The following is a 127,425-nucleotide window of genomic DNA, read 5'->3' on the forward strand; positions in this document are numbered from 1 at the left end:
TCAGAGAATTTCTGAAGAGAAAAAGCACTTCAGGGACGTACACCCGGACACGTGACGCCCTGTGTTGATTAAACGATAAAATCGATGTTAGTTTTTCTTCTTCTTCAAGAAAGAAAACTTTAAACGACTACCTGTATAATTTCACCGGCTCGTCCCACGAATTCCAGAAATCAATTATGTATCTCAATTTTTATTATACGATTCAATGGAAAAATCATGCGTGTTTAATTTTCCTTGAAACTTGTACAGTTGATCATCGTTCGTTCTTACAAATTTTAGCAAATATAAAAAGCACCAGGTTCAAAAATATAATATTTCGAAATTATAATATTATTGGAATTATCATAGTTACTTGTACATTTGCGATTATTATATTTAAAAAAAATCAGAAAAGAAGATATCTGTGTGTGACATGGTAAATAGATATTAATAAAAAGAAATGTAATGGAATATTTATGGGAAAAAAAAATATTTTCTTTGTCTAATAAAATGTTCTTACATACATACATAGGTATCTTAGAGGACAACACCTTTTACAGGGTTAAGTTATTCAGAGTTAACTTCAAGTTCTTTCTGAAACCTGTTCTTGTTTTGTCGAAGGAATCGACGCCCTGACTAGCTTCCTATTCTGAACTTATTTACATATTTATACAAAGGTACATACGTGTGACTTGCGGGAGATATGCACCAGTTTACTTTCTACGACGAATGTTACCAGGCTTCATTTCTAAAATTATCCACCGACTATTCGAGTTTTTTCTCTTATTTCTAAACTGTTGAACTGTTGGACTAAAATAACACCCACGTATTTATTTAATAATAAAATTTGCGTTAATTAAATAGCTTTCTTTCTGAAAAAAAAAATAGAATCCCTGAAGAATAGAGTGTTCTCACTGTTTCATTCTAAAAAGATTTCTAATTTCTTCTGTTGAAGATATAATAAATAGATGAAAAAGAAAAGTGACTTTAGATGCGGTTTATTTAGAAATATACCAATCGTCTCTTCAAAAGTAATCATTGCATAATTTCTTTACACAGAATGGGATGAAAATATCTTCAATCTTCTATCGTGTTTATATTATTGGAAAACGGACGAGGTAAATAGACGAAGAGGAAAAAAAAAATATCATTGAATGCATCTTAGGAATAACAATAGAAATGAGTTAATTAGCATAAGAATTTCCTGTTCGCGATACTAACTTTACTGTTTCCCATTTCTTCTTCCCTTTAACAATAATCGTTGCACAGTACACGCAACTGCGTGAAAAGATTCTCGATCTTCTGCCATATTTAAACTATTGAAGACAGTAAATAAAGGAGGCAAAAGTTGAGACATTGAATAGAACTTAGAAATACCGAGAAAAATGAGTTAATCACCATAAGAATTTTTCGTATTCGCAATAAGCAAATATAAATGTATTTAATGTTTCCTTTTCTACTGGAAAGAAAAAAATAATAAACTTTTTCTTGCACGGAACAACATGCGAAAAATATTGCGCCTACCTTAATCGAAATTAAACCAATTTCATAAATTACACGTAGCCACAAGCGTAATTAATCTTCTCTAATATATAGTGAAACACGATGATGAGTAAAATTCATGTGATAATAGCACGTGCACTGGAAAATATATATATATAATACCCGCGTTTCGTGCAGCATGTCGATTTTGTACGTGATTCCAACGATTCAATGCGCGTGACACACGCGACGCTTTTCACTATATGAACAGTGGAAGAGCGTTTAAGTCATTAACGAATGCAGTTTCTTATATTTTCTTATTTATTTTTATTTTTATTATTTTTTGGATAAGAGAAATATTTCGAACTTTCACAAATGTCATATTTGATTTCCACAAGCGAAAGCGCGTTTTCCACGATTTTCGTTCCATGCGACTTGGCGTTCCATTGACGTTATAATTAAAATCAAAGGATGATATACGTACCCTGACAGGATGGTCTATCTAGCGCGGTTAGGTGAAATCGTTGCTCCACGTGTGTGTGTGTATATGAATGTGTGTATATGTATATATGTGTGTGTATCAATCACATTTCCAAATACAAAAACTGTTTTCACCGATCATATGTATACAATTCGACGACAATGAGCAAAGAGACGTGAGGAGATCGATTTTCTTGCGTGAAAATGATCATGTATAACCAGTCAATGCATCCATCCTCGTCCACGAGTACAGCAACACTGACCTGCCGTCACGAGAGGAGAGCGGACCAGGTAACAGAACTCTCTCTCGAGTGTTCCCTTCTTGTATCCTCTTTCTACTTCACCGCTTCTCTTTCACCTTCTTTTTCCACCTTCTTCTTTCCTTCCTTTCTTCCTTAATCTTTCTCTACCTTTCTTTCTTTTTCTACCTTTTTCTTTTTTTATCTCGTCTTCCTTTCTTACACACCTGTGTTATTTACTCCTTTTGACTTCTCCCTCCCTCCTTTTTCCTACATTTTCTCTTACGTGTCCCTTTTTACAGTACAGTTTTTCTTTTCCCCTTTCTCTTCTCGTTCTTTTCGTTCTATCGATACCATTCTATTTCTTCTTCACGTTGCATCATTCTTTTAGTTTTGTTTGCAATGTAGATTTTTTTTTTTTTATTTTTCTTCCTTATGCAAATATAAAGAATTCGAGTAAAACGACGAAAAAAATAGAGAAGAACTTTAATATAATCAAACCAATGTAACATACAACTTATATGCTTTTTATGTTTATTTTACTTTATCTATTTTATCATTGTTCTATTAATATACTATCTTCTAGATATTTATCTATTTTTCCAAATTTTCAATAAAAAGAAAATTGTAATTAAGTGTCATTACTTTTTTCAATAACAAATAAATCAAAATTTTGATTATAAAGAATTAAGTGCGTACTATGAATATTTTTAAACACGCTTCTGGAAAAAAAGAAAGAAATTACAAGAGTAACATTAATTTCAATCATCAGTCTTTTTTGAAAAATGTAGAGCACTTACTCATAGTGAAAAAATGTACGTGTAATAAATTTTGATAATTCATTTTCATAATATAATATAATATGATAAAAGAAATATGATAATAAAAGAGATATAATTGTACATGTGTTTATAATCCAATGATAAAAGGATTATAAAGCTAAGTCTAATTTGAAATAAATGGTTTTCCGATAAAATGTTCTGTTTATATTCTCTTATATTGCTTTAAATATTAATCAAATATCTAATAACAATAATTTGAAGAAAATCATAATATAAATTTAAAAATCATCTTAATTAAAGTTATCGTTCTACGTCAGAATTATTAATTATTTATATACATATTTTTTATGATAATATAATTTCCAAAATATCACTTTAAAATATACGCATTAATCCTATTATTCATTAAATTTTGATTTTGCTAATCATTTTAATTTTAATCAATCAAATTGATCGTATTCGAAAACACTATGTCCATTTAATTCATATTTTCTCGTTCGAAATGAAGTCTATTTCTTTGTCAATTTTAAACACATGTGTAAAAGAAAGAAAAAAAAATGAATCTAAATCAAAAAAAATATTTTCGTTTCACACTCGATGAGCACATATTATTGACCACGTATAATATATCCTCGTTAAAAAACCGATGATCACACCTCTTGTTTATATATCGAACTAGCAAGATCGATATCTCGCCGAAGCGAATAAAGTTCCTTACCTGCTGCCTATACGTTCTAGTGGTTTTACATCGCTGTAACACTGGTAATCTAGCAGCCAGTAGCGTGCGTGCAACGAAGTTCACCGTCTTCTCTCGTAACTCTGCGTAGAGCATATTGCTCTCGCATGCAGAGAATGCATTGTTACGGTCGTCAGCTGCTGTTTCTCTTCAAACGGGTATATATTCTTTCTAGGTGGGGATATGCATCGAGGTTCCAGGGGTACGATATATACCGAGGGGGAACCACTAGGGTGTAGGGAGGGGAATGTGTTCGCTATTGTTCGTATACTGCAATATACATGCAATTCTCACTCGATGATTGTCTCTGTAAATTGGATATTCGTCATTTATTAGTAACTTATGTGTTAAAACATTTTTTTTTTTTTCGATATAACTCACTTGACTTTTTCATTATGCGTATAATTTATATATAATATTTATTTCCATTCTTGTAATTAATTATTTCTTCGATCTAATTAATTTCATTAACGAGCTTTGTGTTATACATCGTATTCTACAATAAATGTGAAATTATAAGCTATTTATTTTGTAATGATTTAATATTAATATTGATGTAGCATGAAAGGTTTATCTCGAGTCATTAACTCATAGCGAAAATGTACCCTCGCGGAAGTGAAATTTAGCCTCGAGGAAGCTAAATTGTTTGATGTTGTTTGTTGTTGTAATTGTATGAATTAAACTATAATGAAAATATGTGTGAATATATTTCTTTGACATTTGATATTGAATAATTTTTATAATAAAGAATATATAAAAAAAGCAACAATATTGGCAATCAAAATTTTTATCACACTGATCATAAATTAAATTAATTATATGTAGAAAACAAATAATATACATATAAGTAGAATTTAATAATAAATTAAAAAAATTTTTTTAAATATTTAATTAAATGGATTACACAGTAAAAAGTATTTTATTATATATTTAAAATATATATATATATATTTAATATAAAATTATTTTTTTAAAAAAATTTATGGTATTTCTAAATTTTTTAATTTTCATTCAAACATATAACATATTTAATGTGATATTTTTGAATTCATTTTTTCTCATTTTTTTTTTAATTGAATTTAATTTAATAGAAAAATTATTTAACATAATATTTTATATGCGATATAACACATTTTATTAATTAATTGCATTTCATAAATAATCGAAATTTAATTATAGATAAAATACAAAATAGATACAAAGTTTTTGTTATTTTGTATTCAATAACAGTTAATTAAAATATTATTATATAATTAACTATTCCATTAATGATATGAATTTTAGAAATGCTTTAAAAAAGTTACTACAAATAGAGAAAAAATAAATTTGATAAATCTTTGATAATTTAATTTTTTTTTAAAATTTTTGAAAATTTCTTCTTATTTTTTTTTTATTATTAAAGCAAGTTTATTGAAATTCCATCTTTGTCACTGAATAATATGTACATTAAAACATTAGCAATATAGTACCATATAAAAAAATAATATATAATTTCTCAAAATATATTATATTTTGAAATATACCAACTTGGTTTTAGAAATATAAAACCGAGAATATAATATCTATATTTTTTACATTAAGACACATATATATATATACAGTTTTTAAAAAGAAATAATGAAATTTAATTGATATATACTTTGTTATGTAGCATATAATCATGTGTCAAAATCAAGTTGAACAAAGAGAGCAAATAGTAGAAAAAGGATAGCTATAGGAAAAATATAAAAATCAGCGCCATCTCTAGAGTGCCGCAAATTAAACTATATAAAGAAAAGGAAAGTAAATATTAGAAAAGGATAGAGATAAAATAAGAATTGATTAGTGATGCCATCTTTTGAGTACTAAAGACATTTCTTAAAAACAGGATAAGGTAGGGACAGAATTGAATATCAGCGCCATCTCTTGAATATAAAAGAAAATATTTTTAAGATTTTTAAAATTCATAAAAAAGAGATGGCGTTGATATTCAATTCTGTCCCTACCTTATCTTATTTTTTAGAAATGTCTTTAGCATTCAAGAGATGGCGTTGATATTCAATTCTATTCTACCTTATCCTTTTGAATATATATCCTTTAATACCTTTAATACTCCAGAGATGGCGTTGTTAACCAATTCTTATATATCTATCTTTTTTTAATATTTACTTTCCTTTTCTTTATATAGTTTAATTTGCGGCACTCTAGAGATGGCGCTGATTTTCATATTTTTCATTGTCTGTCCTTTTCTATTATTTGCCATCTTTGTTCATATAATCATGACGTATCATAAGAAATGTCTTTAGTTATCAAGAGATGGCATTAGTAATCAATTCTTGTTTTATCTCTATCTTTTTTTTTTATTTATTTTCCTTTTCTATATAAGTTTAATTTGCGGTACTCTAGAGATGACACTAATTTTTATATTTTTTCCCTATTTCTATCTTTCTTTCATTATTTACTCTTCTTGTCTATATTTATAAAATTTATGCTCTAAAAAAGACGGATTAAATATGTGATTAACTTTATTATGTTGTTGTTATGTTATATTTTATGTATATATATTATCTCTTTTGTTTAATCTATTGATTAAAAACAATATATTATATTAATACAATTTATTCCTATCCAATTTTTATATATCGTAAGTATATATATTTTATATGTATTTATTATTAATTATAATATTAATTATAATACATAAGTTATATAATAAATTATATAAATATTTATATAAATTTTTTTCTCTATATATTGCAAGAAATCTATATAATTTGATATATATAAATTATATAGATTTTATATATAAATTATTTTTTTATATGTTTTGTATAAGGTTTCATATAATTTTACATATATTTTATGTATAAATTTTATATTTACAAATATATATACATATTATATATTATTTATATATACATGTATTTTTTCATAGTTTTATATTATATATATATTTTACATATAGCTTTGCATTTTGACATTATATATAACTATATATATTTATATAATTATAAAGTACATTTTTTATATCTTTTTGTATTTTCTACAGATCTTAAAATCATACCAGCACAAAAAAGTAAATGTAAAACAACGTAATATAGTATTTTTCATAATTAGAATTAAATAAAATAAAAAATGATGAAAGTTGTTGCTAATGGGTCTGCTTAAAGATATAAATATTTAAAGGTAAATATAAAACAGGTAAGTAGAATTATTTCGGAAAAAATTTCATATGCTATTTCTTTTATAATTATATTCTTGTTCAAAAAGAAAATCATACATTTAGATAATAATCTTCATTGACAAAAAATTTCAATCTTAATTAAAAGAATATAATTCGATATACGAAATTTTTCCAGAGATTGAAAAACATAAAATTTCTATTTTAATTTCAATTTTATATCAGGAAAATATAATTTGAAAGAATATAATACGCGAAATTTTTCTGGAAATTTCAAGACAAGAAATTTTGACCAAATTTTCGGCTTTGTATTAGGAGAATATAATTAGACAAGAGGTAGTACGCGAAATTTTTTTATTTTTAAAATGAAGTGGAATTTTATATATTTATTTGCGAAATACTTACTATTCTTATATTAATCTATTGCAGATGTTATTCTTTGGGATTCAGAAAATTCATTTTTTCAATTTTTTTTTTTTGAATTCTAAAGAAATACTTTTTTTAAAGAATATCTTTTACATACGTATTTATAAGAATTGTCGTTTTAATGTATTAAATGTTTTTTTATAATTTTTTTAATTCTAAAAAATTGAGAAATATACTGTATGTACTATAACTTTGTAATTGTATTGTAATCTTCTTTGTTTTTCATTTAAAAAGTTTAAAATAAAAATTGAATTATTTCAAGTGGATTTTCATTATTAATTGATTATTATTTTTTTCGTGCATATAAAAGATTTTTGAAGGTTAATTTTATTTTATTAAATGGAATTATATTATTTTTAATATATTAGTTAATATATTTCACAGTTCTTTATCAAAAAAACTATACAACTTATTTGTTGTAAATAGTTTAATATTTTTTTATATAAAATTATTAATTATTATTCCGATTAATATGTATTTACTATTTACCTATTTATATATATATATATATATATATATATATATATATATATATATATATATATATATTATATATTATAATGTATAAAAAAATATAAAATTCTATTAAAAAATAATTTTTATATGATTTCTATGCATTCACCTACGAAAACGTAAATAATTCAAAAAATATTTGAAATCATTTTATTTCAAATACTTTCCGCAATGAATAAAAGTAACGTAAATTAAGATAATATATGAATTGAAATACTCTATACATAAAATAGGTATATAATATATAAAAATACATGACAAATTATAAAAGCTGATATCAATAATACAAACAAGCAATTAATATTAGTTAAAATAAATAATTCATTTTATTGTTAATAATTAGAAAAAATTATAAAAAAGATTTTTGAGATTTCAATATCAATACAAAAATTAATTAATACAATTTTAAGAAATGTTATTACTAGAAAAAGATCATAAATTTATTTTTGATCATAAAATTATTTTTGCTATAATCTGTGACAAAAAAAAATGATACTATTAATTTATATATATTATATTATTAAGCAATTCGTATTTTATTATATATATACTTTATATATAACAGAAGATCTATTCAAATATAAAATTTAAAAATCTTGATTTTAATAAAAATTTATAATGCATAATTAATTGAGCAATTCTTTCTGCGAATTTAATGAAATTCATTCTCGATGTTTTAATTTTCTTTTATGTTTTAAATATAATTTTGCTGAGAAATATTTTTAATATAGCATAATAAAATAATAAAATCTAAACATTTTATATATTTAATATTTTTCATTTCATTTTATAATTAAAATTCATAAAAGATAAATTTATATTTAGTTTGTAATCTCTTTCATATCTAGTCTATGGTTGAATGATATGATTTATAGAAATTATTTTCTGTTAAAAAAATATAATTTTATAGTTTTCTACTTTTACATATTAATAATAAATACATATATAAAAATATTTTCAATTCATTTATTATCATATAATTTTTGAAGAATTAAAGAATAATAATTGATGAATTATTAAGTTTCTAACTTCATGGATTGTAAATGATGTGACTTTGTAGCTATCTTCATGTAATACAATCATACAAATCGATCCATTTGTTTACGGAGGTCGTCTGCTAGTCCATTACGTTTTATTAAAACATTGTTTTGAGATTAAATAATATGCTCTAAATCGTATGTTTATGTGATTTTAAAAGAAAATAAAGCTGCAATGCCGGGGACTGAAGTTAGTATTTTTTATATATTGTAAAAATGTGAATTTTATACGAAAGATATTAAATATTTGTTTGACAGTTCTATCTGTCAAATCGAATTATTATCATAATTATAATAATAATTAGAAATTTAAAAAAAAATATAGTAAATGATTTGAATTTATCTATATTTCCTTTTTATTCTTTATATTATACAATTTTTTAATTATCTTTATCTAGGATAGTACAACAGAACTCGGAGAAATAGAAAATGTCAGAGTTGTGGTCCGTGTTCGACCTTTAAATGGAAAGGAGTTGGACGGGCATTGTAAAAACATAGTATGTGTGGATACCATAAATAGTGAAATAACAGTTGAGAATCCCAATGCTGCACAAGGAGAACCACCAAAAGTTTTTTCTTTTGATGCTGTTTTTGATACTGATTCAACTCAAGTTGATATTTACAATGAAACTGCAAGACCTATTGTGGATAAAGTTCTTCAAGGATACAATGGAACTATATTTGCATATGGACAAACAGGCACTGGTAAAACATATACCATGTCAGGTGCAAAAACATCTCCACAACTTAGAGGTATTATTCCTAATACCTTTGCACATATTTTTGGACATATAGCTAAAGCTCATGATAACCAAAAGTAAGTATTTTTTATAAAGTAAATTAAAATTTTTAAAAGTCCAATTTTTTATTTAAAAATTCAATAAATTAAATATTTAAAGAAATAATGTTTTACAGATTTCTTGTACGTGCAACATATTTAGAAATTTATAATGAAGAAGTTAGAGATTTATTAGGTAAAGATCAAAATACAAGATTAGAAGTAAAGGAAAGACCTGACATTGGAGTATTTGTAAAAGATCTTAGTGGCTATGTTGTCAATAATGCTGATGATTTAGATCGAATAATGTCTCTTGGTAATAAAAATCGTAAGTACTTTCATTATTAAATTATGAATAAAAATAAAATAAAATTTATATCTTGAATATTAATTTTATAATTTTATAGTTTGAATTTTAATATAAATTATAAAATTAATATATATATATATATCATAATGAAAATAGCTGTATTTTTTATATTGTGATATATTATTATGAATAAATAAAATAATATAATAAAATATATAATATTTGTATGATTCATAGGTGTTGTTGGAGCTACAGCAATGAATGTATCAAGTTCAAGGTCTCATGCGATATTTACAATTACTGTTGAATCTAGTCAACTTGGAGAAGATGGTGAACAACATGTTAAAATGGGAAAACTTCATTTAGTTGATTTAGCTGTATGAAATTCTTATGATTATTACATTAGCTTTTTATTTAAAATAGATTTATTAATTTATGATATGATATTTTAGGGTTCAGAAAGACAAAGTAAAACAAAAGCTTCTGGAGTTCGTTTAAGAGAAGCAACAAAAATTAATTTATCACTTTCAACATTAGGTAATGTAATATCTGCATTAGTTGATGGTCAGAGTTCACATGTGCCTTACAGAAATTCCAAACTAACAAGATTATTACAAGATTCTTTGGGTGGAAACTCAAAAACTTTAATGGTAATGTTAATTTCATTTCTTTTTAAATATATTATTCACAATATAATTATTTTAATTATTTAAATTTATTATTTAAATCTAGTGTGCAAATGTAAGTCCAGCAGATATAAACTATGATGAAACTATCAGCACACTTCGTTACGCAAACCGTGCTAAAAATATTAAAAATAGAGCGAGAATTAATGAAGATCCAAAAGATGCTTTACTTCGACAATTTCAAGTTGAAATTGAACAATTACGTAAACAATTGGAAGAAAATGGTGCTGAAATCTCAGAATCTGAAGATGAGTCTGAAGATTCTGAAGAAACAGGAGAAACTAGACATGAAAAAAAAGCACGACGTAGAAGAAGTCAAATACTAACAATGGAAGAATTAGAAGATAGAGATGTAGATTCTAATGAAAAAATTGACAAAGCTGAAAGAGAAGATAAAAGTCCTGATGATAAAGATGTTATTGAATTAAAAAGAACTCAGTAAGTTTTTAAAAAATTGATTAACAAATATGATATTTAAGATTATAAAGATTAATTATTTTAGGAGTGAAAAAGAAGCATTAAGAGAGAAAATGCAAAATTTACAAAACAAAATTTTAGTTGGTGGTGAAAATTTGTTAGAAAAAGCAGAAGCTCAAGAACAATTATTGGCTGCTGCAGCAATTGAACTTGAACAACGTAAAAGTAGAGAAGAACAATTAAAGAAAGCTATTGAAGCAAAAGAAGCTGAACGAATTGATATAGAAGAAAAATATTCATCTTTGCAAGAAGAAGCTGCAGGAAAAACTAAAAAATTAGCTCGAGTACACACAATGTTAATGTCTGTTAAAGCAGAATTATCTGATTTACAGCAAGAACATCAAAGGGAAATGGAAGGACTTTTAGAAGGTGTTAGAGGTATTGGGCGAGAATTACAACTTCAAGAGTTAATAGTAAACAGTTACATTCCTGTTCAATATCAGGTATATATGATATTTATAAAATTTTATAAATATTCATATATTAAAAATTTCATTTATTCAATTTTTTTTCTAGACAATGATTGAAAGATATGTTCATTGGAATGAAGATATTGGAGAATGGCAATTAAAATGTGTAGCATATACAGGTAATAATATGCGAAAAGCACAAGCTACACCACCAATAGGAAGTAATAAAGATGTATGTATTCATTTTTTCAAATTGACATTGATGTTTTTTCAAAATAGAATTTGTAATATTTATAATAATTTTTATTTATAGCAAATTCAACCTGACATGTCAAATATATATCTCTCTTATAATAATGGAATCGACAATACTTTCGTACAACCAAAAAAAATACGAGGTAGATCTGGGGTTCCAAGGCCAACTACAGCACATAGACGTACACCACATTAAAATTATTTAAATTATAAGACGATAAAAATATTTATATTTCACTAAGTACCTTTTTTAGCATTTTTTTAAAGACATTATTCTAATTTATTTTTGTTTATATGATATATATGATGAGGAAATCAGTATTTTCTGTAATTATACATTTATTTCTACTTTGAATCAGGTTTGTTCTAATTTATTTTAAATACTGCATAAAAGCAAAGAATATATATATAATACAATAGGACAATATCTAATTAACAAAAACAATTTATTAAAAACTACAATTTCTGTGTTATATGATATACAATTTAAAACTAAATAATATAAACGAACTATTTAATTTTTACTAGTTTATATAAACTGTTAACAAATATAACAAAAATTAGAACTATATTCGATAAAATTTAAAATTATTTCAACTCAGGTAATTTTTTCATATATTATATTATAAATGAAAAACTATAAAAGTAAATTTTATGTTTTATATGTTTAAATTTTCCTGTGATGTTCATGGAATACTAAATGAAAAATTTTATTCAATAATGAATATAAACTATCATAGAAAATACATTTTCATATTTAATAGCATGCAATATAAGTTATTAAATAGATAATTAATTGGTATAAAAATAGAAAAGAAAATATGTGCTGTACCTGTGTGATAAAAAAATAAAATGTTTTGCTCGATATAGGAATATTAGAGATAAAAAAACAAAAATGCAATCTTTATCAAAAGTTTAGTAATCTTATGTCTTTTTACATTAGCATTTATGTATCTTTTGATAAAGACTAGATTTTGTAGCTTGATAACAGTACTACAGTATTTGTATAATATTTTTCGTCAAAAAATTTTATGATAATTATTTGAAAGAAAAAAAAAAATAATTTGAATTTTGTTCTGCTTAATCATTTATGTTCATAAACTTAAAAGAAGAACATAAAGAAAACACATCATTAAAATAGAATTTTAACTATATTTAGATTATTCTTTATTCGCTATTTATTATAATATTTTAATGTTGTGTCTGTGTGTGTTTTAAGTTTTTATTAAAACTCATACATTCTTTAAGTACTGTGATAATAAATTTCTTATACTCAATTCTGTTTAGCTATTACTTACTATTAAGATATTAAATGTTTATAATTATTATTGTGTGTATGTTATGCTTTTTTATATATAATTTACGATATAAAAATAAATAATTATAAAGTATATATTTGATTTTTTTTAATTCACTTTTTTTTAATATATCTTTTATTGAATTTTTCTATCACAGTATCAATATAAATATTTTATTGATCACTTTTTTATTTCATGATATTCATTGATCCATTTTTTAATGAAGAAACGATGATATTTTCGTGCTAAAACAACACTGAATGGATCATTAGGATTACTACTTCTTAAATCAAGATGATGAGCACTTTCTGGAATTATTATTGCTATTGCAGAAGAAGATAAATTTCGTAATACTCCACCACTAGACCATGGATCCATTAAACCATTACTAAATAACATATCAAAAATATATAAATAAAAGATTATAATATGAGTAATAATTATAATCTATACTAATATTTATATTATATATTAAATTCCAATTTTTTGTTTCAATTTAATCAAATTTAATATTATTTAATAATACATACCTAAAAACAATATTTGTTGCAGTTGATAAATCTTTACATCCATATTTTTCACATATTAAGTTTGGTTGTGGTTTTACTGAATATTGTTTTATGCAATCATTACTATATTCATCCAAATTCCAAGTATGAGGTTTAAACATATCATTTATTCCATCTGAACATATTGGCATCACCATTTCTGTACAAGCTTGAAAAGACCATCCTATAGCATCTAATTGAGGTGTAGAATTATTTAAATTTAAACATTTTGTTTCACTAGTATAATTAGTGAATATATTAATTGCATTTTTTATTGCTATTAATAATTCTATTCCTGTGAGTGATTCATTAGTTAAGTGTTTGCATACAGCCTGTATAGTAGAAATAATATTTTATGAAATATAAAATGTAATAAATATATTGATTGGATTAGAAGAATTATATTGGATTATTTAAAAATTAAGATACTTACATTAATAGGATAAGCAGGTAATGGTGCCAAAAAATTAGCTTTATAAGGATAATTTACCATAGCAAGATTTGTGTAAATATCTTGCAAATAAGATATTAATTGTTCAATATCATTTTCATTCTTTAAAGGTTGACATAATTTCCAATTATCTGATAACCATTTTTTCCCTTCATCTATTGAAAAAAATGTAGAATATGTAAGAAATAAAGAATATTACATATTAGAAATAAAATAATATAAATAAAAAATATTATTACTAGTTGATGTTATATTCATAATAATATTCCATGATTTACGAATAAGTTTTGGACAATTTGAATGAGCTTTTTTAAAATCTGAAGTAACTATACGTAGAAAACTTTCACATTCTGTGATTCCAGTAAATTGTAATATTGGAGCTGAAGATGCAATTGCTCTATAATATAAAATTTATATTTTTATCATAAACTATTTCTAAATAATACTATTTTACTAACCCTTGTACAATATGAGGATATTTTATGCGTATCCATGCACTAAGCATACCACCATATGAACCACCAAAAACTATTATAGGACTATTTTTATATTTTGGTTTAGATTTTAGATATTGAATTAAATCAACATAATCTGCAAGAGCTTGTTGAGATGTTAAATATCCTAAATGATTTAAATCTGCATATGATTTATTATTATAAGGCATAGATTCTCCATAATAACGATGTTCAGCAAAAACTAACAAAGCTCCAAATTCTGGGGCTATATCCCACATAAAACCCTATAAAAATAATGATTAAATTAAAATTTGGAATTAAAGAATTATTATTATAATATTATATCAAATTATTACAATAGATGTAAAATAATAAATAATAAAATAAAAAGAATATAATTTATATTTATAAAATATATTAAATTGCATTATTTTTTTTTATAAATTGTACTTACTGTATTTTGAGCAAAAGTTTCTATGTTACCTTCATTTCCAGTATAAAAGAAAATTGGTGCATTATTTGTTTTTTGCCAAGTACCATTTATAAGATATCGTAATTTAAATGTATTTAATACTGAAAAACTAAAATGATCTACCTGTAATTTTTAAAGCATTTTACTTTTATTCTAAAATGATATATAAATGATATATATATAATTATTATATATAATTAAAAACACAATATATATATTAATTTGATCATACAATTTACAACTATATCAAATTTTAATATTCAGAAATTTCTTCTATAACAATTAATAAATACATTATATATGTACATATAAATACATGTATAATATATATGTATATAAATATGAAATATATAATTATTCATAGTAAATGTTATTTATTAAGAATTTTGCATTAAGTTTATTGTAATACTAATCACATACCGGCATATCAATAGTTTTAATCTCATATCTGTATTTCGCGCTATGTAATTCATTTTGAATATTCAATGACTTTTGATAGTTTCCATAAAATTTATTTAAAAAAATATGTTGTAACGTAGATTGCCATAATGTAATAAAAAATAACAATGAAATATTGAATAGTTCCATTATAATGCGTTTTTAATGAATTCCAAATTCTAACTGATGAATAATATAAGTATGTAACTTAAATATGTTAACTTGTGATGACTAATAACACAGCATATCGGTATATAGATGGTGTATCAAAAGTTTATATAATTATACATATAATATGTAAAAATAATATTTAAATAGAAAATAATTTTAATATTAGTTCTATAATAAAGTTTGATAAATAATTTAATATATTTTATAACTAAAATTATAAATACATACATATAAACATATATATATATTTTATATGATTGAAAATATTTTATATAAATTAATATTTAAAATAAAAAATAAAAATATTAATAGATGAAAAAATATCAATAAATTTTCTTTTTTTTTAATAAATAGTAAATGCATATTAATATCATATATATATGAATATATATCTATATATTAATTTTACAAATATATATTCATTATATATTCGTAATATTAATAATAATATTAGTGTTTTTAATAATATTATAATAAACTTAGATTAATAATAAATTAAAATTATAATAAACTTAAATTAATAAAATGAAATTATTTTTTTTATAATAGAAAAGATAATATTAATAACTAATAATATTAATAATTAATATTAATACATTTGAATTCAAAATTTGATTTACTAACATTAAAATAATTTGTTTATATAAACATTTGAATATTTTTTTATAAAATTTTTTTTATAAAATATATAAAATATATACTTAAATCGAATTGTGTGAATTTGAATAAATTTGATATTTTTGAAAAATAAAATAAATATGAATAGTATAAAAAAAATACATATATTATATCACACGATTTTTGATTAACATGTGTTTAATTAGTAAGATAAATACATTTAATTAACGACTTCTTGAAATAGAAAATTAATTAAGTAATGACATTGAAAATATTTATTTCAAAAATTGGTGAAAAGAATATTTTGTTTCAAAAAATTCTTATTTATGAAAAATTTCAATGATTATTATATTTTTTTAAATATTTGGTTTTAAAATTTTAATATATTATAATTAATTATAATTAATTAAAACAGATAAAATATAATAAATATATGTAAGATTATTATATAGATTATCAATCCAAGTATCTTTAAATATCGATAAATTTCTTATCTGCTATCAATTTTTCTATCAATCTTTAAAAATTATGATTCAATATTATATTATAAAGTTATAAGATTTATATTATTTTATCTTTTGTATGTGGATTGTGTTGTATATTATATGTTCGTAAACACAAAGAAAAAAAAATTATATTTATGTTCAAAATAAAGAAAAAAATATAAAATTTAACATTTATAAATATATTAATTATTAATCATTATGACGATTAAAATATTAAAGTTAAAAGATTTTATATGAACTCACATTTAAGATTTTATTTAAACAATTTTGGAAAAGGATTTATAGAAAGGATATTAAAAATGGTAAATATTTTATTACAATCGATAATTATAAAAAAAATAATTATAAAAAAAAAAGATTTTATTTAAACAATTTTGGAAAAGGATTTATAGAAAGGATATTAAAAATGGTAAATATTTTATTACAATCGATAATTATAAAAAAAATAATAAAACAAAAATAAAACATTACATTAAATAAAATATTTTAAAAATTGTAATAAATGCACATTTTTTGAATATACATATATCAAATATATATTATTTTTATTACTATTATGATAATATAAATATAACGAATATAAATAATTGAATAAAATATGAATTTTCTTAATTTATATAATATGTAAAAAAATTATAAAAAGATTTTATATTTATTGCATTATTTTTATATATGAACAAATAAATTTTAATATTTTTGTAAATATTTATAATTAATAAATCGATTAAAAATATTTTTTTTATAATTTCATAATTTATTCATTAATTTATTCATATTATTTAATTGGAAAAACATTTTAAAATTATTTAAAATTTATATACAATATAAATTTTGTTAATTATAATTTAATTACTAATTGTAGTTATAATTAATCATTTTATATATATTTTAAATATTATGGATTAATAATAATATTATATTAAATTTTTTAAATTATTATTTTAAATTATGAATATATTATAATTATTCATAATTTTAATGTTCTAAAGATTTTATTGGTTTCAAAGTATTAATGAAATTTTTTATGGATACAAATTATTTGAATTTTTTCTTAATTACTGCCAAATTAAAAATTAAAAATTGTGAAAATTTTGGAAATTTTTATATTGAATATAAAAAACATTAAATAAAAATTTCATTATTTAATATACAATATTAATTATAATAATATATTAATAATAGATTACATTAATATAATTAAGTAGGGTTTTATTTCATTTAAATTGATTTTGATAGACACAGACATAAAATCTTTATTACAAAAAAATAAATTAATTCACTCTACATACAAAAATACATAACTAATATTAATAATACTCTCTATTCAGTGATGGTTTAATAATTATACTACTATCAAGAATCATTATTATCAAATCATGACAGTAATGAAACTGGTAAAATTAATAGTGTACAATATATAATGTACAATATATAATGCATAAATGTCATGAATCATATTTAAGATACAATGAATTTTCGAAATATATATTTTTCATTAAAATGTTTTTCCCAAAAATGTTTTTTCTTTTTAAATTAAACAATACTTATTAATAATTAATTTTAAAATTGATATATATATATATACTATAAAAATTTCATAAAACAAAACTAATCGCAACAGTCTATAGTTTGATAAATGAAATCATATATTACACGCATAGTTGGTCTTAAATTATAAGATTAGAAAAAATTATGGCTTCTTATTTCATTTACAAAAATGTTTTTATGTACTATTTTGTACAAAACATTTTATACGTATGTACTCATTAAATAATACTAACAAAAAAATTCATATATTCAATTTTGTGAATTTTTTTGAACAATAAACAATATTTTAAATATCGGATGGATATAAATTTTTTTAGTTTTAATGTATGTTATACAATTTGACTCTGCATATTAAGCATAAATGTAAAATTTATATATATATAATTTGAATTTCTAATAATAATGGCCATTATTGCATAATTTTAATATTAGTATCTCTAATTCTCTTAGGATACATAAATTGTGAACAATTTTTTAATACTCAAAAATATACTTTGATACATTGAATTATAATGAAGTTATTTTTATTTTATTAATAAGAAAAAAGATCTAATAATGATCCAGTCTTGCATTACAATATTATGTCATAATGTTCAGTGAGAACATGTGACTAAAAATTTGCATCTCACTTAAACAGGAGTACTTGTTCATATTTTTTATACAAAACATTCACTTTAATATTTCGCACAATTTCTTCAACATATATAAATTTTGGTTAATAAATTTCACATTTTCGCGAAAATAAAAATTGTGTAAAACATTAAAATGAATACTTTGTATATATCAGATATATAGATAATTTATAAAATTATGAAACAAAATTAATAAATGTAAAAAATGATTCTCTTTTTACAAGATCGCATTCTTTCAACTAATATATATATATATAATTAATTAGTACTCTCTAATAATTAACCGGGAATTGTACTTTAGTATTTTCGTTTAGAAAATTACATTACTGTTTGCTGTTTCATTAATAAAATACAGCAAATAAGTATCATTAATTCTATCAATATACATATGTCACTTTTAACTTATTGGTCCCTAACACAAAAATCTTCTAATAGTGTTGTACAATAAAGTGCTTTAAATTAAAAAATATCTAGCCTCTTCTAACTACATTTTCCTTTTAAACTACGAAAGCTATATTGCATACTAAAATATTAATATATACTTCAACATTTACTTTTGTACTTCTGTGTAAGTCGCATTTGTTCTATCTTTTCAGTATACTGACATTCAATTTCTTTAAGTTTTGTTGCTATATGTTTTTCTTGAGTACTAATAATTCCTTCAAGTTTTTGTTGTACTTGATTCATGGCTCTTTTGTACCCTTCTTCTATACGTTTACATTCACTTAATAGAAATTTTTCTTTATTTTTTGCATACTCCTAAAATAGTTTATTTGTTAAATTTGAAAAAAAATAAAATTAATAGAAAATAATATAATAAATCTAAAATAAATAAAAATATATTATATGATTACCTTGTAATTATTTGCAGTTTGTTTTGCTGATTGATATTTATTTTTTAATGTATCAATGTTACTTTTCATTTCTTTTTCTTTTTCTTTTAATATTTTTATTTCTGTTTTTAGATTTTCTTCACTTTCTTTTAATTGCTGCAATCTTTCATTCATTTTAACTTCTTTACCTTTTACTTCCGTAATTTCTGCAGCCCATTGACTCATAACTTGAGCCATTAGATTTCTCTCCTCATCCACATCATTTTCTTTTTGTTTTAATATTTCTTCTAACTTTTCGATTTTCAAGTTCTTTGCAACTAATTCTTTGTAATAAGTTTCAAGTTCAGTTTCAACCATTTGACTAAATTGTTCTTTTGCTTTGAAATATGAATGAATTTTTACCTTTTCTGTAAGCATTGTTTTCAAAGTTTCCACTTCTTGTATCTTTTCATGACATCTATTTTTTAATTTTAATAAAATAGTTTTATATGTATCTTCTAATTTTTTTCTCATTTCTCGATGTCGTTCCTCTATACCTCTAAGATCTTCAGCTACTTTTTGTTCCATCTCTTCGCGAATTTCTTTTACCATAATCTCTATTATTTTTTGAAAATCTGTACCATCGTTTGAATGTGTACGCGGTGATAAATTTAATTCAGCAAATACTTGTTTTTGATTCTTAACGTATTGTTCGAATTGTTTAGCTTGATTTTTTAACTTTGAAACAAGTTGATCTCTTTCTATTTTTACTTTTTCAAACTCTTTTAATCTTTCTAATTCCTCGTTCTTGCCTTGTAAATCTGTTTCTAATTGTTTGATTCTTTGCTCCATAACAAGATCACCTTTTCTTCCAACTTTTAAATGATTTATTTTACTATTTAATTCTGCTACTAAAATTTTATAGCGAGAAAGTTCTTTTTCAAGTTCATTCGAATTTAATGATATTTCATTATTTTTTTTCGTATTCTCGAAATTTCCAATTAATTTTTTCGCTTCTAATAATTCTATTTCTAATTGTGAGATTTTATCCTTATAAGCATTTATTTCAGTAGTTAAATTCTCATATTTATTTTTTAAACTTTCATTTTCTACTTGATATCGAGCTTCTTTTAATTTTATTTCATCAAAATCTTCAATTGTTATATTTCGTTTAATATTTGATAATTCGGATTCAAGTTTGAAAATTTTACTATTAAGATTATTTCTTTCACTAATTGCTCTTTCATATTTCTTTTTCCATGATTCTTGAGATATTTCTATTTGTGCTACTTTTAATCTAGCATCATCTAATTCAGACTGATATTCTACAATTTTTTTATGTTCATCAAGAGCAACATGCAATTTGTCTTCTAAACGTTTACAATCTTCTTCAAGCTATAAATATATTAAATTTGATAAAAATTTATAATATAAATAATAAATAAAATTAACAAATAATTTTAAATAAAATATACATACCTGATTAATTTTCTCTAAATGTTCAGAACAATGATCTGGTAAATAAACACTTATTTCTTGATTAGGATGAGCATTGCGTAATTCATTTAAAGCTTGTTCTTTTGCTGTAAATATTACATTTATAATAATTACTTTATTTAAATTTTAAATATAATAAAAAATATAAAAATTACCCTTTTCAATTTCTTGATGAATTTTCTTCGTATATTCTTCTTTTTTCTTTCTTTCATAATTTAAATCTTTTTCTAAATCAATTACTTTACTTCTATATGTATCGCATTCTTCCGTTAATTTTTCTGCTATTTTAACTTGTGCCCGCAAGTCATGTTGATATTTCTCAATATCTTTTTCACGATCTTCTAAATTAGCATATTTTTCTTTTAACATTTTAATTTCAGATTTATGTTCATTTATTAACTGCTCTTTTGTACTACAGACATCTATATACAATTCCTTAACACGATCCAACTCTTTTTGTGTTTGTTCTAATTGCACACTATAAATTAAAATATTTATTTTATTAATATTAAAAAATAATATATTATATAATAAAATATAATTTCTTAGAAACAATTTTAATTACTTACGATAATTGCACTATTTCAACTTTTGCTTCTTGTCTAACTCTTTCTATAGCCTTAGCATGTATTTCTAAATATTCTTTATTATATTCATCAATTGCATCTTTCTCTTGTTGATTTATACTTTCTTGATATAATTTTTTGAGCGTTTCTTCATTAACTGCTAATGTTTCTTCTAATTTTTGTTCTAATTTCATTTTTTCTTCTCGTAATAATTCATATTGCTTTTTTACATCACTAAGATGATCAGATAATTTTTGTATTTGAGCATTTGCTTTTAAAGCTTCATCTGTAAGTACAGATTTCAATTCTTGTTCTAATTCGTTAACACGTTTAGCATATCGAGCTGCTTCTTTTCGACATGTATCTGCTATAATTAAAGCTTTATCAAGTTCTTTTTCTTTTTGTGATAAAGTATTTTCTAATCGAGTTATTTCCTTTCTTTTAACTGCCTGTCCAGCTAAACATCTATAAATTAATAACATAATAAAAAATTAATATTATAGCAAATGATAATATAATATGATATAAAATTGTTTTAGATAAAAACAAATAACCTTTTTAATTCTCCTCTTAATTTATTTGTTACATCATCATAGGGCTTTGACTTTGATTTATTATGAAAATCACCTAATTTCATTTGTTTAATAGAATCAGATTCTTCTTCTAATGTTGTTGTCAATAACGAATCATATTGTGCTGCATCACTTTTTGCTATCTCTAATTTATTCTATAAAAATAATATTATTTACAATATTCTTATATTTCAAATATAATAGTTATAGTTTTTTGTCAATAAATTGTTTAGATATCAATTAATACATTAATATATTAAATACCTGTAATTCTTGAATCATTTTTTGCATTTCTTCTTTTTCTTGCGTTAAAACTTTAATCTGTGCTTGAAGTTGCATTACTTGTTGAGCATTATTTGTAGCCATAAGATTTCTACATTGTGCTTGACTTTCTTCTAATGCTTGTGCTAGACGATTCATTGTATCTCCTTTTTCTACCATAAGCGTTTCATTTGCCCTTCGTACATCAGCTAATTTATTTTCCAAATCAGCATATGATATTTCCTATTAAAATGAAGAAGATGAAATAATTAAGATGATATTTATTTATTTATAAGATAATTCATTTCATAAAGTTATAATAAACAGTTTTTTAAATATAAATTTTAATTTTTAATAATGGTGTTATGTAATAATTAAAAAAATAACTTGTATAGCATATTAATGTTTTATACAAAAACATTATAATTTTTGAAAAATATAGTATCAACAACTTGCCCAGATACAATGACTGTTGGAATCCACATTGAGCAGCTATGACAAATATTATTAATATATATATGTATGTAAAATATTAATGTACTAAAATTTTTGTCTATTGATATAAATTAGTAAAATAATTAAATGAATAAAAAATAAATGTGTATGCAAGAAGAATTTAATATAATATTGAAAATACCTTTGCATTAAGTTTATCTGTAAGTTTATCTATTTGAATTTGCATATTTTTCATTTCAATTGCATGTTTTTCTTGTGCTTGCTTTAAAAATTTTTCATGTGTTTTATCATTTGCTTGTAATGCTTGTACTTCTTCTAATATAGCTATTTTTTGTTGTAATTCTATTAAAGAGTTTCTTGCATCTCTTAATTCTTCTGTCATCTAAATTTTATAATTTATATAATTGAATAATTAATATATAGTAGTAGTAATTATTCTAATAATAAAATCATTGTGCAAAAAAATCTTACATTTCGATTAGCTCTTTCTAAATTTTCATTCTTTTCCTTTAATGATGTTATTTGATTGTGGAGACCAGTAATTTCAGCTTTTGCATCAACTAGAAAAAAAAGAAAGAAAAAAAAAATTTTTTTATAATTCTTTTTTAAAAAATTTTTTTAAAAAATATTGTTGTAATATCAATATGTTTCTTTAATTCTCACCCAAAGCATGTTGTGTTTGATTTCTAGATATGTTTGATCTTTCAGTTTCAGCTTGTAAAAGTGTTAATTTCCTGCTAAGTTGATTTTTCTCTTCTTCTTTTTCCAATTGTAGTTGTTTTAATTCTTCTGTTAATCGTTTAATTTCTCTCATTCGAACTGTATATAAAACTTCTAATTGTTCTTTACTATCATATTCTGCTATTTTATAAGCTACATTGTCATCAGTTGGTCTACCATTTGGACTTATTTTGTAACAATGACTTAAATGATCAGATGTAACATTATCACCACCTCCAAACTCATGAATTTGTTTGCTTTGTATATTATTTTCATATCCATCAATATAACCATTATTTGAATAAGTTTTACTATGAGCATCATAATGATTAGCTGGTGTTTGATAATTATACAAATAATTTTCATTAAATGTACATTCTTCTTCAACTTGAACTCTTAAATCTTTAGGAAATGCAGAATTTGGTAGTCTTGCTAATTCATAAGGCGTTTCGGCAGTAATATTATGCATATCTTTACTTTTATTATTTTTAGAATATGGCGTGTCAGATGGACCATATACATTAAAATCTCTTTGTATATTAGATATTGTTGGAACAATTTCTAACTCTGACTTATGATTTGTCATAATATTGTCATAGTTATTTGAATTTCCCATATGATCATAAATACCAAATTCTTTCTGTAATTGAGATACAGTTTGATCTTTGGATGATATAATTCCCTGAGTAGAATTTAACACTGAATTAGAATCTTCTGCTTCTTTAGCATTATCTTGATAACAACTATTGTTAACAGAACTAGTATCAGTTTCATCATCTAAATCATCATTCCAAGTGAGATCTTTATCCAAGAGATCCTGAATCTAAAACATCAAAATTTATCTATTAAAATTATAACCATGTTTTTTTTTAATTAATCTTTCTAATTAAACTATAGATTGAGTAAAACATTCTATAATAAACTTTAATTAAAATAAAGAAAAGTGCACCTCTTTATCGCGTCGCTTAGCATCTTCTTGTTCTTCATCTTCCTCTAAGCCTTGTGTATTTGTATTTAGTTGAATTTCTGAGCCTTGAAACAAGCTCAGACCTGGATCCTCCATTCCTACAGTCTGGCATACACGAATTTATCATGAAAACCAAACATTTATACCCAACATATTTTTGTTTATAACACCATAACCTAAACGCAACAAGTGGGTCACAGAAAATTAGTTTGAACTATAATTCTAGATTTAGCAATAGATTACAAAGTCTTAAGTAGTTCATTTTTTACTAATCTCAACAAGTTGATGACAAACAACTCTGAGATTATTAAAGTTTTTAAATGATTATGCACTCTGCAATTTGCTTGTAAACAATCTTTGAAAAGTCAAACTGCCTTACAGGAAGTCTATATGCGGAAGTAAGCTTTCTGACTATCTTAGCTTTTCTATTGGTTCTTTCATGGAGTATTACTAGTGACTGTAACAGCGTATTTTCTTGAAGAAATATTTAATGTAAAGAGTTTATATGGGTATATACATTAATAACGATAACGTCACGATAAAAGAAGCAATCTTAGTTTTAATATGAAAGCAGTAATACAACGTGTCACAAAAGCTAGTGTTTCAGGTAATGATAAGGTTATATGTTTTATTATAATAACAAACTTATTGTCTTTTAAGAAACAAGAATGAAAAAAATATTGAATATTACCATATGTTTATAAAATAAAAACTATATTATATTGTATAAAATTGAATAAAACAATCATAACATATGCTTTCTCTTTTTTTTTTTTTAATGATATAGTATAAATATTTATTTTAATTTAATATCATTAAAATATATATAGTATTACTTGCTGTCATAGTTATATTTCATTTATTTTCAATGTTAATAATATTGAATAATAATTTTATAGAATAATTTTATAGAATAATTTTTCAGTTGATGGTCAAGTTATTAGTAGCATTGGAAATGGTCTCTGCATCTTAATTGGCATAAAAAGAGATGATACAATAGAAGACATAAAATATATGTAATATATATATTTATATGTATATAATATTATTATACAATATCATAATTATTTTAAACAAAACAGTTCATTCTTGTATAAAATATAAAATAAAATTTTATTTTTCTTAGAGTAAAAAAAATATTAAATACTAAAATTTTTGATGATGATAATAAAAAATGGAATGCTAATGTTATGGATAAACAATATGAAATATTATGTATTAGTCAATTTACATTGTACCATGCTTTAAAAGGAAATAGATTAGATTTTCATAAAGCTATGTCTGCTCAAGATGCTGGACCATTTTATAATAAATTTCTTGTTGAACTTGGTAAAAATTATAAACCAGAATTAATTAAAGGTAAATAATTAAAAAATATAAACAAATAATTTTATAAGAATATGTAAAATATTTTCATTTTATTGAATACTTTCTACAGATGGTAAATTTGGAGCAATGATGGAAGTTGATATAAAAAACAGTGGACCTGTAACATTAGAAATAGAATCATCACTTAAATTTAATAAATTAAATGAATCTAATAATGTATAATGAATGGTGGAATTTAAAATTAATATATAAATATGTAATAGATACTATTAGTTTTTAAAATACCTTCCCTTTCTATTTAATATTTTTTATAATAAATTTATCTTTTATAATATATTTAAGAAACATTATTTTTGATTATGTAAAAATTAAATCAAAATAATTTCTATATAATTTTATAAATATAGCATTTAATATAATATTACAAATATAATAGTTTCTTTAATAATTTTGTTTTAAAAATTTGGTCTTTTTCTTCAAAAGTATTTACTTCATTGTATTTATTTTTTTTATTTAAAATTTTATTTAAAATTTAAAATTTTTATATAATATCGATGAATAAAATTATAATTTTATATATCGCGTATTTTTACGTTAGTAAATTATAAATATAAAATTTAAATAGCTAATGATATGCATGTAATACTTCATATTTATTTTTTTTATTTGTTATAAATATTATTTATAATTAATATTTTATAATTTATTTTATAAATGTTATTCGATTTATAAAAATTAAATATTTCTAAAAAATTTTTTTTCGACATTATAAAATATAAATTCCATATAAAAATATATAACATTATGTAAGAAATGATGATATTATTGTGATGAAATATATTTAATATTTTTTTAAACTATCAATGTAAGAAATTTTATATTGAAATGAATGTTAAATTTCACTTCAATATATAAATCATGTTTGATTTTGTATAATAATAAACTCAAACAAAATTCTGTACAATTAAGATGAAATTTTTATTAAATATGAAATTCAATTAAAATAAATATGGAAAATTTTATATAATTTAAAATGTGTATCATATACAAAACTCATAAATATTATACTAAATCGTTTTGCAATATATTAATGTTTTTACTTTTTATATTTAAATCTTTTGCCAAAAATACTATAATGTACTATTATTATTTCTTGTGAATATTATTATTATTTTGAAAATATTCATCATTAAAATAAAATGTTAATTTATATTTAAAAATCATTTTTAAATTTTTATCATATGATAAATTTACAACAACTATTAATTTTTATTTCAGTTATAAATTTTATTATATAAACATATATATTATATTATATATGTATATCTATGCTATTAAAAGATGATAAAACATAATAAAAATATATAATGAAAATCGTTTAAAAAAATTTAAATATCAATTTAATTATAACATTCACATATTTATCTAAAATATCTAATTATTTAATTTTCACTTCTAATTGAAACATGGAAAACGAAAAAGAAGAAGAAAAATCAGCAGATATAGAAAATAAATGTTTAGAAGGTACAGATATATAATATTATCATTATTAAAATAATCTTAAAATAATAAATAATTTAATTTTTGAAATTAATAATTATTATAATAAATTAATAATAATAATGAATAATTTTATTTCAGATAAATCTGATTTTTCTTCAATAAAAAATACAAAAAATGTTCAACGGAAAACTAAAGCTACGAATACTACAAATGATGAGTTATTTAATCTACGACACACACAAGTATAATAATATTGTGCAAATTTAATATATAATAAATATAATTTAATGTAGATATTATTATTTTTAAATATTTATTTTTCAGTCGCGGGAAATTCAAACGGATATTGTTGATATAGAAACAATAGAAAAATTAAAAAATCGGCTAGATACTTTAATGAATTCTTTAGCTACTCTTTCAGCAGAAAAATCTAAAATGGAAGCAACTTTTCAACAAGATAAAAAGCAGTTAAGAAATGAACGGGATGAAGTAAGTTCTATATATATATATATATATATATGTATGTATATTAATTTTATATTTATTGATATAAAATATTTATAGTGTGAGAAAATAATTAAAGATTTAAAAGAAAAATTAAAAAAAGCGCAAACAAATTATTCAGAAATAGAACATGTAAAATGTAAATTAATTATGGAACGTCACGAAAGGGAAAAAGAACAAGCTGATCATGCAAAAATGATAAAGTATTAAAAAAATATATATACAATAATTATAAATAATCTTGAAAAATTATATTTATAAGAAAACTTTAAAAAAAAATTTTTTTATTTTTTAGAGAACTTCAAAAATTATTAAATGATGAACGACGAAATAAAGAACAACTTGAAATACAAGTAAAAAATCAATTTGCATATAAAACACAATGTAAAATACTCGAAACTGAATTAGAAATAACTAGAAATAAACTTAAACAAGCACAAGAAGCAGCTATAGAAACACCTCCAATTCTTTTATCATTACAATCTAAAATGGTTCTTATGAAGAAACAACATTTGAATGCGATACATGAAGTAATTTTAAAAGATGCTTATATTGATGAGTTATGTCTATCATTCATAAAAATGATTAATTTATTCTACAGGAGCAAAAAAGGACAGCTGCTGCAGAACAACAAGCTAGAGCATTAGCAATGACTCATGAAGCAAGAGTAGCTGGTTTAGAAGCAAGATTAGCTGAACTTTCAGAAATTGTTGGAGGATATGATAGACTTAGGCAGCAAGATCAACAAGCTATACAAAAATTGAAAGATCAATTAGTTAGTCTACAAAATTCTGAACATGATTATATTATTTTAAATAATGAACCTGAAGAAATTATTTCTAGAATAAAAAATCTTTATAATAAATTATTAGATTTAGATAATAAAAAAACCGAATCACCATATGTTAAATGTTAGTTATTTAAATATTTTTTTATATGAATTAGAAATGAAATAATATATTAATAATTTCTCACAAATGTTTTTAGCTTTATTACATAGCTTAAATTTATGTGACAAACAACAAGTTATTGACTATAAAGAAAAGTATGAAACTTTATTACAAGAATTAGAAGATTATAAACAACAAATGAAATATGCCAATGTTGCAAATATATCATATAATATGCAGAGTCAAAATATTACATCATCTCATGATAAAAATAACAAAACACAATTACATTTTTTAAAAACATATAATAACAATTTAGAAGAAAGAATACGTGTTTTAAATAATGAAATTATAAATAAAGAAAGGGAGTTGCAATTGAAATTAGAGCATCAAGAAAAGGTAATTTTTCTTTTCTTTGGCGATAAATTTGTAATTTTTTAATAAATAGTATTAAATTTAAGATGATTGATATAAATAGTAATATTAATAGTAATATTTTTTCAGTCATTTCAAGAAGAGCATGCAAAATTGAAACATTTATTATTACAAAAAGATAATGAATTTCGTAATAAAATATCTACATTAGAACAACAATTATTACGTCAACGAGAACGATCAATGGCTCTCATCGAAGAAAAGGATAAAGAAATTTTAACTTTAAAAACATCATTCCATGCATTATTACCTAAAAAAGAAAGTATTATAGAAAATAAATCAAATACTTTAAAACATGAAAGTGGAACAGAACCAATAACCGATTTAGTAACAGGATTATTAACAAGCGATAGTCCTCCAATATTGCATTATAGTCAAGAACTAGCAAGAAAAGAAGTTCAAGTATCAACGTCTAGAAAAAAAGTTTTAGAATTAGAAGCTACATTACGAGAAAAACAAAGAGAAATCGTACATATAAAAGAGAAACAGAAAGAAGATATAAAAACTTTACAAGCTCAAATTGCTAGGTAAATTTTAAACTAAAAATTATTAAAAAATTTTTAAGAAAATATTGATACATATATATAATTAACAATTTTTAGGCTTGAAGCTTGCAAATCTAGAGAAGGAGCAAATCTTGAATATTTGAAAAATGTTTTTATTAATTATTTAACTACAAGTGATGTTTCAAGTAAACGTCATATGCTAAATGCTATTTCTACAGTTTTGCGTTTTACTTCAGAAGAATTAAATAAGGTAAAATATTAAATAATTATGAAATGAATAAAAATATTACATACAAATTATTAGTTAATTTGATATATTGTAAAATTTATTTACTTTAATGTATTTTTGCATTATTGCAAAATATTTAATATTTGAGAAATATACATTAATGATGTAATTATTATTATACATAAATTATGAAATCTATTATTAATTTGAATCATATTATTAAAAAAAATTATTTTGTAACATTTATATTACAAATTAGTTTTAAAATTAAAATAAGATATAAGCATAATATCTTGACATTCCTTGCATTATTTATATAAGTTTGAGATTTAAAATATGTATATACAAAATAAAAAAAATTATAGAAATATAGCTGTAAAACTTATAATTTAAAAGTGTTTATATTTTTTATTCAAATATGTAAATAATTTTTTACTTTAAATAAATATATACTATTATTTTTAAACATTGTTATAATTTCTTTAATCATATTTATAATAATAAGCACATTAATGCAAATAGAAATATTTAAAATAATATTACATATATATATTAAAATTTTAGTTGTGCAATTTAATACATATTTACTAATTATAAATATAGGAAGAAATAAAAAATGAAGTTTACGTTCAATTTTTATATTACTTATAATCTTACAATTATGTTATGTGGCAAATGTGGACAACTCAGAAAGAAAAATGAAGCTCTTTGTTGAAATATGTTGTACAAAGTATGATGTACATTTTAATACATTGATTAATTAACATTGCCATTATATGCTCGATCTTACGTTGTCGAAGGAATAATTTTAAATGCACGTCGACATTTACGATGTCTTATTGTTATTTTTAAGTGTGTAATTGTTTTCTGAAATTAATAACAAAAAGTTTAGTACGCATCACGTATATGTTCCGTTGTATTTATTTATATTTCAGTTTATGTGCTACGTGCATTATATACAAAAAGAATGACTAAATTGTGATGTCACGTTTGGCATGTATTTAGCGTTTAATCTGTTGATGAAAAAAGAATTAAACAACTTATCGATAATGTCTTTGATAAGTTTCAATGTACTTAATTGTACGCGTTTTTATCGAAAATCTGTACATCTCGAAGCTGTTAAATATTTTCCTCACAAATTCTCTAACAATGTATAATTCAATTTATATTTCGTTTCTTCTCACCGGTAATAACATGTCTTCGAAGCAAATCATTATCTATATACAGATTAAAAATCCACGCTTCGTTTTTTTTAATCAATAAACATTGTCGAACTTTCAATCTCCAGTTGTTAATAAAATACAGGCAAACGATTATCAAACGATCGGCATATTCATATTCATTGTTCGGTTTGCACTTTTATAATAATTCTCGCTAAACACTGTTTTTTCGACATTCTGCGACATTGCGATCACATTAATTTTTTTCAAGTCACGAGTTATCTATTCTATCGAAAATAGGCAATCCTTACACAGGATTTCGAATTTAAAAACTTTTACGCATACACAGTTGTTTTCTCTCTTTTTTTTCATCCCGTGACATTTTAATTAGAACATTTTATTAAGTATCTTCAAGGCATGATGATGTACACCTGTTCGATGGTAATTTCAGGCTCAGAATGTCGGCGATTGTCAACACAGATTACAACATTTTATTTGATAACACTTGTTTAATATTTTTATAATTAGACATCGGTATATAATATATATGATTCTTTAATATATATATTTTGTGAAGAATATTTCTTGCGAATAATTATTTCGTATTTATCTGCTTTCTGAAAATTTGTAATTGGTAATCTGCTAAGATTCTTTTCTTTCTTTCTTATTTGTTTTTTCTTTTTCTTTATATATATAATGATGTTAATAATACTAATGTACAGAGGCCCTTAAATAACATTTCCCCGAGAAGAGTGCATATCTCTGTATATAATGTTGGAATAACATCTGTTTCATTTGTGCACTTCATTGAAAAATATCTGCGCTTTCGCATTCTAATACTTAAATTTACTTTAAAAGGAAAAAGAAAAGCCAATTCTTATATTCCTTCATATTTAAAGAAGTCTTTCATCGACTATGACGGACTATTTCCTGTATTACCTGTAAGTATTTTTTCTTTCTCTTTTTTTTCTTTTTTTTATTCATTACTATTAATTTTTTTTCTTTTATTATAATCTTAATACAAATACTAATATAGTATTTTATACAACAATAATATCATACCTATTATAATATTTATAATAATGATATAAATATTATAGTATTGGTATGCATTATACAACTTGTATTAAAATTATAATAAATTTGAATCTGAATCTGACAAAAGAATCGTTTTAAGATGCTGTTCTGTTAGAAAGTTAAATATTCCCTATCGATGGTATCATCGATTTAACGCATTTAATCTTATTATAATCTTACTCCTTAACATCTTTATGCGAAGTCCCTAAAAGCAAGAGAGTAAAATCTATCAATCGATCTTATCTAATCGGCATCATTAGATTGTGTACAAAGAAATAAATTTCATCGTTTTAACATGATTTATAATTTTCGAATATAATCATGTCACGCTGTACGTTGATGTTGCTTCTTTTATTTGTTATCTTTTCCTTCCATTTGTTATTTCTCTTAAGACAAATACAATAAATAGGCATGAAATTGTATTTTTTTTCTTTTTTTTTTTTTTTTTTTTTTTTTTAAATAAAAATATCAAGTCATTCTACAAATAACACGATTTTTTAAAATTGAAATTATAGCAATAAAAGTATATAGTCACAATATGACTTTTATAATAAAATAAAAAAAAAAAATTTAATGGAAAAATGGAAAATTATTATATTATAGAAATAAAAAAAAATACATCATTTAATAATGGACAGATAATTTATTTTCATCTAATATATTTATTGAAAAAAACCGAATTTTTTGTAAGATGACTTAATATATCCATTTGTATTTGAGTTTTCTTCCATTTTTTTTTTTTTGATATTAACTGTACGGAAGCAATACAAAACATCTAACGGAGAGAATGTATTTGTATAACAATATTAGTGTATTACATTATTTATAATGTTATCATTAATATTAATTCGTTTTGTTTTCGTACAGTAATAAAGGACATCGCAAGCGATTCAAATTTTTTAATGTTAATTCATAATTCGCTGGATAAAATGAGATTCTTTTGTTGCTCTAAATGCAAGCAACATTCCAAAATATGATCGGTGAAATGAGCTTATGAAATTTGTTAAGGAAAAAGCATCAATGAATAAATAACTGATATTTCTTGTGCACATTAGAGCAATATGACATTGTATAATTTGCTACGAACAAGTAATTACAATAAATATTCCTATTTTTAGAGATTATTTTTATATTTTTTAACACAATAAATAGAATTCAAAATCATGGATTTCTTTCTCTGTTACATTCTCTTCGTATCAGATATTTATACTAATTTATTTTATAAAAATAAATAAAAAGTTATAATGAAAAATATAAAAAAAAGAAGAAAAAGGAAGTATGCAGAAGTTTGAAAGAATTTGAAGGCAGCTAGAATTCTCGCAAATATCAATTTTTTTCTTTTACACATATATAATTATCACATATTATATATGAAAATCTTAAATATTTTATGATCATTATGTTTACGATTACAATGAAAGTTTCCGATACGATGAAAATAAATTATCATAAAAATTGTATTGTAGAAGACATTATTGTAATTAAAATATATATAAAAAAAAAAATAAATTTTAAAAAAAATTAAATATTAAATGTTGTTATTATAAACATGATAGAACTTTTTTTAATTTTTTGAAAAATTATATTGTTTATCTAGAATGATTTTTTGAATTTTTCGTTAAATTGATTTTTTATTGTTAATAAATAATATACTTATTTATAAAATACCTTTTTAAAGAATATTATTATCATACATGCGTAATACGCGTGTATATTTTTTCGAAAAGGTATTTTCTGTTCTTTTAAAACTTGCCGCAATGTAAATACATGTCCGTCGCAAATATCACAATGCTTATCGAACAAACTTCTAACTTCGAGATTTTTTTTTTTTGTTATACTAATGTCCCATATCGTTCTGATCGTTCTTTAGAAAATGTAATGTATTTGTAAGTCAAAATGGCCATAATGGCAAATTTGGTCCAACAACTGGTTCTCGTATAGGAGCATTGGAATTAAAATCTGTCTATCGCGAAAAATCGTCTGCATATTTTGTTCGTGTATTTGCTATTTATAAAATCTCAATATATACGTATGATTAAATGAAAAAAAAAAACTATTAAATATAAACATAAATTTTTCTAACAATGATAATTATAATATATTTGGATTTCAATCTTTTCATAATAGCCTTTATCAAAATTTATTTTCAGAAAAATTTTATAAAAAATTGTTTAAAAATTGTTTTGTTTATTAATTAATTCATCAACATAAAATATTAATATTATGCTTTATTTAAATTTATGTTTTAAAGTAATTTTACATACAACAAACATAATTTTTATTTTTTTTATTCACTCACGAATAAACGAAATAAATAATTAATAATAATGTTTGTTTATGTAAAATTATTAAATAAAATTTAATATAATTGACATTTGAAATATTATGTGCAATATATAAATATATGCAATGTAATTAATATAACTTGAGATTTTTCATTTACAATTCTCAAAGATTCTATTCTTTTTTTTCTTTAATAATATATTTTTTACTAATTAAAAGAAAAAATATTTAAAGTCAATAATTGTTTTATACTTTAAGTAATAATTCAACTTTTAATGCATGTTTAAAACTTATTATAAAAGTATTACTATTACTTTAAATATATTGATAAAATAGCAAGAATATCCATATATAAAGCAATAAAAGATATAAATCAGGAGTTATATTCATCTATTATTAATAAAAGATATCTATTTGTCATTATTTTTTACACATTCAAAAAATAATGAAATGTTATTACAAAAAAAAATATGTACTATAATATGTACATGCATCCAGTAATTACATGTATATTAAATATATTACAAACTTTTATATTTGCAGTATTAAATTTTTAAAAATGCAATATTAATATCTCGAATATCATTTATATAATTAAATTATATGTAGTATAATTGTAAGATCATATGCACGTAATATGAAAATGATAATATTATTATTAAATTGTTATTTATAGACTTAGAATACTTTCAAGAATAATTCATCTTATCTTATTAATCAAAACTGAAAAATAATTTTTAAATAATACGTTTCAAATCGAAAGTTTTAAGAGAAATATTTTTCAAATTTGATGAATTGTCTGCGGACGACATTGCATAGATTGGTCAGATTTTAATCCCTCAGCCTATTATTTCTATAATATGTGTTTTATATATGTATATGCATATGTATCATGTGTATATATATGTATGCATTTATAAGTTGTCAAATATTTCACAGTGTAACATTTTGTTTCTGTTTTTTCTTCATACAATTATACTTTATTACCTACGCATGTACATGCATGTACTTTTTTTGGTACAATGCATCAATGCTGTACATAACAAAGATTTATAGTATGCTTTCTACGCAGAGTTATTTTTCATCGCTTCTATGCACGACTTATTATTTTTTCTATATTCGGTATTATTTCTTATAACATTATTTCTGTGTGACTGATATTATAATCGTATAACAGTTTTAAAAATATTTCAGAATTAAACAAGGAATAATAGAATGACTACAATAGATGAATAGCAACTTAGAACGTAATAAAATACATTACTGCAAGTAATATAAGAATAATAAAAAAAGGGAGAGAGAGAAAATTAAGAAATGGATGCACAGGGTTCGTTCAAGTGCGTTCATTTTATACAATTAGGAGAAAGGATTCAAAAGAAGGGGTTAGGAAAAGAATTATAATATGGTGAAGAAAATGCCAGTAGAATAGCCGCCACTTTACTTTACTTCTGTTTTCCTAGATCACAGTCACATATATGGCTGCTAAATCACGGAACATATTTCATCACCAATTCTTTTTTTTATTTTTGAATAATAATAATAAAAAAAAAAAAGAAAAGAAAAAAGAAAAGAGGAAGAAAATATAGTAAAATAACTTCAAAATCTTATCAATACTGGAAAATAGTTCACTAGTTTACACAAGTACAAAATATAACATTCTTTGAAAGGGCAAGTGAGACACTTGATCCCTGTTAGGATCCATTCCTGTACATAAAAAAATATTCACGAAGTAATATAATAATCGAGGAATAAATTAGGATATATTATATAAAATGTTATTTCTTTTTTCATAACGTGAGAAAGTTTTATTAAAAATCACTCTTATTATTCTATATCGCTTTTTTTCATATAAATTGTAAATTAAATTATTCGATTAATATAAAATTATTGCGAAAACCAGATGTTTTAAAATGAAAATACGCATAATATATTTAAAATATTTTTCATGATAAAAATATGTATAATGTATTTACAAAACTATTATTAAATGATATCGAATTTAAGATAACTTGTGCTTCTAAACAATATTATAAAATTTTTCTTTGAATAAATCATATTTTTTTTTAACTACTATAAATTACAAATATATTCGCCAGTTTTTTCTTCTCCTTTAAAGAAAAAACGAAAAAAAAAACTATTTATAATTGATAAAATTGATGCAATGCGATATTTTATGGAAATGAAGATGCAAAGAAGTTGTGTGAATGAGAATAATATTGTTTAAAAAGAGTGATATGAATACAGTATAAATGATTTCTAATAAACTTATCCGAAGAATATATTAACATTAAATTATATTTTTTTTACATAATAAATATATTCTTAAAAAGAAAAAAATTGTATTAAAAGGAAAAAAGAAATCCTTCTTCGGAGTATAATTCACAGGAGTGATCAGTGCAGATTTCAAGTGTCTCATTTCTTCAGTAATCGCTTGCCACCGGTGCGTTAACGCTCCGTAAAAAATAATAAATCAAAAAATCGTAAGAGAGTAATGTTATGTACTATATACAAATAATATCCTAACACTTTAGGAAAGGATTAACTTTGGAGAAGGGTAAGGGGACCGTTCCATGCGCAAGAAGAGTTCACGAAGGCCCACAATCTGTAAATTTTTATCTTTTCTTTTCTCGTATTCTTTCTAATCCTGCCCGCGCTCTCAATTATAATTATTATTCTACAAATTACAATGCTCTACTCTACCGTTTCGGATGATATCCTAAATTTTATATAATATATATTCGGTATATTATATTTGTTTTCTATTTACAAAATATGTAGAATAGACATTGTTTCTATCCTAACTATTAATATGCGTGCCGTGGCGCGAGACTTTTTTAAACCTTTCAAAGTGCGCTTTTTTTTATAAACATATTACTAATTACATAATCTATTTTACAGCCAAATTCAACAATCTCCGCTAAAATTCAACGCGTTTCTATTAGAGATATGAAATTTTTTATAACGTAAAAGCAATCATATGATTGATAAAATGCACTAAAATAAACGAAATACGTTATATACATATAATGTATATATATATATATATATATAATTTGCGTAATGAACAACACGAGTTCCATTAAAAGCATAGTAACAAAATTCTCAAATCGCAACAATATATTCAGTAAATCTTCTCGGCACTTTTTTTTCTTATCTCGGCGCTCGATGGTAATATTAAATTTTATATATTTGCAAATTTTTCATTAGATCACACACTCATTTGATTATGACATGCTAAAGGTAAAAACAAATAATTTGTCATGGCCAAAAAAAAAAAAAAAAAAAAAAAGAAAAAAATACGGCCTCTATAAAACCGCTTATATCTAAATTGGCCAAAAAAAAAAAAAAAGGAAAAAAAAAAAGAAAAAAATAACTTCAGCATCAGCAGATCAACTTTAAAATGCTTATAAAACACAAATTCAACGCGTTGAATTTGAGCAGAGGTCTAAAAACAGTAAATAAGTACTTTCGAGAATATTGGAAACATATTACATATTATCTATATCAAGTGGTGTCTAACAATTAATTCTTTACTATTAAGGGATTTATTACGCATGCATTCCCTTGTTTGTCGCCGCACAATGGCACGATTTTTGTCTCCACTGTTATAATCTATGAATCACCAAAGTATGCTTTCGTCTTAAAATTGTCAGACACAGCATCATAGATACTTTAAACTCTCCAGATATCTCCCATTCCAATTCATGCCATAGTATTTACAAGTAAAATAAACATATTTGTTGACTGCATTACATAAATTTTGTGCAATGTTTATCGCAGTTCTTCCTTTTATATTTTTCTTTTTTATCTATATCATATATAAAGAATAACTAAAGTATATAAACTCTGATTTCATTTTATAATGTTTCATTAATTCTAATACTCTCTGATTACGACTTTCTCTTCCTCTTTCTCTCAAAAACACCCATACACATTCTGCACTCACGCGAAATTTCATTTTCTATATCACACATATTCATTTTTTCTTTCTACTGGATCTCATAGTATTTTTAACAATGTTTAACAATGGCTTAGGCCTTTCATAATCCTTGCAAGGTATATCGATGTACAAATATCAGTCGTGCATATTTGGAATTGTACAACTATGAGTTGTAACTTTATAACGTAGTAAAATAATTTTTTCATTTCTATATTACCATTTCATAAATCATCTTTGGATTTAGAATGCAGACGAGTATTGTCTTTCCTTCTGAGAGAAGAAAGCTCTTTTTTCGAATTAAATATTTCGTAACGCGAAACAGTTACTTTATGTCATTATATTATTTTTTCTCATTTTGTTACTAAACAAGATAATATGATAAATTTTTAAGTTGAGCTTTTAATTTACTAATGAGCGTTATCGTTACTAAAATACAGTAAATTCTTTATCACGCGAATTTTCACAATTTTATATGTCATATCCCAATAGAACACAGATACTCGAACACACATTTAAGTCAACATTAGTAATCTTGAGAAATACTCGATACGATATTTTTTTTATATACAATATAAAGATATTACTGATATACGTACATCGACTCACCTTGATATGCCTGTCTAAGTTACCTGCACCAGGTTATATCAAAGTTTGAATTGCACTAAAGCCTTGCAGCACTTTACAACTCGCTAAAACTTGTACATCAACAATTTTTCCAATAAAAACTTTCCTTTTTTTCAATGAATAATGATGTACTCATGTTGTGGAGTAAGGGGATGCATAGTATCACAGTTGGCACGTGGGCGCTAGCTACCACTACTGCTTACAGGCAGTGAATGTGGAGCTCCCATCGATGTAGGAGGAGCAGTCAATGGTCCTATAAAAATATTCTTTATATATTACTTGCCTTATAATTAATATTTAAAAAAATATAAAATCTCAATTAATTTTCAAATAATTACCAGTTATATTAGGTGAAGATTCAGAAACAGGTAGTGGACTAACTAGACTGTTAGCACTCATAGGTGTAGAGTTAGCTTTTAATTTTTGTCTGACCTCCCTAATCTTTAATTGCAAACTTGTCTTATTAGGAAATATATCTGAATGTTTTGCTTGAAAAGTTGTAGTAGCTTGTGTTGAAGGAAAGTAACCATGTTCTTGAAATAATTGCATTACAAGATGTCGACGTTGTTCTAGTACTTTCCTATGACCTCGTTCATTTTCACTTCTGCCAATTCCTACAGAATTTCCGGCACCTCCACCAGGTGTTTTTGGTGTTCTGGGTGAACTAGCATCAACATCTCCTACTAGATCGGTATTAGTTCTATATGCATCAACGTTAAAATCTGGACCAAAGAATGTATTTCCTGTCAACTTGACACTAGAAGTTGATTTTGGAGTAGCAGATATTGATGTATCTGATTCGATGTCATCCTCATTCACTATTAGAAAAAAAATTTTATTGTAATATTTAAATTTTTAAATAAAAATTAGAAGATATGTGCCCTTTTATAAAATTATTAAAATATTTACTTGTGGGCCTATGAGGTCCTTGCGCGGATTTTTTTCTGTAACTTTGCATTTGTATCGATGATTGTAAATTTGATGGATGTAAACCAGATGTTACTACTGAACCATGACCAGATGAACCCACTGTGTTGATACTGATTGCACTTGGACTTTGTATATCTTCTGGTTTAAATTCTGGTAAAGATGAGAATTTTTCTTGGAAATTTACTTGCTCCAGAACTCTATATACAAAAAATTAAAAATTATATTTTTAATTGTAAATTTAAATTTAAATTTAATGATAAAATTCAAATATTTTTTAACTTTTTATACCTGTCCATTCCATCTTCGACATTTTTCTTGAAAAAAGAACCCTTCTTGGTAGATGGTGACGGCGAAGCATGAGATTCTGAAAAATTTTGTTGTTGTTGTATTTGTTCTGTAGCTTGAGATGTGTTTGTTTGTGGACGATTATCACAATGTTGAGAAGTCAAAGGCCCATGGTCTCCTGCATTTGATGTGGGAGGCATTGCTATAAAAAAATAAAGAATGTATATATATATGTATATTTATGTTTCATTTATATTTATTATTTAAAATAATTATTAATATATTATTAATATATCATGAAAATGATAAAAATATACCCATTGACTGTCTCCTTTGTAACGGTGCGCGACCAAGTTGTGCTGGAGTTGGAGCAAGCATAAAAGGACCTTTACTTGGACCTATATCATTAGGTTGTGTTTCATCCATAGAATATGATTTATTTGTGGGAATTTCAGTACTACCATGATTACTAAGAGGTGTATGAGGAGTGTGTGGAGATGGCTGTTTATGTTTATCATTTGTAGCAGATAAAAGAATATTCACAGTATCTTTTCTTTCTTGATCAGATTTTACATTAGTTACTGAAAAAATATAAAAACCATCTTTAATTCTTATTCAAAATATATACAATATCATTAAAAGTTATATATAAAAAATATGATTTACCATAAAATTGGGCATGATTGTTTCCTATTTGATTTTCATTTTTTTCGGGTTCTGCAAGACGAGCTATTGGATGACCAATTCCTCGATAAGTTGATGTAGTGGAAGTTGTTGGAATTGAATATGGTTTGGTCACTATTACACTTTGGGTTTCCATTTTATTGCCAGAAACTAAAGCTTGGGAAGATATATTACGATTGCCAGCATCTATAAAATATAATTTGCATTATATTTATTTTATACAAATTTTTATAAATATATTTTTATATTTAATATAAATTAATAAATTGTAATCATTTTGATATTAAAAATGTATTAAAAGAAGTTATAATAAATATATAACTATGACAAATAGTAATTGTAAATAATATTTTATTGCAATAAAAAATAGTAAAATCTCGAAATAATTATATAAAATTAATTATATATAAATATATTTTGCAAAAACTTACCAGAAATAGGTATATGAAATCCACAATACATCCGGGAATGAGGTGGTGTTGGACCAAGATACTGTGATCCCTGCTGCGGTTTGGAAACAGCCACCAAATCGTTATCGAGCAATGTTAGAGTGAACGATGGTTGATAAGGGACAGCTGAAGTAAGGGGGCGAAGAATAGTGCCTAAAGACTGCAACGGCTGCTGTTATTTAAACAGAGCCATCATAGGTTTCAATCCAATCTGTCAGTTAAACTTTTATAGTTTAATTTTTGAGTTTATTCGCATGTGTTTACATAGCACCTTTTAGAAAAGCTTTAAGAGTTCGCTGCTCCCTCAATTCAGGTTTTAATTGGAAAATAGAAAAAAAAAAAAAAAAAAAGAAAGAAAGAAAGAAAGAAAGAAAAGAAATAATATTGCAGCAAGGTAGTGTAGGCACGTGCGAATAGCACTCGAATTATACTTAAACTTTATAGTAACTATTCATACCTTATATTCAGACAGTAGTAAAAAAATAATCATTTATGAGATAATAAATAATTGATTGTTTGAGTGTAGGCAATATAATTATATTTGTTAATTCAAAAAAATATGAAAATTACTACTTATCCTTCACTCAAACGATAAATATAAAATTTTTAAGTATTCACACATGCCTGAATGAAAAGGATTATTTTACAGGATATTTTAGGAAAATAAAATATTTTAAAAGTTTTAAAATTATATAATTCACTGAATTCATTATATAGGTTCAATTCGTCTGGACCATTGTAGGTATGTATGTTACTATTATACATTTTTAATAATTTTTATATTTATAATACTTACAGAATGTAATACCGGAGCAGCCGTAAATTTAGGTATATTTCTTCCATTTTCATGAATGCTTGCTACCAAATTACTCATACTATATTGAGTACTGTACTGTTGCTCATTTTTTACTGGTTCTGGTTTAATGACTTTTGGAGATATTGGCATAGTTATAAAGGCTCCGCCTGTAGGTTGAAAACCTGATACTCCAGTTGGATTAACAGGACTATGATAAGGATATGTGCTGGGTAAAACAGAAACGCTTCCTCCTTTGTCCATAGAAGTATGATGATATTTCGTCGTAGTTTCAATACCTGTTGAAGGTATTCGTGCTAGACGAACAGAGAAATTAAATTTACTATACTATACTATATTGTTAAACATCATTGATTTTTATGTAATCAAATATTAAAACAAACCTTTTATTGGTTTAGGCCTACAGGTTATTTCTTGTTTAACATTTATTGCTTCTCTCTTCTGACCAGTTACAGGTGAGAATCGTGATTGCATATAACATTTCTTTTCAGTATCTTCATCTTGTACATCATTATCACTATCTGTCAATTTATCTTTGCATTTTAAATCTATTTCAGGTTGTGGATCTTCGCAGATTACCATTTGATCTTCATCTGACGCATTACCATCTTCGTCCTGTTTTAAATCAGATTCTGTATTTTCAACTGGTAAAGGCATTTCCATTATTCGATGTGTATGTGACTGATTAATAACCTAATAAAATATATAAATATATTATTTAGCATAAAGAAAAATTAAAACATTTAAATAACATAGATTAAATTTACCTCAATCGTGGGAGCTTCATTATATACCGTAGTAACGGGAACAGTAATTTCGTCTGTAGCTCTTGGTGTTAATGGTACATCATCTGCTGGTGGTCCCATATCCGTTTCTTCTCCAGTACTATTTAATTTTCCTCGAGATTCGCTACCTTTAAAACTTGTCGTTGAAGATTTTCGCCTATCTTTGCTACACCATTTCCAATCTGGATGCGCTTTAAAATGTGCTTCTTTCACTTCTGATGCAAGATCATGATATTTTTGTTTTTCTTCTGGTCCTAAGGCATACCACCATTCCCCCAATATTTTAGACACAGTACGATTATCTTGATTCGGATGTCTTTGATGCACTACTGCACGATGTCGTTTAGAAAAAATCATAAATGCATTCATCGGTCGGCGTATTCTATCTTTAGTCTGTAAAATTATATTATAAATTTTTAAAATTAATCTCATTTCATTTATATTACACTATACTAAGTAAAATTTAAGATATAATATTGTTTTAAAATAAAAATTGTAATAATATTCTTATCAAACTTACTTTAAGAGGACTCTGTGGTTCCTTGGAATGCAATGCACTAAGGGATTGACTGCGTCTCTTATTAGCATTAGCTTCAACTTCTGCAGGAGTTGTGGGTTCTGTTTCAAAAACATCATCATCTTCTTCTTCAGCTGGAGTTATTGGATCTGGTCCTGGTCCAGATCCATCTTCACCAGGTGTACTCATACTAATTGGAATTGGAGGTGCACTTAATGGTGGACTCAATGCAGATGGTGGAGGACTCACTTCTGATTGATCCAAAACTGTTGTTTGCCAAGGAAAAGCTGCTGCAATAAAATTTTTATATTAATCACAATGACTCTTTAATTAATTCTGAAAATAATAGCAAAAAATATATTATTATAATTTATTAAAGCAAATTATTTTCATAAAGGAAAGTGTTAGTGTATAATAGAAATTATTTTATAAATAAATTAATGAAATACATAATAATTAATATTATCTTAAAATATATTTTAAATGACAATCTAAAGATATTATAAAATTTAAGATATAAAAAATAATAATAAAAAAAAATTAATGCCATCTATCCTCAATCTTAAAATAATATTAAACATTAAATATTGAATCATTTATATTCTGATTTAAATAAAATGAGATAAAATATAATTCAAATATTAACAAAAAAATATACAATAGTTATTATACAAGTTATTATACAAACTAGCTATTATATAATTTAAATTATTAAAATAAAATAGCAAAATATCAATATTTTTTTAACAATCTTATAAGTAACAATCTAAAGTAATTCAATAATTTTATAATATTCAATAATTTTATAATATAAAAATATTATATAAATTTTATATTTATTAAATAAAAATTACTTTTTAAAGTAAATATTATAAAATTGATCATATATATCATTGACATATTTTATAATTAATATTAAAATAATAATACATTTTATTTGACAGTTAAAATTCAAACCTTTTTTCCAGTTACGCCCTGCATTATTCAATAATGATGGAGGATGAGACTGGTATGCAGGAGGAACATCATGACTACCATCTGTGAAAATCTTATTATTTAGTCAAATCTGCTAATTAATGTAAAATGATAAGATAAGATAATAGAAACATAAACGCAATCATAAATAAAAATCATATAAAACAATAATTTTTTTATCTAATATTAAATTATATATAATAATAAAATATATTTAATAATAATCTGCCAATTAAAAAATAAAAAATTACAACAATCATTCTAAAATAAAAATAAAAAAAATAAAAATTAAGTTTAATCATATAAAAATATATTAAAATAGTTAAGAAATAATGTTTACAAAATAATGATTCTGAAATCTATAAACTTACACAGAACTCCATTATTTTTAGAATTTTCTTCCCTAGATGATTGCGTTTTAGGAATCTGTACCAAATGCCCAGGTTGTACAATTACATGCTGGAAGACACTTGTTGGAGTAGGTGGATTTGAAGCTTCAGTAGTTGTCATCACAACACTCGTAGGGGGTGGTTGTGTTCTTTGCATATCCATATGAGTAGATACATGTGTAGCCACTTTATTTGCCTAATAATAATGATATATTTTATTCCATTTATTACTAGATATATTTTTTATATTTAATATTCGTAATTAAAGTAAAGTTAAATGAAATTACTATAATAAAATTATTAAGATTACTTACTTGTAAAACTGATAATTTGTCGACATGGACGGATGAAACAGCAGGTGATTGCGGAGGCTGACATTGCGTTTGATGTAATGTTGCTGGAAGTTGACCTAAGTGATTCATCAATGCTGGTCTATATTTATCATCTTGATTAGTTATATGGCCTGCTGCAGATACGTCCATACTATTTTTTATCACAAGATACTTTTTTTCATGTTGATGCTGCATCACATAAATTGGCTGATTTTGCGTTTGTGGTTGAGCATAATCAACAGGTTGTTCCAAAGGCTTATTATGTAGAAGAGTCAAATTTTGTGGTGTTGATGTAGATAGTGGCATATGAGGTGAATGAGATGGTTTTAATATTTGTGAATTTTGTTCTGAAATTTCAGAATGATTAGGAAAACCATTATTCGTTGTAAGTGCATGTTGAAGAATGATGCCTTGTTGTTGTTGAGCTATAGTTGTCACAACCGATGGATGCCGCGGCGGTGGGCTTTGTTCTGACCATGATGAAGTTAGATTGGATCCTGGTATACCACGACTTACAGGAGAGATTCTTATCACGCTTGTTCCTATACTAGCAGGAACTGGGGCAGTTGGAGCTGAACGATTCGATCTAACCACTCGATTCGGTTCAGGTTTTATCACTTGCTGTTGATATTGAGTAAGGAAAGTAGATTGAGTAGGTGAATGTTTCCATTTCGCACCAGGCGAGATTAATGGAGTTGCATGATGAGCAGGACTTGAAATAGGCATAAACACATTGTTTTGATTCAGTCCCAAGGGTGGTACTGGAGATTGATTGATACAAGGAGATATCGAAGATTGTCCTGTTGGTGAAGAGAAAGCTGGTGTTGCCGATCTAGAACTTCCTAAGGAAACTATAATAAAAAATATTAAATATTTAATTTTTTTTTAAATTAAAAATTCAAAAATTTCGTAAAATATTAAAATTTAAGAATTTACCAAGCATATTAGCAGCTTCAGTTTCATCAGGATCAAATCGACCAGCAATTCTTTTATCTCCATAATTTGGAGAAGTATCAGAATCTCTAGATGTTTCTTCACCATCCATTTTGCCACTAAATATTTTCATTATTTAATATACAAAAATACTAGATTATTATATTTAATCAATAAATAATTACTACATTTTTCTTACCCAGGAAAAGTATTTGTCGGACCTCTAAGACAAGATCCTTTCAAACTAAGATGACGAGAACAATATCCTCTTCGTTGACTTTCTTTGGAACATCCTTCTTTACTACAAAGTCTACGCCATTGTTTACCATTAAATTTTTTTCTAACTCCACTTGGTGTAGCCACTACATCACCTTTTTTATATCTATGTGGCGTTGCCGCCTGAGATCTATTTAATATTGAACAATTCAATATTAAATATATAATTCTTCTATATTTTTTATTTATTAATTAAATTATATATTTTATTTAATTAGCATTATTACCTGGGCGTGGCTGCTTGAGAACGAGGAGTTATACTGCGTTGTTCAACTAAACTACTGGTACTTCCTCGACTTTGCATGCTGCTTCGTTTACTGCTCCCTGACAATTTTGCATCTGTCAGTTGAATATATTTATATTATTATTATTTTTATTAATATAAATAAAGTATAAAATTAGAAAAGATAGACGTAATAAAAGTTATTAAAAAATAAAAGTAAATATCATAAAAATTCCGAGATATTAATTACAATAAATTTATAATATTATAATTTATTATAATAATATTTTCTGAAAATTTATTTCATTTCATTTCATAAAAAATAAAGATTTATTTCTAATAAATATTTTATTAAAAATTTCTACATCTCTATATTTAAATACACAATAGAATTGTACATTATCTAACCTGCATCTGAAGGGAATGTAATATCTTCCCTATCTAAGTCATCTTCACTTTCTAAATCATCATACGGTCGACTTCCATTACTTAATGCTGTAGTGGCAGGATGTGCAGAAGTGCCTAAAGTCATGAGAGGACTAGTACCAGTCGTTCTATAATAACCACCTGTGTCACTATGAGTTGATATATGAGATGTATGATGAGAAGTGTGATGAAGTTGCAAAATTGGCACTGCAGTTGGAGCTTCTGAAGAATTTCGATAGCCATGTTCTACGAATCGAGAAAATAAAGGATTTACTTCAATAAGAATAAAATTTCTTAATTAAAAAATTACATTAAGTTTTTAATTATATTTTATAGAGATATCCCATACCAATTCCTTCGACCCTCGCAGAATCACAGTCTTCTAGTCCTTCCTCTAATTCGTCCCACCAAGGAGGTTGCACTAATCGTAGATCCGCACGTGTCACAACATAACTATCATTTCGATCATCTTCCCTTGATATTTTAACAACAAAACGCTTAGGATTTGATAAAATCTTGCACACTGTCCCTTTTACAAACACTTTAGCCGCATCAATATGATTGTTTGATGGACACTTGATACAAACTTTTGCATCTAAAGTCACTTGCCCAACCGAAGGGCTCGCATCACCTATCACATCGTACCTTCCCGCACCCAAAACGTCAGTATAACGCATTAGTTTTCTTTCTCCATCAAACTCAATATAAATTTCTCCTTGAACAACATTACGAATAACACCTGGATAATAATATGAATCCCTTAAAGCTAACACTCTGTGGTCGCGCCACTCACTGAGATCAATAGCAACAGGCCGAGGACGAGGACGTAAAGGTTCCTCTCGAACAGAATAATCCACTGCTGTACTTTGAGGTGGTAAAACTACCACTGAATGTGCCGAGGATACCTAATATTAAAATATCATGATTAATACATATAGAACTATAAAATATTATCTCAATTTGATGAAATATCTTTTTAATGATCTTTAGTGATAATGTCTTCAAGATTTCTATTATTTATAACTTATCATTTTTTATCCAAAGTATAAATAAAACAAAAATTATCATGAATTGAACATTATATTGATATATGAACATTATATTTAAAAAAAGAAATTAAAATTTTTTATATGTATTTTAGAAAATAAATAAATATATTTTAATATAAATATAAAATATATTTTTTGGAAATTATTTATTAAATATTTACATGTATGAATTTATAAAATAATTAATAACAGTTTTCATTACTAAAGGATACATGTATAAAGATTCTTAAATCTTAAACTTAAGTTAAATTTAAGTTTAATAATTTTGTTAATCATTTTTCTCTTTCTTTAATAGATATCAAAAATAAATTATGTACATAAATTATATATAATTAATAAATATAATTATATATAATTAATAATTAATAACCAGAAAAATATTTAAAATCACAATATATCTTTTTACTTATTATATTTCTGAAACTTTAATTTGATATTTCATCAAGATATTATCTTATAGTTAATTCTCTTATAAAATTGTTCTTACTATACGCACTTGATAACAATCGGATTCTTGTTGCGGAGATTGCCGAGTTGCTGAAGTTGACTGTTGAACTAAACCTGATTGACTGAGTGGCATATTCGGTGCCCGTATGTTTACCATATTATTTACGGTTCTTGTTACATTGCTGCTTTTATCCATTTCCTCAAGCTCCGATAAATCATATTTTCGTTTCTTTGGAAGTTTCTTAGCACTGATCGTTGGATCAGACGGATCCCGCTGAGGAGGCACCGGCGGCGGGGGTGGTTGTTCCGGAATAGATTTTTCTTCAATCGAACTGCCGCCACCACCCCCGCCTGCTCCATATTGTCCGCTTCCAAGGGGATCCCGTTTTTCGTGCATCTCAGAGTGAGCAGTCAGCATTTTGGCCACCTCACGCTGCTCTGTAAATTAAGAATAAAATATTAATAAAATTTTTTTAGGATTCTATTTATTTTTAAACATTTAAAAAGAATTCTCTTAATATCATTTTTTTATAATCTAAAAAACTAGATAATTTAAAAATTAAGAATAAAAGGAAGAAAGAAAGTAGAGAAATGAATAGATTAAATTTCACATGATATAAAAAGTAGATTTAAGAAACGAAGAATTTTAATTTATTTTTTATTTATACTATTTATATTACAGTAATATTTATTATAAATAATAAAGATTTTATTATTTAATAGAATTAAATATCAATTGAATTTTTATTATAATAATAATGCAATATATATTCAACTTGAATATAAAATTCAAAACTCTGAATTATTTAGAATATAAATTCCTAATTGTTTACATAAATGATTCATAAAAATAAAAATATTCATTGAGTTTATAAATATTATGCATGAATACTAGAATGAATAGATAAATATAAAATTTGATTCATAATCATTAATCTATATTCATTAATCTATAATTTTATAAAACTAATATAAGATAATATTACATATATAAATATTTAAGTATACATATGCATTTTTTTTAGCTTAGTAACTATAAGTTTCAAAATATACATAAAAATATTACATAGTAAATATAGCTAATATAATTATAATAATAGCTAATATAATTATCAATTTCAAATTAATGCTTTATTTAATTGCTATTTCATTTCAATTACTGTCATTGTTGAAAATCTTATATAAAATATTTTTATGAAATATTAATAATACAAACAATATAATCTTGTGATATTATCTAAAAAAAAATAAATAATTTCACATAGAAGTTTATTTTTATCAAGTTATATTAATGATATTATATGTATTTCAAATATTTAAAATTAAGATAAAAGATATTTAGATTAAAAAATTTAAATTAATCAATTAGAATATGAAAAAGTCAATTAATTTTATCATGAAAATAGATATATATTATAAAAATCAATCTTGTAGTAAATTCTTAAATAGATTCTAACATCTATTATTATTCTGATTCTCAAAAATATAAATGAATTTTGTTTTCAAAAGTGAAAGCGTTATTGTACTTGCAATCCACGCTCATCATTTACTTTCCCCAATTCTAATACAAGAAATAAGACCACATAATCCAAATGATCGAACACATTAGTCTTATTCAAATAAATTCATGAGTCATTACACTTCGAAATAATCAAAAGAAAAAAAGAAAAAAAAAAAAGAAAAAAAGAAGGAGGGGAAAGAACGACTAGTCATCGATTCTTTTCCTCAAACATTCTTCTCTACAAACACGAATAAATGATTTTGTGTAACATTGATATTTTATTTTTAAAAGAACAAAATCAATTATAAATTGTTTATAGCAAATAATATAAACAAAAATTTATTTAATGAAAAACAATATAATAGAAAGTTATCAAAATTTTAATTTAATTTTAGAAAAAATCAATGTTGTAAGTTTATTAGTTATTAAATAATATATAATACGTAAATTCATGAATAATTTTACGTTACATCATTATTTTATTAAAAATACATATACAATATTATAACATATATAATAAATTACGATTTCAATAATAATTTACTTTATTAATTTGCAAGTTATTGGAAATGTCGTTCTTGATGTTGGACATTCAAACTTGTATTTATTGATGTGAAAATAGTGAATTAATAATATACCACAAATTATCGCTTCTTTGAACATAACATTTGTATTATATTTCTTAATTAAAATAATTTTGATCATTATATTAATATAAAATATTTTTTTAGTTAAATTCAATTACAAATGAATAAAATAAATAATATTAATTGATTTTGAGAATCAATAAATAAATTATATAAAATATATTATTCCATAATATATTTTATAATTCAGTTTCTTCAATGTATATGTATATTATATATAAATAAACGATTAAGTATTAGTAAAAAATCAATATTTTATTATTAAATAATCAATAATACTTTCTTTTATATTTAATATTATATGCCATTCTTCTGTTTCTTACTAATTTATTTGTTCCTTTCTTTTCATAGAATATTTATATTTTATATTTTTTGTGATAAAATTCATTATTTTAAATTCGCTTTGAAAAATTGTATTATTTATTTATTTATTATTACTTTATTATTATTTATTATTATTACTTAATATATATAGTTTCCTTTTTTAAATTATACCTATATATATTTCATCATTATTTATATTTATATAAATTATAAACAATATTACAAACATAATTTAATATAGAATATTAGATTTAATATTTATCATTTTTCTTTTTTTATTTCCAGTTTTATAAAAATAAAACTTTTTAATAAAATTAAAATAAAGATCTGAAAATTGTAACAAAATTGATATCGTGTGAAATTTGTCTTTTTGCTTCATTCTTTTTGTATTTATTTATAGAAAATTAACGATTATTTTTTAATTTTATCATTTAATAATCAAAGATTAATATAAAAGGATTTATATAATAAAAGATTTTAATAAAATGAATGAGAATTTTGTAGTTTTTCTAATATAATATAGATTCGAAATTTTTGTAAAATTTTTAATGGAAGTATCATCTGAAAAATATAATTTTTTAATAAAAATGAATTCAATATTGTATATATAATCTAGTTTTAAATTACAAATATACATATATATATATACTTACAGTCTGTACAGTCGAGAGGAGGCTGTGTGCTGAAATGTGGCGAGTTGAAGCTGGGAGGGTGGTGACACCGGCTGGGTGCATACCTCAGCACCCGGCTGTCGGGGACAGGATGCGTCGAGTCTGGGCTCTCTCGTCTTTGTCTATCTTGTGACAGGGTTGCTGTTCCCTCTCCCAACTCCAATTCTTCTTCCCAGCCCCAACTGCCGAGCATCCTCCTCCGAAAATTCTCTTCTTAGGCGAACACTTTTCTCTTCTTTCTTAATTGTCTCGTACCTCTAGTCAATGTCCTGCATAACAGAACGTGTTTCAAAAAGGTTACTATAGAATTTTGCGAGTATTCGATTCTCACAACGCTTAGGATACTTGTCTCGTTTGTTTCGTGACGATCTCTTAAAAGCAACAAAAACTACCAAGACTCCGGGATTTTTATGTTCCAGTAATTTCTCCCCCTCTTTCTCATCTTCTATTATACATCGACGACATGAGTTGTTAACTCCTCCATCTTTTTGATATAAAGTGTATGGTCTTTAGGATATAAATACAATTGAGAGTAAAATGACAGAAGCAAATGTTCCTCTCTTTCTCTCGAATTTTATTCTCAAATGTACTTGTAAATTTAATATAAATACATTGAACAAGAATATTCTTATTTATTAAAATTATGCATATATTATAAATCAAAATTCTTAATCTTAATTTAAAAGAAATAATATTAGAAATATTTATACTTAATAAATAATTTTTTATTTATTATTTATTATATATATATATATAGAATTATCAAGTTAATTATCAAGTAAACTTAATAATTCATTCTTATATTGCAGTATTTTTTCTCGTCAATCACTGTTTATTAAATTTTATTTATTGACATTAAACAAAATTTTTTAAATTTCCAAACTATTTATTATATTATCTTTTTAAGTTGTTTGATCGAAAAATAATTCTAATCTTATTTTAATAATATTATTAAAAAATACAAATAGAATTATACATAATGACATAGCAAGATAATAGAACAGATTAATATTCAAATAGAATAAACCACTAATCTAAAGAAATTAAAAGTGATTCTCAAATTACAAATATGTCTCGATTATCGTTCGTAATGGAAACCACTTTTTCTCTCGAGTTACCGCGGTTTATTATCTGCATCGCAAGAAAAAATCATATCGAAATCGATAAATTGCATCAAACTGGTCCACTTGCTATGGAACCAAATAAAATTTTAATATTAAACGTTCGATAGTATAATTCGATGTATCATAAGAACTTGTGACGAAAAGTGTTCAATTTGTATAATCAGATTTTACGCATGTCGTTACAAAACGATTCCGAAGCTTATGAAACAACTGTTGATTGCGTTCTTCCAAACATTTCTTTCAAAACTTTTTTCGTTTTTATATATACGAAAAATTAATATATCAAAAAAATCATCACAAATATTTTTTATCTAACAATAAATATTAATTTGATATATTTCTACTTTTGATCAAATAAAAGTTACTATATAAAACTAAAATTACTATATCGTGAGAAAACATAAAAAAAAAAAAAAATTAGAGTTAAACATCAAATTCAAATTTGATACTTTTATCAAAGTTACGAAATAAACTTTTTTGTATACAAATAAAAAAATGAAACTGAAAATATTTGATTACTGTATATAAATAATTTGCAAAAAAGAGTTAATTAAAAAAAAATTACTGATTTCTCGTTAAGATTTCTCGTTATTGATAATGAATATTTTTGAAATGACATTAAAAAAGAAATTTGTTTGAATTGAATATTTGATAATTACATATTCAATAATTTATAATTACATATAATTTAATATTTTATATAATTCAAATAAAATACAAAATAATCTTGCAAGTTATATCAATAATAAATTAAACTAGAATCTCTTCTTTTCTAATATCAATCTTTTCGTTTGAAACAAAGAATTTATCAATGTGTAATGCATAAAAAAGTAGTTTGAAGATATTATTTATAATACAAAAAGTCAAAAATCCAACGAACCTCAAATGTTAGCAATTTAGAAAACTGTCTGATAATTGCGTAAATAAAATCAATACATTAGTTTTCACTGTATACCACGGTATTCGCATTTTTTATATACACTCAGATAATTCAATAGTTGGGGTCAGAATAAAATCACAAAGAACGAAAACGTCCAAGCTTTGGTATCGAATATCACTTCGACCTTCAAGCTGACAGGAATCATCTTAAAAAACACAGCACGACACAAATGTATACACAACTCGCGATTCACGTGTGCGAGCTGTAACGAGAAACAGAGATTGGCACGCGCGACATAACCTATTCAAGAAATCACCGTGTTTCTTTCGTAAAGCGGAGAAAAACGATTGCGCTTTGAGCCGGCTCTCACTTCCGTAGCAGTGCCCGACGAAGATTCCAGGGGCGACTAACGAGTAGTCAACAGGCACTTAGTCGCCGCCGCCACGAATTACGGAGAAGTAAGAGTGCGCGCACACACAAACGGCTGAGGAAGCACACGCACGGTGGAGACGCACTCGCGAAAGCGAACAAACGAACGTGAGACGAGAACTCGATAGGAAAGTTTCGAGGTGAGACAAAGTCGATCTCGCGCATCGATTGGAAATCACGCGTCAAACACATTGATCACAGTAGTACGTCTACCCCAATCGCGTCTTGATTCTCTGCATATGGAAAAACGAAAGAGAGGAAACAATGGGAAGAAAGATGAAGAGGATACGATATTAGCTTCTCGCTGCGAAACAAGGATAAAACATATATGCGTGACGTTCTTATCTTAGGTTTGAGCGAGCAAAACAATAAACAGAGGGGAAAAATAGTGAAAAAGAGATAGGAAAAAGAATTAAGAGAGTGAAGAATGAAGAAAAGAAGAAAAAGAAAGAGAAATGTTACCACGCTTCTTCGCGTCCTACTACCTTCGACGCGATCGCTACACTGATACTGAACCGAGTTCGCCCCGTGGCCCAAGTTCTCGGAGGAAAACAACGCGCTCTCGTGATCGGCGTAGTGTGAGTAAAGGACTAAGGGGGAATGCACTAACCTCGCTACTCCCTACCACGAGGCTGACTCACGTTGTGCCTGCCTTGCCTGCTCCGAAACTCTCCGCCATTGTGGCGTATCGGTCGGTCGACTCTTTCTTCCCCCTTTCTCCTTTCCTTCTCCCACTCTTTCGTCTTCTCCATCACTTCTTTCCTTTACTCTACTCTTTCCGTATCTTCTTCTCTTTCTCTTTCACAACGTTAACATAATATTGTGGACGTGCGTTTACAGGTACGTGAGGGTGGTCGAATGTCTACATGTGTACCGGGACGAAATTCAAAACCTGTTACGTGACGCCCAGAAGATAATACTGGTGTCCGAGCCAAACTTGTCCATTTTCGATTTGAAATTCTTATCGTCTACCTTCGATTGGATTTCTTTTTCAAAAAATCATTCTCAGTTTGTTTTTCACCTATTATAATTTTCAATCGATTAGATAAATGGAAAAATTAATTTCTCATTGTTTCGATTCTGCCACGAAAAAGCAATTCTATTCAATGTTCGAATATTGTTTGTTTCGTTTTAAGACATGGCCATTTTAAGAATGCAAATATATTTCAAAATGTTTATCGTTATATTCTCAATAACTAAACTAGTGCGGAATATTATAAACATAATGTAGCAAATAATTGTTGTCTAATATATTTATTTCAATTATATTTAATCTTAACTATAATCAATTGCGTTTTTTTATTACAAAAAAGTGAGAAACTTTGAAACAATGATATATACATTATTATTTGATAATTATTTGATAATTACTCCCAAGATAAATATCTCTTAGGATAATGTAACTAATTACGTATAGATAAATCTATCGAACTTGTGATATAAAATATAAAATTAAAAAATTTTAGAAAGAATATTTATTACAGAGAAACTTCTTTGACGATTAGAATTAATATATGTACAATATAAATATATAATATCTTCACACTTAGATCAATGAATTTGTGACACTGATACACGAATGTATCGTCAAGATTAACTTGCTACCATCAAGGTAGAAATGAGTCATCGTGCATGAGTAATATGATAAAACTAGGTTTCTAATTGTTGTATAGTCATACTAATGTAAAATACGCGCGTATATAGAAACAAAAGAAAAGAAATATATTAATTAGTTGCATATTCTAATTCTTCATTTATGTTTGTACGAAATTAAATAAATTAGTAGTAAATAATTCATAAATAAAGAAAATTTGCATAATTAACACCAATGAGGAATAGATAACGTCGTTATCGACGAACGTATTTAATACTATTTCACTTAAATTGCTTGCTTCTTCCAAGAAAATGAATACAATACGAGAAAGGAAAGAGGAAAAAAAAAAAAATAGAAAAAAAAAAAATAAAAAAAAATGACTTGTAGAATATAAAGTCTAAGAAACTTCTTGGCATCTCTTTGGCTTGTTTACGTCGATATCAACGGCGTGTCGCGTTACTAGTCATTCGATATTGTCAAAACAGGAGACTTCTTCAGCAAAGACAACCAAGGGATGAAGTTACCCCAATAGTGATCGAAAAAGCCTACCAAAAATACTCCTCTAATTCAATTAGAGTAGGGTGCACGCGCGGTGCGCAAAGGAAAACACTTATATTCGAGGGAATTACATTTTCGAAAGTAATTAAATTAACGTCGAAAATGTAAACATTGGCAAAAAACTACATAATACAGCAAGGTTTTAATTTTGCTTTAACGACTAACAGCTTGAACAAACTTTACGAGCAATTCTTTATTTTACATTCGTTTTGATTGGTAACGCTTGCAGTTATAACGATTTTATTTTCATTAATAAAAACAAATGTAAAAAAAAAAAAAAAAGAGAAAAGGAAGAGAAAGAAAGACGAGATTGAAGGGGGGATTGAAACAATCGGCGGAGGAAATGCAATGCGAAATCTTGCGATACAATGGATAAAACCGGTATATATACGTTACATATTTCTGAAATGTCAGTTAGATGTTCCGTAAGATTATAGAAATTCGAAAACTAGAGTGTATACATACTACGTTACAACATCACACCGCCGTACTCTGCTACACGTGGAAATCCGAATGTAAGTTGTACACGAATGCCCACGCGATACGCCGTGTATTATGCAAAAAGTTCTTTGCGCAACGTCTTTATTAGCGGTCCGCTTTCCCACTGTGCAATAATCGTGGCCGAGTGAAAAAAGAAAAAATCGTTTCCACTTGAATTTATCGCGATCATACCATCCAGCGAGAATTAATCAATTTCTACTACACGCGCTCGTTTGTTTGCGAGCAGCTTTCTACTCGAAGGTTTCACGTATCGACGGGATCTCCTCGATGGGATTTCTCAACAACTACACATGGAAACGGAAGAAATGTTAATTTTTAACGTTTTAGAGAAGAGAACTTTAGCCGCACTACAATATATATTTATAGCGTAACAAACACTTAAGATTAGATATATTTGTTTTTTAGATAATATTTATTTTATGAGATAATTCTCTTTTCACCGAGAGAGAAGGAAGGATTGTAACACGAGCGTGTAATGAATCATTACAACATGTCACTAGCATTGAGATAAATGCTGATATTATCCGAAACACGACGTGATTATGATCATTCTTTAAATACATTAACCTTGCCAAGATTCTCTCATCACGTCTAACCTCTTTTGTACCTCTATCGCTGAATGAACGATCATCATTTGCCGAGTTAAATCCTTTACTAGAACAAAATATTATACACAGTTTGGTATTACTACTAATATTTATGCATAAATGGTCATTATCTCAGTAGTTAATAGAGTAATAATTTGATCGAAGTAATTATCTATTTAAATGGCTTTGTTATTTGAGAAAATAATGAATTATTTAAGTACTTTGAAGTGTTGGTAAGTATTACTATTTTGTTTTATTTAAAATTATGTCCCTCCAAAATAGAAATTCACAAATATGTTATAATACATTAAAATTTCTATTGTACCGTTGAATTATGTACATTTTTTTATAATATCAAGATTCTAAATGAAATAATGATTCATTTTAATAATTTTTAATTTATTTTCTCAGATTTATGGTATTTTACGTAATGTCTAATAAATGAAATATTAAATAATAAAAATAAAAATATATATATATATATATATACATATGTGTTAGCATTAAATATATATGTTAGCATTAAATGTTTAATGACTTTTAATTTAAATAGCGAAAAGATCCTATATATATAAAAATATACGATAAAAATCGATAAAAATTATTCGAAATATACTCGCTTCTCCAGCGCTATTAAAGCGCATCTTACCGACACTCTGTCCACCTAGCTTTTACCTAGCTTTGTCACAGGATCGGCATTACGACTTCATAAAGAAATAGCATCAGAGCATTGAAATATATTATCCCCAGAAAATGTCGAGGCTGCAACCGATACTTTTCCCAGTGTCCGTTCCGGAAACGGAATGTACCCGGAATACAGGTGCCATTCAAGTTCAAGTATGGTATACCATGGATCCCTCCAGCCATGGTATTATAGACCCTCGGGTATTAGTTTCCTGACTTTAGCAGCGGAGTTGAGACGAGGGTTTCACCCGCTTTGAAAGTTAGAGTCGTATCGACTACACGAATTACGCGTGAAAAAGAAAACAGTGGATGATACCTCAGCCATCACCGTCAGGAGTATACCACCCGCGGATTCCACCGTTCACTCGCAAGGCCCCCGAGGAGCTTTCCTTTTAACGGGCCTTAACAACTTGTAACCGATACCTGTGCTCCCTCTATTCTCTCTCTTTTTTTCGTTACTCTTCGTGTCTGCCCTTCTCCCTCTTTCCCTCTTTCTTTTCGGTTTTCTTTTCTTCCCTTCTATGGTGAATGGCCTGAATGAAAGGAGGCAAATCGTCGCGCGAATATTGTATACGTGGCCTGTCGGCTGGTCCACGAGGCAACCTCGCCACAATGGGACGCAAGAGACCGAAGAGGTGGTTGGGGTGCGTCCTTGGTTAGTTTGGGCATAAATCAGATACACGCTGGTTATATAGTACTAACGCCGTGACAGGTAGAAAGGCGGGGATCCTCCGTGACAATTGTCCGTCTATTCGTTTTCTACGCTATTGTTGCGCATCCCTATCTCTCTGTCTTTCGAAACACCTGCTTTTCCAACCGATATCGTCATCACGGTAGGAACATAGGTTCGGCTACGATTGTTTTATTAACCGTAGTAATATGAGAGAGTGAAGATATGATCGAGAGATACGCGATAAAAGGGTGGTCAATGAAGAATTATTAATCAGATACCTTTGTCAGATTAAAAAGAAATTTTTTTCGAGATTATACAATTGATAAGTTATTTCATATTTTTTCTAGAGATACGGTAACAGATCGCAATTAAATATAGTAGAATTCCATTTTCTCTGAAAAGAGAAATAATAAATTCATTATATCATAAATAATATATCAAATATTACAACAAATCTAATTTCCATAGAAAAGTAATATTCATCTATTTATATTTACAATGAATCGTACAATTGTATCGAATTTTTCTTTGTTGTTTAAAAAAATTTTTTTGTATATTTACGCACCAAATGCGTAATAATTTTTTAAAATAAAAAATAAATTTTAGAATAAATACTAATTGTTCTAATGATAATTATTGATAAAATCTAATTATTATTTGTTATAATTACTATAATTGTTTAGTGCCTATTCCTTTTTACTCCAATTAAACATAATTTTTTTCAAGATATGGGTTATTTTATATTTTCAGAAAGAAGTACAGACAATTCCGCGTTGAATATCGCGTTATAAGAAATTTCATAAATCCATTTTCTCCAATTTTTTTTTCAATTACCGCCAAGAAATCCACTTGATAGAATAGCAATTTCAAAGAAATCATAAGATGGATTATAAGATTTTGATCTATTCTTTCGTTTTACTGATCATAAAAACATTTCAAAATATTATTTGCAAATTATCAGGAATGATAACAATAATTTTTTTTATTAAGAAAAAATTAACTAATTAACTAATATTAAAATTAATTAAAATTTCAAAAATTTCACTTTTCAAAAGTGAAGATTCAATTGAAATAGAGTTGTACTGTAAAAATAATTTTTATTATCCTTCGTTTTCTTATTATTTATTTTATGTTTTTATGTTATTTTTATTTTTTATGACGTTAAGAAAATTTTATTTATGTGTTATTGATTAAAATCGATATTTTAATTAGCGAATCGAGTTGTACATGTGACATCAATTACTAAATTTAACCCTTTATTGAGAAGCTGACATTCAAAGTATATATAAAAGTTTCACGAAACCTTGATCATTTATGACATAAAAGTGAGCTACTTACGTCCAGTGATTTGTCATATGATTATAATGTAAGCGACAGTCATAGGTTATTTTGTACATCGATTGTACAATTGTAAATACCTAACAAAGGTAAAGAATAATATATTTCACATACGCTAAACATATTACTTCATAAAATGTAATATTCGTTTGTAAATATTATTTTGTTTTATTAAAAAATAATACTATTATGCATTTAATCGATTTTATGTCTTCAAACTAACTCTTCATATGCATGATTATTTCTTATTTTTTTTTTATATCTTCTTTAATTGATATTAAGTAATCTTTTGAAAGATCATTAAAACAACATACTTTTATATTGGAATATTTGTACAAAAATAAAAAAAAAATATATATTAATAAATACAAATATGTAAAATATCTAAAGTAAAATACTTATTATGATATTTATAAGTGAAAAGAATTTTAATATTTTAATTATTAATAGTCTAATATTTTTTTCTAAATATTAACAGTTAAGATATAATATAAGAATTATAATATCATCCATTATACAAAATTAAAAAGTATATTAAATCGAAAATTAATTGTTAAAAGAATACATAAATTAAGATTCAACTAAGAGAAATAATTCACTCGAATCACGTAGCTTTTTACGATATACATATTGTGATAGAGTAATATAAGTTCCAAGAAAAATCGGTCTTTCTCTCTTGATAAAAGTGCAAAACATTGTTTCATCGCAATAAAATGAAGGAAATACCAGAATTTCGTGGCATCAAAAATAATCGTACCGGTTATACAGTGGACTATAACAATAAATCAGATCGTGGTCATTAATCGTATTACGTAAAGCAAGTATTAAACCATTGATCAAGTTAATTATTTCTTTCCCGTTTACACTTATTTTTCCAATATTTTTTACAGTTTAATAGTCGATAAATTGAATCTTGAAAAAGAGTCAAACATTTTCGATTTATAGAGATATTATTTTAAAATTCTCGAATAAGAAAAGTTTAACAAAATAAAATTCGATATAAAAAGACTTTATGCTCGGATTAATATTTCGAAAGGGAAGAAAAAAAAATTTGCCTTTTTATTTTTAAGCATTCGAGACAATTCTTGTATAAAAGAATACTATATCAAATTATTTATTATCAGTTTATCAGGGAAAAAGCTACTTTCGAAATTGAAAATTGTTTCGAATTATCGAATCTTGATACTTCTTGCTACTTTTATAATATTTTTAAAAATTATCAAAGAAAATATCCTAAGTTTTAAGAATTTCGACTTATCTATGACGCATAATTACTTCGAATTTTGAAATATATATGTCTGGCAAAGATATCAAATTAAATTTCGATCGAGTTAAATTCGAGTTATAAAATAAGACATCTAAACATAATAAATAATATACGAGTTAAAATAAGTTTATTTCGCATTATAGAGAGATTTGCATAGGAAGAGAACGAAAAAAATATAATAATTTGAGCAGAACTTTCCGAATTAATCAAAGATTACAATAATATAGAAACAACAAATCATCTTTTTATTATTTATATGGTATTTCGCGTATCGTCGAGCTAGGAACAAACGTACTCGTGGACAACTCGTGCCTACACATGAAGTATGGTGCGACTTCCGGTCCGTTCTAAAGATAATAGTATCGCAGGAATGTACGACTGCTTGAAAAATGCAGTCACCATTCTTGCAATCCAACCGATTGTACGCGAGAATTCTGATATTAACAACTAGACCTTACTCGCACAATTAAATTACAATCCATTAGCTAGATATTATTTAGTGAATTTTTTTTTTGTTTCTTAATTGTAAGATAATTGATATGAAATAATCTATCCTTCTATTCGAGCAAAAATTTATTTCTCGATAATACACGTTCGTTTTTCTTCAATCGATATACTTAATCTTTTCATCTTCTCGATAAAATAACTTACTTTTCAATTAATCATTCGAATATTATACATCGTTTTGCCTTCCGTTTAACTTGCATACCATTTCTGTGGTGATCGAGATCGTAAGAATTCTGAAAGAAAGTCTTTTATAATTCCAGAAAACCGGTTCCTTTTGAAGAATTACTCAGAATTCATAAAAAAATTATACGTGTATAAGGTAAATTTTATTTAATCCATGATACTTTTCCATTCATTTCTAACGCTAATTATATATTCTAGATGCAATACAAAGATCGTTTCGAATCCTTTGAGAAATATTATTCATATAACTTTTTTTTTTTGTGTGTTGTCGATCATAGAGATGAATAAAACATTAAAAATGTAAGTAAATAATGATAAAAAACTCTTTTAAGAGTAATTTTTCTTATTATATCGCTTATATAATCATTTCTTATATGAATAATTGATTTTTTTATTTTTTAGTGCGTTTTTGCAATGTTTGACAAAAACTCAAGATAAATAACAAAACCAATATTTTGTTATTTCAAACATTTGACCATTGAATATATGAATCTATTCATTTTTGAATTACGCATTTTCAGTATTTTCATTATTCTTTTTGAAAACAAACATTTATGCGTTTTGAAAAAAATCTTATTGAATTTATGCAATAGAATTTTCTTGTCTCTTCAATTTTATCAAATTTAGAAATAGAAGAATTTAATCAATTCTTAAAGATTACATGTTAATAATTTTAATGTGAAAATTAGGAAATGTTTTAGAAAGTGAATTGATTAGTTTAGTTTTTCTATTAATTATAAATTATAATATATAAGAAAATTTTGATACTATCAAAAATTTACTAAGAATTTATCCTATGTTCCTATATTTTAATATTATCTACCGAGAGTGAAACACGGTATAATCGAATATTTCCATAAACAGAGATGAGGTTTTTAGTTAATTACATTAGTTAATTGCAATTACAGTATGTATCCAAAAAGATATAAGTTGGCTTTAGCCTGATGAAAACAGGTTCTGAAAACATCTTTAAACAGATTTCTCGTCAAGACTTAATGACGAAAGAAATCCACGTACAAGATAAAATTACGACACAATAAAAGTGACAAGTAGTAGAGAAATTTCGAAGAAACATGATGGCGTACAAAATGAATATTGAAGATTTTTTCTCTCTCTCTAATGATAAATATTATTATATAAAGAGAAAAAAAAAACTATTGCAATACCAAACTCATTAATGTAAATTATTTTAGACAACCATATTTATTAATTATATCATATTACATTCACGCTTAGGTATAACTTGTTTATTAAATTTCTCATTTGAAAAATTCATTTCAAATTGAATGTTTTGCAACAACTTTTCTTTGTTTTTAAAATTTTAAACTTTTTACTAAATTGTTCAACTTATTTTAATACTGAAAAATAATTTAATATTAACTGTTACTGATCTTAGTGTAATTTTAAATAATTTGAAATAAATATGATTATTATGATACATTTAGAATAATAAATTTTAGAAAAATTTTCTAGAGATTGAAGAAATCCTAGAAATCCTAGCTTAATTGAGATTTTTCCCAAGTTTTAGCAAATCTAATAAAATAGATATATAATAGATTATATATGTATCATTATAATTTACAATTCTAAACATTGATATTAAAAATATTTTCATTCAAAGAAAAAGAAATGAAATGTAAATGCTAATATAAAAATATACTAAACTAAGAAAATTAAAAATTGCTTGATGAAAGGACTAAATAACTACAGAAAAAAAAAAAAAGTTCAACCTCGACTTCAAATGCGTCATTACCTTCCTTTGTAGTTGAATTTTAAAAAATTTCGAATTAACGTTGTACACAAAAATATTGTGACGAAAAAGAAAGGAAACAACGTAGGTATAACGAGCGTTAAGTGACATTTATAAGCTTTTTAACAAGATATCAATAAATTTCCGGACTCATAACAGCATGACATTACCCTTTAATGTTTCATCGGTGTACATGTTGCCCGCACGCGAAAACAAATGTGTGTACTTTCATCAGGTAACAAGCCCACGTACACACATGTAACATAAACCATTCCACGCCATTATGTCATACCACCTTCTCCTCCATACGATCCAGCATAAGAACACGGAATCTAATTGTAAGTATCACATTTATAGCGTTTCTCTTCCTTTTTTTCTTCCTCTCATTTAGATTGGTACTCGAATAATTTTGAAAGTTTCCAATAATGTACAAAGATACATGTAATTATGTAATTCCATCACACCATAATTATAAATTATGCAATAAAAATGTAATATCGAACATTGATTTACATTTAATCAAAGAAGAATTCATAAAAGAAAATCGATTGAATTGGACACTCGTTATGTTTTATACAAGTAATTAGTAGATTTATATTATCTCTTAAAATAGAAGGAATCATTTTTAATCTTTGAAGATATAAAATGTATTAGTTGCGAGATAGATTCAAATTTATTTAAGTTCCGTTATTTAATTAACATCATTGTCAACTGCTAATGTTATCGATCGAATTAAAAATAATGCAGATATCGAATCGTAAAGTTTTGAATAAAATAAAATAAATATGACAAATTATTGAGAGGATTAAAACTTATTGAGAGGAGACAATGAAAAAAATCCAGTATTAATAAGAAATCCTCTTATATCCTAAATATCCATTGTATTTATATATATATTTATTATATTTATTTTATTTTATGATTAAATATTTATGTAACCATATAGCTACTATTCGGATCATCGAAAGAGTTAAAACGAATCAATGATGCGCAACGTAGTTTCCACCTGAATGAAATCGTTCAAGTTATACTCAATTAACGTGTACCTTTATATCCATCAACGTTATATCCCTTGTAATTTAACGAACGATAATCTAAACTGTAAATTGATCCTGTAGGTTAGTTTCTTTCTTATTCGGTCATTATTTCAAAAATCCAAGTGGTCCCCATTTAAACTAAAATCAATATGAACGGCTTAGTCGAGTAAAAATACGCTAACCCGATAACGATTACTTCGTGTCCCGAGTGTTCAGTCACCTGCATTAATCTAATTATGAATGTTCCGCGCTATTCGTGTCTCTGGATATATCTATGCGGATCCATTTACCATTTCATTTGTCGTTTGTATCGCATCGTGCACGCGAGAAATGAATTTTTATATCATCGAAAAGCATTTCTATTCCATCGGCAGCGTCTTATCATCGAGACTTATAGCGCGAGACATCGAATGATTTCTAATTTTTTTTTTTCTAAATTTTTCTTTTAAATTAGTTAACAAGGTAGGCGATAAAGTTATAATTAAAAAAAATGAAAACACAAGACGAGGATAAAACATTGGAGAATTATTTTTTTCTAATATAGACAATAAATTATTGTCCCGAATCACTCTCGATATGATATCCAGTAAAAATATTTTTTCGAGAATTCTCAAGAGTATTTTTTGCTAATAGATTACATTGAGAATGAAAGTTACTCTCGACATCACTCTCTAATGAATGCATTCCGAGAGTAACTTTCATTCTCGACGCAGCGTCCATTGCAAATAACTCTCGAGAGCAATTCTTTAGAATTACTACTTAAATGTTACTACTCTTAAATATAATCATACTGTTAATAATAGTTTAGATCTCTATTGGTATTCCGTGATCTGTATCTGAGATAAAGTCTTTCCTTTTGCAAGAAGAAAAAGGAGGAGATGCTGTTTCATTCTGCACGGAACAGAGCCAGAATGGCAACTCAACAAAGGTTCGCCAATAAACCACAATCGAGTTATACGCAAGAAAGGCAATCCTCTTCCTTCTATAAACAGATTGTAGTACATACAGCTACGTAGACTGATACGTACCACTTTGATATGACGTCACATTTTCTGCGAGACCAGTGCATGAAACGCTACGTATGGAACATTAAGTTGCATCGCGTGTGCACATAACCAGCACCGCTTTGTACACCGGACAGACCAGTGGCGTAAGTCGAAACCATCGATCGGAAAGATACGTGCCATTGAAATTCAAATAATCTCGAATATTATTGTTGCAATTGCTTTTATACCGCCTCTTTGCTAACACGTTGTTTAGTTCCGTTGTACAGTTGAATCGATTAAAGAATGAACTAGTTAGCTTTTAATCCGAAATTTTTTCCTTTTCTTATCTTGTTGCTCGATCAAAATTTAAAAATGTGAAATATTTTCGAATCAAGAATGATCGAAGTGATTCGATTCAATTTGTTTCTAGATATATAATATAAATTGTAAAGTCTTTAATTATTATAAATTAACACTTTTGAGCTATTAGTAGAATTTATATTTTTCTTGAATTTTTATATATTTATGAAAATATATATATACATTATACAGTAATGCATATATTGTTAATAGAAAATAAGTTTTAATTGAAGCTAGAATGTACATGCTATTATTTTTTAATTTTATATTTATGTTATAAAAATAAAAGAAAAAAGTTGTTACATTTATAAATGAAAATTATTTATCATAAATAGGTTTATAGAAATAAATTAAATTAAAAAACTAAATAAATTGAAGGAGAAATCAATGTACGTATAATATTTTTGCATTTCCTATTACTATTCTATTCTATATCCTATTTCCTATAATCCAAATAAGATATTTCAATCATAATTTTTATTAAAAAAGTCAAAATGTAAATATTGATAAAATATATAATTTTATATTCATAAAATAAAATTAATTAAATATAATAATTATTAATTATTAAATAATGAAATTTATAAAATATTTTCTGTAATATACAACTTTTTATATTTGTTCAATATAATAAAATATAATATTTTATATTTAATATATTTGAAAAGATATGAAATCTTTTTCTATATGATTTATTCAATAAGAACTTTGCCATATATTAAAAATATAAAAATTTATTATTACAATTAAATAGAATATTTTATTAAACCAATTTCAATATTTCTTGTATTTTTTTCTTTTTTTTGTAATTAGAAATTTTCATGATTATACAATTATTTTAAGTGAATATGAATTTGAAATAAATATTATATATTAAAGATTATAATTTACCATTCTTATTATAAATACGCATTCAATATACATAATATATATATAATATATGTATATAAAATATTAATTTATAATGTAATTTGAATTTTTTTTATAATTAAGCTTTAATTAAATGTTCTAATTTTCTCAAATATTTATATTTGAAAAAATATGTTTTAAAACAATATATAAATAATATATTATTAAAGAATTTCTGTTCACATTTTCTTTTTGTGATTTTTATATTATTAAATTTTATATTTTAATCATTATATTATTTATATATTTTTAAATAACAAATAATTTTATTTACCAAGCAAAAGAAAAAATACTAAACAAATTAACAAATATTAATTTTTCCTGTTCTTTAGAAAAAATGTAAAAACTTCCAACTATCATATTTGTTCACTTCTGTTCAATGATATTAAATATCAATAATTTTTCTAATAAGCTAACCATTAAAAATTATTTTTCTAGTATAAATAAGTATATAAAATATATCTTTACGTACCACATCTTTTCTTATCACAAATAACAGAATCATCTTATTAAATACAAGTAAATTACAAGACAAGTATATACTTAAACACAAGTGAATCAAAATCATACAAAATCTAATTAGTACTGCAAAGAATTAAACTACACTAATTACTTCAACCAATTTCTCCTATCTGATTCATTCAAAACATTTAAACATATTATATTACTTGATATAAAGAAGATCCAGCATGTTCTTTCTAACCATTCAAACATAACCTAACTCGTGCGCGCGAATGTATATTCAAAGACTCAAAGCGGAATCAAAAATGCAATTGTGGTGGCGCATCAAATGAGGCACTAGTAAAAAGAAGACATCGTACACAAATGTATATATATATATGCACAAATAAAAGCGCGTGCGAATACAATTGTTTAAGCTTAGAGCAGGTTCTCTCGACTGAAGTATGGTGGAGTTCAATATTTATTACGATGTCGCCAGAGGTCGCGGAGTTAAACTATAAAGGCAACAGGGTCAGCATTGAGCCGCGGCCAAAGGAAAACGACGCGACAGGTCGCGATAAAAGGAATGTGACATAAGTTGGGGGTTGCTTATCGATATTGCTTGAAAATATGCAACGACACTGCGCGAGAAGAAAAGTCATTAACACGACGCTCGGCGCAAGAAACGCAGCGATAAGGTATCACGCGGTTTCATCGACGGGGTACCCAGCTAAGAAATCCTAGCAATCGCAAGCGAAAGCGCGCGCGCACGCGCACATATGCTACCGCATCGAATTAACTAACGTATAGACCTGAATAAAGAGCGGAGGAAAATAAATGCGCGCATAGCAAGTGGGCAACTTTAGAAGTGTATGTATTACACGCGATAACGACGCTATTAATACAATATGTTAAAAGCTTTTTGTATGCCATCGCGTTCATTGTTGCTGTATCGTAGCACGTACTACCGCGATATTTTAATATATCAATGAGTAACCTCGGAAATGAGAAATCTGTGGAAGAAAATTATTCGATTCATTTTATAATATATCTATGTATTTTATCTAAGAATGCTTATTTGAATTGAAAAGTTGATTACTGGTTTTAATCATTGATTAAAATAAAAAAAATTCATATTGTTTTTTTTTTAAATGGAAGTTAAAATAGTAAAATTTACAATTATAATTGAAAATTCATCTTTATCTGCATTTATCTTATAAAATCATATATATATTTCAATCTTTGTAAATAGATTGTAAATATAAACTGTATATAAACTTATAATATCTTCTGTAGTTTAATATCCAGATTCTGTATTCATGATAAAATAATTATTGTTTGATTTATTGTTTGAAAATTGCAATAATTGGTATGAAAAAATAAGTTGATTTAATATTAATTTTATTAATAGATATTTTTCAAGACAATTGGTCAAAAATGATTCTCATGAATTTCAAGATAAAGAATCTAATAATAACACTAGCATTATAAATTTATATTAAAATTATTATTATTTCAATATATATCATGAGAATAATAATTGCTTCAATACAAAAAAAAATATGAATTGTATCTTTTTCATTGAAATGAAATGTGTACTGAAAAATCAGATATGAAGCTATTAAATTAACTTTAATTTAAATATATTAATAGAATATTTAAAACACAAATATAATACCGTAATTAAATTCAAATAATTTGCTAATTACACGAATAATTACAACAAAATGAAAGAATTTCACTTTATGCTTATTTTATTCACGCTTTATTAAAAATTACAAGATTTTTTGTTTCTTTGATTAATTTTATGAATATCAAACATTTTTGTATTCATGTCTAGACGTTTATAAATAATTTCTTGTTTGCAAATGCAATGGTAAAACGCAAGTTATAACGATCTTTGATCTTATTAATTATTAATCTCGCCTGTTACGTAAGTACCATGATAATTATTCCGACTAATTGAATAATTGATTACAGATATTTAGGATTTACTGTCCGGAAGGAATAACAGATATTTCGTTCATTTATCAGCGGCTGATAACTTTGAAACCGATAAGGATTCTCTTCATATACCGTGAACCTTCATGAACCGTATCGTTCTCCCCTTGAGAATGATATAATTTGCATAAAAATCGCAAATTTTTACATTTTAACTATAGCTAAACGAGTATGATAGTTAGATGATGTAAATAATCTGTCAAAACACGAATAGCAGATGTTCTAGATGCTGTAAGAACAAAAAATGAAAAGATAACATGAGAAATATATTGACAGTCAACTTCAAAAATCATTAACATAGCAGCAGAATCTTATTATGACCTGCGCAACAAAGATACCGATTTTTTTTGCATTATTGCAATATCAAGAAGTGGGTTGTTTTTTTTTCTTTCTTTCTTTCTTTTTTTTTTTTTTTTAATATAAAACGATGCTATTGGTTGTTTTGTTTGTGCTTAAAACAAAAGATTCTTGTGCATTGTGAAATAAAATCGATATTGTATTGCAGATCTTTTTTAACCAAAGAATTATACGCGTTTCTAGTAGATCCTTTCATTGCGAATTCTTTTTAATACTTGCTCGTGTTTATTTACTAATATTTACAATGTCAATTGGTGAAAATAAAAGTGTGAAGTAAATGAACATATTGATTTTTATTTTTATTGAAATCCTTTGTCTATTTAGTTCAATAAATATAATCTATAGAAAATTCTCTTATTTCTTATGATTCAAAATTAGCTTTAAAATTTCAAACTTGTTTTCAATTCAAGTCTTTATATCATTAATATTGATTAATAATAAAAATATAATGAAATGGAAATACGTATTAAAATATTTCAATGATCATTCAATAAATAAATAAATATCCAAAAAAAACTTCTATTTTGAGAGATATTGTAAATATATATATAAAAAATAAATTGAATATACTATATCAATACAAAACAAAATTTTCGAATTTGAAATCTTATTTTTCCGTTTATATAAAATTAAATTATATTTATTTATTTCTTATTCTATGGTAATATGTTACTTTTTTAAAATTCAGTAATACTTTTTTAAAATTCTGTTAAATTTTGATATTAACCATGATTAAAGTGTTTTTCAAAAACACATTATGGCAAATATAATTACTTCTACCAATATTATTTCTACTAATATTAAAGATAATTTTTAATAATTATACTATATGATTATATTATGATCATAGATATGTGAATATACATTTTAGAATTTATAATCTGATAATTATCAGATCATCTATAATCATCTATAATCATCTATTTACATTCTAAAAATAAATTTCTCATTCTGTATAAAAAAGTCTAATAAAATATTCTAGTATTTAATTAAGATTTTTTACAATTATTTAACAAAAAATTATTTCCCAATAATTCTTATTTTAATATTTATAAAAATATATGATAAAAATATACAAAATAAACATCTCTTACAATTTAATTTCTATTTTCTATTCTATTTCTATTTCATGGCATATATATCTATATATGTATATATGTATATATAAATATAGAAAAAATAATATAATTGTATTAAAACCTAATCAAAATTAATTTTATATTGTCATAAATCAATAAAAATTATAAATCTGATTTGATATAAGAAATATAAGAATAATATAAGATATAATAATATCATAATATAAGAAAATAATATAAAATATCTAAATACTTGATCTAATTTTTAGTAAATAAGTAAATTTTTATTTAAATTCTATTTTTTTTCTTTATTCATTTGCATTAAATTTTATAATTTAATTGTGGATTCAATGTTAAAAAATAATCCATTTTGATTAGCTTAAGAACACTTGTTTTTAATATTATTAATAGAATATATATTATATTTTAAAATAACTTTCAGGAAAACTATTGAATTATAATTTTTTGTAATTATAATTTATAAATTATTGAAATATGATATATATTATTTTTTTCATGTTCTAATTTGTACTATCATATAACGTTTATTGTTAAAAAAAATTTATTATTTAAAAGGATAATAATAATTTCAAAAATTTACCATTATTTATATATAGAAAGACTTTGGAAATATCGATATAATCAATATAATCGATAAAAAAACTTAGTTAATATTGTTACATACTCTTAACACTAACAATATTCGAGATATCTAATTAACCACTAATTCCTATAATTCTGTTCAAGATATAAATGCATATTTGAATAGAGTAACGATGATATTAAAACGGAACATGAACAATTACAGCATTGAAAAATAAAACAGAGACCTTTTTCAACTATCTATTTCTTGCGCAAAATTGTCTAAATTAAATTAAAAATGCAACTTCGATATTCATTAAAGATTTATCAACACGATTTTTGCGAAATTTAATTGTAATAACGATAAATAAATGCTCATTGAGAAAAATTAACAAATAAATAAACTAAATTGATAAGCTATATAGTATTGAGAAATATATGAAGATAAAATTGATCTAAAAAAAAAGAAAAAGAAAAGAAAAATGTACAAATATTATTGAATCAATGCACTTTTTCAATAAACTATTTCATGGCAATGGTTAGCTTCAGTTATAAATAGAATATCGATAAAAATTATTTTTAACGAATATTAAAGGAAAAAATTAATATGAAAGTTGATAAACAAGAGATTTGTTCAAAGTGTAAACTTTGATATAGTTTTCACAGAAAAGATGCACTGTACAAAATTCTACCTATTACAGTGAACCTCTATAGCGAATTTACATAACATTTCAACTATCGAAAAATACGTAGCATGTGCACGTACGATAAATCTTGTTATAAATATAAATAAATTAGAAACAGATAAAATACACAACACTTACTAGGGCTTAGCACCATTAAGAATTACATAGAATTGATAATCCTTGATTGCTGGTTGCGTTTATAGCACTTTTGTGCGCACAGAACCATCTTGCTCAATTATTATCCTAAGTCACCCAAAGAGTTACTTTCCATTCAGTTCCGCCGCAGCATGATCAATCGTACCGCGCAAAGCCGATATATTATATACGAGTATTAGCGTCTAAATTCTGGAAACGCATTCAACAATAACACAAACACTTTGAGAAAAATCCCAATGAACACGGTAAAATGAAAGAACGTTAATATGCACGTATATATACAAATTGACTGAAATTCATCGAGAACTATGTACGCGTAACGGACCACAAAAGGTTAGGAAGAGCAGAGTTTAGAGTACGAATCAAGACTCGGCAAAAATAAACGACACGAAAATTTGTTATTATATATGTAAGTATAAATGTCGTGTTAACTAGAGATACGAAAATAACAGAGAAAATCCTAAGGAAATAATGAAGCACAATTAATACACAATAAACGCGAGGAAAAATCGCGATATTAGGTTTTATATGGCGTACATTAGGCGCACAATTCTTACTAAAAATCGCACTGAATTCGCGAAATTCACGTACCGCGTCTACTAGCTCCATCTTGACTCGTGAGTTAAGCCGGACGCGCACGTTCTTTCTGTTCGTCGTCCTCCTGGTCGTCGTTGTCGTCGTCGTTATCGTCGTCGTCGTAGTCGTCGTCGTAGTCGTAATCGTCGTCGTTGTCGTTCTGGTCAGCGTCTTCTAGTCGTCTCTCACTCACGATATACTATCGCGCACACGCTGCTGTTACTCACTAACACAATAAATCCATTGTGAGAGAGAATTCCTGGCAGCACATTCCGCGTGTACGTAAGTACGGATACGAGGGTGTACGGTGGACTTCGGCGCGCGGCTCTCTCGGCTCGACTCGAGGCGATTCGAGCCGAGTCGCTTGCTCGTTCGCGGATGTCGTCACGAGGTGAGGGAAGAGGCAGAAGAAAAGAAAGACGTGGGGAGAGAGGCGGGAGAAAGGGAGCCGATACGAAAGGGGAAACTGGTGGGGCAGCACAGTGAATGTAGAAGAGAGATGGAGAAACTTTAAGAGTAAAAGAAAGGAAGAAAGAGTAAATAAGAAAGAGAAAAATAAGAAAGGAGAAAGAGAATTAAAGAGAAAGAGAAAGAAGATTAAAAGAGTGACTGTGAGGAAAGATGAGGGAGGAGAGGTAAGTACGTGTATGGTCGTCGTATAAATAGACGAGAGACGATATAGGCATCGTATAGTAAGACTCCTAGGGCAGGTAGTGGATACTCGTGACAGCGATGAAACTACCTCACTTACTTCCACCGTGAATATGGAGAGTCACTGACACACAATACAAGAAGTTCGCGCACGTGCATACACATATACTGGCACGCACACATGTTCCATACGCAACTATGTTCCCACAAGAAAGCTCACGAACGGGCGCGAGCGAGCGAGCAAACGAATAGTACGCACACAAAAGAACATTCTCGCGGAGCGACTTCACACGCGCACGCGTAGCAACACACATATGTACACTAAAGCTGTGAATGCCATCGTTGCTGTGGTGTGTTGTCGTCGTGGTCTCGTAGACCGCCACTCCACCGTGTCACCTATGCCGTGAGTATTGACGATGAACGTAAGAGTCGACACGAATTCCCGGGAACCATCGGCACCGCGCCACAACAATCCGGGCTTCTACTGCCCTTGCCACTGCTGTAATTTTCGTCGGCTCTTTCGACCAAATGCGCGTGCACTCACATCACGAAAATCCGTCACAGTAGACCGACCGACCAACCGGGAGAGATGGCGACTCCAATACCACGACACGGTCATGACGTCGTCATCGGTGCATGTTCCATGATATTCTTATTTATCATAGTCGAAGAAACGCGACCACTATACCACCAAATTATTGACATCTTTCCTTCTTCGAATATACATTTTTTTCTTTCTTTTTCACTCGAATTACACACGCGATCCCTCTCTCTTTCTTTCCGCTTCGCTCTTTCGCGTCACATGCACACGTATGGACTCAGACTCAGTTGCTCAACTGAACTGCCTGCGACTTGTCGAGCCATATAACCGAGCAGGCATCACGCACACATTCAATCACTATACTACTACCATTACCACCACTACCGCCACCGCTACCACCGCTACTACTACCTTCTTCTCCTCGTCCTCCTCCACCACCGCCTTTACTTCATATCTTGTCGACCGCGTACAGACATATACATGCGCATGGCCGCATACACTGAACCGTTCGAACCAGCCGAGACGGCGCGCGCGCACTCACTGACAGCCGCTACTTCACTCACACCCGGAACGCGCTACTTTACGGACTCTCACTGCCTTACTCACACATTACCGAGTCTTCTGTATAAAACGGTCGCTCACAGACGCTTGTCAGCTCGTACGTGTAAAAGCCTCTAACCCGGAGCACACACCTACGCACACTAGCGAGCACTACACCGCCGACGGACTGTAGCCTCAGGACCGTCGTCACACTCCCCGCGGACCCGTGGGTTCACGTTCCTACCGCCTTCTTGGTTTCAAGGAATTCCTCCATACGTGTTTCTTGATCTTTTGTTTTAAAAAACATTATGTTTTTGAATTTAATATTAATCCATAAAATTTCGTTTTACTTTCTGTTCATTATTTTTAATAATGTTTTATTATAACAATCACTATTTAAAATATATCATAGTATTGCAAATTTTTTGACAGATAAAATATGAGATTTTTCTCCCGTTTTATACTTTCAATCCAAAATTCTAATAAAAATATTTATCTAATAAAATTAAAAATGATTAAATATTTAAAAAAAAAAATAAAATCAAATATATTAAAATATCATTATGTTTGAAAATATAAATTATTAATTATTGTTAATTATTAATGTATTTACATATATTCATATAATAAATTTAAAAAAAATTATTATTGTTCTTTATATAGAAAATTTCTCTAATAAAGACAAGAAATTTTATTTTGATGCTTTTGGTAATTTTAATGATCCATCCTTTATCAGCGCATATTAATTTATCGGTATTAAGAAATGATCAATAGTTTGATAAAATTTGAAATATATTTAATATATATAAAAAGCAAAAAAATATTTTATAAAAAAACAAAGTATTGTACAGAAAATATAAAAGTTATTATAAAAAATATAAAATTATTTATTTTAGATATTACTTATGAAATATTTTTTATAATTTATAATTTATATTATTTATATTTTATATTATTTATCACATATTTAATATTTAACGCACAATTAATATTATTGAATTATTAATAATTATAAGTTTAAATTATTTTATATTTTATTTTATTTTATATATTTGTTTGATAGGATAAAATAAAAATAAAAATTAAAATCAATATACTAAAGTTAACTTAAACTGTTATGATCATTTATAATCTAATGACAGTAATTAAGAATTAAAAATATTTTAAAATAGAAAATATTAAAATATCAATAAATATTTTCAATAATATTTATGAAGTATTAGAATTAGAAAAAAGCATTAGAATTTCTTAAAAACATGGATATTTAAATATCTTTTTCTAATCATAACAAAATAACTTTTTAATACAGGTTTTATATGTCAACGCTATCTATTTATTCTGTTCCTATTAAAACGATCACAAACGCGATAATTATATTCTCTCAGCTACATTTGCAAACCATTCGTAAACTACAAATATTTGCTCAAGATACTCAAACCGCTTGTGAGAGATGATCATCTGCTTGCCTAGACGTAGCAACTTCTAAGTCAACATCATTATTCATCGTTCAAAGCCTTCAAATAATACAACACACGAATCAGAATGAACAGTACCGAGATACATTGTTCATATCACTTTTATTGCATCAAGGTCTATTATTATCTGTTCATCTATATTTTTTTACTCATAAGGGATGTAAAAATGTTAAATAAGTCAAATCAAATGTCAAATATAATAATTATATGAACAAAAAATTATATAATTTATACATACATAAAAAAAAAATTGCATATTTATGATAACTTGTAAATAATATGAAATATATAAGAAAAAAAGAAATTAAATGAAAAAAAACTAATTATTCATGATGATGCATTAATCTTTTATAATTAAAATTTTGTTTATTTCTAAGAAAGATTATAATTAATTAAAGTTTTGATCAAAAAATTAGATAGTAATAATTACTATAAACAACAATAATATTATAAATAAATAAAATATATTATGATAAGTAAATAATAAATAGAATAAAATTTTAAATAATTAAGATATATTATAATCATTTTGGTATATATTTTCCAAATCCTATGCCATTATAAAATAATTAAAATGCTATCGTTAAAGGCATATTTCAATTTTTCGAAAATTTGCAAGCAAAGCACTTGTTTTTTGTCAAGTGTCATGATCATATATTAAAATCTACACATGCCTCGTAGTAGACATCTGGCGTAACAGTCTTTCGTGCGTAAGCGTTTGTAGAAGATTCATGCGTTACACATTTGCATACACATATATATTTACTACATCCAGAAGTACCACCATGCAGGAACAATATATATATATTAGTATTATACAAGAAACGATAATATACTTTCTAACAGATTAGAAAATTTGATTTTATCTAATATAAAAAAAATTACGTTCAATATATAATCTCATTTTTATATTATAAATATGTCATTCTACAACTATATTTGATTATCAACTTTTATTTAATAATTTATACTCTATATATCTTTCTGATTAATTTTTGTTTATTTTTAAAACGAATAATACATAGTTATTAAATCTAATAAGTATTTAAATATGACTGAAGAATTGAAATTTAAAAAAAAGATTTATTTTAGCTGATAAATATTAAATCTAACAAATATATTCTTTTATTATTATATACAATTTGTAAATTTCTGTATTTTTAAATTTTGTATAAATGTGTAATAAATTTGTAATCTTATAATAAACTTCAAAGATTAAGATTAAAGATTTTTTTTTTATTTGTCCAAAAAAATGATCCCGTTTATAAGATGTCTTTACTTACATTTTCATTTTATATATCAAGAGATTATTTTTTATTTTAAATAAATAATATATAATTATTTATTGATTTGATAAAAAAAACTCATATCTTTATTAATTTTATCAATAAACATTATCACGAATTATCGATATCATCATGAAGATGTTTATTAACTTTTAAACAAACGATCCTTAGTTGTGTACAGCCCTGCACACAATTCATATATAAGCACGCATATACAGCGTTACGGCGTAAGAAACGGAAAGAGAAAAAGAGAGATTCGGTGCATGCGTACATACATACTTAACTATACACTAGTATCGTGCGTACATATCATTGGCGTAGAAACATTTCCTTTGCACATTTCCTAACAATCGAAAACAATCGAAAACACTTTCCCTAAATTATATAAAAAATATTATTTATTTTTTTACTGTTCTCTTAAACTTATTTATTATCTTAATAAAGATAATATATTTTTTTATGTGAAAGATTAATTATTAATAAAAGAAAATATGAAATTTATTTAACATATCAATGCACAAGCAAATTAGCAATTAATATATAATTATATATACATTACTCTTTTCTATCTTCTAATTCCAGTTAGATCTAATATTTTTTCATAAAAATCGATTAATTGGAATGATTGAAAAAATTAAAGAAAAAATAGAAATAAAACACAAGATAGAATAAATTCTTGATAATAATATATGTCTATATCATATGCAAAGAAAATTTTTAAGACTAGGATCATTTAAATACACTATCATTTTATTGTCATTCTATCAATCCAGAAGTATCATCTAAAATTCATTGTATCATTGTATCATCTAAAAGTCTATTATTCAAAGGTTATTTAAAATGGTTATATGAATTCCACTTGAATTCTCTGTCAGAGGAGTAGAATACGTCCGGTAAAGACTTCATCAATGAGATACTGCGGGAGTACCTTGTAGTGACTCGACTCCCCTTCTGCATTTCCCTTCATAGACTTTCGTGCGCTGTCGATGAATGGCGTAACCTCGTTATGGGACTTCACGTGGATAGCCTCTGTGTTCTCACTAACTCCACGCGAGACACGAAAAAGGTTTCTTAGAAATTTGACATATACCAAGAAATAACGATGAACGGAATTTCTATGTGTAATATTAATGAATATATCGGATAGAGTTATTTTCAAATAAATTTTAAATATTCCAATTTTGAATAGTGAATAAGATCTTTATAAAAATAAAAATCGTATTATATGTATCTATTTTTATAAATAATTAATTCGATATATTCTATAAGAATTATTATTTTGTTTTTAACTTTTCCAATTTTATTTTAAGTTTATTATTAACTGATTTTGATTAATTGTAAGGCATATTAAAACTATGATTATTAAATTAAAATTGCAAATAAAATTTTACTATCCATAGCAATCCACTTTCCTATCCATAACAATATATGTTAAATTTGACTATTAAATTAATACTGAGTGAATATATATACTACTATCTTCTAATATATTTTATGGAATAAAATCCGCGATGTATAATTAATGAAAAAAATTCAAATCAAACAAAATTAGATAAAATAACATAACGAAAATAACTTTTATGCACTATCGTAAAGAATAAGATATTTGAACAAAAATACAATGCAAAAAATATGGTGAATATGTTTCAATGTTATTATTGTTAATTTAGATCAGAAGCTGTATTATTTAATATACAGCATTACTGATTCTATGAAGTATAATTGAAAAAAAAGTAGAATTTTTCATTTTATTATTGAATTGAATTTGATTTTTAAATTATATTTTTTTTATATTAATTTAATGAAAGTATTTAATAAATACAATTCAATTATACGATTCTACAAATCATAGGAATATTTCCTCTAAAAAAGGGAAAGAAAATTATTGTTTATAATATGTCTGTATTATTCATGATATTACAAATTATAATTATTAATTGTTTAATCAATTTATATCATAACCAGTGCATGCTTACTCAAGCGTTATAGAAGTTATTATGGTTCATTAAATTTATGCTATGAAATTAATGAAATTGAATACATAGTGATTTTGTAAAAGAAAAGATGTGAAATATAGAAACGTTTTTTTCATTGTACAATTTTTAAATTTATATTTTCCATTTTCGCTGGAATTATCTGAAATGTAATTAATATCGATGCTATAAAGAATATTCCTTAAACAAGAAATTTCCATATCTAATTATTCAACGTATAATATCTCTATTGATTTTTATAAAATGGTTATAAATAATATAGTATTATTATAAAAAAAATTAATATACTTTCTCGCAACTTACTGAATATATAATTTAGCTAATAATTAACAGAGTAAAAACAAACTATTCAAATCATAATTAGAATCATTTGAGATAAAAATCAGTTAAATGTCAAATTTTGCATTTTAAATCTTATGAATCACTTTCATCTTATCAAAGATGAAAGATGAAAAAATTGAACAATTCTGGTAAAGTTGCATGATAAAACTTAGCAAGATATCCATTATCTATTACACGTGTAGCTTCATGGATAAAAACGATAATACACAATTAATTTATCCGTAAAATAGTATATTTCCACTAGAAATCAAATCTCATTCTCACACTTATATATAATAAAAAAAAAAGAAGTTGATTTATTATAATCTAACGTAATCTATTTGTATCAATATAGATTATTTTTATTACGTTTTAAATATATTTCGAAAAATTTTTATTTTCAATTGCATAATGCATTTTTTTTATGATACGATTTGAGTTTCTTTTCAAATGAATTGGAACTTTTTAAGCTTCAATTTAATTTTTGGTTAGAAAAAATTCACAATAGTTTATATCTTATGGCTTCGTTTCAACATTGTAGAAGAGATTCAAGTTGAATCGCAGAAAATATTTTATTGAACATAAAAGAAGAAGAAGACTTTCAAAGTACATTGTATTTTTTATAAAAGAAATCTACTTCTACATATGACATATAAGAACGTAATGAGAATAAGATTTAAATTAAAAATTGAAAATTATTAATTGTCCTGCACTGTATAACTAAAAAACAATTTATTTAATTAAATAAAAAATTAATAAAAACTAATTTAGATTCAGCACTCAATAATTATTAATTATTAAATTGATAAAATTCTCATTTTAATTTTTGGCGAATTTAAAATTGCTCAATCTGCATGAAATGATTACATTTCATTAATAATATGCAATAAAATATACAATTTATTATTGTTTCATTGATAAAAAATGTTTTTTATTAAATGCGAAAGAGAAGCAGAACTGGATTTGCATTTCTATTATATGAAATTGCTCGTTTTATATTTACTAGTTAAACCTAACCTATACATAATGTACAATTTTTTCATAGATATATTATTCATAATATTAATTTAAAAAGTGTCAAAAATAGATTTATCTCAATTCCTTTTACTACAAATTTCGCAATTTTATTGTATCTAATTAAAAAATTGAAATAACTTTTTCAATAAATAACAATAACAATCCAATATCTCATACCTATGATGAAATGTGAACGAAAGATTTTTCCGTGGTGAAACGTTAATGATGAATCAATAAAGATGCGACGAAAGGCAGAAGACGACGACAATCGATGACTAAGAACGTTTTATGAATTTTACAAGAAAAAATAAAATTTAATGAAAAGACGCATGACCAGTTATAAAATTTATCTTTAAGTTCGAAATACAATGTGTGCCGAGTAGATACGATACTGCAGCCAAAGCAACGTTGAATGGGCCTCCGGCCTATTGGCTGGTCTCGGGTCACGTGTACACTGCTAGCATTCATTCTACTGGCAACTGATCCGCGTATGTTTGTACGTGCATGGATAGTTTGATAGGGCTGATACCAAAGGACTATTTTATCCTTTTCGGAAAAATGCAGTAACAGTGTATCGAGAATGCATCTTGCTCGAAAAAGAGAAATCCAACGAAGAATAGTTAAATAAACCATTACTCGAGAGGATTCTTGTGTATTCATATAACGATACATCGGAAATATACGTTTGCCATTTGATATTATGAACAGTGTTTTTGATTTTCCCGGGCAAACTATAGATACATGTTTCAATGAAAATACGTATAAAAAAAAAATACTATATAATATTTCACCATGAACATTATGTTATAAATTTATCAAATATAGAATAAATATAGAATATAGAATATAGAAATATAGAATAATTTACAATAAAACAATATAATAAAACATTTATTTACAAAAAAAATACATTTTTAAGAATTTCTATGCTAATTATAAAATAATTCCTATCTTAATTATTTATTTCGAAATTATCATTTATATAATTAAAATATTATTGATTTATATCGAATAATAGCAAACATATCTAGATACGAAATTCTTCAATGAATTTCCAAAGATAAATTAGATAAATTAATTTAAAAAAATACAATTATCAATGCAATGATAACATTAATCAATTACCTTAGCGATATAAAAATTAATCAACGTAATTCGCCAACACTGTTATATTGTCAAAACTCAAAGATTTTGTCGGTACAGTCTGAGTAGTAATGATAATACTTGCGAATGAGTAATCGTCATCGACGACCTACGTTCATTGAATACTGACCATACATATGACGTACGTTCATTTACTCGAAGTGAAGAAGCAACAAATCACGGCAAAGAACTTACGGTCATAGAACTGACATCGACGATACTTGAAAGCAAAAACACATATATATGTATATGATTTGATTTATCTAAACTCCATTAATTAAAGAAAATTTAAGTTAATAGATTAATCAAACTTCTGACAATTGAAATCATTTATCTAAAGGTTAATTTTTATCATATGGACATGATTATAAGTGGAGAGAATTTGTCCATTAGTGTTATTTGAAAAATTATAGAAAATTATAAAAAATTGATAAATCATTATGCAAGAAACATGCAAAATGATATTATAAATTTTAGAAAATTAACCATAAAATCAAATATTAACAATTTCCATTATTATATTCTAAATTATTAATTATAATTATCAGATTGATAAAATAATTCACAATTTTTTGGATATTATATAAGCATTATTAAAAACATGTATTTTTAACAAAATTAAAATCAATAATTTGCAATTAAAATAAGAAATCATGTACAATATTTCCAATATTTTGTTTCTGAAAAAAAAAAAAAAGATGCATTTGTATCGCTTTTTCATCTTAAATGAAACATCATTTATATAGATATATAAACTGATACTTTTCTATTGTATGCTTAAAAATCGATAGAAACATGTATCATACAGTTATCAGTATTGAAAATTTACACAATACATGGACTCAACAAGTCGCGATGAAATTAAAAGATTAAGCAACTATTGTTGCTGGTGCAATTTCGAAAGATCGCTTTTCTCTTGGCAAAATCGATTTTTAAAAATAGAGTTTTCGAAAAAAAACCGCGGAATAATGAAAAAAATTCGACTATAAAAATAAAAAATAATCGTCCAGTTCGATAACACAATTAAGGTTCGATCGCCTTCGATAACCGATCACGATTATAGAATCGTATGTATATACAACATATTCCAAGACCAAGAGGTAAGAATTACATAATAAATCTATTGGTTGAAGAGCAAGACAGTATGTCTCACAACACCGGCATAATGTCTTTTTTCCTTCTTCATTGGTGGCAATAGCTAATCGATAACTGGTTGTCGTTTATGAGCAAGGAAAAACGAGTAGTGGCGTCGTGGAAGGACGTCAATAAGTTACAGTTAGTATTTAACAGTACTCGTTGAATGAAAATCTACAAATAAATGCGTGAACGACGACAACGATATCGCATAATCGCGTATTGGTAACAGAATCAACATACTATTACGCGCATTGTGGTTGACGGAAGAAACGTAAAATATTTTTTTTTTTATCTGTATCGTAAAATTATAAACGCATGATAACGTAATGGAACATTTAATGGTGAGCTAATAACAGAATCGATAAATACTATTGCGCGAGTTGTACAACTCCTGGCAGAAAGTATTCATCCTTTTATATCTTTCGATACTTGTCGCTTGTCTCTACATCAACCGATATCGATGAAATTTTCAACGTATAATTGTCATAAATTTACAAAACAGATAAGAAATCTATAGACGAAGATAAAAAAATTTATAAAAGCTTTATTATTTTTTTTTCGCGATTCAAAAAATTGCAATTTTTTTTTTTACGCATCATCTTGCAAATTGATCCTTTTTCCAAAGATTGTAATTAATAGAAAATTAAACAATAACGATTTAATTTCGGAATTAAATATGTGTTAATGTAATTTTCTTAAATAATTTTGTAATAAATTATTAAAAGATATATATGTAAGATATTATATATATATAAATAATTTTTAAAAGATATACTTAAAAGTGTTATTTTTCAATTATGTTGCACTAAAATTTTTTAATTAAGAATTAAAGAAAAAATAAAAAGATTGGAATTTAATATTGAATATATAAAATAATAATATTCGTAAAAAAATATAATCTTTATTTGTTTTTTTAATCGTCCTTGAAATTATTCTTAAAATTATTCTACGATTATTCTCAAAATTATAAATGCCAATCATTTTTAATTATAATTGCAAAAGCATAATCGTGTTTCATAGCTCAATGACATAACACAGAAAAAATTGAACTTTCAGATAAATTGGCATCAAGTACATTGTCACGATATTTACCGTATCAGTTTAAGAGGTGCTTTCGCACTTTATCGTATCACAAAATTATCGAAGAAAAACCGCAGGAGTCCGATATGTAGATTATTCCTTATCGATCTCGCTCTAATAATAAATTTGCTACGATTGATTCGGTCTTAGAATCAGTTGACCTTTCACATTTAAGAGAGAAAAATCATTTTTTGAGTGTATAAATATTTACACACCCAAGATAAATAATTCTTTTAATCTTCTAAAAATTTAAATCTATTAATAATCATCTCTTTATAACTACGAATCAATTTCTCTCATTACTCGCAATTTATTAACATTATTTCGTTATTATGATCCAATAAAAAATCGAGACAATAATAATTATATAAATCTTATTGTATATTTAAACAAATACTTTTCTTCCATTAATATTTCTAATGACGCAGGAGTAAATGTGCAATTCACTTCGATGCAATTCATTTCAAGCAAAAAAAAAAAAAGATGATCTTGCATCGAACAATAAATACATGTATACATTGAAAAACACTTAATTGACCATTAATGGTAAAATGAAGAACGAAATATGGAGAGTGCAATAATCGTAAATATTGACGCAACTTGATGACTTTTCTTATTGTTACCTCCCTTCTCTTTTATTGCAATTTTGATCGTGAATTGGTATCGCGCGAATAAAACTCAAACAAATAAAATTTGTATCGTGAAATTTTTTACCGAATCGCGTACACAATGACCAATGATGGTAATTGGCAGAATCATCTAAGTGATATTGCCTTATGCACCTCATAATCAGTTGCGCGCTACCAGACTGCCCGGCAGCACCACCCTGTTGTGCTATTATTACACGCAGAATCAATCGAAAGTCTCTATATATTTGCGTCACGCGTATCTCGTTCGTATGCATACACGTATACCAATGCAACTTACAGACGGTGGTTAATAGACGGGCTTTTGAGCTTGCAATTCCACATAATGTAATTTGTTTGATCACCCACTAGAGTATACAGGCGACGCACCTCAATTGAAACTCATGATCGAAGAACGCCCAGACTGACGCTAGTCGTTCTAAAAAAGAAGAGTCCTTGTTCGATATTCGTTTCTACTATTTTCTCTTTCTTTTTTTTCGTTTTTATTTTTTTCTCTGTATGATAATTTGTTCAGAATGACATTTAAAAAAGATACTAAAAATTCGAAATGTAATAAAAAAAATACCAAAAAACGAGAAAGAAAAATTAAACTTTGCTATTTATAGATTTTTTTCAACAATAGTAGAAGAAGCTATTTTGATCTTATTCATAAAAAATAAAAATGTTCTTTAAAAATTTCCTTTTTCTTTTTATGTATAATATATAATCAAAATTAAAATATTTATAATCCAAAAAAATAATATTGATATATATTTAAATAAATAAATCTAAATAAATAAAAAAAAATTATTATTTTCTAATTTTCTATTTTCAATTGATTTCTATGACACACACACACTCACACAGACACACACATACATACATTCTCAGAATATTTTTTTTAGATAATAGATTTAAAATAAATATTTAAATTTACTATAAAAATTTGATAAGTTTGATATAAAAAAGCGACATGTATGCACGTGCACGATAATAAATTAAAAGTTAAAATAAATTTAAAATCAGACTATGATATCAAACTAAATATTCGCACTAGAATTAAACAATATCTGAAAAGGAATGAAAGATAACTTTGTCAAACGAAAGTTCAATCTCCTGTCTAGTTTGGTAATGATAAAACCGTCATCGAATCTAACCGATCGTCGAGTGCGTGTGAACGCAACCGGATACGCTCTCGAAAATATTTCATTCAACGTTCAGTCCTGGTGTCGCCATGTGCCAAGCATTGACCGTGGACGACGTCTAGCGTGTGTCTATAGACCTATTCGTCGTCTATTAAAAGAGTAGTAGGTTGCAGTCTCGCGATTACATATACATACCTGTAACCAGCATATATAGTAATACGTGTACGATAGCACTGTCACGAGCGTAACCCAACGACGACGACGACGACAACGACGTCGACGAGTTGCATGCGCGGGCGTCTCGACGCGCTTCTCAGTGACCCTCGTAAAGCGTCGAATCAACGGTAGACGCGGTTAGCAACAGATTTGATCAAGATCGGATTTACCGACGAATTAAAAAGCCGCTGTTCGGTTGGAATTTGCGTGGCGCTTCGCGCAACATGATTCCGTCTCCGTCATAATAAAATACAACGCGGCCGGAAGTGAAGTCTGCCACGTAAGAAGTGGTTAACATTTTCATCGGTATTACAACGGCGTGAGACCATTACGAGTCGAATTTCAGAATTATTTCATAACTAATGGCAACTTGCCAATGTCTCATTGATTGGCAACGATGATAAAGAATACATGGAAACAACGTTTGAATTTCTGGGCCTTTTTGGCATGCATCACCATTCTGCTACCTCCTTCCTCCATTTTTGCTTTTTCTCTTACACCCAACTATGCGAACTAATATTAATAACCTTTGTTTCGTTTGTAGTACGTTATTTATAGAAAAATTCAATAATCGCGTGGTAAGAACGCGTACTTTAATGCGAAACCGGCTGAGATTTGATTCCCCTTTCCTGCGTGAATTTAATTGTCACGAAAAAAAGAAAAAAAGATAACCGAGATGCATTATCTAAAATATAAATAAGATTTAAAAAGGACTAACATGCGGTTTCGTATAGGAAAGAGCAAGAAACCGCACATAGCAACAACCATTCGTCTCGAATATACGAGAAATTTTTATATCAAATAATGTATTTCACGGATAATTTTTTGTATCCTTCTGATTTTTTTTAATATGTTCAATAATTTTTAGAACAAAATTTATAAAAAGGGTTAACGTACAGATGATGAATAATAACAATTAAATCGATGAATCGTAAATGTGTCACAGAAAAAAAGAAAAGAAAAAATATTTTTACTTCATCGATTTAATAAAAACACATAGTATGAAGAGAAGTAATCCTACTTAGATTATGTGAGAATAACGTAATGATTCCGTTTCTATTTTATCAAAAAGATTTATAGATGAATTTATAAAAATATTAAAGATATTTTTTGCCGCGCAATACTTAACCTCCCGCGCACACAAATTACATACATTAGTTTGCGCTGCATCGGTGACCTGAGCAGCGAAAGTTCTTTTGTTTACTTGAAAATTACCATTTCATACAAATTATACGAGTTCTTTTCATATTTCGAAATCATATTTCGCATAAAGACAAACATGTGTAGTATAAGGTGAGTAATATGTACCATCAAATGATCAATTAGAACCTAACCTCTTTAATTAACGTATACATATTCAAAAAATCTTTCCTTTGAAAAATGTACAATAAATTTATTATTGTTGGCAACAGAATAAAATATGCAAAGTATACTGAATGATACTAAAGACAATAAAAGCATGGTGAAGCCATTACGAGACTAAGCCAGTTATAATACATAGTTACAGCCAATGCAATACTGCAAAAATCTGGATCATACTTAACTATGGAAAGATGAAATTTTACATATTTTTGAATTTCAGTTTTGATTTCGCATGAATTCCTATCGTATAAATACTGCATAATATAAAAAGAATTATTTAACATAATGTTAATATTTCATTATAAAAAAAATTGATACGATCAAAATAATATCAATGTCATAAATGCTAAAAAATATTATATATATATATTAAAATAGTAATTTGGCAATTATACATAATCGATAAATATGTTATAACATGTAAAAACGATACGTCGAATGATGATACATCGAATGAATTTGTTATACGATCGATTATAACTTTCACGAGCGCGAGTTCGTCTTGTTCACTACTTTACGCACTTATATACGCGTCAGATCACGCCTAAACATTGCGTTGAGATAAGCACACGTATCTTTGATTCATATACAATATTGTTTGTGTCACGAATGCGTTCGATCCCGTGGAGCTCACGTGCCGTAAATTATTCGGTGAGAATAGCAGAGCAGCCGTGTTGCAACGCATGCGCATGCTCGCACTCAAAGCAGAAATTAAACTGTGGATCGCTGCGATCGAAATAACTCGCGACGAAGAACAGGTTTCCACGGGTTCGTACGATAGGATTTGCACTGTAAGATAAATCTATGGATTCACGACATTAAAACAAAAATCTTTTTGTCATTGATTGTATTCTTTTTCAAATTCTAGATTCTAACATGTTTGTTATATAATTAGTTCATTTTAACATAAAATATCTATGTATCTACATAAAATTTTTGTAAAGAATTTAAATAAATTATTGTTTTTCAAAAAATTATATATATTCTATTATTACATTTTTATAAAATAATATTTTCTGCTTAATTTTTAATATAATTTAATAATTGGCAGCATATTGCATAGTACTACTAGTAAATAGAATTGACACTAACCAAAAATTAGTTTATACAATGTCTAAAAAACTCCACGGTCATCTACCTCTTTCCATCTCAGTCTATCTTGAACATCTATTTTCAGGTCACATCGTGCGTATACTACTATTTCGTATTTCATTCGCATATATTACGCGCAGATATATCTACAGGCTTACGTTGGCGCACAGTTTCACGTCAGCCGAGTGGAACGAAACTTAATTGCATTTTCACCCAAGTTGCTGACTACGAACAGATTCAATTCCTAACCTCACTTTTTATTCTTTTTGTTTGTTCTTCTCACCGAGAATGATGAAACTCAGACAGAGCGTCATGATAAGCATTCTCTTTTTAATCTATCTTTCTCTTTCACTCTCATATTTTGTGACAATGTCGGCCCTGAATCGGTCTTTACCTGCGGCCTCCGTAGTGTCCGTGGCAACGAGCTCACGCGAGTCCGAACAAAGGCGAAGAGGCGGCTGCGTGTTGATAGTAAGGGTAAGGAAGAAGGGGAGGAAGAAGAGGAGAAGTAGGAGGCGATAACAGCCGATATACTCTTCGTTCCGTGTACAGACGGCGTTGCTATCGCGGAACTCTCCTCGCTTGGAAACCACTATCGTAGCACCAACGCACCTTCTTCCATGTTGCATGCATGCAAATTCAACGCCAAGTACCACTAGCATTGACGTTCACTTACGACAAATGCAACACAACACGCCATATTCAAGCACAAGAAAAAGATGTCACCGGTAACCGTGCACTCGCATCGGGATTTCACGTATCTTACGGCACAACCTCCGGTCCAGGACTGATGCACCACGGCTACAACGCGCACGGACCCTAGTCACGGCTACCACAAGAAAGAGAAAGAGAGAATCGTGACGCGCGATGCTCGGTCAGGCGCCATTTACAGAAACGCACGCATCGCCACTAGTTCTCTCTAACTCTATGTCTGTCTCGCTCTTACTACTTTCATTTCCCCCACTTATCTACTCGCAACGTACCTCCCTCTCTTTACCCTAGTTCCGTCCTTTTCTATCTTATTCTTTCTTCCCCCCCTCTGACGTATCTATCCGACCTATCCCAATTACAGCGAACGTCCTTGAGGTGACTAACACCTTGTCGTCCACTGCTTGTGGGAACGAAGAGGGATGCATGAAAGCGCTGCTGAAGAGGTGGAAAAGATGATAGTAGTGGAAATGATGGAGGTGGTGAAGAAGGAAAAAGGAGAAGGTGAGTGGAATCACCAAACCCTCGTTGTCGAGAACACGCGTGACAAGGAACTATGCTTTGATGTTAGTTGGAGAACAAAGACAGAAAGAAAAGAGCGGCGAATGCCGCATGTAACGCTTAGTCTTTCTTGAAGCTGTAAGTAAAAGGAGAGGGAGTAGGATGAACCATGCTTCTTAAGTGTCCGTACGTGAGAACGAGGAGGTTATTCACTGTTCTACGGAAATGTTCGAGCATGATGATGTTGCCACAGTAATGTGCCTTTTATAATCTCCGATAGTTATACGAATTCATTCGTAATTCATTTATGACATAAAAAAAAAATAATGTAAATTATCTATAAGACAATAAATACTACAGTTTTTTCAATTATTTATTTTATATACTTTTAATGATTATGATTTACGCTTAAATAACATTGAATTATTTAATAATTGATTTTTATTAAAAATACCTTTCCCTTTTTCTGAGAATTATTAGTTAAACTTGTAATGCGCACCCCTAAATAATAATTGTAGCATTGTTATATATATATTTTTTTTTTTTTAAATACGAAACAAGCGAATGTATTAATAAAATTTCATTTGTCAAGCGATACATTACCATATTTACATTGTATCTACATCATCTAACATTTTATTACGTTATATTCGTTTAATAATGTGATTAAGATAGTTTGTGGAAGGACTGTGCAGTAATAATACACGCGAAAATAGCGATAATAATGTATGCCTATCGTTACAACATACTTTGCTTCTACGATTTCCGCCGTATCTTATCCCGCAATTGTATTTTACTCAAATGAGATAAATGCGATACATTACTGTAATGCCGATTGATTATTATTACAAGAGTCGTAGTGTTCGGAATCGACTATTTATTGCTCCTAGGAATTTATGTTTCTCTGGAGATTCTTAATACTGACTTTTCTCCGAAAAATCACAGAATTTAATTTCATTCTTTTGTCTTTTTCTTTTTTTTTTTTTTTTTCGTTTGTTTAAATATTCGTAAATACTTGATTCATGTAATTGTTCCTCGAAAAACATTTGAATTAATTTACCAGTAACCACTGGATAGATCGAATGACAATCGAATATTTTCAATAAATTTTTTTTCTTTTCTTTTAGATCATATCATACGATTTTACTATTTCATTTTTGTCTTCCAAACAAGCGACGCACGAACCTCCCGGACGTTTCATCGAATAAGCGCAAATTCACACACATATTAATTCTACTTTCGAAGAAATTTTTTTTTTTTTTCTTTTCATTTTATACGAGGTACGCACAACAACATTCGAGCAACGTGCATGAGTCAGCGACGCGCGCTCAACCGAATACGCACGTTAAAAAAAAAGAAAGAAAAAAAAAACAGAGGATTCTCACACGTGGAAAAAGCATGACCTATAACGCACGTCGCTGTTACAATGAACAAGTGGTATCGTAGATTACAATATGGTACTTGCTCAGTCTACCCGTTTGTGAGAACAGACAAAGAGGAGATAAGATTGCCGCTTTATGCTTAAACTAATTGCGCGCTGACAATATTTAAAATTACCGAGATATAAGCGAGAGTCGCGTTTTGCTTTTCTTTTCCTCGCAGCATTTCGATCGAAATACTGGCTGTTTTAGAGGCCAGCAGATTTTTTTTTTTTTTTTCAGAAAAAAAAATCTATTCTTCGCTGAATTAATGAGAATTCTAAAGCAAAACCAGAATTCTCTCTCGCTTCAAATTTTTTTCATTCTAGATATAACACAGTAGTAGTAGGGTACTTTTACATAGCACGGAACATGTTTATTATATTTCCACTTGTGTTTTTATTCTGTTAATTTCTCATATAATACTAACAAAAACATTTAATTACAAAACATGGTACGGGTTGGTGTGTTGTATTTTTTCTTTTTTGTATGTATTATGTATGTGTCATATGTAAATATATGTATATGTAAATATGTGTATATATGTATTGTGTGATGAAAGCATTAATTATGCGTCTCTATGTGGTATGCATATCATCTGGTTAATGTAAATATTACGATTATTTCATAAGTTCTCTACAAGTAGATGGATTTTATAACGACAATTTACACGCTGAACGCGTGCAGTAAATACGTCCCATTTGCCCGCAGCGTCTCTTCGTTTAATTTTACATTCATCACGACTTCGTCTTGTATGGGCCTACGACCAATTCTTTTCTATAATTCTATTCCGATGAATATGCAAACGCAAAAGAGATAGAAACGCTACTATATAGTATGCGATACAATAATATATAATCGTATCTCAATATTAATCAATATTATAAATAGTTTTTAATAATTATTTGTCCAAACACTGAATATTTTACAACAGCCATCGATCTCAACTATTCATAATTCTATTAAACAGTTTGCAACTTTTACAGTTTCAATTTTTTTTTTTTTTTTTTTTTTTAATATTATGCGTAGCGTGTCTGATCCAATATCATATCAATAATAGGGATATATCATAAATTTTGTAATTTGCTAAAAAATATTCTCTAAAAAATATGTTGACCTAAAGATTATTATGACTGATAATCACAGACAATTTTTTCAATTTTCCTTTCATTCCTTTTTCATTTCTTTCTTTCCTTTCTTTTTTTTTTTTTAATTTTTAAATTTTTCAATAGTACTTCTTTTTTTTTTTTATCTTTCTTTTGCTGCCTCTTCTTCATCATCTTCGTATTCTTCTTTTTTTTTCTTTCAAACAAGTACAATATTCAAAATTCTACAATTCGTTTAAACGTTAGAATAATACTATTTTTTTTTTTTTATTATTTATACATGATTTAAGAAGCGTTTTACATTTCAATCTTTTTTTTTTCTTTTAATTTACTTAATTTTATACGAATAAAACGAAGAACCCAAAGACTCGAAGAGATGACTCTCGTTTACAAGAGGATGCAACGCTGCGATGTTTTTGAAATTGTCGTAAAAAGTATTTAACGGGCACCGTACAGTTCCATGAATAACTTAACCACTCGTTTCATTATCACACCAAACTAGTAAATATCCAACACTTTCATTACCTAAAGCAAATTTATCTCGAGGTAAAGTATACATATACATATTCAAGTTCGAAGATTATACATATATATTTATGTGTATATATATATATATATATATTTGTTTCTTTTTCTCTAACGTCAAAAAATTTTTGCTCTTTTTCACACGAATCACTTTTCAAAGGTGCTGACGGGTGTAGTTTAAACAAACAGTGCACAATATGAGTGGTGGTGTATTATGCTTATCTTTTCATGTAGATTATAATTAATTGATAATACTAATAATAATCATAATAATGAAGGCTGGATGCGTAATACTAAGGATCTTGTACACATTTCGTGAATTGGGGAATCATTTAAAAAGAGTACAGAGTATGTTTCAGAAAAGCGCTCGACAAACTCTGAATATTTTTCTTTTTTTTTTTTTCATATCAGAGAAGTATACATAGAACATAATTTTCCGTATCACACGGACGCTAAAATCTATATTTTTTGTTTTTCTTTCTTTTAGAGCATAAAATATTTTATATATGGAGATTTTATAAATAAAAAAATAATTAAAAAACAGTGTTCTTAATTTATCTACTGACACGTGTAAATATATACCCATTATAAATTATTGTTACAATCACCACAGTTATTATAATTTGTGAATGGGAATATGAAGTATAGTAAAATACATCGCTTATATTTCATAATCCCAAATAGTTCGTGATGATAATTGTATTGTAACAATTACGAGAATGCATATTTTTTTTTTTTAAAGAGAAAAGGATGTGTTCTCTTCCCTCCCTCCATAAAAAAAAAATTGTCATTCGTATCTTTTCAACAATATTAGACCATCATGTGCACCATGTTCTCTAAATCATGTTTAATGTAATTAGTACATCTCGTTAACCCTAAAACCGTCATCCATAAGTAATAAATATCAATAAAATATCTAACATTGCTATTTTATATTTTCAAGTAAATTACTTTTCTTATGTCATATTACTTTTTTTTTTTTACACAGATTAAAATTAATTAATTAATCATTATATTAACAATATTCATCTTCCAATAATAGTCACTAATTATTGGTAATCATAATATTAAAAAAAAAAAAAAAGAGAGAGAAAAAAAAAAAAAAAAAAGATTCAAAATACCTAAAAAATGGCAATTTCTCGTGACCAGAACAAGTTTCTATTTCTTTCCCTTTGTTTTATAACTTTTTACAAATCAGCATACGCATTTTGTACCAAACCAGGCCGATTAAAATGTTGCACGAACGACAAATATTTACGTGCTCAAATAATGTTCCTGCCATCATTTACTTCTTTATATTATTTCGTTAAATAAATTCGCGATCAATATTCATCGTATAATGCATTTCTTATTATTATCAAACTCTTTCGCTGCCACCTACTATTTCTTACTCTAGGCCATTTTTTCGTGTAAAGTGCACTTAACGGTGTCCATGGAGCACCAAATTTAAGGGACAACCACCTCGGCAGAAATTGATTAACCGCACTAAAATACTTTTTATTATAGCTTAATGGATGCATAGACACAATTAGTTGTTTTTTTTTTTTTTTTTTTTTTTTTTTTTTTTTTTTCAGTTTGAATATGTCATTGGGGTATATCTAAATCTATCACCGGGTTTAAAGCGTAGGTACATTAAAGGTAAGGCAAAACTGCATTTCACAGAAAGGTGCTTTTTACGGTATACAGTGAATGTATCCGTAAAAATCTGAAATATATTCCTATAAAGAACATTTTATAACTTTTCCCAGTGTAGGAAAATATCACAAACATTTCCTAGAAATATTAATATTCTAGAAAAGTTTACTTGAAACAATGATCTAATTATCTTTTTTTACACTCTGTCAACATAATTGATCACGTGATTACATATGCCTCTTACGAATCGTAGAAAAATTTCAGACAGAAATCATATAAAAATTATGATTAATCTCTTATATCATGAGCAGTATGCTATTTTTTTTAAGTTTTTGTAAAATAAAAGGTTTCCTTTTTTTTTTCCTTTTTTTTTTTTCTAGCGATTCATATTATTTAAATACAAAAATAAAGTAATAAGATTAATATTGTAATATTGGCAAGGCGGAAGCACAAACGTATAGGTGCATCGTTTAAAAATCTATAAAAACATATCAAAATAATATTGCGCGTACATAATCCTTCATTTAAAACAAACGAACAGGCTTCAATTTCTGTGGGAAACAAATCTTTGTTCCCTATTTGTTTCATTTTTATCTTTTTTTTTTTTTTTATCTTTTTCTTTTTATCACTACTATAAGACTTAAAATATCATCAATGTCTGCCAAAGTAGGTACACCTTCACAGTATCCCACGCTAGGAAACTGTTCCTTCTTGCCATTCTCTTCCCCTCCCCATCTCTCATTTTTTTCGCGCGCGCGCGTTCTTTCTTTACTTCTTAATCTATGTTACTAACTTAAGTTAAACTGGTAGCTGTACTTACATCAAGACAGTATCTAATCTAACAATTACATATTTTACAAGAACATTTGAAATCTGGCCCTACATCAGACATGAAATGTCACAAAGTTAGTCGTGCACTGTACACTAAATTCTAAATTTACATAAAATATTAAAAAAATATTTAATCGTATGTCATTACATATAAAATCGAAATTTACAATAAAATCGTGTGCTTTTTTTATCTTACAAATTTTTCTCTGAACGTGAATATTTGGTATTTATCACGTGGTAAACGTATTTTTCTATATTCAATACATATATGAGAAAAAATGTAAATGACAATCATGGAAAGTCATTAATTTTCTTTTATAAGTACATATTATTTTTGTGCTGTATTTATTATATTTTATACTCAATTTCATACTTGGTCCAATTATGCATAGAATTCTTAAATATATAACTCAAAATAATTTATGTAAAAGAGAACTTTATAAATGCTTTTAGCTTCTATTATAATAATGTATGAATATAAACTAAAAACATTTTCGATTTAGTGTAAAGTGACGATAACTCGTACACTTAAGCCTCAATAGTAGATAATAAGTAGAGTCTAGAAGACGTGCATAAAAGCACAGGCGTGGATAAAGTAACACTTTCATGAGCCTTGAACGTGATGAAGCACGCGAGACTCATTGGGTACGAAAGCAGGACATGTTCAATCATTTATTGCTATAAGTATACCCCTTAAATCAACTACGAAGTGTAGCTGTTTAAAGTAACATTGTCATAACGCGATGTTTCATGTATTATATCTGGCCTTCTAATATTTTAAATGTATATCTATTTCCTTTATAGTAATAAAAAGCTGCAATCTCTGAAAATAGTTTGATGATTAAATGAATAACGTTCAATAAAATGAATCCTATTCCAAAGCGCACATAATTATAGCACATTATTTTTTTGCTGTGCCGGTTGGCTGCTTACGATAGCTGTATATGCAGTCTCAATTGAGGTATTTACGACATCTGCGGGAACCGCAGGTACATGGAATCTTGATATCCTCGAAAGGAAATTTGTAGTCATACGTTAACTCTTCTCCTTGATTAATGCGACGGAGAGCGAAAATTAAAATGTGTTTCTTACCTAAGATGTCCACTACACGCGAGTAACAATTTGGCTGAAATATGATTTAATTAAATTATAATTTGATTAATAAATTAATTCAATTTTAAATATGGATTATTATAAATAAATATAAAAAATACTTTGCTCTTTTACAAAATATATATAATTCAATATAAATAGATAAATACCTCGCATGAATGATTAATGAATCTAGCTGCATTTCCTTTCATTGTAGCATCAACGACTAAGTGATCATCGATTTTAAACATGTAACATCCTATATTTTTACTATCATAATATTTTTCTCGTTTATCAGTTAACGAAGCTCGAATTACCTATAAAGATTTATAAAATATTGTTCAAGAAAATTACACACAATATATTAATAACTAATAAAAGAGATTATATAAATAACACACCTCGCCGGCATACTCAATAACCATCTCTCCAGCTTCAATATCTCTCAAGCAAAATAAACCCCTACCATGTATATGAGAATGATACACTCCAACTGATTCTTTCGATGTTTCTTTAAGTATTCTAAAACGCATTGCCATTGGTAAATTTGTGCTTGCCACTCGCCTATAACAATTTTAAAAAAAATATAATGAAATTAAAATAAAAGGTAAAAATATTGTATATAAATAATATTATTAATATATGTTATCTATAACTTAATTTAAATTTAGAAAATATATCTTGAACATTCATTGTAAGCTAGACCATATGTTCACTTATTTTTTTAGCTAAAAAGATATGAAAAAATTTATTTCAATCTATAATGTATTAATGCCATTATTTTATATATCATCCTGTTAAATCTTACAAATTAACAATGACTTATATGAAATATTATTAACACAAATTTATGAATTAATCTAACAATAAACGTTTAATATATAAAGTTTTCTCAATAGTTATATTCATCTAAAATAATTATAAAATTTATATGATATTTTTTTTTACCTGGACTCAGCTTCAGAGATAGCAATCATTTTTGGCTGTTGTCTATGCCTCGATGCGAGCCAACTAAACATATCATGAACTTTTCTTCCTTTAAACGGTTCAGCGCGAGCAGCACCATTATCGCACGCCTTTGGTAAATCATTTTCTATTTCTCCTGGCTTAGGCGGTGCTAAATTATGAAATCGGGGTTTATATTTAGTGCATCTATTTACATTCGGTAACTGTTCAATCAGATACACCGTAGCATTATTATCCAAGCCTAAATTTTCAATGAGAGGATTATGAGGCAACGGAGGTAAATTGTGAGCCTTTCGAGCATTTTGCACGGCTCGAAACACAGTTTCCCATACTTCGGTCATCGAGGAAGCGGTATGAGTGAATCCATCCTGTGATTTTATTTCGTACATCAACGTCGGTCCCTTTGAACTGTTTCTCGATGTTTGTAGATTTGGTAAAGTTGGTTTTACAGATTTAATAGACTTACTAATCACTCTTGGCTTTTTAACAGCAACTGGTGGAGTCTTGGTTTTTAACATATTAAATTTGTTATCGGTTATCGGTTTCATTTTTTCCTCAATCTTATTCGTTTTCAACGTGAATGTTTTTATCGGCAACAATTGCAAAGAAGCTATTTGTGGTACTTGTTTCGACGGCAATATTTCTACAGATGTTACTTGCGGAGATTTCTTATTTTGTGTCATTGCTTTCATGTTATGCGTAATTTTATAAGAACCATCTTGCAATTGTTTTTGTAACACTATTTTTAACGAAGCGTTCTGTAATTTCTCTTTGTCCAGCTCCAACTTCAGATTTTCTTTTACTTTTTCAATCGCTTCCGTATTTAATTTCAAAGTTTCATTTATGTTGTTTATAGTCGTTTCCGGTTTCTTCATTGTAGGGGCTACTGCTTCAACAATTTGTTTCTTAGATTCTGTAATCTTTTGTTCTGGCTCTGCCGGTTTAATTACTGGTTTCGTTGGTTCTTCTATAATCATTTCTGTTTTTTGCATGACCTTTGTCGTGTCCTGTTTCGGAGTTACGGCTTGCATAGGTAATACTCTGTTCATCGGTCGACTTGTTGGTACATTGCTTGTAGACATTGTTATTTTATTTTGTACAGCCGAGCTGGCAATCACTGGATTGTTACTTGTACTTATATTAATATTGTTTGAATTCGGTATAGTACTACTATAATTATTATGCACATTATTTACATCATGATTTAACTTATTTACAACTATATCCCTTTGAGTTATACAATGATTAGGTAAGGGGGGTATTTTAGATGATATGCTAGATTTTATCATACTGGTATTTTCTGATACATGTTTCGAGTCAAAATATGGTCGGACGTTAGTATTCATCTGTTCCGAACCAAATAATGGTTCTGTAATTTTCCATGGTCCATTATTAGGTTGCATAATAGAGTTGGAAACTGGACTTGGGCGTACAGCTACCCTTGGTATTGTTGGTATTGAGTTTTGCAACAACTTAGGAGGCGATGTTACTCTTACTACAGCAGGTTCAGATAAACATGTATCTGGTAGCTGTATTGATGTCACTGGTTCTACAACATTTTGACATGATACAGGCAATATGGCATTACAGGTAGTTGAGGCAAAGGTTTGTTCAGATGTTGCAGAAATATTAATTTGTGGCGTTACAAGTTCTGGTATAGATGTTGATTGATTTACAACGACGTAACCACCGGGTACTGTAGGTATATCGGAAACATTTCCTACATTAGGCGGTAAGGTAGAAATATTAGATACATTTTGAACAGTGGGTATCGCCGATATATTAGTTACATTAGAAGTACTAGGTAATGTAGGTGCATTGGATATATTAGACACATTAGATGCACTGGATATATTAGATACACCAGGTACGCTAGATGCGATAGGTACGTTAGGTATACCAGATGCATTAGGTACGTTTGATACACTAGATACATTGGATATACCAGGTGCATTAGATATACTAGGTGCACTGGGTGTGTTAGATACACCAGGTGCATTAGGTACATGTGGTACACCAGGTATACTAGGTGTATTAGATGCATTGGGTATACTAGGTACGCTAGGCACATTAGATACACTGGGTATTGTGGGCACATTAGATATATTTGATATATTTGTTATGCTTGATATATTGGATACGTTAGATACATTGGATGCAGAGGGTACAGCAGATATATTCGGAATAGCGGGTACAGCTGGAACATTAGGTACATTGGTTACACTAGGTACATTAGGTATGCTGGCTATATTGGTTACATTGGGTACATTGGATACATTAGCAACGTTTGGTACACTTGGCACTCCAGGTACTCCAGGTACTCCAGGTACGTTTTGTACAGATTGCACTGCTGTTACAGTGGGAACACCTGGAACAGCCTGAACATCTACAATAGGTTCCATAAGTTTAGAAGCTTGAAAAACTTGCGTTGTTGTTTGATAACTGCTTGCTAACACTTGTGGTACTGTGCCAGTCATAAACTGACTGGAAGACATTACTGTGTTGCTTACAATAGTTTCCAAACCATAATACATTGGTTGATTTGAAAGAAACATACTGCCTGTAGAATCTGTAAACATTTCTAATGTTGGTGTTGAACTTAATAATAATTGTTCAGATGATATAACTCCACATTGAATTGCACTAGGTTGTTGCTGTATAATTGTTCCAAGAACTGTTGGTTGTGTTTGAGCAATTTGTACACCAGGCAATATTGATATACCTCCATTTTGTAATGCCAATAAGTTATCAGAAGATGCTTGTATGTATGCACCAGGAACTAAATGATTAGTTGTTATAAACTGTGGTTTAAATGCAGTTTCATGTTGACCTCCAATTGTTGTTACATATTGAAGATTTTGCCCAGATTGTTGTTGCAATGTCTCAACATATGCAGACATGATACCAGGAGATGCTTGTTGTAATATAACAGTTGGCCCACTTGGTCTTTGAGTTTGTTGCAGTTGTATAACTGGAGTATTATTTTGCATTGGTTGAAACCTAGCATGTCCATTGTGTGGTTGTATAGTATTTTTCACAATCTGTGTTTTTATTCCTTTCGTTCGAGACTTTGGCGCTCTTGGAGATTTTGATTTAGCTAATTTTGTTATTTGAATATTTGCTTGTGATTCATTAGTTGCAGTTTGAACACCTGTAGAAGAAAATGTAGGTGATACTTGTGGACTTGGAACTGTTTGAGAACTTGCACCATCTGGAGAATTCATGGGTGTATTAATGATATTTTGTGATATACTAGAATCACTTGCAACAGATGGTGGATCTGTAATTTCTGTTATTTGAACAGTACTTTCTTGAGGTAATACTGAAGCATTTGGTAATGTAGTTGTTGTTCTCGTATACTGTGTTTGTACAATCATATCATTAGATGTTAATACTGTTTGATGAACAGTTTCCACAGTAGCATGCGTATGAATTTGTGGTGTAATAATTGCTTGTGCTATTGGTTCGATTTGAATAGCTGGATGAGGTGATGGTACAGAAGCTTCTAAAGGAGAAGTAGCTTGTATATCTGGATAATCAGATGAAAGAGTATGTCCTTCGGATGGAGATAATGTTATAAATTGTGGAGATACAGAGCTAATACTTGGAGAAAATCTAGAATCAGGTGATGCTAATTTATTATCCATAGTTTCAGAATCACTATCGCTTGTTATCATGATATCACAATTTGCCAAATGTCTATTATAACTATCTTGTGTTCTATATGTACAACGACATCGTTTACAAGTTACAGGACGATCTATATGATCAAATGGTGCATCACATTGAGAAGTAATAGTAGTTCTTTCACTTTCAACATGTTGTGGTGATATGCACTCGTCATCACTGGAAATATCATCAGCTCCATCTAATTGTGGAATTTCTAAATTCAATTTTAAATTATTTTCTTTAAAATTAGTTTGTTGTATTGCATATTTTTGACAATTAGAAAAGTCGTCATTTTCTTTAGTCTTTTGTGATTTATCATTAGATTTTGTAATATGCGATCTAATAAATCCATATATTCGTTTTGATCGTAAAATATTATTTGAAGATTTTGTACAAGGATTAAACTCTTTTTCAGAAAATGAAGTAAATTCGTTACTGTCACACGAAGATTCATCGTTGATACCATCTAATTGCGGGATTGATAAATGTTCTGCCATACATAATGCTGTAGTTTTTTCTTCAATATTATATTCTGGTGAACTGCATTCACTAGCACTGCTTGGATCAGCAGGCCCATCAACTTGTAATATCCGCGGCTGTTGCCTCGCGTGCCAAAAAAGTCGTTTATGTTCTTTAGCTTCCTCACGACTAGTAGATATTACTCTACGATTAATACCATTAGCATCTTCGATACAGTATTTCAATTCCCGCATAGAATCAGATAAAATGTTAGGTGTATTTGCTCTGCCCACAGTAACCATGATACTTTCTGGAATTCTTAATTCATGTAATGTAGGTGGCCGTTCATTTTGTGAATCTAATACCATTACGCTTGTTTCGTTCGATTTTGTGATACTTGAATTTCTAGATAATTTTCTTCTTTTTATGCTGGGACCATAAGTACCGTCTAATTTACAACTCCAAGTTAAACTACAAGATCGTTGATGATGTCTTTGTCCTCCAACAATTAACGGACTATTTGACATTACTTCCGATTTAGAACGTTTTAATTCTCTGCCTCCCCGTTTTTGATTTTTGGAACTAAATAAATCATCCATTAAATCTTGAACAGAAGTTTTAGTTTCTAAATGAACCCATAAATCATTGTGAGGTCCTAATTCTACTAAAGGAGGATCTATTTTAGAAACTTTACTTTCAGGCGGTTTTATAATTTCATCTACTTCAGATGCCAACATATCATCTTTAAATAAATCAGCTGCAAAAGTACCATCATTTTTTAAATCCATTGCCAAAAAATCTTCATATGTCATCTTTGGAAATATATCTTGCATAGAAATACCATCTAATAAATCATGTGGCAAATCTTCAAATATAGCTTCCTTTAATTCTGGTGGTAAAAGATCTGTATTATTTTGTTCTGCTAGATTTTCATCAACTTCTTTATTACATACTGCATCAATTAAAGCATCTAAAGTTTGTTTAATAACTAAATACTCAGTTTTTTGTATATTTAATGTATCTTCTTTTTCTTGTTCTTTAGAATGATCAATAGTTATATTATTTTCTATATCGGAAGAAACTTCTGGTACATATACTTGTATATACGTTCTAATGTAATATCTTACAATTTTAAAAGGATTTACTGTAGACCAATATAATCGAGAACATTTATAATCGCAAGGTATAATTTTTTCAATCGTGTCGGAATATTCCGGTATAACAGTACCTAAACAATCAATCATCAATGAACCTATCATAACTTTTACTTTACTTGGTTCTGCATATTTTTTTTTCTTACGATCTAATTCCACGTATACTGGTCTTCGTAAACTAAATTCATTTTCATTTTGTAATGTTTTATCTGTGCAGTTATTTAAATGCAAAGAACAAAATACTGTTTTATCGTCATTGAAAGCAAGTCCAACATTCCTTGCACAAGGATAATGAAAGGTACTGTTACAATTTTTCGCGCAACAACCAACACTGGCTCCTTTTTTCCCGCATTCTGAACAACGAATTAATCGACCTCTTGAAATAGCACTATGAACATTTTGTAAAGAACCATCAATTTCTTCAAATACTTCATTAGACCAAAGTGCACAATTTGAATGTAACCATTCATTTTGGCCGCAATATAATAATCGTCCTTCTTTTGTTTCTGGACCATCACCTAAACCTTTGCACAAACAACATGATCTACTATCTTCAACATGAACATTATATAAATTTGCTGTTTTGGCTGCAATTGCTTTTGGTGCTTTCATTACTTCTTCTTTCCATATTTCTAGTATAGAATCATCAAGTTTTGTAATTAAACTATCATCTTTAACATCCTTGGCAGCTCTTAATGCATCACTTTTTCCATTATTTTTAATATTTTTTGGACTAAACCATGGAAAGACTTCTCGTAAAATTTCATGATAAGCTTCAGTAAGTTCCTTGGTTTCAGTATAATTAATTACATGTTCCATATCACAATGAAATTGAGATAATGTTTTATATTCATTATTATTAACTTTTCGTTTTACCGACATCAATGTAGGCGAAGGTCTAACAATAATTTGTTGATCTAAGCAATTGCATTCTGTATCATTTGAATTATTACTTGAATTTTCTTGAATTACCGAATCCTTTTTATCATTATCTTGAGTATCTTTTATAGCACAATTTTTTACTCGAACAGAACATTCTTTTAAATGAAATTTTTGTCGAAGACGTCTCAAACCTCTTCTATTAGTGCAATCATTTTGTTGATCTTCATCTAATTTATTTATTGAATCAGATTTTGAATTATTATTATGTCCGAATTCTGTATTTTTATTCTTTTCATTATTACCTTCTTCAATTTCTTCTATATTGGGACATTCTTTGATATTTGAATCCGTTTTTTCACTTGAAAAATCCAATTTTTTCCCATTAGAAACAGATCTACATAAACATTCTTTCCTTGGACTCCATTTTAATGCAGCGCAAACTTTTTTATTTTTACTTAACGATTTTATAACTCCTATGAAACCAGCTTTAAGTTCAGCTTCTATGGCATTTCTCCAAATGGAATTAGGATTAGAGGAACATTGACTGCATGTAAATTCAATAGTATCAGGTAAATAACTAAGAATTTGATAACGTTCATCAGAAAGCCCTTCACATTGAGCATGTACCCAATAAGAACATTCACTACATTCCATCATCTGAAAAATAAAATATAGAATTAGAAAAATTTAATTATTATTATAGTTATTATTCTGAAAAAATTATATAATATATTTTTATAAATTTGTATTTATCTGTACTCAGATATCAATTTTTACAGTAACACATGTAAACATATATTTATTAATTTGTAGAATAAAATATATACTTACCTTTGTATCAAAATCGTTTTCATTGTAACATCTTTGACATAAAGGACAGTAATTTCCTTGTTGACGTAATTTAAAACACATGGAGCATAATGGTAAATTGCCCACATGAACATTAACTCCTTCACTACCACAGCTCTTACACTTAACACAGCTTTGACACACATAAGGTCTTTCAGGACTATAAAGTCTCGCACTAACACCAGATTTTGACAAACACGAATGGTGAAATGATTGACGACAACGAATGCAAGACAATTTTGGACCAGATCTTAGATGGCAGGATTGGCATATTGTACATCGGGGACAGCACCAGTTTGGTTGAGCACAAGCATTCCATTCACTGGGTTCCAAACAAAAGGCATGATATGGCTCACAACAGCATTGACAGTGGATGAGCTGGAAAGATTTTTACAATGTACAATTATATATAATTCTATTCATATATACATTACTTACTGGTTCTTTTCCAGCACTTCCACAAAGGTAACAAATAGCAGGAATATGAAAGAGTTCTGAACCAATAAGGGCAAAACCTTTTGCTCCAACTTCTGTAGGATCATACTGTTCCCAAAAGTCTATAGATACTGTGTGTGATGTATCATTATTTGATTTAGATACCTGTAATGATTAATTCTTTTTGAAAACTACAAATATTAATACAATAAAATTTTAATTATTATATTTGCTTACTTGAAAATTTGATGTTGATATATTTTGTTGTGATTTTCCTCTCTTAGAATGAGGTTGTTGTGTTATACTAGCAGTATTATGATTTACAGTATTTTCATCATTATGTTTTTGTGATTCTTTCTCTTTTGTTTCATCCTTTTTCTCTATCCTATCATTTTCCTTTGAAGTTTTCGGAATGTGCTTATTGCTTTCAGTACCTTCTTTTCCATCTATTAAAGGAAAAGTGGCAATTGGTTGACCAAGAGCAACACTTGCACTTCGACAAACATGTTTCACTCTTGGTCCCTTCAATTCAAGTCTCTGCCTCAGAGGTTGTGGACATTGATTTAAAGATGGTACAGAGAATATTGGATTTTTCAATTTCTTTCTCACTTTTATCCTATTATTTTTTCTTCTTTTTTTATTAGGTGATATATTCAGTGATGAGTCAACTATAAATTTTAAAACAAACAATGAATATTAGAAATTGTAATATGCATAAAATAAATTATAAGAATTATTATCTTACATTTGTCTAATTTTGTATATAGAAAACCACCTGTGCCTTGAAAACTGGTTTTTTGACCTATTTCTATATTTCTCCAACTCATAGCTGATTTGAATAAGTTCTTTTCTGAACTATCTTCTGCAGGCCAACCTAACTTAGAAGATATTAATTTTTGTCCTTGATTATCATTATCTTCTTGATTTAGTGTTAATGGAATACTCAAAGGATCTCTCATCATTGGTGGTAACAATGTATTTAAACCTGTTCTTAGTGAAGAAGGAATATTATAACATTTTAAACACATTTTTAACCAACAAGCTGGGCATCTAGCTTTATAAACACATCTCATGAGATTCCATTGTTGACTTCTTACAACAGGTGGTACTAAGCATAAACCATCGCCTTTATGACATTGAAGGACTGGAAGGGCACTATTTGTAGATTTTGCACAAGCTTGCCGTTTAATCATTTTACTGATAAACTTTCTACATGATTCACAACTGTGAATACCAAATTTTCGAGCCTGTTTCACGAATCGATAAAATCGTACAGCACCACAAACGCCACATTTAATAGTGCCTGTTAAACCTAAGAAATTATACAAATAAAATAAATTTGTTATTTCTTTTTATTTTATAATGATGATATAACTTTATTTATATCATAAATTTTTAAATTTTCATAAAAAAAAATATTATTATAATTTTAGTAAAAATATTTAAATAAGAAGATTATAAAGATTATTACACATACCTAAGTTAGTGTTTCCACTTGTAATGCTACTACTATTTGTTTTTGAAAAGGGACCTTCAGTTCCACTAACACATTTATTATCTAATTTTAATCTTGCTTTTCTTAAAATAACTTTTCCACCATTTAATTTCATTCCAGTCCATTCAGACTGTTCATCTTCTGTATGATTACTATGTTCACTTCCACTTTCAGATAATGTACTTTCTGTGTCAAAATTATCTGAATTTCCCTCTGTATTTTTATTTCCATTATCAATATTAGTTTGACTTTTTACATTGGTATTTTCTTTTATTTTTATTGTATCTTCAAAATTTGTCTGAATTTCTAAGTCAACTGTATCATTTTGAGTTCCTGACCTTGTTTGGATCCTGGAAGACTCTGAACTTGGAACATCAGAATCAGGAAGAACTTTTGTAGGAACAGAAATTGGTTTTTGGGCTTTAGAGATAGATAATTTTGCATTTTGAGTTTTTCTTGGATGAGTTGTTGTATTTGCTGTTCCACTTTGATTATTACTGCATTCATCAGATGAAGATTTTACTATTTTATTTTTAGTTGATACATTTATTTTTTTAACACTTGTATTAATAGTTTTTGATACTTGTGCGTTTTGTATAGAAGGAGCTAATTTTTCAAGATTTTTTGCTGGTATAACAGTTTGAATATTGGAATTTACACGCTGAATTACTTTTTTGGCTTTACTTTTCACTTCTTTGTCCTTTAATTTTGTACAGAGTTTAGTAATATTTCCTTCTTTTAATTTTGGTTCCTGATTACAAAGTTTGTTTAATGTAAATTTAGCTTTCTTTACATGAGTACCAATTTCATTTTCACTATGCTCTGCTCCAGAAATTTCTTCTAATTCTTCAATAAATCTTTTATTTGGTTTAATAACTCTCGAAGAATGGGCACTTCGAACTGGCAAAATAAATTTTCTTACAGCATTTGGTTTATCTCCACATTGTGCTGTTATATTACGTACATTATTACTGTTAGATTTAGCCCTTTGCAATAATCTTTTTGCAGTACTGTTTCGTAGTTGTCTTGTTCGTTGATGCTGGTCTAAAATATTATTCACTGATTTTAATACTGGTGTTTTCATAAAATTGGAGAATTTTATATTTTTACAATTTCTGCGACTTTTAGGTCTATGAAATTTAGCAGCACGTTTGGAATTTAATGGTGTCACATCTTTTTTATCATCTTCTGCTGGTTTGATATTTTTATCACATAATTTTTCTGTATTATTTTCAGTATTCGATGGAGAATTTTTGACATCTGTAATATTTTGTTCATTCTGTTGTGGTATAGAATTATTAACAGCATCGGATGATAATTTAACAGTTGTATTTTCTGTGTCATGTTGTTGTGTTTTTATATAAGACACGGAAAGATTAGCCTCTTTAGTGCTAAAACCATGGAATGGTGGATGTTCCTATGAAAAAATACATTAAACATTAAAACTAAATTATATTAATATTTTTATTTTCTTTTTGTTTATTAATCTTATATTTTATTTAAATTAATAAATTAAATATTGAATATTTACATCTTATATTTATATTTATTTTTACAATATAAATATATTTTTAAATATATTTATTAGATAATTTCAATATGATCAAAGATATTTAATAATTTGAAGGCATTAAAAAGTTAAGTTAAAGTTTACATTTTGTATAAAAGAAGAAAAAGAAATTAATAATATAGTTAAAACATGTCTACAGAATAAAAACAAGATCGAAATATAAATTTTTTATAAAATCATTGACATTTTCCACTATAGCGGTACATTAGTATGTATTATATACATCTGCCATTCTGAGTCTGTGATTCCCTTCTAATAGGTTAACTTTCATTATACAGCCAAATCTTGGACTTTTTCAGGCCACTGAATCGGCGCCGTATGCGTCCCTATGACGCTTATAAAATAAATACAAATGTTTGTATGTCGGGAAAGAATTATATACTTTAACTAATTACGCGCCTTACTATAAGTAGTTCTAATGAAAGATAAACTACGAATTACCTTCTCGTTGTCACCAAATGTTTCGTTGAACAGGGAAAGTCCGTAGTAGATGTTCTCGGCGACGGTTACCGAATCACTTTGGGCTGTCTCGGGTTGACCGAGAACTTTGATCCGTTTCCTGGTAACCGTCTTCGGCGGCTTCCCGGGAAACTTGGACCTTCCCATGTTCACTTTTTTCAACGGCCAACCTCAACCTCACAACGAAATTCTGTTTCCATTTTACGCGATTTTGCCCAGTCGAGGCGCACCAACTGAACACCAACGAACACTTAACACACACGGAACTCACAAGCTTCGTTAAACATCGGTTAACGTCGGCTAAATTCGATGATAGCCGCGAAATACGCGCGTACTGTCAAACACAGAATCACTAGTAGTGTATATATAAGATGGGTACATGTGTTTTCAAATACAAATGCGCGTATTCATCTAGTGATTTTTACTTGAGCAAATCCAAGTTACGCGCGCTCAACCGCGTTAACTCTTATTTTAATTTGTATAATTATAATTCTATATAATATTCATATATTACATAAAATACTTGTAATAATAATAAATAAATTATAATTAATATTTCTTTATTTATAAATTATTGGTATCTACAAATAATAATAATTAATAATAATAATTAATTAATAATTAATAACTATTAATAAAATGATAAAAAATATAATGTATAAATTTTTTACCTACAAATAAAAGATTTTAATCTTATATTTAATAAATGATGATAGCGATGATGTGATTGGTTTTGTATTGCATATTAAATGCTGTCCAGTTTTGTCCACCATAATCCACATTTTACACTAGGGAATATTATTATTTTCATTTTGTAATACTTATTAATATAATTTTCATTTCATAAATATTTAATTATTTTAGAAATATTATATTTTATATATTTATAAATAATTTTTAAAATTTTAAATTTAATTTATTTTCAATTCTATATAAAAAATTAAATTTTTAAAAAATATTACTATAAATAAAAATTAAATAATTTTATTTGAATTATTATTATTCAATAATTTTTAATTTTAAACAAAAAAGATATATTTGAAAAGTTATTATTTATAGTAATATATTTTTATTGATAAATAATAAAACTAAAAAATATTTTTATAAATTAAAAATATTTTTATATATTAAATAAGACCTATTAAAAAATTATTAATGTATTTGTTTAATACGTTAAACATATCTTTCAAATAATAAAATTATTTTATTTTATTTCACATTGCTTCAACATAGACAGATAATAATTTTATAAAATAATATTTAAAAACAAGTTATTAATATTAAAAATTATCAAAAACATTATTAATATTTAAAAAAATTGACACACTACTTGAACTGATTGTACAAATTTTTTTGTTTTAATTAATTAATTAAAAAGATTAATTTATTTAAAATTAAAAATAAAATTTATACCATATTAAGGAGAATATACAATATAAAAATGATTTAAAATAAAAATATGAAACAAATTTATTATTAATTAATCTTTAGATTATATTTGATATATATCCAATCAATATTAATTAATAATCATTTTTTTTCACTTTAAACTGTTAACTCATTCTATAAAATGTAAAATTCTCTTCATTTCATCAAATTCATTTTATTATATTATTATTATTATTCACTTTTATAATTCACTTATATTATATTATTATCACTTTATATATATTAATGGGAATTATATAATACATTTAATAAATTAAACAAATTTAAATAAAAGAGACTTTTAGATACAATATTTTTAAATAAAAAATTAACTGAAGTGTTGAAAATAATTGAAGAAAGCTAAAAAATTAATTTTATCTCATCATTCATTATTACTTTTTTTCACAAATTTTTTTCACAAAATTAAAATTTTTTTCAAATCGAATTCCTGCTGCCTATTAATAATATAACATTAGAGATTTAATCAAATCAGTTCATTCATATTACGTAAAGACTAGGGTCGATAAATGAGGTATACATGAATTACAAATCCGGTATTTCATGTGCGCTGACCTGTGTTCCATTTAAAAGGGCCTCCATCGATACAACCGTCAAGTACCACTTTTAGATCCATATTGTATTTTTCCTTTGTATCCTCGTTGTGTATAAAGCTCGTTCTGCACTCTGTTCATAAAACATTCCATTTTATTTCGATTTTTCTACACATATGTACACAAATAATTAACGTCAACAATTTCTTTACTTGTGCTAAATAAGCAAAATAAAAGTTTTCTTTCTATTTCTCCGACGATCGAATCAAAAGATTATCAGTATAATTGGCATTGTTTCCACAAATTTTTTTCATCGAAGAAAAAAAATTTCCTTTCCAGAGGAAAGGATGGCAGTATTTTTTCTGATTAAGTTCGAAATGGAAAAGTGTATGATAAAATCCATAATCCATCTCTACCTTTATAGCAATACAAATTGAGACGTGTTATATAGAATTCAAATGTCGGCCACCGATATCATTTCATTCTATCGATTTTTCCGTATCAGAAATATTTATGTACGCATGTACGCGTGTGCATGTACTAATAAACTCTATATTTTTAATAAGGGATATCAATACCGTATTACGTTTCCCCCTTTTGTGCCGTTCCAACCAGGTCAGAAACTAAATTACGCCGCGTCACAGAGAAATATTCGGATGCAGCCGCTGTTCTCGAATATTTCAATTTATGTTTATGGCCAAAGCTAAAAGGGACGTTGAAAAATTATTTTATATTCAGTCAGTTTTTCATAACTCTTAATTAAGAAAAAATATATACATATATATATATATATATATATATATATATGTATGTATATTTTTAATTATAATACTGTTTAAAGGAAAAATAATGGTCGTATATAGTCGAATTATCATTGTAGTTAAATATAATTTCAAAAATTTTAAATAAATATGTTTATTCATAATAATTATTCGAATAATATTTTATTCAATCTTGACAAATTATACAGACTATCGAATTATCTTATTATATCGTATTATAATTCATAATATTAAACTTAATTAAATAAAAAAATTAAGATTAATAAGAAAAATTTATTCTATCCAAATTATAACAAACGAAGAATAAAATACGACTGATAATCGACGATCTAAAACCATTATATTTAACGTAAAAGAGGAAAACGCTACTTATCAAACAACCAGTTACATAAACAAACGCGTACGTAAATATACTTGCACCCTCGTCAAATGTTTTCCCTCTAAACCGGGACTCAAACCGCGCAAAACAAGCGTTTTAAAAAAGAACTCATCCCCTTTCTGCTCCTCCTAAAAAAGAAGAAAAAAAAAAAAAAAAAGGTATACAGACCAAACAATCGGTTTGCATACTGCATTTTCGAAAAAACTGAAAGGAAAAAAAAAGAAAAACGAAGGGAATAAAAGTGGAAGGTGCTATAATATGCAAAAGTCGCGTCGCGTCGAATCAAATTCAAATTGGAGGACGATCTAACGCGATAGTTTACCTGTATATACCGCGGAAACCTGAGACTCGTTACGCCGGTATACGATTAAGCAGCGGGCGAACGAGTTTATCTCTCGATCATTCCGCTCGAAATGCCCGAGCGGGTGTGGTACCCGCCGTATTCGTTGGGATCGGTCAGCTAGCCGGTTGTAACGGAGCTATAAGATCTGCTGTTCCGTTTCGTTGCTTTGCATTGCGTACTTATTCTACTCTCTTTCTTTCTTTCTCCCTCTCTCTCCCTCTCCCTCTCTCTCCACCACGCGTAGCACGTGTGTGTTGGTGTTGGCGCACACCTCGGGATTGGACAAGTGTGCGATCCTAGAAGGATAACGCGTATACGAGTTGCTGGACCATTTGCGAACCCATGAGAAAGACCGATGGACGCTTATACATATTAATAGCTACACGTATATATTACTCATACGAGAGCAGAGTACTCTCCACATTTCCCTCTTTCCCTTTCCAAGATGCATCTTTTCCATCTTACTCTACCCTCTCTTTATTTCGCGATATACATTTTGTTCCCCCGTGCAACGATTCCGATATTTTCGCGACGGATGGCCGGTCGTGAATATACACGCAAGTGTACACGTTATACGTGTATATTTCACATGGTGTACAGGCGACGCTTCTTCGCGCAGATGTTTTCGTTTGGTCGTCGTTCCATTGGTTACGGAAGAAAAGAGGGAGGGTCGTGAAAGTACAAAGCGTGAAACGACGAGTTATGATATTTAGATTTAATATATTCTTTCTTATTTTCTTTCTTCTTTTTTTTTTACCATTAATTGTTACGCTTACTTCATCTCGTAAGATTCATATTACACGTGTAAATCTCTTGTTTGAAATTATTTATAGTCTAATCGAAGAATTTTCTGAAAAAAAAAAAAGAGTAATTATGGAATATATAGAGAATAATATTTGGAATCGGAAAAAATTATTAAAAAAGAAATTTATACGTGGCATTTTTTGACCAATTATATTTTTCTAATACGAAAATTTGAATAAAATGAAAAATTTCTACCTCGGAATTTTTGAAAAAATTTTTATATTCCTCCGATACAACATTTTTGATGATTCAAATTTATAATTTTATAATAGGAAAATATAATTGGAGAGATAGATGCGAAATTTTTCCCGAGTATTCCTAGAAATTAGATTCTTTATCATTATCATTTTTGATCAAATTTGTGCATTTGAAGAGGATGTGTAATTTGAGAGAAGATGGCACACGTTGAAATTTTCTGAAATTTAGCGTACTTATCTGATTTATACTTATCCTTTAAATATATATTTGATTCTGCACTCGATTCTGCTGCTATATTTTCAAAGAGGGGAAAAAAAATATATATATATATTTCACTTATAATTATGGAATTTAATATTCTCCACTTATTGTCATTTAAACGCGTATAAAAATAAATTTGATTTCCATCTTTTGCACTTTGTACGTTATGAAAATAACAAATAGCTTGTTTAAATAGGTACTAAAAAGTTAACGTTGATCATAAAGTTGACCATGAAGATTTTTAACAACCGGGGATGTTGGAATTAATTATAAAATTTTAATCAAACACATACACATTCGTATAAACACATATTTCAATTAAATACATATTTGCAAAGCTTTCTAAAGTTTTAACGTTACATTAATAACCACAACCGTACACCATAAAGTGTTCAAACAATTTTATTTTGAAATGAAGCGTATATTATATTATATTTACCGAATGTATATATATATATATATATACATTACGTATATATTTACTGAAATTTTTACCGCCTCCGGATATGAAGCATACAAAATTTATTTGTCGGTGAATTGTCTGGTATTAATATAATTCTGATCGGTTGCAAAAATGTAAAATGGTGCGATTAGGATCATGCATGATGCATGTATCCCGCAATTCGTATTTCCTATACGCGTTGGAATTAATTACAAAATATACTTATCATACTTATTGTCTACCTTGTGTGTGAATTGATTTTCTTCCTTCTGTTCTGCTACCGGCACGCGTCCAAGCCTTAGAAAGTTGGAAGTTGGTTCATTGTCCTCTGTGCACGTGAGAAATACGCAAAATAAGTGACATTCTGGGAGGGGGATCTCTTTCCTCTTTCGAGAAAAATAATCGCGTAACGCATTCACCTGGCAAGCAAAGCAAATACCTTTCACGCTTACTTGACCCTTTCCGTCCTCAAGGTACTTTCAAGGACCTGCCGCCGTTAAAATACTGCCATCAACGTGCTTACAGGCCCGATGCTAGTTAATTAGAACCACTTTCAGTCCCGGCTGATCTGAAAAATAACGGGATCGTGTTAGTAAGTGCATTAATTTTTATAAAGTACACGATACAAAATTGAACCTCCAACGAACAATCTTCCAAGAAAAATTTTCCAAAATTACGCTCAACGATTCGAGGAAAAATCCGTTATTTTAAAAAAAAAATTCAGGGCACAAAGGATCATGAGATTTAGAACGTGACAACGCGATATTTTATATAAAAAAGACGCGTTTTCGCTTTATCCGATTCGTTAAAATCGCGTTCAAGGCGGGATTAACAACGTCGCTCAAAACGTAATCCGCGAGTATCGCGTCGATCTGTCCACTCCCTCCTTCCTTTTCATCCTCGTATCTCGCTAAAATTATCACCCCTCGCCGAATGTCATTAAGGAGGAGGCTCCAATTGTTATTTCGTTCGTTCTTTCTTTTTTTTTTTTAAAAGAATGTCCCCGTTATTATTATTCGCGAAATAGTTGCGTGCACGCGCGGGAAAAAATCATGAATACACACGGAGGGATACGTGGAGGCGCATTTCTATCGATATTGAAGCGGTGTTGCGCACCGCGACGAGAATAAGTCTCGCCACGCTTTTCAGCTGTATTTTTGCATCGCGAGCGGATCCCGCGCAATTTACGCATGCAACGAGCGTAGAAAGCTAGAAGACGGTTCATCGCACGGGAGAACGTGAGAAATACTTACACCATTCTACTTTTCTCTCTCTCTCTCTCTCCACCTTCTCTCCAAGTCGCTCGTGTATATACCACGTTCGTGGATGGAAAGAAAAAAAAAGGAGAAAAATAAAAGCGCGGCTGCACTTCCCCGCCCCTATTAAACAGGTAGTTGCCGGATAAAAACAAAATCGCTCCTCTGCGTGGCCGCGGTTTGAAAAAAAGAAAAAAAGAGAGGGGAAAAAATGCTCGTACCAGGAGGATCTGACAATGGGGGAGAGGGGAGGGATGGGTGAAAAGGGTGGAGGTTTAGAAAATCGTTCGTTGCCGTCGAATAGATGCGATTTTATTCATAGTTCACCGCGAGAATTATCGGGTTACTATACGGGGATTTCATATATAAGCGGCGAGTGTTCTCGATTTTATTTTTCGCGATCTCTCCACTCGCTCGATCAATCGTTGCTTTGCCTCCGCTCCGCTCGAATAAATAGGAAAAGGGAATATATATGGAAGGGTATATAACGAAGAAACCGGGGAAATAAGAAACAAAAAGGCGAGAAGAGGAAGAAGAAGAAGAAGGAAAAAAGAAACGAACGGAAAAGAGAGTAGTAAAAAGAAAAAAAGCAGAGCGTGCAGAGATGCTTGTACGTATTAATAGCTGTAGGTATGCGTGCACGTACGTTCAAGTACTTAGATCCACAAGTGTACGCGGTTAGGCAAGGTACAAGGGACCGGTTCGTTCTTTTCGCGAGCGAAAAGAACGTTTTCCAGTGGAAGGAAGGATCCAGTTTAGACACCCACGTGGTCTTCCATTATCGTGTCCACGCTGGAAAAAGAAATCTTGTTTTATTATCCTCCCCAGTATACTCATATTCTTCGTTCAAATCGCCGCTCGGACACGGATAACGCCCTCCGCTCCTCTTTTCGGCCGCTCGAGAAACACCGTGGACGAAGGATGGATGTATATGAAAACGATGGTGAAAGAAAGAGAGAGAGAGAGTGAGAGGAAGGATAGGCAGGTAGATATAGGTATCAATAGCCGGGGATATATAGGCGCGCGTTAAGAGACAGAGACCGGTTCACGCTTTACGACAATGTAACCGTGCTATTCACAGGACTCAATAGATAGGATCTATATACGAGAAGTGAACCAATGCAAACGCCCACGCGGTCTCCATTACCCGTGTCGCACCGCGTTTTTCGCCGGAGGAATATATTAATTTCGTTGGAAATATACGATGTCTCGTTTAATCTCTTACAGATTTCCAAAGTTTCTTTTTTTTTTTATCTACGCCGATAACAATTCATTTCCTTGATTAAAAGATCTTATTTAACTTCTTTTACATTTTTCCAATATTTGAGATTATATATGTGAAGAGAAGTGAAGAAAGTAAAAGTTATATATGAATATTTTGTAGAGATCTGAAATCAGTTTAATTATTTTTAAGAGAAAGAAAATATAATGATAGAAAATGAGGCAGATTAGTTGGTTAGAAATTATCTTAATTGGAAATGTGCATAGCGTACGAGAAAAATATATAAATTTCTCATTGTAAAATAATACGATGAATTGTTTACCAAAATATACAGTGTATTAAAACCCTGATGAATGATTTTATACAGTTCAATTATTCATGATCCAAAAATCGAACGTGTAAATGATAAAATATTATAATAATAACGACAGATTAATCCAAAATAAATAACCAACTTGGAATTTTCAGGCTTAAAATATCACATGGGCGTGTAGAATCGTCGAATCGTATCGAAATCGATGCGTGTACCCACAAGCAGTCTCCCCTCCTCTCCCTATTCTGCTTCCACCCCTTTCGACATATTTTATTTTTCGGTATTCAGGCCGAATGAAAATTACAAACGTTATCGCGGTCAATACAATTACCGCGATAAATTTGAACCAACGAATAAATTCCAGCGACGGGTCTACGTGAAAAAAAAAAAAAAGAAAAAAAAAATTACAATTGAATCGAGGGGAATGAAAAATTGGCGGAGGTGGCTTTCATCGATGAAATGTTTCGAGAAACCGAATCAGCTACATCGAGCCGTGTTACATATACGTATTTTATATATATATATATATATATTTTTTCTCGTTCGTTTCTCGCCTCGTTTTATTATCGAAACCCTATGAAAACGTTATGGAAATTCGAAACGGGAAGGGAACGGGGGTTGGACACAACTGCGTGAGGTAAATACGCGAAGATCGGTAAGGAATTATGAACGATCTGGAGGTTCTCCTCGACGATTCATTTCAAACTTGTTCCGTAAGTCGCGTCGTCATCTAGATACATTTAATTTGCCAAGGTAAATACATTGCATTTATAATAAACTCACTCCGCCGGAGAGGAGAAACTCTGGAAAACGGGTGCAATTATTCGAACGATACGAATTAAACGTATAGTCGGTGTTTACAGGTATTGGTGAGCGAGGAAAAAGGTATATTTAAAAAAAAGAGAATCTGTAAACTTTTTCAATGCGCTGAACCTTCGTTTTATTTATCTTTCGTGATATAATGGATCGAGTTGAAAATCAATGCACGCATCGTTTCTATGCTTTTCTTTTTCTCTTTTCTTCTTTTTTTTTTTGTTAATTAAACGAAAGAAAGGACGAAAATTTAACGCGCGACAAACTTCGTTGAATCGATAAGGGGAAGAAGGGATGCAACTTTCTTTTCTTTTATTTTATCTCAATCATATTTAACTGAAATTTACCTGAAACATTTTTTTGCTTTTATTTTATACATACAGTTAAAACGTTGGGACGGAGAATATTATTCTCAGGAGAAATCCTTACATCAAATTCCGGAAAATTATTTTATTAAATGTTCGATATGATGTCCTTGGAGTAATATAGCCATTAAAGTTTATGGGTTTAAAACGATGGTTGGTTCTCTACTCTCTTATAACAGTGGAAGATATGAAAATAAGAACAAGCACTGCGCGTGTATCGATTTCTCTATTAATGTTATCAACTGCTGCGAAGCAAATTCGTGAAAAACTCGATAAGTATTTAAAGGATTCATGAATATTTACTTGAAAGAATTTTTAATGCGTGTATTTATAATATTAATATTTTCTTCTGAAAAAAAAAAAGTATATCAACGTGAAAAAAATATTACAAAAAAATAAATTTATCGAAACAAATTATCATCTTCTTTTAAAAAAGAAGATTCTCTTTGTCATTCAATCATCGAAGATTCACATTTTATAAAATTGAATTATCATCTCTTCTGTTCCATTTAATTTATACAAAAAAAAAGGAAGAAAAATTAAAATCAGTATCTGTACAGATTCCAGAAAAAAAAAACAGACATTTTATTCGATACCAATTGTAATGTTTTATTTACTTTACATACGTGTATACTTTCTGTTTAACTGAATGTTTCGTAAAAATAATGGTAACGCTTTTATAGAAATAAAATCCTACCTGATAAAAATCTGTTTGGTAAAATTTTTTAGAGATACCCTCTAATTGAAATTGTGCGATATTGGCGAAGAATTTTATTTTATTTCGCGATTCATATACACGCTGTTTGGAAAAAAAAAAAAGAAAAAAAAGGAGTGTAGGTACTTACATTTATTTATAAATTGTTTACACATTGATATGGTTGTTTAATTAAGTAAATGACAACGCGAGGAGGCGAGGAGATATCGATGAAATTCTACCAAACTGCTCGTCCCTGTCAGTCTTTGTGACACACTGGATACGAAATACTGCATGTAACGATTGCTGTTGTGACAAATCAAATTGATCAGTCCATCATTGCACTCAGTACCGAATAAAACCGAAATGTCACATTGTTTCCGTATCCTATAACTTTTTCATACTTTTTTGAAAGTATATTCTTCCATCGAAAATTGTACGTGGAATAAAAAAAAAAAAAGAAAAGAAAAAGAAAAAAGGAAAAAGATGCATGACTATGATCATGTAAAACGCAGCTTTTGTACATTAAACGGACGGATATATATTCGTTTCTTTTTGTGCCAATTCAATTCAACCAATTTATTGCGGTATTAAAAGTGTATGAAATATCGATACTGAAACTTATCGCGAATTTGTTAGTTACGATCATCAATACGTTTTATATTTCCATTTTATTATTTGTTATTTGATTTCTGTGGAAAAGAAAATAAATTTAATTATTTATCCCAGAAGAAGGAATGTTAAATATTGTAACACGTCGATTGAAAAATCTTTGCACGAGCAATTAATTGTCCATGTGTCAGTTAAATCTTTTGTTGTTAATTTTAAACTAGAAAAAAAAATGTATTTGTTTAATATCACAATATAAAAAAAATATGAATTTAGTTTATTATTTAATATGTATTTATATAATTTTCGTTTATTAAATCTAAGCAGCCGCAAATTGAAAAAACAAGATTACCGCTAAAAGCGATTCTGTATCGGGGCATTTAATGAATATTTAATTATCACCTTCTCTGTAATCTGATGAAAATACGTTAAATCACTGGCTACAGTGCCCTCGATGTTATGGAGCTGGTATTGGTATATTTCTCATCATTAGCTTCGATTTAGGTCAGATTCAGCATTCCTTTCGGATTTAATTGAAAATTACACGCATTAAATAAAAAACGGGGAGGGAGAAAGGGAATAATATGAAAGAGAGGGAACTTTAAAACATCCTAAATCATTTGTACCACAATTCAATACGAATTGAAGAAATTCTAATTCCAATATTTTGATATAAACACCGTCTACTTGCAAGTTTCACGCAAAATGATTTTTTTCTACATCGATAACGAAATTCTTGCAATTCTCTTTATCTATATTAATTTATCGATTTATAGATAACATTCTTTTTAGAATTCGAACGAAGAAGAAACGAGCTCTTTCTATTTAAATTATTTCTTTCAAAGAAGAATTTATTTTTTCTTCGCTAATAATTATTATTCGAAGAAGAAGAAAAAGAAGAAAAATCTAGAAGCACAACTATTCCAATTACATTCCATCGAACGCAAAAATATCTACACGATAGATACTCCTATTAGCAATATTCTTCTCATTTTCAATAATGACTCTTCTCATTCGTTCAACGAATGAAAAAAAAAACACGTCATCGTGGAGAGGGAAACACGTATCGAAATATTCCAACTTTATCGTTCCCGAGATCGACGTTTAATATTTATTTAAATTTTAATACAAAATTAATCCGAATCCCTCCGAAACGAGAGAAGGGGGAGGGATGTCACCGAATATAAAACCAATTCTAGGAAAACGTGGTTGTACGTAACGCCCATAATTTCCCCCCTCTCCCCCATATAATAATTTATCCCCCGTCATAATCGTTTAATTCACCCGTCTATAAACCGAACAAATGACATCGGCATTCTTCTCTTATTGTCAGTTTCGGTTTAGGACCGTACTTATCGATTAGCCCCAGCCGTCTCTTTCCACGATTGTTCCGCTCTTGTCTCCGGTGTCGCATTGGTGCGCGCCCTAGAAACGCCGCACGCTGGTATGCGAGGCACGGTAATTACGAGGAAACGAGGAGGAGACTCTGTAGGGCGCATCCGACAAACGAACGAGCCAACGTTGTTCGACGATCCCCGTCGCAAGGACGTGCAACGTTCGCAACGATTTTTCGAAGGGTGGACGCGCCGCCTGGCAATTTTTCTCGTCGATATGGTGGTGGTATTTATCACCGTCTCATTGACCCGGCCGCCGATATCTTATCATTTATGCGTAACAAATTAATTCATCGATGAATTACTTTTATCGTTTAACATTGTTCCCACGATTTTTCTTCCTTCTTATATGAGCTGTTGTTTAGAAAGAAAGTATTTTGATAGATTTATTATTTTTTGAAATAACGTTGTCGAAAATTCTTCCACATGAATAAATTTTGTATTGATTTTATCAAGAATCAATTGAAATGATACATGGATTATTATCGAGAGATAAAAAGAAAATAAACGAATCTCGTTTCAATATTCTTTGCTCGTAAATTATTCGAGGAGCCCTTCCTCTCTTCGTGGTTATAAATATGTATATTTAATTTTATTAAAGCGAGAACTAACTAAACTATCATCAGCTTAAACAGATTTAAAAAAACCAATAATCGCTATTTATTATTAACGCGCAACAAAACTTTACTACTTTCCACAACGATACGCGTAAAACTTTAGCTCCGATACTTGAGCGACAAAACTTGACCAAAGGAAATTACCTATTGAAAGTTTTTCTTTTTTCTTTTTTTTTTTTTAAACGAGTTTAATTCGGTGACGACACACCGAATGATTTACGGACAAACGTGCAAAATCGTTTTGCGATACGCGGTCCCCGCCCTCGGATTTATTATAGTCCCGTTTCATCTGTTTCGGTAATAGTTTACCCACATAACTCGCGTAGAAAGTTAAGAGAAGGCGGCGTCGTGATCACATTGTGAACGTGAGAAATACGCACACCATTTCGCCTTTCGTCTCTCTTTCATTCCTCCGCTCGAGGTTACACGTTCGAGTTAAAAAAAAAAAAAAGAAAACATTATGAAAGAGAGCCCCTCTCGAAGAATTAAATGAATAAAATACCGATAGATTTCCTCGCCCGTCACCGTCCAACTTATAAAATATATAATAGCTAGTTGACCTCGATATTCTCTCTCAGAAGGAGAACTTTTCAAATTTTTTTCTTTTTTTTTTATAATTAATCAGACAATTGCCCCATTTCTTTTCAAATAATAATAACAACAATCTTGAAAATTGTCGTCCTAATTGACGATTTACACGAAAATTTCTCGATCAAAAAATTGTTTAAAAAAGGCAAACGATGAAAATAAATTATAATTGTACAAGGATTCTTTTAATTATGATATAGAAAATTGCGATCAAGGTTGCGAAAGATTAATAGGAAAATTTTTTTGCGTTATAAATATTAAAACAAATTATCGAACGTATTCATGGAATTTTGAAAATTCGTAATGATGTAATAGGAAAAATGTAGATTATCTCATTTTTGGAGCAAGATGCAATCCGATTTTCCACTAACCTTCTCAATTAATTGGATCCAATAATTGCTCTTTTTGAAAAAATAGAATAGTGAAAATTATCGTATAAAAATTGACAGAACATTCTCCATGTTCCACTTATATCCACTTACTGATATAAAAGAGAGAAATAAAAAAATCTCTCAATAAATAATAATTAACTTCGTTAACCTATTTTTTTTTAAGGATAATATTATAGTTTTTGAAAATTATACGGATAAATCTCGATATTTCACTTCGTAATTACAAAAAGTAAATTTTAATAATTTAATTTCTATACATATTAATATCGTAATTTTTTGAAAGTAGCAACATTTGTAAATTAACGATTGAAATAGTTACAACTTTTCCTCTTGTACCATACACGAAATTATTATCGAACAATGCGATAAAGTTTGGACATATTACATCTTGACTTCTCCCACTGCTGTCAAATTTGGATAGATTAAAGCGAAAAACTTGTTCTCAAATTCAAATTAATTAAATTAGTTTGAACAATATAATAATTGTTTGTTACTACATTAAATTTTGTTTTACTGTTATTATCAAATAATTTTATAATTTTGTATCATTTATGTACAATACGAATAAGCTTGAATACAAAATTCTATTTTTAAGTAAAAAAAATTTACCTATTTATCTATTCATTATATCGATTCTTTTACCATTACGTCAATTTGATACTAAGGGACAAATTAAGTTAGGAAAATGAATGGTGAATGAGGATTAATACTAGCTATCCTATCTAACCTAAATAGAATAGATATTTCTCGTTTATTTCTGATGATGTAAAAAAAAAAAAATGTTAAAAGAAAAATTGCAAAGAAAAAATTATTTTTAATAAACATTATTCGTTTAGAATAGAAATAATGCAATAGGCAAGAGATTTATTTCAACAATTATAAAGATTTTTGTCGATTTTAAATTCTTAAATGGGACTATGTATATTTTTATCATCGGGGCGTAATAATCGCGGTCAAGATCAATCCGAATGACTTATAATAGCATCACCTTTATGCAACCTTGGGGTCCAGAAAAAGTTCAGAGATGTACAGGCGATTTCGCCATGTGAACGTTTAAAAGTAATTGTAATTATAGTCGTCAGTCTCGATAAAAGGAGGAAAAGCAACAATCGAAATTGTAACGACGCTGTAATTTAATTATTCGTAATTTCACGGAACTACCCGCCATTTCTGTTTTCGCTTGTTATCTTCATTATTACACCATTTGCAAAAACCACTCTCCGAGCCCATTGTGAATCGGACAAACGCGCGACAAGCCCCCCCACCGATAATAATTGTAATAATTTTGATAAAAGTTTACGAGACTCGGGGAGGAACGGGTGTGGTTTCGAGATCGAGGGGGAGGAGGGGTGAAAATTAAAAATGACGAACTTGTTGGATGACACCGCGGTGTTAATACGTCGGGCTTCAATGTCTCGCGTCAAAAGCGCAACGAGACCGTCCATTATTAAAACAGGGAAAAAAATGAGCAATAAGAATAAACGGCGAGCAGGGAAAAAAAAAGGGAGAGATAAAGGGGTAAAAAAAAAAAAAAAACGAGACGAGAGTGCAACGGAACGTTAGACAAAACATGCAGAGAGCATGAACACGCATTCACGTCTATCGAATCGACGGCTCTCTGCTCGTTTCTCCGACGACCGCCGTGCGTACGTCCACCAACGTTCATCATCGATCTACGATGCCGGACCGAAGAATGCGCGCGACCGTATCGTTCCGCTTCTAACGAGCGATTATTCGTCACACGTTCCATCTTATTATCCTTTGTGCGGTAGACGGGCGAGTAGTGAGTCATTTCTTTAAACTCGTTAACTCGTTACAAGCCAGCAGCTTCGAGAGAGAGAGAGACCTCCCTCCCTCCCTTCCTCCCTCTCCTTCCCTCCCCTCCACCCACCCCGCGAGGTCCCGTTCCGTCCATGTGCAACGAGGCCGGCTGGTCGATCATTGTATATATAAAATACAGGAGAGAAGAGAGAGCGTGCGAGGGTGTTCTCACAGCGTGCGGTGTACGCGGAAAGGTGCAAATAATAATAATAATAATAATAATACTACCACCAATAACTAAGGGGCCGAGCAGCGTGGCGCAATCGAGAAGTCAAGGGAGACGACGATAGAAGCCGGGATTGGGTCGAAGGGTTAGAGGCTCGAAGGCTCATAATCGGTCGGACTCGCATCACGCTCGGTTCTACCCGAGCTGCCGTGCCGGCCGATGACGAAGACGGAAGAGCCGGAGCGCCGCGAGCGCTGCTACGCGACAGACAAAGAACGAACTAGCCGCGTCGGGCCAATGGTAAAGGAGCGAACGGGGGAAGAAGGATAAAGTTACTAGGGTGGACGCGCGAGCGAGAAAGAAGAAGAGAGACACGCCCTGCTGCAGGTCGATAACGGAACCAACGCATCCTCTCGTGGCTCTCCGGTAGCTCTTCTTGCTCTCCCAACCACCACCTTCCCTCCGCCGCTTCTTCCTTCCACTAGCTACCCTCCTACTACTACTACTACTACTACTACTACTACTACTACTGCTGCTGCTGCTCTCTCTTCTCTCTGACTCACCCACCCTTCGCTCTGCCTCTCCCCTCCGTCCTTTCTTTCGACCTTCTCCTTCTATCGCGCATAGTCACGTACCACACCCGCCATTCTATCCGTGCCGACTGAGCGGACTTTGCCGACCGTACATACCTACCTACTCCATCGCGAACAAGGGTATATACCTTACCAACTCTTTCCATCTCTCTTGCTCCCTCCGTTCCGTTCCGTTCCGTTCCGTTCCGTTCCCGCCTCTACCTTCTGCTTTTCCTTTTCCTTTTCCTACATCCTTCTCCTCCTCCTCCTCCTCTCCAAGCTTCTTCGAGGATACGATGTGCCGTGGATCGCATTATCACGCGCATCTAACCTCCGAGAAGGCTACGCCTGTCGGCATAGCGTGCCAACCAACCGAACGAGTACACTGTTTCCGAGCAAAGTGAACCTGAATAGTATATATACCGATCAGCCTTATGTATCCTGTAAGCAGCCACTTACTACGTCTCTCATACGCACTAATGTATATCTTGCTACGAGACCGCGTTTCTTTATACGTACGTTTAATATATATATATATATATAGGTCTGCGTTCGTGTAATCCCTCGACACGCACATACGCGTACGTGCACGGAACGGAAGAGACGTGTGCGCGTGTATACACGCACAACTCGTCGAGAGATACGTATCATCGGATCGAACGACGGTAGCCGGGGAACCGGGGCAGGCAAGTCCCAACGCCTCTCCCTTCTTGTCGCCATCCCCTTCTTCCTCTTTTCTTTTCTTTTCCTTCTTTTTGTCGCAACGTCAACCCAACGAAGCAAAAACAGCGAGGGGTACACCGGTCGCCTCGGGATCCTTGTTTTCGTCGGCCTCGAACGCGCTCGCGCCGCTCCTTCGTCCATCCGATTGCTCCGTTTACTGCACTTCCACGACGATCCCCCGGTTGGAAAAGATCGACCATGAAGAAACGAATCTTGCCGTATACATACGTCTCTCTCTCTCTCTCTCTGCAATTTCCTTCGGCCTCTATACTAGGAAACGAACTTTCCACGCGTATCAATCAAACCTATTCTATCGACAAGAAGATTTAATTGGCTTTATTGAACGGATGAATGGACGTTTAGAGGGAGAACGTACCACGGTACGTTCGATCCTAAATGATACAGGACTCGTTCAAGATTCATAGATTGTTGCTCGTTTTAACGAGAATACGACTAATAAGCTCTACTTCCATAACTGGTTATTCCTTGTCAATGTTGTAAATCTTATCCGTGACCGTAAGGGATAAGTCTTCTTTTTTTTTTTTTTTTTTTCAACTCGAGGTCGAATCGAAACTCGTTCCTCCTTTGGGAACAGGGAAAAAAAGTTTTTTTTTCCCCGGCAATAACTAAACAAAATTACGGCTCTGTTTAATAAACGCGTGCAGTAAAATTATTATCTAGATGTTTAGGTAGGTTGAAGTTTCTGGAAAAGTTAGGTAGCCTGTGACCCCCATCCATTTCCTTCGCCACATACTATAGGTAGGGTTCTAACAAATGTCTTGACCTTCGCATAAAGGAACGACATCTTTAACCCCTTCTTCCTTCGCTCTCTTTTCATCCACGAATCTCGCTTTCGTTTCGACGGCAAACAAAAAAGATTTTCACTTTTGGAAAAAATTTACCGACAACTTGAATTCTTTTATATTTTTCACTGGAAACTTATTCACAATGAAAGAGAGAGATACAATTGTGGCGAGAACGAGCCATAGAATGGTACATTAATGAAAAAGAGGATCTTGGACAATAAGTGACAGTGTGAAAATTTGGACAATCTTTTTCTTTTTCTTTTTTTTTTTTTATGAGACTTATTTTTCGGCGTCAACTATCATTAATCGTCGACACGACATTGAACAGATTTCTCCAACGAATCGTAAAACGTCCAGAAAAAGGGCAATATTTTTCTAAACGAGGAATAGAAATTTATTTAGAAGAAAATTTACTCGCTCTAGTTTTAAAATTGTGTAAAAAATTATCGAAACGAATAGAAAGATTTGTAAAGAAGTATATTGATTTAAAATATCGAAGTATATTGTAACAATGACGAAGATGATAAATGATATCTAGATATTGGAATAGCTTTCGCGATTGTTTAATATAAAATGATTAAAAAAAAATTGAAGATAGAAACTTTAAGAAAAAAAAACGAGTATCCATTTATCAATTTCCATCATTATGATAATTCTTAATACAAATATGTAATTAATATTCAAGAAATGTGAATAATACAAATAAGGAGAGAGAGAGATATTTAAATACATAAATCATAGCGTGTCGTTTCATTATAGTTTGTAATTTTGAAATCACAACTAGAAATGTTCTTACACAACATCTGGGGCTTCTTGTGCTAATTGTGCTGATTTTATTAACAAAATTTTGCAAGTCATAAATCACAAATTACGAGTACCAATAAATTCTCTTATATAACAAATTTGTAGTTAAAATGATCTTACGTAATTTTATAATTGAAAAAAAGAAAAATTTGCAATCTACGACTCATAATTTATTTATATTGTTGCGTGAACGATCTCTAATTTTTTTAAACACAACGCGAGAAATAAGTTATAAATACTAAATTATTCTTAACTGGTTAAATTATATATAGACACATGCTATTACGTATATATATACGATGGCAATGTATCATTTAACCTTCACTAGTCATTAATTAACTCGAAGATAACACTTCCGGGTGTTACAAATATGTCGATCTTTCAATTACGTACTTCAATCAATTTCATTATAATTCTCGAGTGGATTAAATCGATGATAATTTAAAATATTAGATCGTACATCACACGATGTTGATAAAAAATAAAAAAAAATATTTCCACTACGCGCATTACGATCTTTATTTTGAAGAGAATACGTGCCCTAATTAACGCAAACAAAAAAGAAACAGAAATTATTAATAA

General features: G+C 27.8%; 8 protein-coding genes and 2 long non-coding RNA genes across 32 annotated transcripts in view; 4 read left to right on the top strand and 6 right to left on the bottom strand.

The window, feature by feature from the left end:
- LOC100578498 (tricalbin-3) overlaps positions 1-3,823 on the bottom strand; it is a 25,017-nt gene extending 21,194 nt beyond the window's left edge. Inside the window, exon 1 of one of the 2 annotated variants that reach the window (XM_006559109.3) lies at positions 3,681-3,823. The gene's annotated coding sequence lies outside the window, so the exon portion shown is untranslated. Of the gene's footprint in view, positions 1-1,945; positions 2,612-3,680 lie in introns of those variants that run through there. The other variant, XM_006559108.3, reaches the window with a different exon arrangement.
- A 2,903-nt stretch (positions 3,824-6,726) lies between these two features.
- On the top strand, positions 6,727-12,161 carry LOC412711 (kinesin 2B). Of its 2 annotated transcripts, none has more exons than XM_016911005.2 (9): positions 6,727-6,878; positions 9,233-9,651; positions 9,750-9,940; positions 10,160-10,299; positions 10,375-10,572; positions 10,655-11,046; positions 11,111-11,528; positions 11,602-11,727; positions 11,809-12,160. In XM_016911005.2, exons 2-9 carry the CDS (start codon positions 9,554-9,556, stop codon positions 11,944-11,946), a joined length of 1,701 nt encoding a protein of 566 aa, XP_016766494.1. In that variant the 5' UTR covers positions 6,727-6,878; positions 9,233-9,553; the 3' UTR covers positions 11,947-12,160. The 2 variants fall into 2 exon arrangements, with proteins under 2 accessions (XP_016766494.1, XP_396164.7); XM_396164.7 differs by lacking the exon at positions 6,727-6,878 and adding an exon at positions 8,864-9,024 and having other exon boundaries at positions 11,809-12,161.
- A 984-nt stretch (positions 12,162-13,145) lies between these two features.
- LOC551273 (lysosomal Pro-X carboxypeptidase) lies at positions 13,146-15,655 on the bottom strand. Its single transcript, XM_623667.6, has 7 exons — positions 15,395-15,655; positions 14,957-15,097; positions 14,506-14,786; positions 14,287-14,444; positions 14,030-14,202; positions 13,579-13,928; positions 13,146-13,436 (listed from the first exon to the last, which is right to left on the bottom strand). The coding sequence occupies exons 1-7, from the start codon at positions 15,560-15,562 to the stop codon at positions 13,229-13,231; spliced, it is 1,479 nt and encodes a 492-aa protein (XP_623670.3). The 5' UTR covers positions 15,563-15,655; the 3' UTR covers positions 13,146-13,228.
- Positions 15,656-19,055: 3,400 nt separating this feature from the next.
- LOC100578429 (centrosomal protein of 152 kDa) lies at positions 19,056-25,113 on the bottom strand. 2 transcript variants are annotated; one of them, XM_006559103.3, is made up of 12 exons: positions 24,721-25,113; positions 23,715-24,594; positions 23,523-23,611; positions 23,233-23,433; positions 23,052-23,087; positions 22,599-22,838; positions 22,317-22,489; positions 21,766-22,227; positions 21,352-21,674; positions 21,179-21,282; positions 19,742-21,094; positions 19,056-19,646 (listed from the first exon to the last, which is right to left on the bottom strand). In XM_006559103.3, exons 1-12 carry the CDS (start codon positions 24,832-24,834, stop codon positions 19,431-19,433), a joined length of 4,191 nt encoding a protein of 1,396 aa, XP_006559166.1. In that variant the 5' UTR covers positions 24,835-25,113; the 3' UTR covers positions 19,056-19,430. The 2 variants fall into 2 exon arrangements, with proteins under 2 accessions (XP_006559166.1, XP_006559167.1); XM_006559104.3 differs by lacking the exon at positions 23,052-23,087 and having other exon boundaries at positions 19,057-19,646.
- Positions 25,114-25,122: 9 nt separating this feature from the next.
- LOC100579024 (D-aminoacyl-tRNA deacylase 1) lies at positions 25,123-26,329 on the top strand. Its single transcript, XM_006559105.2, has 4 exons — positions 25,123-25,345; positions 25,664-25,754; positions 25,865-26,097; positions 26,177-26,329. The coding sequence occupies exons 1-4, from the start codon at positions 25,303-25,305 to the stop codon at positions 26,287-26,289; spliced, it is 480 nt and encodes a 159-aa protein (XP_006559168.2). The 5' UTR covers positions 25,123-25,302; the 3' UTR covers positions 26,290-26,329.
- Positions 26,330-27,533: 1,204 nt separating this feature from the next.
- LOC725295 (GRIP and coiled-coil domain-containing protein 1) lies at positions 27,534-30,488 on the top strand. Its single transcript, XM_026446485.1, has 9 exons — positions 27,534-27,591; positions 27,709-27,812; positions 27,895-28,059; positions 28,135-28,277; positions 28,370-28,604; positions 28,676-28,985; positions 29,062-29,363; positions 29,469-29,926; positions 30,002-30,488. The coding sequence occupies exons 1-9, from the start codon at positions 27,534-27,536 to the stop codon at positions 30,165-30,167; spliced, it is 1,941 nt and encodes a 646-aa protein (XP_026302270.1). The 3' UTR covers positions 30,168-30,488.
- A 6,793-nt stretch (positions 30,489-37,281) lies between these two features.
- LOC100578885 (putative transcription factor capicua) lies at positions 37,282-89,439 on the bottom strand. Of its 12 annotated transcripts, none has more exons than XM_003249400.4 (23): positions 73,872-75,181; positions 72,527-72,733; positions 51,858-52,144; positions 48,782-49,170; positions 47,586-48,141; positions 47,219-47,482; positions 46,815-46,926; positions 46,511-46,717; positions 46,315-46,430; positions 45,361-46,229; positions 45,029-45,242; positions 44,640-44,720; positions 43,686-43,972; positions 43,148-43,558; positions 42,764-43,073; positions 42,363-42,676; positions 41,549-41,738; positions 41,100-41,303; positions 40,751-41,014; positions 40,437-40,635; positions 40,128-40,345; positions 39,557-40,036; positions 37,282-39,471 (listed from the first exon to the last, which is right to left on the bottom strand). In XM_003249400.4, exons 4-23 carry the CDS (start codon positions 49,148-49,150, stop codon positions 39,401-39,403), a joined length of 5,736 nt encoding a protein of 1,911 aa, XP_003249448.2. In that variant the 5' UTR covers positions 49,151-49,170; positions 51,858-52,144; positions 72,527-72,733; positions 73,872-75,181; the 3' UTR covers positions 37,282-39,400. The 12 variants fall into 12 exon arrangements, with proteins under 12 accessions (XP_003249448.2, XP_006559156.2, XP_006559154.2 ...); XM_006559093.3 differs by having other exon boundaries at positions 73,863-75,181; XM_006559091.3 differs by having other exon boundaries at positions 73,136-75,181.
- A 19-nt stretch (positions 89,440-89,458) lies between these two features.
- Positions 89,459-91,326, top strand: LOC102655792. Its single transcript, XR_408210.3, has 2 exons — positions 89,459-89,958; positions 90,026-91,326. It is a non-coding gene; the product is annotated as an uncharacterized LOC102655792 (long non-coding RNA).
- A 1,033-nt stretch (positions 91,327-92,359) lies between these two features.
- LOC408716 (histone-lysine N-methyltransferase trithorax) lies at positions 92,360-108,780 on the bottom strand. Of its 3 annotated transcripts, none has more exons than XM_006559098.3 (11): positions 108,483-108,780; positions 106,454-107,888; positions 105,722-106,288; positions 105,214-105,644; positions 104,980-105,141; positions 104,524-104,919; positions 97,511-104,349; positions 96,964-97,126; positions 96,733-96,879; positions 96,404-96,596; positions 92,360-96,293 (listed from the first exon to the last, which is right to left on the bottom strand). In XM_006559098.3, the coding sequence occupies exons 1-10, from the start codon at positions 108,645-108,647 to the stop codon at positions 96,423-96,425; spliced, it is 10,479 nt and encodes a 3,492-aa protein (XP_006559161.1). In that variant the 5' UTR covers positions 108,648-108,780; the 3' UTR covers positions 92,360-96,293; positions 96,404-96,422. The 3 variants fall into 3 exon arrangements, with proteins under 3 accessions (XP_006559161.1, XP_006559164.1, XP_016766202.1); XM_006559101.3 differs by having other exon boundaries at positions 92,360-96,596; positions 97,511-100,097; positions 100,251-104,349; positions 108,483-108,779; XM_016910713.2 differs by having other exon boundaries at positions 92,360-96,596; positions 108,483-108,779.
- A 1,532-nt stretch (positions 108,781-110,312) lies between these two features.
- Positions 110,313-125,121, bottom strand: LOC113218529. Of its 7 annotated transcripts, none has more exons than XR_003304158.1 (8): positions 124,506-124,652; positions 115,591-115,736; positions 114,942-115,067; positions 114,128-114,256; positions 113,931-114,016; positions 111,963-112,833; positions 111,058-111,182; positions 110,313-110,612 (listed from the first exon to the last, which is right to left on the bottom strand). It is a non-coding gene; the product is annotated as an uncharacterized LOC113218529 (long non-coding RNA). The 7 variants fall into 7 exon arrangements; XR_003304160.1 differs by lacking the exon at positions 124,506-124,652 and adding an exon at positions 124,001-124,489; XR_003304157.1 differs by lacking the exon at positions 124,506-124,652 and having other exon boundaries at positions 115,591-118,013.
- Positions 125,122-127,425: the final 2,304 nt, after the last annotated feature.

This window comes from Apis mellifera, linkage group LG2 (genome assembly GCF_003254395.2).
Source record: "Apis mellifera strain DH4 linkage group LG2, Amel_HAv3.1, whole genome shotgun sequence".
NCBI lineage: Eukaryota > Metazoa > Arthropoda > Insecta > Hymenoptera > Apidae > Apis > Apis mellifera.

Coding starts and splice junctions, on each gene's coding strand:
- LOC100579024 (XM_006559105.2), top strand. CDS start 25,303: ATGAAAGCAGTAATACAACGTGTCACAAAAGCTAGTGTTTCAG. Junction 25,755..25,864: donor ATAGAAGACATAAAATATAT/GTAATATATATA, acceptor TATTTTTCTTAG/AGTAAAAAAAATATTAAATA. Junction 26,098..26,176: donor TAAACCAGAATTAATTAAAG/GTAAATAATTAA, acceptor TACTTTCTACAG/ATGGTAAATTTGGAGCAATG.
- LOC100578885 (XM_006559089.3), bottom strand. CDS start 49,150: ATGCTGACTGCTCACTCTGAGATGCACGAAAAACGGGATCCCCTTGGA. Junction 45,243..45,360: donor ACAAATTATCAGTTTTACAA/GTAAGTAATCTT, acceptor CATTATTATTAG/GCAAATAAAGTGGCTACACA. Junction 44,721..45,028: donor TAAAAATAATGGAGTTCTGT/GTAAGTTTATAG, acceptor AGATTTTCACAG/ATGGTAGTCATGATGTTCCT.
- LOC551273 (XM_623667.6), bottom strand. CDS start 15,562: ATGGAACTATTCAATATTTCATTGTTATTTTTTATTACATTATGGCAA. Junction 14,445..14,505: donor TATCCTCATATTGTACAAGG/GTTAGTAAAATA, acceptor TTTATATTATAG/AGCAATTGCATCTTCAGCTC. Junction 13,437..13,578: donor GCAACAAATATTGTTTTTAG/GTATGTATTATT, acceptor TATGTTATTTAG/TAATGGTTTAATGGATCCAT.
- LOC725295 (XM_026446485.1), top strand. CDS start 27,534: ATGGAAAACGAAAAAGAAGAAGAAAAATCAGCAGATATAGAAAATAAA. Junction 27,592..27,708: donor AGAAAATAAATGTTTAGAAG/GTACAGATATAT, acceptor ATTTTATTTCAG/ATAAATCTGATTTTTCTTCA. Junction 28,278..28,369: donor GATCATGCAAAAATGATAAA/GTATTAAAAAAA, acceptor TTTATTTTTTAG/AGAACTTCAAAAATTATTAA.
- LOC412711 (XM_396164.7), top strand. Junction 9,652..9,749: donor AAAGCTCATGATAACCAAAA/GTAAGTATTTTT, acceptor AATGTTTTACAG/ATTTCTTGTACGTGCAACAT. Junction 11,047..11,110: donor ATTGAATTAAAAAGAACTCA/GTAAGTTTTTAA, acceptor TAATTATTTTAG/GAGTGAAAAAGAAGCATTAA.
- LOC408716 (XM_006559098.3), bottom strand. CDS start 108,647: ATGGGAAGGTCCAAGTTTCCCGGGAAGCCGCCGAAGACGGTTACCAGG. Junction 106,289..106,453: donor AAGTGGAAACACTAACTTAG/GTATGTGTAATA, acceptor ATAATTTCTTAG/GTTTAACAGGCACTATTAAA. Junction 97,127..97,510: donor ATCTCTGAAGCTGAGTCCAG/GTAAAAAAAAAT, acceptor AAATTGTTATAG/GCGAGTGGCAAGCACAAATT.
- LOC100578429 (XM_006559103.3), bottom strand. CDS start 24,834: ATGGAGGATCCAGGTCTGAGCTTGTTTCAAGGCTCAGAAATTCAACTA. Junction 24,595..24,720: donor CTAAGCGACGCGATAAAGAG/GTGCACTTTTCT, acceptor TTGATGTTTTAG/ATTCAGGATCTCTTGGATAA. Junction 21,675..21,765: donor GTTGAAATAGTGCAATTATC/GTAAGTAATTAA, acceptor TTTAATTTATAG/TGTGCAATTAGAACAAACAC.